This window comes from Mya arenaria, chromosome 10 (assembly GCF_026914265.1).
Source record: "Mya arenaria isolate MELC-2E11 chromosome 10, ASM2691426v1".
Classification (NCBI taxonomy): domain Eukaryota; kingdom Metazoa; phylum Mollusca; class Bivalvia; order Myida; family Myidae; genus Mya; species Mya arenaria.
Window position 1 is genome coordinate 17,965,047 of NC_069131.1, and position 144,179 is coordinate 18,109,225.

Sequence of the window (144,179 nt, forward strand, 5' to 3'; positions counted from 1 at the left end):
GCACTTTGGTATGCTTTAACAATAAACTCGCTTCATGTGATGTTTTAACAATAAACTCGCATCATGTGATGTTATAACATTATATTCGCATGAAGTTATGCTTTAACAATATACTCGCATTATGTTATGCTTTAACAATAAACTCGCATTATGTTATTCTGTAACAATATACTCGCACTATGTAATGCTTTAACAATATACTCGCACTATGTAATGCTTTAACAATATACTCGCATTATGTGATATTTTATCAATATACTCGCATGATGTTACGCTTAAACAATATACTCACATTATGTGATATTTTAACAATATACTCACATTATGTGATATTTTAACAATATACTCACATTATGTGATATTTTAACAATATACTCGCATTATGTGATATTTTATCAATATACTCGCATGATGTTACGCTTAAACAATATACTCACATTATGTGATATTTTATCAATATACTCGAATTATGTTATGCTTTAACAATATACTCGCATTATGTGATATTTTAACAATATACTCACATGAGGTTACGCTTTAACAATAGACTCTTATTATGACATATTTCAAAACATTATACTCACATAATGTCACAATTTACGAACAATACACTCATACAATAGCATCCTAAAAGAACAATTTACTCGCGCATTGTCATCCTTAAAGAACAATTCACTGACACAATGTCAACCTTAAAAACAATGCACTCATACAATGTCATTTTGTAAGAAATATACACTCACACAATGTCATCCTTTAAGAAAGATACACTCACTGAATGTCATCCTTTAAAAAAGATACACTCACACAATGTCATCCTTTAAGAAATATACACTCACACAATGTCATCCTTTAGGAAAGATACACTCACACAATGTCATCCTTTAAGCACAAAACACTCAAACAATGTCATCCTTAAAAAAGATAAACTCACCCAATGTCATCCTTTAAGAAAGATACACTCACACAATGTCATCCTTTAAGAAAGATACACTCACACAATGTCATCCTTTAAGAACAATACACTCACACAATGTCATCCTTTAAGAAAGATACACTCAAACAATGTCATCCTTTAAGAAAGATACACTCACACAATGTCATCTTTTAAGAAAGATACACTCACACAATGTCATCCTTTAAGAAAGATACACTCACACAATGTCATCCTTTAAGAAAGATACACACACACAATGTCATTCTTAAGAACAATACTCTCACACAATGTCATCACAAAGAAAAAAAAATCACACAATGTCATCCTTATAGAACAATACACTCACACAATGTCATCCTTTAAGAATAATACACTCACACAATGTCATCCTTAAAGAACAATACACTCACACAGTGTCATCTTTTTAGAACAATACACTCACACAATGTCATCCTTTAAGAAAGATACACTCACACAATGTCATCCTTTAAAAAAGATACACTCACACAATGTCATCCTTTTAGAACAATACACTCACACAATGTCATCCTTTAAGAATAATGCACTCACACAATGTCATCCTTAAAGAACAATACACTCACACAATGTCATCCTTTAAGAAAGATACACTCACACAATGTTATCCTTTAAGAAAAATTCACTTACACAATGTCATCCTTAAAGAACAATACACTCACACAATGTCTTCCTTTAAGAAAGATACTCTCACACAATGTCATACTTTAAGAAAGATACATTCACACAATGTAATCCTTTAAGAATAATACACTCATACAATGTCATCCTTAAAGAACAATACACTCACACAATGCCATCCTTTAAGAAAGATACACTCACACAATGTCATCCTTTAAGAAAGATACACTTACACATTGTCATCCTTAAGATCAAAACACTCACAAAATATCATCATAAAAAATAATGCACTCACACAATGTCATCCTTTAACAATAGTAAACTCATACAAAGTCATCTTTAAGAACAATACACTCATACAATATCATCCTTTAAGAATAATACACTCACACAATGTCATCCTTTAAGAATAATACACTCATACAATGGCATCCTTTAAGAACAATTCACTCACACAATGTCATCCTTTAAGAAAGATACACTCACACAATGTCATACTTTAAGAATAATACACTCACACAATGTCATCCTTTAAGAAGAATACACTCACACAATGTCATCCTTTAAGAACAATACACTCACACAATGTCATCCTTTAAGAACAATACACTCACACAATGTCATCCTTTAAGAACAATACACTCACACAATGTCATCCTTTAAGAACAATACACTCATTCAATGTCATCCTTAAAGAACAATACACTCACACAATGTCATCTTTTTAGAACAATTCACTCACACAATGTCATCCTTTAAGAACAATTCACTCACACAATGTCATCCTTTAAGAAAGATACACTCACACAATGTCATACTTTAAGAATAATACACGCACACAATGTCATCCTTTAAGAACAATACACCCACACAATGTCATCCTTTAAGAAAAATACACTCATACAATGTCATCCTTTAAGAAAGATACACTCACACAATGTCATCCTTTAAGAATAATACACTCATACAATGTCATCCTTAAAGAACAATACACTCACACAATGTTATCTTTTTAGAACAATTCACTCACACAATGTCATCCTTTAAGAATAATACACTCATACAATGTCATCCTTAAAGAACAATACACTCACACAATGGCATCCTTTAAGAAAGATACACTCACACATTGTCATCCTTTAAGAAAGATACACTCACACAATGTCATCCTTTTAGAACAATACACTCACACAATGTCATCCTTTAAGAAAGATATACTCACACAATGTCATCCTTTAAGAATAATACACTCATACAATGTCATCCTTTAAGAATAATACACTCATACAATGTCATCCTTAAAGAATAATATACTCACACAATGTCATCTTTTTAGAACAATTCACTCACACAATGTCATCCTTTAAGAAAGATACACTCACACAATGTCATCCTTTAAGAAAGATACACTCACACAATGTCATCCTTTAAGAAAGATACACCCACACAATGTCATCCTTTTAGAACAATACACTCACACCATGTCATCCTTTAAGAAAGATACACTCACACAATGTCATCCTTTAAGAATAATACACTCATACAATGCCATCCTTAAAGAACAATACACTCACACAATGTCATCTTTTTAGAACAATTCACTCACACAATGTCATCCTTTAAGAATAATACACTCATACAATGTCATCCTTAAAGAACAATTCACTCACACAATGTCATCCTTTAAGAAAGATACACCCACACAATGTCATCCTTTTAGAAAGATACACTCACACATTGTCATCCTTAAGATCAATACACTCACACAATGTCATCCTTTAAGAAAGATACACTCACACAATGTTATCCTTTAAGAAAAATTCACTTACACAATGTCATCCTTAAAGAACAATACACTCACACAATGTCATCCTTTAAGAAAGATACACTCACACAATGTTATCCTTTAAGAAAAATTCACTTACACAATGTCATCCTTAAAGAACAATACACTCGCACAATGTCATCCTTTAAGAAAGATACTCTCACACAATGTCATACTTTAAGAAAGATACATTCACACAATGTAATCCTTTAAGAATAATACACTCATACAATGTCATCCTTAAAGAACAATACACTCACACAATGCCATCCTTTAAGAAAGATACACTCACACAATGTCATCTTTTAAGAAAGATACACTCACACAATGTCATCCTTTAAGAAAGATACACTCACACATTGTCATCCTTAAGATCAAAACACTCATAAAATATCATCATAAAGAATAATACACTCACACAATGTCATCCTTTAAGAATAATACACTCATACAATGTCATCCTTAAAGAACAATACACTCACACAATGTCATCTTTTTAGAACAATTCACTCACACAATGTCATCCTTTAAGAACAATACACTCACACAATGTCATCCTTTAAGAAAGATACACTCACACAATGTCATACTTTAAGAATAATACACTCATACAATGTCATCCTTAAAGAACAATACACTCACACAATGCCATCCTTTAAGAAAGATACACTCACACATTGTCATCCTTTAAGAAAGATACACTCACACAATGTCATCTTTTTAGAACAATTCACTCACACAATGTAATCCTTTAAGAATAATACACTCATACAATGTCATCCTAAAGAACAATACACTCACACAATGCCATCCTTTAAGAAAGATACACCCACACAATGTCATCCTTTAAGAAAGATACACTCACACATTGTCATCCTTAAGATCAATACACTCATACATTGTCATCCTTAAGATCAATACACTCACACAATGTCATCCTTTAAGAAAGATACACTCACACATTGTCATCCTTTAAGAAAGATACACTCACACAATGTCATCCTTTAAGAAAGATACACTCACACATTGTCATCCTTAAGATCAATACACTCATACAATGTCATCCTTTAAGAATAATACACTCATACAATGTCATCCTTAAAGAACAATACACTCACACAATGCCATCCTTTAAGAATAATACACTCATACAATGCCATCCTTTAAGAATAATACACTCACACAATGTCATCCTTTAAGAAAGATACACTCACACATTGTCATCCTTTAAGAAAGATACACTCACACATTGTCATCCTTAAGATCAATACACTCACAAAATATCATCATAAAGAATAATACACTCACACAATGTCATCCTTTTAGAACAATACACTCACACAATGTCATCCTTTTAGAACAATACACTCACACAATGTCATCCTTTAAGAATAATACACTCATACAATGCCATCCTTTAAGAATAATACACTCACACAATGTCATCCTTTAAGAATAATACACTCATACAATGGCATCCATAAAGCGCAATACACACACACACAATGGCATCCATAAAGCGCAATACACACACACACACAATGGCATCCATAAAGCGCAATACACACACACACAATGGCATCCATAAAGCGCAATACACACACACACACAATGGCATCCATAAAGCGCAATACACACACACACAATGGCATCCATAAAGCGCAATACACACACACACAATGGCATCCATAAAGCGCAATACACACACACACAATGGCATCTATAAAGCGCAATACACACACACACAATGGCATCCATAAAGCGCAATACACACACAGTTTCCACATAGAGTTTAAAGTGTTACGTGTTACCTGTTTTATTTCGTTGTCTCATTGGTCCAGTGGCTAATAGGTTTCTTATACGAGCCGTAATAATAATAATTATATTTCAACTAAGTTCACAAAACGAACAAGTCATTCAAACGATTGCCAACGTACCAACGTTTAAAAAGTCGAATATTTTATCCAAATGCTCCGATGTATGCTTGGAGTAGTCTTCCATTTTTATAACAAGGATCTGCTGTTTTGGAAAAACACGGAAATACTCTTCTAAATGCAGATGGTAAACACCGATACGCAACCGGACCTGAAAGAAATAACACACAATAGAAATGATCGGGAGAAAATACAGTTGGCCGATTCCTCAGAACTATGTTAAAGTTAACAATGTTGCTAGATGAATTATTTAATGATTTTTTTCCATATATTTTCATTAAACAAGTACAGTTGAAACAGTTGTCTATAACAATTTAGAAAAAATGCAGATCAGACGTGTATCCATTTAACATCCAGTGCAGTAACAATTTGAAAGTTAACCTCGATGACGTTAACAACTGTGTTAACTTTAACAAAAGTTCTGAACAATCGACCTATAAATGTTTAAAAACCGTTAGCGTTTGAAGTTCATGCAAATGCTTTCTGAGCTAAATAACAAACCGGTAATAATATCTCCCTTCATGGCATCAGCTCATGTCTCGAGCGCGCGAAAATAGATACATAATTTAGTGGTCAACCTTATAGTTTGTTCAATGAGAAGGAAGTACTTATATCATGTTATCATATCGTGCATACTACTTGCTAAGGGGTGCACCCCCAATCAACATACACAGTAATGGTTAAGCATTCCTAGTGTGTATTTACCAAAAAAAAAATGATTTAATGCAAATTGGTAATTTTGGTAAATACATACTGATTACTTTAAGTAATGGTAAACGATTGTTAATATGTACTTACAAAATTATTTGGTGTTAGTATATGCTAACAAACAAATATAGGATATTTATTGATTTCAGTGTAAGATCGTATCTTATTTCACGAGTGTCATAAAATATTTGTTCATGTGTGGCGAAGAATACGATCTTACACTGAAATTAACAAATTTTCTGTTACTTTTATGCTTTCTTTCGGAGTTTTATAAGTATTTAATTTTATTTTCCTAACTACCCTCTTTCTGAAAAGAGTGTTGTTTTATTCCTTATGAACGGTTACAGGGGTCCAACGTTACTTATTTTTTTGCGGAAGCTTAGGTAAGGGAAATGTTATTTGCGGAACAAAATGGCGGTTTGTTAAAGTATTTTGCTGTTTTAGAGTATATTTTGACCTGGTAAGTAAGTTTATATCACTTTTATTACAATATAAATACGCCTACCCGGAGGCCAGACGTGTAATATGTTAACATAGAAAAGCATGAAAGGAAAGTTTTTATTGGTATATTGTTTTGTAAAACTATTGTTTTGTTTTAGTGCTTCTGGGATCTTTTGTCAGTATTGAGTTCGGTGTTTCACTTTTTCTATGAGCTTTTAAAGCAAATCTTATGTAAACTAACCACGAAGTAGCCAGTCACTGTTAATATATACCGCTTCACCTTATTAAAACCATGAACGGCTGAATGCTGATTAACTGAAAATAAATGGATTGGAAAACTTGGGAGATATTGCATTCTTTTTAGGGCATCATGTTGACAACTAACAGTTATTAATGTATGTTATTAAAGGGTTCTGGGACCCAAGCCGTATTAATATTGTTACCTCAAAATCAGTAACGGTAGCATCAGGCTTGTACAAGCAATGCCGTAAAGTATTCCGTTCTAGACAAGATCTGGTCGTGTTTAAGACAAACTTCACTCCTTCATGAAATTTATCTCGTCCTTTGTGAATGCCTCTCTTGAAAAATAAATAATCAGAATACAATCTGAAAAATACAATAGAAGCAACTCAACTACTGACTCGTTGTTATGCTTTGACACAAAATAATCTACAGTCGAAACCCGTTGGCTCTAATTCACAGCAACCGGCCAAAATATATCGAGCTTAGGGGAGTTCGAGCCAAGCGAGAATGCTAACCTTAAGTATAAAAAAGTCGGGCCTTTACATCCAGTTCGAGCCAACGCGAGAATCGAGCCAAGCGGGTTCGAGCCATCGGGTTTCGACTGTATATCCCGTATGATATGATTACATTTAGTTCCATTAAACATCGGCCGCCAATTGTATAAAACTGCGGACTGTGGAAGCTTCTTTACAGCGTTTATAAAACAGATTACAGTCGATCATACAGTACCTTCACTATTATATATTTATTTTGGAAGCATGGCATTCATTATTTAATACCGAAATATCTAACATACCTGTCAGTAGGATTTCTCACAATCGCAATAATTTTGGCATCTGGATTAAAATGGTGAATATAATCGGCATTGGTATATAAAGGTTCAGTGAGATTCTTGTATTCTGGCAGAAAGGTCCAATAATCGTTGTCCCACAGGGTGGAGGCACTGCAGTCGCCTGAAGAGACAGTGACTTATATAACTATACAGTCGAACCCCGATGGTTCGAACTCGCTTGGCTCGATTAACTCGTTGGCTCGAACTAGATGTAAATTACCGACTTATTTAAACTGAAGTTAAGCGTTCCCGATTGCCTCAAAGTCCCTAAGGCCCGAGTTGTTTTCGGCGGTCCCTGTGAGTTCGAGCCAACGGAGTTCGACTGTAAACATATAGCGTTATAGCTAGTTAACATATATTTATTTAAGCTTGATGAGGGGACAGCAATGACCTCAGCAATAACCCAATATAAATCATCACTGAGACCATTTCCTGGATAGACACGAGTACTGATTCACTTTCAAAGAGGTGCCGACTTAAAACTGATGATAAGCATTCCCGCTTGGCTCGAACTCCCTGGTCCCTGTGAGTTCGAGCCAACGGGGTTTGACAGTAAAACCAATTGCATAATAGGTAGTGTACATTTATTTATTTTAGCTTGATAAGGTGACAGCAAAGACTTTAGCACCTATTTCCTTGGTGGACACCAATACTGATCCACTTTCGAAGAGGCCAAGAGAACGTGGTGCCGATGTCGCTAATGACAATGTATGTAGCGGCGGACACCTAGACCACTAGACCACCTCTTACACTCACAATCACGCTTATATTTCTGAAAAAAAAATCCTTCTTAGTTAACCTTGAAGCTGAGTGTTTTAGTTTAAATAACATCCTTGCTAACTTCGTTCATTTCAAAAAGGTTAGCAAAACTTCCGCATATCGTGTCTACGACAAGATGGCGAAGGTTTTTTAAATAGATTGTACTGCTATTGTTTTTCTGATCATTCTTACCAACAATAACAGGATGGAAACCGCTGGGGTCTTTCTTTGCATAAATATGACCTGTTGCAGCGCGGAAGTATTTCTCATAGGATGACCAATAAGGGTGTGGTGGTACTTTACTCTTATGTGAAACTGAAAGAAAAAGTTCAAATGTAACTGAACAAGAGTACGCTGGGTTACAACTCCATCACTTGCTCGCTCGCTCACTCACTCACTCACTCACTCACTCACTCACTCACTCACTCACTCAATCACTCACTCACTCACTCACTTACTCACTCACGCATTCACTCTAAACTTTAATATAAGTCAAATTCAAATATACAGTCGAACCCTGTTGGCTCGAACTCGCTTGGCTCGACTCCCCCGTTGGCTCGAACTGGATGTAAGGGACCGATTTCTTTATACTGAATGTAAACATTCCCATTTGGCTCGAAATTCCCGAGGCTCGAGGTTATTTACCGGTCCCAAGGACTTCGAGCCAACGGGATTCGACTGTAAGTCAAATATTTTAGTCCTCCGAACGTTCAATTATAACACTAATGTATAAACCTTATTAAATATTAAAGGATTATGCACTAGTCCATCTTAACCACGCCCCCAGGTACGGGAGTATACCGGGGATAGCCCGGGAAAGGGGCCGTGTATTAACAGGGTCCCTGGGGAGCGGAGGCACTTGGAAGGGATTTTACCATCAGTTTGTCTCCGCTGGGCGCGGATTTTACCCGGAGTTGGCTAGACTGAAAGTCAAAGTCCTCGCTATTCCCTGGACCTGGTGGGGCCGTGGTTACAATTGACTGGTGCATTAGTCAAAACGTCTTTTTGGTCGCCAACGAACGGCCTATTATGGTTATGATTGAGTCAAACCTATTTCAGCCTTTCGGACGCTTAACTTCAAAGCAAGTGCGTAGCCTGAAAATATTTAAACGCCAAATGCTACGACATTTATTAATTTAACGAACGTTGAGAGGTAATGATAAATATACTTACAGAATCTCTTTCTCGTTAGCCAGTGTGGTTCTTTTACAACATACTCTGAGATTTCCCTGTGTTTGATTAGCCTCCTAAACAAGTCCGTAGTGCCGGACTTTGGGGCACCAATAAGATAAAAGTATGGTATACACTGTAAAGGCAGTTTCCGGTCTTCGGTTTGCTCAATAGCGTAGCATGGATTTCTATATTCTTCGAGGAATGTAAACGGCTCCTGAAACATTCAAATGGTACATGTCACTATGTAATTCGAAAACTGTTATGTTCTAGAAATATTACACTTTATCCTAGGCTAATAGCCGCATAGCAGAAATGTCAAAATGCAGTGGTAGACGATCTTACTAACATATTTTCTGAACAAGTTGATAAATGTGCACTTAATAATGACGGTGTCATATTATGTGTATCACGTGCCTTTTACGGGTATAACGTACCAAAAAAAGAAGTACTTGTTTCATCTGCGCTAATGATAAGCATTGGCTATTCCTGCGCTTCTTGCGTTGCAGAAAAGTAGAAGCCAGAATATTTAAAAAGAGTGCCTTATTGACTCTATATCGCTCACCTACTTTAAATGACCAATTTGTAATTTACGATGTTGTTGCTTGCTAAGAAAGTAGGTGTTGCCGAGTAATTAGGGTGGTATGTTATATCATAGCAAAAGTTGGGATTCAGATTCATCCATACATGTGTCCTAATGTATTGTTCTATTATGCCTACCCGCTTTAATTTCAAGAGAATAATACTGTATCTATTCCCAAACCAGATAAAACAGAGATAGTTTTACAAATAATTTACTTATTCAGACAAAGTATCCATTGCAAAACTATATGGAAAAATAGATCATTCAAATGTAAAAACCCCAAAGCCTTACATACGCAAGATAGGACGTGTTTCAACCTGTACAAAAATTCATAGCAATGCAGAAAGTGATGCAGCTAACCAATACCAATACATATGAATAAGTTCAAAGGTGATACATGTCAGCGAAATATGAGGTATTCTTTATTGATACTGCTCTATGTGTGATATATGTTCTTCCATATAACTAGAAGGAGAATACCGCAGTGGAATATTTTAGTTGGTATTTTTTTCGTATCAATGTATAAAGTTTGTTTACAGTATAAAAGTATCCTGGGTCAATCAATCAATCAATCAATCAATCAATCAATCAATCAATCAATCAATCAATCAATCAATCGAGCAATCGATGAATCAACCAATTAATCAATCAATCAACCAACCAACCAACCAACCAATCAATCAATCACTATTTTCTATTTATTGAGATATATATATATATATATATACTTAGGGCATTAAGGAGACCGTATGTATTTTACGGCATTAAGGAGACAATTTGTATATTTTTTGTTTTATACTTTATTTTGCTTTTTTGTTGATAATTTAGTATTGAAATGATCATTTATTATGTGTACCAGATTTAGGCTTCTTAAATTAATTAACAAAAAATATACGTAATTTGCGGTCTCCTTAATAATTTGTAAGTATGTTGCAGGTTTTAAGGGGACAGGTATATATGTCGAAGGGTTTATGGAGACCAGTGTATATATTATATTATTTTTGAGGCATTAAGGGGACCATCCATATTTTATGGCATTAGGGGGACAAATTATATATATCTTACTTTTGACAGTGAAGGCTCCCGTAACCTTAAGAGACAACTTTGTAATAGTATTTTTATAAAATTGTGTGTAATAAATCCACAAACAATGACCGGTCGAAACGGGAGGACTGCAAATTTCATAGGATATTCATCGGAAATCTTTTACAGACCATCTCATTCATTAAATGAAATTCAGCTTCAGTCACTTGGTATGTGTACCGTTTGATAAACAAAAAAATATAATGGCCAGGGGCGGATCCAGGAATTGTCGTTAGAAGGGGGCGTTACTAAGGGGCGTTTGCAGGAGGATTGAGGGTTACTCAATCAAGAAATTTTTAACAATTTGTAGTCGGAAATGATGCATTATGTGCGTATTTATTTTCTTCTCATATATTGACACAAAAAGTAAACTTGGACGATTTTAAAGACGATTGCGCCCCCTTCTCAATCCGCTAGTGAATGGTGACTTAATATTTGATATATTATGGTTAAATAGAACTTTCAGTTGAATTATATAGAAACTGTAAATGCTAAATACAAGTTCTGTGCTTGTAAAAACAATAAAAGTTTCGTCTGCACAGGAATGTGTCTGTTAACGCTTGAACAGTTAGCTCATGATAAAAGAACATTGTTCATTGGGTTCATTGTGACCCATGGAAGTTTTATTTATTAAATTCCAACTTCCCCTTAAATTTTACTTGCCTAAAACTTTAACCGAAGTCAATCAGGGGCCATAACTTGTATTATGGAGTTATGTAACCTCATTGGCTGATGGTCCTGAACAATTGTGTGAAGTGTTAAGTCAATTGAATGAAGGGTATAGAACGCCTTAACCAATAGGCTACGGAGACGGTTTTAATGCATGTACTCAATTGCAGATTCAGGGGGGTGGGGGGTGGGGGGGATCGGTCCCAGCGCGCGCGCCGTCCCCCACCCCTTTGAATCGTCCGTTTATAATACGTTCTCAGTCAATATCGGGAAAAAATACAATATTAAGATAAAAATGCACTATTTCGGACGATAAATTAGGGGAGTCTAACCCCCACCCCGGTCCAACATTTTAAGCCATTCAATTTCTGTTCTGAGGGAGGGGCGGATGTGGAAAGATTAAGCCCATGCGTTTCACGTACCCCTTCTTAAGTCAATTCCTGGATCTGCCACTGATATCTGTAATCAGATTTGTTGTTTCATAATGTTATAGTTCCGTTAAACAGATTAAACCTTTTATGGCATCAAAATAAACAGACGCATGTTCAGTAAAAACATACTCTGTATACAACGTTCTCGTACTCCAGAGCGATGATGCTATGCATTATATTTATCACCATCTGACTGCCAAAACTTTTCCGTTTAAAGAGACTCTCTCATGTTTTGGCACCAAACATATTTTTCCTCGTAATGCATCTGAAAACACTTACATGTATATTTATTTTACTCCTTGGTACTGAAATTGCAGAAATAATAGTAACCAGGTTGATTTTCTTTTATACTTAAATTGCATTTTACAGTAAAGTATTAAAAATTAATCTTGTTCAAGTTGGGAGCAAGCACATGGGGGTGCAGATAACACATAGAATAAAAAACGGATCGCTTATCCACTCGCCCACAGGGACTCATACTAAGGTGTTGAATATTTTAACCTTAATGGAAATTATTGATTTATCACGTGATTATGTCAATCAACTGATTGTGCAACAGCCTTTTGTTGAATCGGGTTAGTAACGCATGTCAAAATTTTGGACTTCAAAGACTATATTTTAGCACATATCAACATTTATTGAAGGGTTTCAGCCATCAATAGCTTGGCTTTAACACTTCGTTTGATTCGCCATACTTTATTTCGTAATAACAATCTATAAAATCCAAGTAAAAGATGCATTTTCAAAACATTCGCTTATATTCACTCAAAAACTCATATTCGAAAGATTTAAAAAAAGTATGTCATAATCATATCCTCTTTAGCGGCTGAGTTTCTTAATATTTAAATCTCTTATAAATTTGCCAAATAAAATTCAACATGGGTAAACAATTATAACAAATAACGTATTTTATGTATTGCAACATATTTATAAAAAGATAAAGTCAATTGAATCAAATGACATTTTCAATGTACTTTCTTTCTCGCGGAAAGTGGACATTTCATCTTACTCCAACAAGTGTGGGGTATGGTTGATTCTCTTCGTGACTGAAATCAACTTTTTAAACACTTGGTGCATTTCAAATCTAGTCCATATAAACAGCCCCTTCAGATTCTTTGACGATTGCATTTCCATGGGAGATCACTGCGTATGATAAACATACAAGTGTTGTTTAGCCACACTGTGGTTTCAATTATGTCAGGGGCGTAGCTACCCCTCTATTCATGTGAATTCATAAATGTGCTGGGGGGTTCAGGGGCGTGCCCCCTCAGAAAATTTTGAAAACCATGGTGCAATCTAGTGCATTCTGGGCGTTCCGATGTGCATTATTTAGTACTGGAAAATAACCTATTTTAGATTCATGTAGTCAAGTTCGCATACTGCAACTTTGGTTGATTTTTTTGTCAGAATCATGTGGATTCAGCCGCGTATTCACGTATAGGCGGCTACACGCCTGTATGATGTGCATATGAATGTATAATTTGGTTTAAATGATGCATCCTTAATGTAACACCTCCTTGCTGCTACACCAATAGAAACTTCATGGGATGTTAATAGTAAAAGAACTAGCACTGACGTTCCCATTTTTGTCTGAGTCATTTAAATAATAGATAACAAATTACAAGATAAACAAATTTGTTTTGACTTCTTTAATGAATTATATAAAACATTGTACAAAGATATCATGACACTTTTAAACAATAAGTATGGTTGTCAATTAAACAGTATGCTAGCTTTAAAGATTTAGGCAAACCATTGGAATTTTACAGCGGTCTTAAAAGGTGTATTTAAAGCTGCAATCTCACCGATTGATCGTTTTGACTACCGGTACTCTTTTATTGTTTGTCTATAAATGGAGTATTTTTTGCAGAAATGTCTAGACCCAATTTTAAGTGATATAAGACTGCTGAAAAAAGATCAGATTGCAGTTCATCATATTTATGTTAAAAAAATGATGTTTTATGACTAAAAGCATTACGAACAATGACTAAAAGCATTACAAACAATTTAATGTAAATAACTTTTCGGCAGTTTTACCAAACATTTTTGATTGGTTCTATTGTGAATTATCTAATATGACTGAATTAAAGGAATGATAACCAAATCAGCCGATTTTGAGACAATTTTGTGTCTAAACTGACAATCTGTAAGAGTGCAGCTTTAAGTGTTGATCTAAAGCTTCATATACACATTGTTATATTGTCAATAACTGTTTAAAAGGTCTCATGTACTAAATAAGATAATAATTTTCATAATATCTAAAATTGATTAAAATAAATAAAGTACCATTATACCTATTTCTTAATAGTGCCGTTTCTCATCTGACAATACCATTCAAAGCCATCATTTCAACTATGAATTTATTTTTAACTTTCAACTTTTCTATAGCATATGCAACAAAATATACCAAAAATACAAGCCATGAACAATATGATTGTTCAACTTGCATTATCTTTGACCTTTTGATATGACCATTTTCCAGTTTTGTTATTTGTAAGTTGTGCCCTGAAGAATAAAGTATGACTGTATGAATCAAAAACAAGCAATAAAAACACTAAAAATATACCCCAATCCCTGTAATTTCTAATACAGTAGTAAAATCAAGCAATTAAACATTTAGAGCTGCACTCTCACAGATATACCGTTTCCACAACTTTTTTTGTCTTCGAATGAGCAAGTTTTTGCGTAATTATCTGCAAACCAATGATAAAAGATTGCTGACAAAAGATCAGATCGCAGATTTCATATTTCCGTTCGAAAATTAATGTTACTAACGGTTTAAGAAAAGTGCATAAAAAACATCAATGTTTTAACTTAAATAGAAAAATCTGGGATTTAATTTTTCGCAAAAATTGGATGGTTCCAATCCAAGACATAAAATGAAAAAGTTGTCAAAACATCCAAAGTGTGAGAGTGCAGCTTTAACGTTTGAAAGTAACTCTGTTTGCCTCGTGCCCCTAAACAGGGTTTAATTATATTATATGCCCAGTGGGCTTGTCCCTGTATATTTGATTGTATGATTGCAGTAATGGATACTGGTCTAATTATCTTCTGACAATTTTTCACCAATTTTAAAGAATGAGAAAACACATATTAAGCTCAAATAACGCTGTACAATTTAATCTCATTCATTAGGTTGAGAAAAATTCCCTAAAAATATTAATTGTGGAGACATATCTTATTTAAATACATACAGAAAATGGCGACATCATTTACCCTTTAGTATGAAAAAGGCAGTTTCCTGATATTTGAATAGCGGTTTTTTATTTAAGCATCTCAATTCATAGTATGTATGAAGTTTCAAAGGAAACCAAATCATTGTAACGATTGTTTTCAAAATAGATTCACACTCTTGATAAACTTCTTTTCCTAGTTTCAACTTTTGAGACTTTTTGATGAGCCTGCACCTTCCCCCTCTTATGCAGTGGCTTCAAGCAATAAAGCTACCAGCTCAAGTTGCACAGCTGGTGAACAAGACTGCTGATAGTCGGCAAACTGCACACTTGATGCCATGATAAATCATGTCCATTGACTTCCAGAATGAAGAAATGACGCAGCACAGAATTGATTTCAATTGGACTCTCTGTACTTTCATCACCTTGTTGTAGTCAAAGACTATGTCTTAGTGTGCAGTGCGGGATCTTGAGAAGCTTTCTGCTCGTCTGATGAAGTAAGTTTGGCAGAGTGTGACACTCCTATCTACTCATATGGCTAGACACCTGTGATCTATGTCTTCTTGTGTGTGCCCAACCATCACCTGAAGAGAATTTAGAGGAAGTTAGTGCTTGAACAAGTCAATGTGACAAAACAAGGTCTTTCATTTATGCCACCAAGAACTAGTATTCCAAGTTTCATAACTCGTATGTTAACTCAAAGCAATTGAGCAGAAACTGTTTGGTAATTAATTTTAAGTCACTGCTTCCACTTATACTGCAAGTAATATTGAACGTGAACCGACTGACCCAAATGCAATTCTAAATAATTTTTATGTGCAGAAACCTTAATCCTATTGACACAAAAGTAATCCAATTGTATGTCTTCACAAAACATTCTACAACAATATTTGTCAATTTAACTCAAAGATTGATTATTGTTTTTTAGTCAGACAAACACAGAGATGGCCCTATATCGCTCACTTGATTTGAGAAAGGATTCTAACTTAGTTATTGTTTGGACACTTACTGAACACTTTTGGTCTGACTTTATAATGCAGCTGGTGAAAATATTAAAAGTCCCTTAATAATGGGCTTACAAAAACATAAAAAAATGTATTTGTTTAAAAATTACAAAGGGCCATAACTCTTACAATATTTAAGTTTGTATTGAGCAGAATAAAAGGCTTTGCCTAAAATACAACCTTAAAACTATATTTACAAGTAAAACAAAAAAATCTACAAATATGTTTTTAGTATCTGGTTTTTGAGAGTGAATGATCAGAAGAAAACATCACACATTCACAATCATATTAAATAATTTAGTTTTTTTTAAATTATATTATATTTCAAAAACACTGCAAAAGACAAGACACTTACGTTTCAATTTCTTGATTTAATACAGTGATGATTATCAATTCTTATGAAGGGAGATGGGTCTTACACTCTAACCAGTGCAACTTGCATGTTCTTAGTGCTCAGTTATTACCTTTCTTAAAATTCTCCTCTTGATCTGAGCCACGCCAAAATGATGGGAGATGCTTTTGTTTTTCCATCAGAATGTATAGCACCTCTGTGTTTCTGTTTGTCTCCTGAAATAGTAAAAGTTTATTAATAATAATAACAATAATAATAATCAGTGACTTTTATTGAAATTATTTTCACCGATTGTGCCTTGCACATTGGGGAACAAAGTTGACTTCTGAGGAGAAGATTTTTCCATATAGACATATAGCAAAAAATAGCTCCGCACCCTGGAGCAATGTTTTTTATGAATCAATATCCAGTGAAGAAAATTCATACAGGGTATTGAAACATATTTTGCTTCAAATGAAGACTTTTAACAAAATAACTTAACTAGCTCTTCATCATAAAAAAAATTAACACAGTCTATGCCGCACACGGAGCCCCGCATTTGATCTTTTACCAAAGTTTGATTGAGAGTTTAGTTTCACATCGACAAGTCTTTACAGGTCTATTAAAGCTGCACTCTCACAGATTGAACATTTTGAAAAAGGTTATATTTTTTATCTTAGAATGAACCAATGTATGCGAAAATGATGACAAAAAAATGTCTTTGAATTCCCGTCAAACATGTCCGAACCAAATTCAAACTATGGATAATCACTGTCATTCACGATGAAATTCAGCACTTCTTGCCCAGTATATATACCCTTACTTTAAGCAGAAGGCAAATTAAAACAAACACATTTGTCCGAAATTTAATCAAACTTTAAATGGTAGTAGGATTGTCATTTGTTCACGTAATTTTCAAGAATCAGGAAGTGGGGAACATTATAAAGCCATTTAACGATACAAACAAGACGATTTTCTATTGAATGTACAATAGTAGTACCGGGGTAATATGCAAATAGTTATTATCTCAAGAAAAGGACATCAAGACCAGTTCATTTACCAGTAGCATCTGACAGTCAATAATGGTTCTGAGTTTAAAGAGCATAATTTCCATTTTATTGTTGTTTAATCATTATATATTTAACACCAGTTGTGAAGAAGGAGTTATCATTATATAAGATTATATTATCTGGCAGTGGTTGAAAAGTCTTGTACACATCTATGTTACATATATAAATAATAAACAGGAATAAAATGAGAAGTTGTGTACACACTTATTCCTCCTTATGTACTGTGTAACTCAAGAAAAACAATCCATAATTCTAGTAAATCTCTAGAATTCCCTTACTTTTCTCGCTGTACAAAAATGAATGAGGAGTTGCAAACAAGCAGGGCCATAAAACTTTTGCTATTTAAACTGAACCGCAACAGCAATTTAAAGACAGTGATACTCATTGATGGAATAGGCACTTAGACAGCTACATTTTCTGAGAAATGGAGATCAGACTAAATTCTCCAGAGATAATTTATAGATTTATTTGAAATAAAGAACATGTTACAGTGTTTGTGGTAAACTTGTTACTTATCCCTGATTTAACACAATCATTACATTCAAAATGGTGATAAAATAAAAACAAATATACCATATTAAACACTGTTTACTATCACATCTGTACCCCCCCCCCCCTTCTTACATACTTAAGCGGCTGTTACCAAAGTAAAGAATGAAAGGTCCACAAGGCCAATTATAAACCATGAACCATGAGAATCCTGTTTACTAATTTGATTTTAAATCACCCAAAAGGCTTTCTACACATAATGGTTCCTTAATTTAAATCTAGTCTCCAAAGGTGTCACAGTTGTGATTTCATTGAAAGACTTGAGATACGTTATTTAAAAAAATGACGAAAGGAAAGCTTAAACGCAGAAGTCTGGCCGGGTATATGAGCTGGAAATAAATACGCAAAAGCTCACCATGCTGCTAAGGAGTCTTATATAATTCCCGGCCCCAGTTCAGCTGGAGATGTTGATTCCACACGGCTGGAAAACCGGCCCGGTGCACCCAAGCTTCACCATCGGCAGTATCTGCAAGAGGAGGGTGTAAATCTGGAAAAACGCATTTATAATCAATTTGCGAAAGTTCTTATCCGTCATAAGTAGTGAACATGTATGTGGCTTATAGAACATCTGAAATTAAGTTTAATTAAGGAGACAAAGTTCGGTCTGGGATCTAAACCTGGATTTTGATGCTGAAATTGTAAGGGCCGAAATCAGAACATCCACTCCCACTCACACTCAAACCACATTCCCGTAAGGGACACTCAAATGATCACTTGAGTGGAATATGGGGAGTGACACTCAAGTGATCTGTTCGTATTCACACGCCTCGCTAACACTCCACTTCATCAAGTGAGCAATACAGTATATAATTATACACGTATGTTTACATGATCATATCGGATTATCTGTTTGACTATGGTGATGTTTACATTAAACATTGTAAACATATGTTTATTTGAGATTTGAGTACCTTATTGTTAGTTATGGCAACAAACAAATGATAATAAGTGTCATTCTGAAACTGAAATTTACATTTTAAAACAATTGGTTAATAAAAATAAATGTTTTGGGTTGTAAATAACTGAACATTGCAAAACACGTTTAAATGCATGTTTTTTGTTGTCATTGTTGTTGCTGTTTTAAATATGTAGCCGTTTTCCATTGTATCACGTAATTTAAATATGTATTCATATATATATCTTGCTTTTGTATTCTACATAAAGCGGTCTTGGGCGTTTGAAAATAATATATGGAAGTTGAAAAAATGGAAGTTGAAAAAATAGCAGATGGATAGAATTAGCGAATGAATCTACTTCTTATGGGGAAATAACACCTCGGAGTGAAAAACAACTCAAGAAATGTAGGGGAAAATGGATGAAAATGACGATAATAATAATAATAATAATAATATAATAATAATAATGATGATGTTGATGATGATATGGTGGTGTTGGTGTTGGTGGTGCTGCTGCTGGTGGTGGTGCTGCTGCTGATGATGATGATGAAAATGATAATAATAATAATAATAATAATAGTAATAATAATCCAGCTGAATGTAGGCTGAAAAATACATATCAATTCCCTTACCACGCTATGAAATGGCCTAGCGGCGTCAAGATAGCAGCCTGGCGGCCTAGCCGCCTCATGTGACTAGCGGCCTAAAATTGTTTCCTATTCCAAAGCATTTTATATGCGTTCTTTTCTAAAACAATGATAAATTAAATGTCCTTTTCATAAATCAACATCCTTTAGCGGATATCAGCATTTCCCCCTTTTCCTGGGCTTCTGGATTGAGTTTGGGGGATTTTTAGGCCGCCAGGCCACCAGGCCGCCAAGTTCACGCCGCAAGACCGCTCAAGCGTGATGTATTTTGCATAGGAAAACAATTATTTTAGCATTGATTTAGAAGAAAACTCATATAAAAATGCTCTGAAGTAGAAAACAATTTAAGGCCGCTAATGTACGACTAAAAACATTGATTTATCATATTTCCCATTTAAACCATTGAACCTTGAAATAGATAACAAATTTAGGCCGCTAGTCCGCCAATCTCACGCCACTAGGCCCCTAACCTCATGCCGCTAGGATGCTAACTTCACGTACCTTTAGCTGCCTGTCTTTGCAGCCATTGATGAATTGCAAACATCAACATTGCTGGGGGTTCAAGATCATTGCGAAACAAAACAAATATATGATAGGCGCATCCTTTTGAATTTGTTTTGTTTATAGATGGCCACGTTATATGAATGAACATGTACTTCAATGGATTATCCCGGTCTCTTAAATATTGTCTGGGAACGAGCATGTCCCTTATTTGTTCCAAATATTTGATATATTTCATCTTTTCTACTTGCCATGTACTTTTTTCACATACACTCATTCAATTCCTATTCACAACCAATCCTCGAGGGCGGTTCAAGTGGCCTAGCCGAGCACTCACAAATGTCCCACTCACGCAAAACACTTGAGTCTCACTCACACCTGTGAATACAGATATACCTTTCACTCGAAAATATCTCGACCGTTATGTGATTACAGAGGATTAACTCATTGAGTGTGAGTGAGAGTGATTGTTCTGAATTCGGCCCTATGTTTTGTTCAAATGAAGTATAAACTTACAGTGAGTACAGAGATATCTTGAAGTCCAGATTTATCGCTTACCTGATGTTCGTAGGGCTACAATTGAGAGCTTTTCTGTAAATTGCAGGAACTGTCCCCATGAGCCTATTGTCTGTTAGGGGAATGGTGGCTTAGGTGATTGGTGGTACCACTCTGCATTTCTTATCCACACAAAACACAGTGTATCTGAAAATGACAGAGAATGGCCATGCACTTATGAAAGCTATGCTAGAAATACGCCGTTATGAGTGTATCAGATGACATTTCCACACAGAAATTGTGAGGCCTCCAATAAAGCAGTACTGACATCATTGACGAAAACATATATATCTGTCATGGAGCTATGCTGGTTCTGTGGCGTCAAAACCACTACAACTGGGCAATTCACTAGAAACATCTTTTCAGAAAAAAGAAACAACCAATACTGGGTAGCCTTTGTCACCCAGTGAACACCCAGAGCATCTAGTTACTTTGAGCATCTATTTACTTAGAAGTAGCCACATTAAGATCTCAAATTAACAAAAAAGTGTATCCGTAAGCTTTCAAATACTGAACGAAGTGCAACTTTGAGGGGGGCTGCGAGCAAATATTGTCAAGGGCAGAAATCTCGCAGAAGTTTGAAAAAGATTATGCAAAGCTCTAGCTTGATGATTTTGGCCCAATTTCAAATTGTTACTCAGTAACACGGCGGCGTAAATTTAATCTAACATCAATATAGTTACACAGGAAAATAAGAATAGCTTTAAACTCTCTAACATTCATGGCAGAGTGTCTGATGACGGTCCAGTATGCCAACCAGGACGGAGAATATGTGAAACATGCACATACACACCTTTACAGCCCAACATTTGGTTATGGTTTCACAGTTATTCATTTACACAAACTCACAATCAATCAATCAATCAATCAATCAATGCACACCCACCTGGAAAGGTACGACATCCTTTGGAAGAGATGAATCTTGCAGTCTGGTAGACGGTTGCTGACTTAACTTTATTGTCCCAAGCAGCAACTGCAATTAGATAAACATGTTGATGTTCGCACTAAAACAAAGCTTAGTATTGAGTAAAATTAAACATGCAGCCTGTTGGCTGGGGTAACATATCTAAATCCCCAAATGGATGATCTGATCCCAGCCAACAGATCAGCGAAACACGAATTGTATTGCGTGTCCAGGGGGGGGGGCCCAAGGATATCTTGACGCAACTTACCATAGCCGCCTTGCGTTTTTGTTCACAAAGCCGGCACACACAGTTCATTCTCAGTTTGCATGTTGTGTACTGAAAAGTTCCAGCTTTCCATGACACTCGCAATAAACCTATCCATGAATTAAAACAAATTAACAAATAACTACCAGGTTATTATGGAAATATAAATGTCATTTTTCACTTGATTGATAAATACAACTTATATTGCAATCAAACTTAATTTAATGCTTGTTTAGTATGTTTGATAGTTTAATTAAAGCACCGCTCTAATTTGATTCAATCATAGAAGTCTTTAGATAAAACAAGCCTTCAAAATGATCACTAAAAAACCGTTTCTAGTTCTTTATTTTCTGCAACAAACAAATAAATGTTTTAATCAATTTTCTTTTCACAAGTTTGATTATCGTTTGATTATCGCGCGACAGTCAATCCACAGCGCAATCATCATTATCGATTATCGTGTTAACATAACATCACAGGTGTAATATTTAATGACGTACCGGCTGTCAAAACAAAGTGACACGTGATTCGCGAATTCCTAATACACAGAATTATTTTGACACGTAATTTTACTCAAAAATACATCGCGATCAGTCTTAAATTATTGTTTATAAGTAAGCAAAATGTAAGAAAATAATTAACATATTTTGGTAGTATAACAAATCATTTCTAATTTAGCATGATATATATATATATATCTAATAACTATTGAGTAACATAAATTATTGGCTTGTTACTAGTGAGAATTTGAGTAATGTCTTCCAATTGGTGTCTTGGTTGCTGTGCCATATACATCCAGGTTCAAACAATACACTTAACGAGGTGCTAAGTGTACTATTTATCACCTTGTTAAATGGTGGTTACCATATGAGCAATTGATTTCTTGACGGTTACGAATTGACTGACAAAATGGTTACGAAATAACCAAGATTCAGCAGTTACGAAATGGTAAGGTTACGAAATGACCAGATCCCCGTCAAATGCCCCTGGGGACATCCTAGGTTAGGCCCATTCCCTGTTTTCAGCGCAAAAACAATAACACTGCATTCACTCAGCACTGCCGGTCCACCTGGAATGTAAAAACATGGCCCATTTCCCCTGCTATCCCTGGTATAAACAAGACCTGCCTGGGGGCAATTGACTGGTGCATAACTGTGGCAGAATAAGGGAAATATTTTATTGTTGCATTTATTATCAAATATGAGAATTTAAGACACATGCAAAGAGCCACAATACGAATTGGTGATAGTGTTCGTTCTGTTCTGCTATTTAAAGCTGGTGAGAATGACTAATGACATGACATTGACAAACAAAATGTAAGGCATTTGAATGTATCATTTCGTCTTTTATTTATTAAAATCTGAGATGTTAAGGGAGCAAATCCCTTTTTAGATTGGAACATACCAAATAATAATAAGCGACGATGTAGTGGTAAACCAAGTTTGTTCATCAATCGAGTTTCTCCAAAATACAAGCAAAACTTACACCGGATGTTGATACTAGTGATTTAGTTTCAGATGAACAAAATCCGGATAAATCATTTGCTTTTCATCCAAAGGGTGGACGATTTATACTACTGTACAAAAGTCATAAAAATAAACGAAAAAAACGTTGAATATGTATTTTAAACACTTACCAAGTTACCATTCTCTTTCCGTAAGAGATGAACGCCATACTGCATAATTGCACGGAGATGGTACCACGGAGATACCCGAAAATTTCCGTTATATTCCGGAAAGTTAAATTTCTGTATACTTGAAAATTTGGATGCTGATGGTACACGAAATATCGAATTTCCTTATTTCTGTTTTTTATGGAATGAAACTTCGGGATAATATACATTAGGCTTTAAATAAAGTAAAACAAATAAAAAATGCTTAGTATATAGCTATTTTTGACCAAAATTATGATGTTTTCCCTGGTCGCCTTAATAGCTATTTTTATGGATACACAAATATACACACACAAAAGTTTAAGAATATTTTTTTTAATATTAAAAGATAATAAGATTTAAAACAAGGAAATGATCTCGTAAATAAACATTCAAGCTTATCAACTTACTGTCAATGGACATTTTTATTGACATTTGATACATCAAATCTGGACTGAAAATATTAAGGAGACCAATTTTTGTCGCCTTAATCCAGCGGTCCCCATAATGCCTAGATTAATATTTATATGGTCACCTTAATATCTGTAGTATATATATATATAACTATTACACTTTACTTAAAAAAAAGAAACATATTTTGTTTATCAAGCATTATTGCACGTATGTTTAACAATATATGATTCCGGTATGATTTTCAATTTCACGTGGACTCAACCTGAGACCTCTAGAGCGGGACCATCCCAGGGACATTATTTGAAAAATATTGCTAAAGGACCACTACATCAGGCTGTATACCAAATATCAAAGGCCTGGGACTTGCGGTTTTGGAGAATTTGTACATTAAGCATGAGACCCCCGGGGCGTGGCTAACTTTGACCTGACGGACATTTGTTCAATCTTGCTTTAGTCCTATCACATGAAGCTGCATGCCAAATAGCAAAGGTCTTGGCCATGCGATTTCAAAGAAAAAGATTTTCGAAATTCCAACTTCCAGTATAAAGAAAACTTGTGACCCCAGAAGTTATATTTCACATTTGTTAAATAAACATATTCGAAATAGTTGTATTAAACCATATGGGATATGATGTGATAACTAGTCATATCATGTAATCACAGATCACACTTACAAAACACACTTAAAGAAAACACCATTTCTCAAAAAATAATAAAATATATAGAGCCGTACTTTGCAATACTTTTTCATTGTCTGACATATTGTCGTATAATTAAAATCTTACCATTTTCATAAGGTCAAAGTGTATCAATGGGAACTTCTTGGCAGCAATATGGCGGACATAAAAGGTGCTTATGGGCGCTGACTTGTTTCCAGTGTTTCTTCCTGAAGCAGAATATGTTGAACCATTCTTACTGGCGAATTTTCCGGTTACATTAAATGCTTTGTTGGTAGAGTACCCCTTTGTTATGCCTTTAAAATTGGTGTGCAAACTGTAAACGTCTTCAGGATAAGTGTGATATGTAAAATGCACTAGCAACAGTGTAGCAGCCGAAAAGAGCACCAGAACAATATATCCCCTCTTCGGTCGATATTGAAACGGCATTCTGGATAAACCTGAAACAAACAAAAAACAAATGCAAGATCTCGCGCTGAAGAAAAGTTACACACCATTTCAGACATAAAAATCATGTTCAATAAATGATATTGACAAACAAATATTGTTTGTTTATTTTTTATCCTCGGCAATCCAGCGTATTCATTAAATCTATGATACCCTGGGCAAAGTGGTTAGCGAACTTCGTAAAACTTGAATATTCAAAAGCATATTTTGACTAACGAAATAGAAGATATAACAAAGAAAGTAATTTTCTTTATAAAGAGCTATCAGTGAATTTGACAAAATACTTGATTTGCTGCCAAAAACGATCTGAAAGCTGCAATCTCATTAGATCATTCAGACTCGAGATTTCATCCGTTATTTCTCGGCCATTTCCGTACCCCATGAGGTGTGTCTCATGCGACAAATCAAGCGGCTAGATTTCACCTAATTAATTATTCACGAGAAAGAGATTTTTACAGCCGATTTGCCAAGGGTATCATTTATGTCATGAATACGCTTGGGTGCCGTGGATGATTTTTTTCTGTTGCATTTGTCGTCCGCACAAAACTACTATACACGTTTTGCATCATTCCATTCAATCCACATGCAAACAGAGTTTAAAACAGCTCTTTTGGCTTGCCCACCCAGTTTGACAGTGCACTTTTTTCACTTCAGCATTACGGAATCGATTCCCGGCCTTGACGTTTGTGCCTCTGGTTGACAGCCACCAAGCCGTTCAACCCACTAAATGGGACCACATTGTTATACCATGATATTTTGTAATAAGTTAATATTAAATCTGCTGAGATGACCATCAGTATGCATGATCATCACCAAAGTCTACATTATATGTGTAAGAAACGTTAGACATTGCCTCGTATACTGTAGTACCGCTAGTTACAACGCCCAAGACTTTATAAGTTAAAGCGGCTTCGGAAACATTCTACATGTAGGTTTATATCATACCGGGTAGACATTCTACATGCAGGTTTATAGCATACCGGGTAGACATTCTACATGTATGTTTATATCATACCGGGTAGACATTCTACATGTAAGTTTATATCATACCGGGTAGACATTCTACATGTAGGTTTATATCATACCGGGTAGACATTCTACATGTAAGTTTATATCATACCAGGTAGACATTCTACATGTAAGTTTATATCATACCGGGTAGACATTCTACATGCAGGTTTATATTATACCGGGTATACATTCTACATGTATGTTTATATCATACGGGTAGACATTTAACATGTAGGTTTATAACATACCGGGTAGACATTCTACATGTAGGTTTATAACATACCGGGTAGACATTCTACATGTAGGTTTATAACATACCGGGTAGACATTCTACATGTAGGTTTATAACATACCGGGTAGACATTCTACAAGTAGGTTTATATCATACCGGGTAGACATTCTACATGCCCCGAATACAGGGAACAAGTACTGAGGGCCGTCTCAATAAAAATCTTGGTCGATTTTAGTCGTAAATTGGAAATATCTTTGAGCCATAGTTTCATTTATTTGTTATATATTTAAGTGAATTGAACTAACCAGTTTTAAAAAAGTGAACACAAAATTGCAGAAATAAAAAAAAATATAAAAGTCTTGACATTTGTGAAGTAATACATATTCAAAATTATTGAAATAACTATCTTAATCCTTTACTTAAACGGTCCCCAGATTTTCACCCTGCAATGTCTTTGAGTTAGTAAACAAACGTCACATTCGAATGGAAACATAAAAGTTGTACCTCTCTACTGCCTGCCATTCTTCCCTATAACTGCGACGATGCTACTGCTATACATTATACTTGCAGGCGTCAATGTACGAAATAAACAGCTATGATCCTATAACAATAAAGGAAACAGCCATATATCATGATCTTAATTCTGCCGGACTTCTAATAAGATTATATAATCTATATAGACAGCTGTTTCAGCTTAACTTGTTTTATTCACATATATACATATCATCAAACTATTACACGTTTCAGGGACGGGTTCGGCAGTTGATGTTAGAGGGGGTGTAAATTAGGGGCGCAACCTTTTGAAATACGCCTCTATTTCAGAACCAGAAGTCTGGGCATGAACTATTTGCATGGGTATGAGGTTACTCCTTTAAGCAAAATTTGACCTATTTATAGTCGAAAATTGTGCATTTTTGCGAAAGTAATTTCTTTTGTTTCTTTAATATTGAAATAAAAAGTAATCATGGGCGGTTCTATGGCGGGGGGGGGGGGTGCACTTCCCTCTTCAAACGCTAGTGCGTTGAAAAAGTTAATAACAACGTCGTTGGTTCGCATGCGTTAAGTAATGGCGGAACTGTTTTTGCTCAGTTTAAATATTGGATAAAACTCGTTATCAAAGTTATTACTTGGATTATATTTGGATTATATTTGGATTAAAAGTGTATATTAAGTGTATATGAACGTGTATAGTCACTATATGGATAATAAATTGGACAATTAGCATCGAATTGTTTATCAAATGGGCGGGAAACAAAAAACCCGTTCACCCCAGCAACAACAGCAACAACAATTGGACCCAAAGCGAGAAGCCTTATCGACTAGTAATACGTCAATTGCGGGTATGCAGCAAGGACAAAGTTATGGAAATTCAGCACAGGTTGGACAGTATTATGCTAACCATTCTTTGAATCAGTCTGCTAATTGCTACCAAGGTCAACGCCAAGGATCACCGTCATACCTAGCGCAGTTAAACAACATGAACATTCGAAATTTAATACAGTATTTGAAAAACAGAAATAAGAAACAATTTTGTGCATTTATAGACAAGTAAGTGCGAAAGTGCATTTGGTCTTACAAATTCCAAGAGTTGCAATAAATTGAAAGATTATGAACATAATATTGTGCCAAAATGGTTTGGAACACAATGTAAACAAGGACGCAGAGACTTTCACCGGGCTAAAAACATGTACAACCTTCGTAAAAATATACAGAAAAAGGAAAATCTAAAAATTAAAAGCAAATTGTATAAATCAACGATGAATAAATTTAAAAAAAATAAATAAAAAAAAATATTAATAACTTACGAAACTTAAAATCAAAGACGAGCGTAAATACTAGAAGTGTTTAAGTAATAAAAAATAAGTAAAATGAAGCTAGCTTAGACGATTTGCACAATTTCTTTAAAGAAATTATTTTTTCTCCAGATGTAGACATAGCTGATATAGAAAACGAACACAATAATGACATTAACGACGAAATTAATGCAAGAATAACCGTCGAAGAGATTGAAAAAGCAGTAAAAACACTCAAAAACAATAAGGCGTGTGGCATCGATCATTAAAATGAGCATATAAAAAGTACGTTTAATATATTCAAAGATATATATTTAATTTTATTCAGTTTAATCTTAGACAAAGGAGTCGTCCCACATTGTTGGACAACCGGTGTTATTAACCCTACCTATAAAAATAAAGGTGATCCTAGCTGTCCGGAAAATTTTAAACCGATTACATTATTAAGTTGCCTCGGTAAAGTATTTACTTGTATGATAACTAATCACCTCGATAAATACGTTGAATCCAATAACCTTATTGATGGCAGTCAAGCCGGTTTCAGAAAAGGATATTCAACGACAGACAACATGTTTATGCTTAACCATTTAATACAGTATTTGAATAACAGAAATAAGAAACTATTTTGTGCATTTATAGACTTAAAGCAAGCATTTGACGCTGTATGGCGATCATGCTTATGGAAAAACCTAATTTATACAAATATCAATGGAAAATGTCTGCAGCTTATAAAGAACATATATATCAACATAAAATCGTGTGTTACTAAAGATTCAGAATACTCAAACTTCTTTCAAAGTAATATTGGCGTCCGCCAAGGCGAAAAGTTATCCCCGCTCCTTTTTCGCTGTTTTAAATGACTTGCACTCCTATTTTACCCAAAATATAATGAATGACGGTGTTGATATTCAAGATCCTGCTCATAATGACAATATGCATGCGTTCCTTAAATTATTTATTTTATTTTATGCTGATGACACAATTATCATGTCAGAGACAGAAATAGGACTATAAAATGCTATTAACACATATTCCAATTATTGTGATCTATGGAAACTAACAGTCAATACCACAAAATCCAATATAGTTGTTCTTGGGAAAGGTCGACAACGGCCCTATGATTTTAAATGAAAAAATAACAACTTAGAGGTAGTAAACGAATACAAGTATCTCGGGATTTATTTTAGTAGAACCGGTTCATTTGCTAGCTGCAAAAAACATATAGCTTCTCAGGCAACACGTGCAATGTATAGTCTAATAAGAAACTCAAATCGCCTACCATTACTTGTTGACGTACGAATAGAACTCTTTAACAAAACAATTAAACCTACTTTGTTATATGGTGCAGAAATTTGGGGATTTGGTAGCAATAGCAAACTGGAAAGGGTTCAACATAAATACTTGCAATATGTGCTCATATTAAAGCGATCAAAACCAAACTACATGGTCTATGGCGGAATAGGCATGAAACCTTTATCAATCGATATAGAAGAAAGAAATTTATTTATATTATTTATTTTTTTGGGGGGGTGGGGGGGGGGAGATTACATACACCATTCAATAATACACAAGAAAAACTCTCATCACTAATATATAAAGTTATATGTAACTTAGCACTTCCATTAGATGACAGAATAACAAAGAAAAGAAATCCCTGGATATATTTTTTTAAAACGATTTTCATCAAATGTGGCCTGAATAACCTATGGCTTAATCAAGAAGTAATAAATAGCAAGTGGTTAAAAAACAAGGAAAAGCAAAAGCTAATCGATTTAATTTTAAATGATTAAGTGTCGAACATGGAAAATGCAAGCAACAGTATATTTTATAGAATGTTTAGACTTTGGTTTTGAAAAGTATCTCACTAGTTTTCCGGACTACTTACTAGAATTTAACGGACTATAATTCAGGAAACAGCTAAATGAAAAGCCCCCGCGGCGGGCGTCAGCAGGGAGTAACCGTTACGGTGAACAATTGGTACAGTTATGTAAAGCGGACAATGTATGCATTATGAATGGAAGATCAGGGACCCAGGGTGATAACGGGAAAATCACGTGCATAACGCATAACAGTGATAGTGAAATAGACCTGCTTTTGACAAAATACAGAAACATTGAATTCATATCAGACTTTAAAGTCAATGAATTTAATGAATTCTCAAACCATGCGCCACTAACATTTATAATTAAAATTAGATCTCATAATGAAGATCCACAGTTGAAAAGGAAAGTTATTTATAAGTGGGATGAAGAGTACAGAGATAGTTTCCGGGGCGATATTACAAGTGAACTATAAATTACCTTTCTTTATAATAATACCATGCCTGATATAAATTTCCAATTGAATGCCAATATTTGTAATTTAAAAACGAATACAATTTATATCCAAAATATTATGTATCTTCCTATCGATAGCATACCGAAAATATTTCACATGCAAACGATGACTCGATGTTGTATCTGAAGTGAGATAATAGCTGTTACGTAAGTGAATATAGCTATTACATGTATTACCAATAGCTCCTGCGGAACACAGTATGCGGGATACATCCAAACGTATGAAACACAGCACTTTCAGTTTGATTTCATGTATTGACTGCACTGTTCGTTCACCGTAGATTAATTGCTCAAGCCCAACGGTTACAACTAACATATCACAAACAAGCTAATCCCTCTAAGTTTAAACCTGATAACACGAAAAATATCAATTATTTTAGCAGATGATAAGCCCAGCTATCAGATAGAGCCAGCCTCACGTACATGTACATGGTGTACATGTTACAACTCTGTCAGCATCCTCCATGAATTTACACTGGTTAACTTTATGTTGTGGTTAAGTGGATAATTATCTTCCGAAGTTGCAGGGTTTGTGTGATGTTAAGCTGTAGCTAGGCAGGATATGAACAAGATGTCGCTTAATTTACCATTTCCACAGCAACATAATTTTAAACCTCGTTATATCTGTTATAAATACATACATATAACATAAATGATTTCGTCTTAAAATTACCATGCGTGAATTTAAATAAAAGAATTCAGCAAGCCTGTAAAACAATCTTTAAAATTAGTTTTTAATTATGTTCAAGTGTTGTTCTTAAGTGCCTTCAATCAAGACTATACCAGTGAAAGTATTTCTCTGTGCAGAATGTATCATGCTGTTAGTTTATAATGACATACTGCTCGATTAAATCTGTTACAAAACGCGTTGCTAACTAATCGGGCAAGGGCGAATTCAGGATTTGGCGCTGGAGGGGGCGCTCTTTTGCAGCGCAACTAAAATGTACGACCCTTTTTTCGAAGAAGATGAATCTTCTTGTTGTTAATGAGTTGATTTTTGCTTGAGGTTGTTCTCATTGAGAGATTTAGGCATTTATGTCCGAAATATTACACTTAAGGTCATAAAGTTCATATTGTTTCACGGATACTGACATATCTTTTTTGAATACAATTTAGAAGGGCGCGCGCCCCCTCTTAAACTGTTAAAGTTTACTTTTTTATATCAATATCCAGGGAACAATATGACCTTAATGCACTTAAATGCAATATTTCAGACTAACATTTCTCGATTCTTCGGGACGACTTCAAACCCCAATTAACCCATTGAAAACCATGGATTGTTCGTATTCTTTGGGAAGCGAGTGTACGTTCTTTGTTGCCCCTCCAAAGTGCGCCCCCTCTAACGCGAACTCCTGGATATGCCCCTGGGTCTACATCCGTTAGTGAAGTGTTAGTATTTAACACAGTTGGTCATCCATTTAACACAGCCTTAAAATTGCTAATGCATTGTTAGTCGTATGAATAGTACATCCAGTAATTTGCGTAAATATATATTCGGTTTCAGGTAATTTGGTAGAGAGAAGAAAATAGACCTGTTCACGAGTCTCAGATATTTAGCTTTTTTTAGACAAATTCTTTTAACTGAATAAAGATATATAGGCGGTGATATTTAGCTAGTGTTTTACAAAAAAGAAAACCTTCAACAACAACAGCATCATCGGAAACAACATTAGCAGGAACAACAACAACAACAGCAGCAACAACAACAACATAAAAACACGAAACCCTCATCATGTTTGAACATAAAACGTGCATCTTTTGCGAGACAGATTTCATCTCAATTAAAACAATATTTTAAAATATAGGTTATTTTTAAGCAATCAGTGTAATAATGCCTTTTTTATTGGTGTGTTATTTGATTGTCTTGTGTTTATAGAGAGTTTAGAATAAATGTACGTGTGATATTATTCAAAGAACACACAGGTGGAAAGGAATCAATGCTTCGATTTTGTTTGGCATTGTGTAATAAAACCACATAATTCCACATTGAAAAAATATGTGTCTGCATTTCCTGTAGCCTGGCTACCTCCCATGGCGGTCTGATTTAATCTTGCTACCTCCCAGGACGGACTGATTTAGTCTGGCTACCCCCAGGGCGGTCTGAGTATACATGCATATAAGTTATATAATTAATGTCCAGTTTTAGTGGGAATATGTATGTCAGGTTACATTGCATTAAGTATATTATGAAAGTGCATTTAAAATCGGTTACTCGTCATATCTTTTTGATTTAAATAACACGCCGGTAGTCATTATTTTAAAAAAAAAAATATTTCTTAATAAATCAATGCGCTTTAAGAGTTGAAATTTTTTCAGCCTGTTACGCTTTGTCAGTACAGTCATGTATTTGCTAAACAAACAAACATAAACATCTAAAGATAGAATATGCATGCTAATTTCTTCTTTTACCTTAAGAATTTTAGTCTGATACCCAATTAGGCCAGAGGCTTTTTTATTTTTCGTTTTACGGGAGCGCCGTACCTAAATATTGCAAAACCCAAATAAAAAAAAAGATTAAAATTCATAGCTTTATTTTTATTTTTCCGTCGCCCGTTTCTTATATCTCGGATAGAAAATAACTTTAGTGTTTTTGAACCTATCGCTTATTTCACAACAACAACAAAAATACGCGCACAATTTTCAAGATGGCGGAAGCGTGTAAGGCATTCGGAGCTCCTCGGTCGTTTTTATCGAAAGCAACCTCGGATGTATGCCGGTACATCAGTTGAAGTAGCCCGTACATTTTTTAATTATATCATTAATTAAATGTAGTGCTTTAGCTTATATTTATTGATCTTAGTTTAAATTGATTGCCAGTGATGTGTATTATTGCAAACATATTTAAAATTCCCAAGAGTAAAGTAAAATGGTTTAATTGCTAAAATAAATTACTTTATTACCTTAAATTTTTGTTCCAAAAACATGAGCGAGTCCCTTTTAGATGACACCATCGACATCTTAAAGCTCCCTTAGTGCATTTTAAATATGGTGATTTTGGAAAATAAACTATAAAATATTTACACAAGACATTTTTTTTCAACACATAGTACGTATTAAAGTGATACTCGTATTTAAAATCAATACATACACATGTATAAGAAACATTAATCAGGAGTGATAAGCCTCCAACTACTTAATAAATAATGCATTTATGGAAAATGTTAATTTCTGATAACATAATTATAACTGTGTATGAACGGAGTGTCACGTTAGACATACCGCTCTTGTGATTTTGATAAATTAAGTGTTAGGTGAGACATACAACTCTAGTGATGTTGATGAACGTATTGTATGGTTAGACATACCGCTCTAGTGATGTGTATGAAGGTAGTGTCACGTTAAACATCCCGCTCTAGTGATGTGTATGAACGTAAGGTCACGTTAGACATAACGCTCTAGTAATGTTAATGAACGTAGTGTGAGGTAATACATACCGCTCTAGTGATGTGTATGAACGTAAGGTCACGTTAGACATCCCGCTCTAGTAATGTTAATGAATGTAGGGTCACGTTAGACATCCCGCTCTAGTGATGTGCATGGACGTAAGGTCACGTTAGACATACCACTCTAGTGATGTGTGTGAACGAAGTGTCACATAAGACATCCCGCTCTAGTGATATGTATGGACGTAAGGTCCGTTAGACATACCACTCTAGTGATGTGTATGAACGTAGTGTCACGTAAGACATCCCGCTCTAGTGATGTGTATGGACGTAAGGTCACGTTAGACATACAGCTCTAGTGATGTGTGTGAACGTAGTGTCACGTTAGACATCCCGCTCTAGTGATGTGTATGGACGTTAGGTCATGTTAGACATCCCGCTCTAGTGATGTGTATAAGGTAGTGTCACGTTAGACATACCGCTCTAGTGATGTGTATGAAGGTAGGGTCACGTTAGACATCCCGCTCTAGTTATGTGTATGAAGGTAGTGTCACGTTAGAAATCCCGCTCTAGTGATGTGTTTGATCGTAGGGTTACGTTAGACATACCGCTCCTGTGATTTTGATGAACTAAGTGTCAGGTGAGACGTACAACTGTAGTGATGTTGATGAACGTATTGTATGGTTAGACATACCGCTCTAGTGATGTGTATGAAGGTAGTGTCATGTTAGACATCCCGCTCTAGTGATGTGTATAAAAGTAAGGTCACGTTAGACATAACGCTCCAGTAATGTTAATGAACGTAGTGTGAGGTTATACATACCGCTCTAGTGATGTGTATGAACGTAAGGGCACGTTAGACATTACGCTCTAGTAATGTTGATGAATGTAGGGTCACGTTAGACATCCCGCTCTAGTGATGTGTATGGACGTAAGGTCACGTTAGACATACCACTCTAGTGATGTGTGTGAACGTAGTGTCACGTTAGACATCCCGCTCTAGTGATGTGTATGGACGTAAGGTCACGTTAGACATACCACTCTTGTGATGTGTGTGAACGTAGTGTCACGTTAGATATCCCGCTCTAGTGATGTGTATGAAGGTAGGTTCACGTTAGCCATACCGCTCTAGTAATGTGTATGAACGTAGGGTCACGTTAGACATCCCGCTCTAGTGATGTGTATGAAGGTAGGTTTACGTTAGACATACCGCTCTAGTGATGTGTATGAACGTAAGGTCACGTTAGACATAACGCTCTAGTAATGTTGATAAAGGAAGTGTCAGGTTAGACATACCGTTATAGTGATGTGTATGAACGTAGTGTCACGTTAGACATCCCGATTTAGTGACGTGTATGAACGTAGTGTGAGGTTAGACATACAGCTCTAGTGATGAGAATGAACGTAGTTTCAAGTAAGACATACCACTGTAGTTAGGTTGACGAACATAGTGTAACATTAGACCGTTCAATTAATGTGTATGAGCGTAGTGTCAGGTTATACATACCGCTCTAGAAATGTTGAACAACGTAGTCTCATGTTAGACATATTTATCTAGTTACGTGTATGAACTTAGTGTCACGTTAGACATACCATTCAAGTAATGTTGATGAACGTAGTGTATAGTGAGACATACCACTCAAGTAATGTTGATGAACGTAGTGTAAAGTGAAACATACCCCTCTAGTTATGTGTGTGAACGCAGTTACAAGTGAGATATACCACTGTAATCATGTGAATGAACGTAGTGTCACGTGAGACACACGGCTCTAGTGATGCGTATGAACGTAGTGTCACGTTATACATACCGCGCTAGTTATGTTCATGAACGTAGTGTCACTTTAGCCATGTTTATTGACGTAGTGTCACGTTAGACATATCGCTCTAGTCATGTTGATGAACGTAAAATAACGTTAGACATAACACTCTAGTAATGTTGATGAACGTAGTGTCACGTTAGACATACCGATTAGGAATGTTGATGAAAGTTGTTTCATGATAGACATACCGCTCTAATAATGTTGATGAACGTAGTGTCACGTTAAACATAATGCTTTAATAATGTTGATGAACGAAGAGTCACGATAGACTTAACGCTCTAGAGATTTGTATAAACGTAGTGTCACGTTAGACATACTGCTCTAGTTATGTTGAAGAATGCAGTGTTACGTTAAACATACCGCTCTTGTAATTTTGAAGAACGTAGTGTCAGGTGAGACATACACCTCTAGTGATGTTGATTAACGTAGTGTCACGTTAGACATACCACTGTAGTAATGTTGATGAACGTAGTGTCAGGCTAGACATACCACTCTTGAAATGTTGAAGAACGTAGTGTCATGTTAGACATACCGCTCTAGTTATGTTGAAGAATGCATTGTTATGTTAGACATACCGCTCTAGTATTGTTGATGAACGTAGAGTCGGGTTAAAAATAATGTTCTAGTGATGGATTTGAAAGAAGTGTCAGGTTAGACATACCGCTCTAGTAATTAGTATGAACGTAGTTTTGTGTTAGACACACCGTTATATTGATGTGTAGGAACGTTGTGTCACGTTAGACATACCGCTCTTGTGATGTTTATAAACGTAGTGTCACGTTAGACATATCGAACTAGCGATGTGTAAGAACATAGTGTCACGTTAGACATACCGCTCTCATTATGTTCACGAAGGTAGCGTCAGGTTAGACATACCGCTCTTATTATGTGTATGAAGGTAGTGTCACGTTAGACATACCGCTCTCATTATGTGTATGAAGGTAGTGTCACGTTAGACATACCGCTCTAGTGATGTTTATGAACGTAGTGTCACGTTAGACATAACGCTCTAGTAATGTTGATGAACGTAGTGTCACGTTAGACATACCGCTATAGAGATGTATAAGAACGTAGTGTTGGGTGAGACATACCGCTCCAGTGATGTTTATTAAAGTAGTTTCACGTTAGACATACCGCTCTAATAATGTTGATAAACGTAGTTTCACGTTAGACATACCGCTATAGTGATGTGTATGAACGTAGTTTCAGGTTTTACATAACGCTCTAGTAATGTTGATGAACGTAGTGTCACGTTAGACATACCGCTATAGAGATGTGTAAGAACGTAGTGTTGGGTGAGACATACCGCTCCAGTGATGTTTATTAAAGTAGTTTCACGTTAGACATACCGCTCTAATAATGTTGATAAACGTAGTTTCACGTTAGACATACCGCTATAGTGATGTGTATGAACGTAGTTTCAGGTTTTACATTCCGCTCTTGTGATGTGTATGAACCTAGTGTCACGCGAGACATACCGCTCCAATAATGTGTATGAACGTAGTGTCACGTTAAATATACCGCTCTAGTGATGTGTAAGAACGTAGTGTCAAGTGAGACATACAGCTCTAATAATGTGTATGAACGTAGTGTAACGTTAAATATACCACTATAGTGATGTGTATGCACGTAGTGTCACGTGAGACATACTGCACTAATAATGTGTATAAACGTAGTGTCACTTGAGACATACCGCTCTAGTGATGTGTAAGAACGTAGTGTCACGTGAGACATACCGCTCTATTAATGTGTATGAACGTAGTGTCACATTAAATATATACCGCTCCAGTGATGTGTAAGAACGTAGTGTCACGTGAGACATACCGCTCTAATAATGTGTATGAACGTAGTGTCACGTAAAATCTATACCGCTCCAGTGACGTGTACGAACGTAGTGTCAAGTGAGACATACTGCTCTAAAAATGTGTATGAACGTAGTGTCACGTTAAATATACCGCTCTATTAATGTGTATGAACGTAGTGTCACATTAATTATACCGTTCAAATAATGTGTATGAACGTAGCGTCACATCCATTATACCGTTCTAATAATATGTATGAACGTAGTGTCACATTAATTATACCGTTCTAATAATGTGTATGAACGTAGTGTCACATTAATAATACCGTTCTAATAATGTGTATGAACGTAGTGTCACGTTAGACATACCGCTCTAATAATGTGTATGAACGTAGTGTCACGTTAGACATACCGCTCTAGTGATGTGTGTGAACGTAGTTGGAATCCTTCGCTTGACATGTTTCTGAGAATAATGTCCAGTAAGACCTTTTGCTCTTGTAGTTTGGTCATAACCTCTTAAACAAATAATTATTATTAGACGCCACTTCAGAAAACAGCAGATTTCCAGTAATCTTTTTTCCGAAGGTAAGATGTTTTTGAATGTTGTATACTTACATGATATTCTTTTACACTGCAAAGTCTTTCCTTTAAATAATTATATTCCTAAATGTTACGTCAATACAGTTCTATCCAACCGACGATTTTCAAACAAATTATCAACTCTTTAATATTTCTGTATTTATTGTTCATACTAATTTTAACTATTATTATAAAATAAGTAATTAAATCAGACAGGCGTTACAGAAACATTCTTAAGAACGATTTCATGAGGGCGGTCTCAGAGTTAAAACATGTATAAATGTGCTAAATATATAGATCAAAGAGGGTACTGATCGAAACAAATATGCATCAATACAAAACCGTCTTCAATGAAATTTTATGTAAATTTGGAGGCAGGTTGGTTTTTGAAAGCAATCTTCTCGACAAACAACACACACTTTAACAAGTAAAAATAGATTTTTATCGCATGCACTTTATGGAACGAGCAACAACTGAAATAAGTGGAATAAACCATGACCCTGTAAATGTTGTACCATCGATAATGCATTAAGAACCGTTCAGTACAAACACGTTTACAGAATAATGCTGCCAAACAAGTACTTGTATCAGAACAATCTCACATCATTTAACCTCCTCCAGGTCTGTTATAATTATGTAGAGACAATGGAACACTTTTTTCTGGGAATGTAGAATCGAACAAATGTATAGAACATACATATTCTTTTCTATGGATATCCACATATGTCTAAATTTCAAAACCATAGGTTGTTGCTCTTTTAAAACAAAATGTTGCAGTAGCTTGATTAATTTATCGTTAATGCTGTTAAAAATTCGTTAAATGGAAAATTCGTGTAAGAAAATCATTTACATTTACATTTACAATAATGTTTATCGATGTCAATCAATTGGTGAAACACTGTTCGTGAAATTACTTCATGTTTTTCTTGGAAATTCGCACAACTGTGCAGAGAACATTTTACGTACAGTTAGTCAGTTGCTTTTTCTGCACATTAAACTGTTTTAAGAACCATATGTGTATATTTTGCCCATAATGTAAAATGCTTATTGAATATAACGGGCAACATATACTTTCTTTTGCATCAATGATGGTAGTATTCGCCACTAACTATGGCCTAAAATGCTCTCTTTTGGCGTCTTTGTTGATACCAAACCAGTTTCAGTTTTAATGGTTTCAGCAGTTTCGAAACCGGTTTTAATAATTTTGCTTGAAGTAACAAATGGTTGTTTTTGTGAACAGTTTTAACAACATGGCGGAGCATACAAACTGATATATTAACACACAGTTATTAATAGTTCCTTTTGCATTTAGCTCATTTGCCCATTGTAAGGCATTGTTATAAAAAATATTGAGTTTCAACAAACGTGGAAGATCAGTTACCGCCATGTTGTTTTTAAAGTAAACTAGTTTTCGGATGGAACGAACCGATGAAACCGTCTCCGGTAGGGGTTTCGATAGATTCCAAAAAAACGGTTTCGGTTTTTGTTGAAAGACACCATACAACTGGTTTTGGTTTTATTTGAAACTGTAACAACAAATGCACAATTTGTGAAACCTAAATAAAACAGAAACCAGTTTATCACCAACAAAAACGCCCTATATTAGGCAATGATATGTTTGCTAGCTTGTTATTCGCCGACTCAAACATATATACAACTCGTGATCATAGAAAAACTATATTTTATACATATACATAAACATAATTATCTATAATCACGAGTTGTATATATATTTTGATCTCAATTATAATTATGATTATGTATACGCATGTAATGCTCTGTGTAATCTCTTCTTCCATGGAGGAACTAAAGAAGTATCTTTCTCCCACCTCAGATAAGTAGATAATTTAACCATGCTAGAAATTCTTATATTGCCCACGGGCGAAGATAAAATGCCCGTATGGAACTCCTTTTTAATGGTCCACACACTGTTGTAATTACCTCCCTTGTTGAAGACTGTCGTCTGTAGCGCATCATGGAAACTTTGTCTTGTGGCAATATTTAGAACGCTAATTAATTATTCTCGCTTCAAATGCCACCATAAAACAGTTCTCACGCGCCTTTCAAGAAATAATGCTTCACTCTACTTAGAACTATTTAAAGACCGAAAGGACTATTAACGTAATCTGAATCACTGCGCACATATCCATGACAACCAAGAATTATCGCATTTCCATACGCAATTATTTTCACTAAGCACTAAAAAGGTTCCAGCAAAAAATACATTTTTACTTAATTTTGTTTAACTGAGGTGGAAGAAAAAGCATCTACCATAGCCGTTCGGTAAACCTCGTTTCCGCAAAACATCCTACGCTCGGGTCGGAATGAACCTATCTTACACTCTTGGCCATGGAAGATACTTATAATCTATCTATCTATCATTGAATTGGTGATTAACAAGTTGACCGTCGAAGAGGAAAAAATTACTTAAGAAAAATATATCCTCTGGAAAAGTCCCTTTTTCTTCTGTTTTTGTGGTTTTGTTTTAAACGTATATTGGATAAGTGATTGTTTAGCGCCTAAACATCGAAATGTTGAAATGTGTATTGGACATTACGTATGAGTTACGGCTCAGCGCCGTAGTTCTCTATATTCTGTCAAAATTAGACTGTAACTTAGTTGATTTATTTTAGTAAATCGAACTACGTAAAATTAATAAATAGATAATTTGAAAAATCCTTGACTGTCATTAGCCAACACAAAAAATCAAACACCCAGTATATGATACCCTTGATTACAGACACTTGTTTAAAAGGTAAGCCTTGGTAGAAAACTAGACTGAAAATATACCCAATGAAACTTGTTGTTGCATTCGTCGGAATCGCTCACGTAAAATGATTGAACACAAAAATCTCCTCAACTGTCATTGGCCCATACGAGTAGACAAAAAAACAACAAGTAATGTTAAATAATTAACTATAATAATAAAATAAACCAATCCTTAAAAATAAGGAACAATTTAAAACCCGTAAATACTTTAAACGCGTGTCTTCAAGCCATCTAAAAAGACATCCCTTGTTCATCTCTATTGTAATTGAACTGCTGGCCCAGCAGACGACCGAGTTTGTTATTGTGGCTGTTGTAAAAGTCCCGCAATAGTTTTCTCGTCTCGGGAAACATGTCTCCAATCTTTCTATCTCCTTTTTTCCGAGTGTTTTCATTGGTTGCACTGGATATCTCCTGCATATTCTTAGAAGAAAGACGAGCTGAAAATAAAACAAAAATATACTCGCATTATGTCACCCTTTAACAATATACTCGCATTATGTCATTATTTAACAATATACTCGCATGATGTTATGCCTTAACAATAAACTCGCATTATCACATATTTCAAAACATTATACTCACACAATGTCATCCTTTACGAACGATACACTCACACAATGTCATCCTTAAAGAACAATACACTCACACAACGTCATCCTTTACGAACGATACACTCACACAATGTCATCCTTAAAGAACAATACACTCACACAATGTCATCCTTTACGAACGATACACTCACACAATGTCATCCTTAAAGAACAATACACTCACACAATGTCATCCTTTACGAACGATACACTCACACAATGTCATCCATAAAGAACAATACACTCACATAATGTCATCCATAAAGAACAATACACTCACATACAGCCATCCTTAAAGAGCAATATACTCACACAATGTCATCCTAAAGAACAAAACACTCACACAATGTCATCCTAAAGAATAATACACTCACACAATGTCATCCTAAAGAACAAAACACTCACACGATGTCATCATAAAAGAACAATACACTCACATTATGTCATCCATAAATACAATAAACTCACACAATGTCATCCTAAAGAACAATGCACTCACATAATGTCATCCTAAAAGGACAATACACTCACACAATGTCATCCTTAAAGAACAAATCACTCACAAAATGTCATCCTTAAAGAACAATACACTCACACATTGCCATCCTTAAAGAACAATACACTCACACAATGTCATCCTTAAAGAACAATACACTCACACAATGTCATCCGTAAAGAGCAATACACTCACACATTGCCATCCTTAAAGAACAATACACTCACATATTGCCATCCTTAAAGAACAATACACTCACACATTGCCATCCTTAAAGAACAATACACTCACACATTGCCATCCTTAAAGAGCAATACACTCACACATTGCCATCCTTAAAGAACAATACACTCACATAATGCCATCCTTAAAGGGCAATACACTCACATAATGCCATCATTAAAGAGCAATACACTCACACATTGCCATCCTTAAAGAGCAATACACTCACACATTGCCATCCTTAAAGAACAATACACTCACACATTGCCATCCTTAAAGAGTAATACACTCACACAATGCCATCTTTAAATAACAATACACTCACACACTGTCATTCTTAAGAACAATACACTCACACACTATCATCCTTAAAGAACAATACACTCACACATTGCCATCCTTAAAGAACAATACACTCACACATTGCCATCCTTAAAGAGCAATACACTCACACATTGCCATCCTTAAAGAACAATACACTCACATAATGCCATCCTTAAAGAACAATACACTCACATAATGCCATCATTAAAGAACAATACACTCACACATTGCCATCCTTAAAGAGCAATACACTCACACATTGCCATCCTTAAAGAACAATACACTCACACATTGCCATCCTTAAAGAGTAATACACTCACACAATGCCATCTTTAAATAACAATACACTCACACACTGTCATTCTAATGAACAATACACTCACAAACTATCATCCTTAAAGAACAATACACTCACACATTGCCATCCTTAAAGAACAATACACTCACACATTGCCATCCTTAAAGAGCAATACACTCACACATTGCCATCCTTAAAGAACAATACACTCACATAATGCCATCCTTAAAGAACAATACACTCACATAATGCCATCATTAAAGAACAATACACTCACACATTGCCATCCTTAAAGAGCAATACACTCACACATTGCCATCCTTAAAGAACAATACACTCACACATTGCCATCCTTAAAGAGTAATACACTCACACAATGCCATCTTTAAATAACAATACACTCACACATGTCATTCTAAAGAACAATACACTCACACACTATCATCCTTAAAGAACAATAGTTCACAAAACGATCAAGTCATTCAAACCCTTACCAACGTACCAACGTTTAAAAAGTCGAATATTTTATCCAAATGTTCCGGTGTATGCTTGGAGTAGTCTTCCATTTTTATAACAAGGATCTGCTGTTTTGGAAAAACGCGGAAATACTCGTTTAAATACAGATGGTACACACCGATACGCAACCGGACCTGAAACAAATAACACAATAGGAATGATCGGGAGAAAACACAGTTGGCCGATTCATCAGAACTTTGTTTAAGTTAACATCGTTGTTAGGTGAACTGTTTTATGATGTGCTCATATATTTTCATACAACAAATACAGTTGAAACAGTTGTCTAAATATTATAGAACAAATGCAGATCACAAGTGTATCCATTAAACTTCCAGTGCAGTAACAATTTGAAAGTTAACCTCGATGACGTTAACAACTGTGTTCACTTTGACAAAAGTTCTGAACAATCGGCCTAAGAATGTTTAAAAACCAGTACCGTTCGCGTTTGAGTTTCATGCAAATGCTCTCCGAGCTAAACAACAAAACGCTAATAATATCTCCCTTCCCTCATGCATCAGCTCATGTCTCGAGCGCGCGAAAATAGATACATGATTTAGTGTCAACCTTATATTTTGTTTAATGAAAAGGCAGTACTTCTATCATGTTATCTCATCATGCAATACATGCTAAGGGGTGCAACGCCAAACAACATACAAAGTAATGGGTAAGGGTTTCCTAGTGTGTATTTACCAAAAAATTATTTTGGTAAATACATACTGATTACTTATGGTATGGTTAAAGATTGTTAATATGTACTTACAAAATTATTTGGTGTAAGTATATGCTAACAAACAAATATGAGATATTTGTTGATTTTAGTGTAAGATCATATTTTATTTCACGAGTGTCATAAAAAAGATAACTTCATGAGGGGCGAAGAATATGAAATTAACAAATTTTCTGTTTCGCTTATGCTTACTTGCGGAGTTTTTTTAGTATATAATTTTATTTTCCTAAAAAAAAAACTTTTTGAAAAGAGTGGATTTTACGCCGCTAATCGTGGGACTCCCCTCACGCAACAATTATAGCGTATGGCGTAGCTGCCAAATTGCTCTTTCCTGTACGAGAAAAAGTTCTCCGATATTTTTTTCATAGTTTATTATTGACTCGTGTTTAGTGCAAACATTCTATGAATATTAATCCATGAAGTATTGGTGCATATATGTTCAAAACAATAACGAAAACACTTTTTAATTAACCAGGGCAAGAATGCATGAACAAATTACTACGCCGCTATTTATTGAATACACATTTTAAAGGCCGATCGTGTTAGCAAAACAATTGTGGATAATCATTGGATATAAAACATTTTTCTTAGTTTTAGAGTTTGTTTCATGATACATTTGTATTTAGTCAACATATGTTAACATCGAAAAGCATGAAAGAAAAGTGTTTATTGGTCTATTATTTTGTAAAAACTACCCACAAAGTGGCCAGTCACTGTTAATAAATACCGCTTCACCTAATTAAAACCAATAACGGCTTTCTGCTGATTTACTGAAAATAAATGTATTGGAAAACTTGTGTGTGTGTGTTTGTGTGTGTGTTTGTGTGTGTGTTTGTGTGTGCATGCGTGCGTGCGAGTGAGTGCGTGCGTGCGTGTGTGCGTGTGTGTGTGTTGACCTTTTATTTTCCTCGTTATTTTTGGTATGCGTGGTTCGGGGCAGACAATATACCTGGTTTGAGGCAGACAATATACGTGGTTTGAAGCAGACAATATACGTGGTTTGGGGCAGAAAATATACGTGGTTTCGGGCAGACAATATACGTGGTTTGAGGCAGACAATATACGTGGTTTGGAGCAGACAATATACGTGGTTCGGGGCAGACAATATACGTGGTTTCGGGCAGACAATAAACGTGGTTTGGGGCATACAATATACGTGATTCGGGGCAGACAGTATACGTGGTTCGGGGCAGACAATATACGTGATTCGGGGCAGACAATATACGTGGTTTGGGGCAGACAATATACGTGGTTCGGGGCAGACAATATACGTGGTTTGGGGCAGACAATATACGTGGTTTGGGGCATACAATATAGGTGGTTCGGGGCAGACAGTTTACGTGGTTCGGGGCAGACAATATACGTGGTTCGGGGCAGACAATATACGTGGTTTGGGGCAGACAATAAACGTGATTCGGGGCAGACAATATACGTGGTTCGGGGCAGACAATATACGTGGTTCGGGGCAGACAATATACGTGGTTTGGGGAACACAAATGCGTGATTCGGGGCACACGTTGGAAAACTTGAGAAATACTGCATTCTTAGAGGGCATCGTGTAATGTTAACCACTAAGAGTTAGTAATGTATGAAATTAAAGGTGTTTGGAACCCAAGTGGTATTGATGTTGTTACCTCAAAATCAGTAACGGTAGCATCAGGCTTGTACAAGCAATGCCGTAAAGTATTCCGTTCTAGACAAGATCTGGTCGTGTTTAAGACAAACTTCACTCCTTCATGAAATTTATCTGGTGTTTTGTTAATGCCTCTCTTGAAAAATAAATAATCAGAATACAATCTGAAAAATAGAACAACGTGGTATATATATATGTTCACTTCAAATGGAAGCAACTCAACTACTGACTCGTTCTTATGCTTTGACACACAATAAGCTACAGTCGAACCCCGTTGGATCGAATCAACAGCGGCCGGCGAACATATCTCGAGCTAAGGGGAGTTCGAGTCAAGCGAGAATGCTAACCTAAACTATAAAAAAAAATCGGGCCTTTACATCCAGTTCGAGCCAACGCGAGAATCGAGCCAAGCGGGTTCGAGCCATCGGGTTTCGACTGTATATCCTTTATGATATGATTACATTTAGTTCCATTAAACATCGGCCGCCAATTGTATAAAACTGCGGACTGTGGAAGCTTCTTTACAGCGTTTATAAAACAGATTACAGTCGATCATACAGTACCTTCACTATTATATATTAATTTTGGAAGCATGGCATTCATTATTTAATACCGAAATATCTAACATACCTGTCAATAGGATTTCTCACAATCGCAATAATTTTGGCATCAGGATTAAAATGGTGAATATAATCGGCATTGGTATATAAAGGTTCAGTGAGATTCTTGTATTCTGGCAGAAAGGTCCAATAATCGTTGTCCCACAGGGTGGAGGCACTGCAGTCGCCTGAAGAGACAGTGGCATGCAAACTATACAGTCGAACCCGGCTGGTTCGAACTCGCTTGGCTCGATTTCCTCGAACTGGACTTCTTTAGACTGAAGTTAAGCGTTCCTGCTTGCGTCAAAGTCCCCTAGGCTCGGGTTTTTTTCGGCGGTCCCTGTGAGTTCGAGCCAACGGGGTTCGACTGTAGTACACATTGCGTTATAGTTAGTTAACATGTATTTATTTAAGCTTGACTTGGTGACAGCAATGACTTTAGTGATAACCCAATATGAATCATCACTGAGACCATTTCCTGGGTAGACACGAGTACTGGTCCACTTTTGAAGAGGCCAAGAGTACGTGGTGCCGACTTCGTTAAACCGAAGGTAAGCATTCCCGCTTGGCTCGAACTCCCTGGTCCCTGTGAGTTCAAGCCAACGAGGTTCGACAAAATATCACATTGCGTAGTAGTTAGTTTACATTTTTTAACCTGATTAGGTGACAGCAATGACTTTAGCAATAACCTCATTACTGCGACCATTTCCTGGGTAGTCACCAGTACTGATCCACTTTTGATGAGGTCAAGAGTACGTGGTGCCGATGTCGCTAATGCCAATGACCAATTGTGTAGCGGTGGACACCTATACCACTAGACCTCCTCTTACACTCACAATCACGCTTATATTTCTGAAAAAAATGTTCTCCTGCGTTAACCTTGAATCGGAGTGTTTTAGATAAAATAACATCTTTGCTAACTTCGTTTATTTCAAAAACGTTAGCAAAACTTCCTCATATCGTTTGCATTCTATTCTCGGCAACATAGCGAAAGTTTTAAATTGATTGTGCTGCTATTGTTTTTCTTATCATTCTTACCAACAATGACTGGATGGAAACCGCTTGGGTCTTTTTTTGCGTAAATATGCGCTGTTGCAGCACGGAAGTATTCCTCATAGGATGACCAATAAGGGTGTGGTGGTACCTTACCGTTATGTGAAACTGAAAGGAAAGGTTCAAATACTATGTTACTGCAGAAGAGTATGCTGGGTTACAATTCAATCAATCGATGGATGGATGAATGGATGGATGGATGGATGGATGGATGGATGGATGGATGGATGGATGGATGGATGGATGGAAGGACGGACGGACGGACGGACGGACGGGACGGACGGACGGACGGAAGGACGGACGAATAAATAAATAAATAAAATAAAAAATGAAATAAAAAAATAATTAATTAATCAAGCAATGAATCAATAAAGAAATGAATCAATGAATCAATCAATCAATCATTCAATTGATTGTGTAAATGAATTTGCTCGATAAACATAACAAAATCAACATAACATAGTCAAATATATATGATTGTATGCGTTATTTTTTCATTCAAACTTGTGTATTTTGTAGATTTAATATAAGTCAAATTCAAATATAAGTCAAATTGTTCAGTCATTCCTACGTTTAATTATAACACTACGGTATAAAACCTTATAAAACATTAAACGATTAGTCAAAACGTCCATTTGGTAGCCAACGAACGGCCTGTCATGGTTATGATTGAGTCAAAACTATTTCAGCCTTTTGAACGTTTAACTTTAAGAAAGTGCGAAGCCTGAAAGGATTTAAACGCCAAATTCTACGCCATTTATTAATTTAACGAACGTTGAGAGGTAATGGTCAATATACTTACAGAATCTCTTTCTCGTTAGCCAGTGTGGTTCTTTTACAACATACTCTGAGATTTCCCTGTGCTTGATCAGCCTCCTAAACAAGTCCGTAGTGCCGGACTTTGGGGCACCAATAAGATAAAAATATGGTATACACTGTAAAGGCAGTTTCCGGTCTTCGGTTTGCTCAACAGCGTAACATGGATTTTTATATTCTTCGAGGAATGTAAACGGCTCCTAAAACATTCAAATGGTACATGTCACTATGTAATTCGAAAGCTGTTATGTTTTTAGAAATATTACATTTCATCCTAATAACCGCATAGCAGAAATGTCAACATGCAATGGTAGGCGATCTTACTAACATATTTACTGAACAAGTTGATAAATGTGCACTTAATAATGACGGTGTCATATTATATATATATATATATATATTACGTGCCTTTTACGGGTATAACATACCAAAAAAGAAGTACCAGTTTCACCTCCGCTAATGATAAGCATTGGTTATTCTTGCGCTTCATGCGTTGCAGAAAAGTAGTAGCCATAATATTTAACAAGAGTGCCTTACTGACTCTATATCGCTCACCTGTTTAAAACGACCAATTTGTCTGAGGTCATTTACGATGTTGTTGCTTGCTAAGAAAGTAGGTGTTGCCGAGTAATTAGGGTGGTATGTTATATCATAGCAAAAGTTGGGATTCAGATTCATCCATACATGTGTCCTAATGTATTGTTCTATTATGCCTACCCGCTTTAATTTCAAGAGAATAATACTGTACCATTTCCTACAAAAGCTAAAACAGAGATAGTATTACAAATTATTTACTTATTCAGACCAATTATCCATTGCAATACTCTATGGAAATATAGATCATTAATTTAACTACTTACTAAATAATGCATTTATGGAAAATAATAATTACTGATAACAATATAAATACCCTGTATTTAACAGCTGAAATCGCAAAAATATTAAATGATTGGTGAATGCCAAAATAATTTACTGTGGTCTTCTATAGTCTCATCAGGTAAAAACACGTATTAGTTATCTTTCATATTTTTAAAAATACGGAATATATTGCAAGCGAGCCGAAGGCGAGCGCAGCAATATGTTCCGTATTTTTAAAAATATGAAAGATAACTTGCTTACAGTTTGTCACGTCCGCACACCCGGCAAAACGTTGACTGACAAACGCCGACTCCACCCAAAAATTGATTGACAAGCCAGGGAAATAATCTAGTGGCGCAGCACCGGTTCTTTGATATCACGTGATGTCTGGTGCGGTACATGCAGACCTAAGAATTAAATTGTCGCAGTCTCGTGTTGGCTTTTGTTCTAAAAAGTTAGCGTCATGGACTTTACAATTCTGGATAGTGATAATGAGTTCTTTAAAAACTTTTTGTTTGAAGAAATGTCGAATTGCAGAATATGGGAAATATTTTTCAAATTTAAAACGAAATGCAGCAATCTCATTGGCTTTCAAAGTAGGACGTAACAGTTGTTTTGTTTTCATGTTAAAATATCGTTTTAATAAACACACAAGATATGTTGTTGATTAATTTTGGTTGCAAAATTTAATAAGCACACAAGATATGTTGTTGATTAATTTTGGTTGCAAATCAACATTAATCTAGGGGTCGGCCACTTTAGAATGCCCGTATTATGGAAAGCATCAACATTTTACAGTAAACAATACAGGCTCCGCCTACTTTCTAGAAAAGTCACGTAGGCCAAATATCACTGTATTTTCTCTGTATCGGAGTTCATATCAGGGACGAATTGCAGAATATGGGAAATATTTTTCAAATTTAAAACGAAATGCAGCGGTCTCATTGGCTTTCAAAGTAGGACAAACTGTCACGTATTTTATGCTGATTACTTTCTAATTAAACTCGATATCCATCATAATAACCACTGTTTTTGACATTTATTCATTCTTTTTGGAATATTAAAACAATTGTATTCATTGTGCTAAATCTTATTTAGGAGTAAGAGTGCATCTTTAAAATGTAGAAACCCCAAAGCTTTACATTCGCAAGGTAGGACGTGTTTTAACCTGATCACAATCAGAACTTTCATATCAATGTTTTTAAAGTGTGTCTACAGTATAAGAGTATGCTGGGTCAATCAATCAATCAATCAATCAATCAATCAATCAATCAATCAATCAATCAATCAATCAATCAATCAATCAATATATCAATCAATCAATAAATATATCAATATATCAATATATCAACCAATCAATCGATCAATCGATCAATCAATCAATCAATCAATCAATCAATATATCAATCAATATATCGATCGATCGATCAATCAATCAATCAATCAATCAGTCAATCGATCAGTCAATTAATCAATCAATCAATCATTATTTCTTATTTATTGATATATATAACTATTACACATTACTTCTGAAAAAAACAACATAAACATATTTGTTTATCAAGCATTATTGCAGGTATGCTTCCCAATATAAGATCCCAGTATGACTTTCAATTCAGCGTGGACTCAACCTGAGACCTCTAGGGCGGGACCATCTCAGGGACATTATTTGAAAAATATTGCTAAAGGACCTCTACATCTGGCTGTATACCAAATATCAAAGGCCTTGGCCTTGCAGTTTTGGAGAATTTTGACAGAAAACATGAGACCCCCGGAGCGTGGCCAACTTTGACCTGAGGGACATAATTTGTTCAATCTTGCTTTAGTGCCACCACACGAGGCTGCATGCCAAATACCAAAGGTCTTGGCCATGCGATTTCAAAGAAAAAGATTTTCGAAATTCCAACATCTAGTATAAAGAAAACATGTGACCCCAGAAGCGGGGTTAGTTTTATAGCGTTAAGTTTTATTTCACATTTGTTAAATAAACATATTCGAAATAGTTGTATTAAACAATATATTAGGATATGATGTGATAACTAGTCATATCATATAATCACAGATCACACTTACAAAACACACTTAAAGAAAACACCACTTCTCAAAAAATAAAAAAAAGATATAGAGCCGTACTTTACAAAACGTTTTCATTGTCTGACATATTGTCGTATAATTAAGTTCTTACCATTTTCATAAGGTCAAGGTGTATCAATGGGAACTTCTTGGCAGCGATATGGCGGACATAAAAGGTGCTTATGGGCGCTGACTTGTTTCCAGTGTTTCTTCCTGAAGCAGGATATGTTGAACCATTCTTACTGACGAACTTTCCGGTTACATTAAATGCTTCGTTGGTAGTGTACCCGTTTGTAACGCCTTTAAAATTGGTGTGCAAACTGTAAACGCCTTCAGGATAAGTGTGATATGTAAAATGCACTAGCAACAGTGTAGCAGCTGAAAAGAGCACCAAAACAATATATCCCCTCTTCGGTGGATATTGAAACGGCATTCTGGATAAACCTGAAACAAAAAACAAATGCAAGATCTCGCGCTGAAGAAAAGTTACACACCATTTCAAACATAACAAGAGGCCCAAAAGGGCCTATGCTCTACTGGCATGGCTTTTGCGGTCATATCAATCCAGAGCATGTATGTATGGGTAAAAGGCAACAGACATATACTTTATGTTTTGTGTTTGGGTTACCTGAAAACGTAGCACGTTCAAAATCTGAGCCCAGAAAGTATAGTAAGCAGATTAGTTGCATGAACTATTTTAATATGTGCCAAGTAAAAGTCATCTGACAAAAAAAAAATGCTTTCAAAACTGTACTCATAGTAAAAAGTTCTGTAGTTTTAAAAGTTGGTCAAAAGGTCAAAGTCAAGGGCATCCTAGGACAACATTGATCAATTTGAACAAACATTCACAATCAATTGTGCTGAGATGGATGCACGAACACACGAAAGATTTTCAAACCTTTCCAGATTTATGTTTACCAAACCTGAGAACCCTGGGTGTGGCCAGTAATGACACCAGGTGCATAACTTAAACATTCACAACCAATTTTGTTAAGATGAATGCGCAAACTACAGAACTTAAAGCAAAAAATGGCCTTTGGGCTTTCAACAAGAACAAGGCAGAGTAATTCACAAAATCAACTGCAGAAGCAAAAAGCAAATTGTCTCTCAAAATCCTAGACTTGCAAATTGTCTCCCTTAACTCTAGACTTGAATTTACATGTACATGTAAACTTGGCTAAAAATAGAATTCGCTCATGCAGACCTGGCTAAAAATAGAAAGCATTTCTTTAAAACTTTCATGGCCCATAATCTAGGCATTTATGGGCGGATCTGGCTTGTTTTCGAAAGGAACCGAGCTCTAATGGATATCTAGATACTGTACAAGTTTCATCGAGATACAATCAAAACTGAAGACTGTATCGTGTTCACAAGCAATTGTTTACAGACGCACGAACGCACGACCGCACGACCGCACGGACGCACGGATGCACATACTACGTACACATTGCCATCGCATAAGCACTTCTGGCCTTTGGCCAGTAGAGCTAAAAATCATGTTCAATAAATGATATTGACAAACAAATATTGTTTGTTTATTTTGTTTATCCTCGGCAATCTAGCGTATTCATTAAATCTATGATACCCTGGTCAAAGTGGTTAGCGAACTTCGTAAAGCTTGAATATTCAAAAGCATTTTTCGACTAACGAAATAGCCGATATAACAAAGAAAGTAGTTTTCTTTATAAAGAGCTATCAGTAAATATGGCAAAATACTTGATTTGCTGCCAAAAACCATTTGAAAGCCGCAATCTCATTAGATCATTCAGACTCGAGATTTCATCCGTGTTTTCTCGGCCATTTCCGTACCGCATGAGGTGTCATGCGACCAATCAAGCGGCTAGATTTCACCTCGTTAATTATTCACGAGAAAGAGATTTTTACAGCCGATTTGCCAAGGGTATTATTTATATCATGAATACGCTTGGGTGCCGTGGATGATTTTTATCTGTTGCATTTGTCGTTCGCACATAACTGCTATACACGTTTTGTATCATTCCATTTATTCCTCATACTAACAGAGTTTAAGTTTAAAACAGCTGATTTGGCTTGCAAACCCAGTTTGACAGCGCACTTCTTTTTCACTACTGCATATCGGAATCGATTCCCGGCCTGGGCGTTTGGTTGATAGCCACCACGACGTTCACCCCACAACATGGGACCGAATCGTTAAACCATGATATTTTGTAATAAGTTAAAATCAAAACTGCCGAGATAAACATCAGCATTCATGATAATCAACATATTCTACATTATATGTGTAAAAAAACAGCAAGGCATTGCCTCGTATACTCTAGTGCCGCTTATTACCAAGACAAAGACCTTACAAGTTATAGCTACATCATATACATTCTACATGTAGGTTTATATCATACCGGGTAGACATTCTACATGTAGGTTTATATCATACCGGGTAGACGTTCTACATGTAGGTTTATATCATACCGGGAAGACATTCTACATGTAGGTTTATATCATACCGGGTAGACATTCTACATGTAGGTTTATATCATACCGGGTAGACATTCTACATGCAGGTTTATATCATACCGGGTAGACATTCTACATGTAGGTTTATATCATACCGGGTAGACATTCTACATGTAGGTTTATATCATACCGGGTATACATTCTACATGTAGGTTTATATAATACCGGGTATACATTCTACATGCAGGTTTATATCATACCGGGTAGACATTCTCCATGTAGGTTTATATCATACCGGGTAGACATTTCACATGTAGGTTTATATCATACCAGGTAGACATTTCACATGTAGGTTTATATCATACCGGGTGAGCATTCTACATGTAGAATTTTATCATACCGGGTTGACATTCTACATGTAGGTTATATCATACCGGGTAGACATTCTACATGTGGGCTTATATCATACCGGGTAGACATTCTTCATGTAGGTTATATCATACCGGGTATACATTCAACATGTAGGTTTATATCATACCGGGAAGACATTCTACATGTAGGTTTATATCATACCGGGTAGACATTCAACATGTAGGTTTATATCATACCGGGAAGACATTCTACATGTAGGTTTATATCATACCGGGTAGACATTCTTCATGTAGGTTTATATCATACCAGGTAGACATTCTTCATGTAGGTTATATCATACCGGGTAAACATTTTACATGTAGGTTTATATCATACCGGGTATACATTCAACATGTAGGTTTATATCATACCGGGTAAACATTTTACATGTAGGTTTATATCATACCGGGTATACATTCAACATGTAGGTTTATATCATACCAGGTAGACATTCTACATGTAGGTTTATATCATACCGGGTAGACATTCTTCATGTAGCTTATATCATACCAGGTAGACATTCTACATGTAGGTTTATATCATACCGGGTAGACATTCTTCATGTAGCTTATATCATACCGGGTAGACATTCTTCATGTAGGTTATATCATACCGGGTAAACATTTTACATGTAGGTTTATATCATACCGGGTAGACATTCTACATTTAGGTTTATAACATACCGGGTAGACATTCTACATGTAGGTTTATAACATACCGGGTAGACATTCTACATGTAGGTTTATATCATACCGGGTAGACATTCTACATGTAGGTTTATATCATACCGGGTAGACATTCTACATGTAGGTTTATATCATACCGGGTAGACGTTCTACATGTAGGTTTATATCATACCGGGAAGACATTCTACATGTAGGTTTATATCATACCGGGTAGACATTCTACATGTAGGTTTATATCATACCGGGTAGACATTCTACATGTAGGTTTATATCATACCGGGTAGACATTATACATGTAGGTTTATATCATACCTGGTAGACATTATACATGTAGGTTTATAACATACCGGGTATACATTCTACATGTAGGTTTATATCATACCGGGTAGACATTCTACATGCCTCGAATACAGGGAACACGTACTGAAGGCCGTCTCAATAAAAATCTTGGTCGATTTTAGTCGTAAATTGGAAATACCTTTGAGCCATAGTTTCATTTCTTTGCTATATATTTAAGTGAATTGAACTAACACCACTTTTAAAAAAGTTTACACAAAACTGCGGAAATTAAAAATAAAAATAAAAAGGTTGACATTTGTAAAGTAATACATATTTAAAATTATTGAAAAAACTATCAAAATTCTTTACTTAAACGGTCTCCAAATTTTCACCCTGCAATGTAAAAAAACCCGTCACATTCGAATGGAAACATAAAAGCTGTACCTCTTTACTGCCTGCCGTTTTTCCCTATAACAGCGAAATTGTTACTGCTATACATTATACTTGCAGGCGTCAATGGACGTAATAGACAGCTATGATCCTGTAACAATAAAGGAAACAGCCATATAATTATTATGATTATATAATCTATAGAGACAACTTGTTTTATTCACACACATATATATATATATATATATCATCATCATCATCAAACTATGACACGTTTCAGGGACGAGTCCAGCAATTGAAGTTAGAGGGGGCGTAAATGAGGGTGCAACCTTTTGAAATACGCCTCTATTTCAGAACCAAAAGTCTAGGCATGAACTATTTGCATGGGGTATGAGGTTACTCCTTTAAGCAAACTTTTACCTATTTATAGTCGGAAATGGTGCAATTTTGCGAATGTTATTATTTTTTTTATTCAAATATTAAAATAAAAAGTAATCATGGACGATTCTAGTGCGGGGGGGGAGGGTGGCGCCGGGTGCGCTCCCATCTTCAATAGCTAGTGCGTTAAAAAAGTTAATAACAACGCCGTTGGTACGCATGCGTTAAGTAATGGCGGAACTGTTTTTGCTCAGTTTAAATATAGGTTAAAACTCGTTATCAAAGTTATTACTTGGATTATTTGGATTATATTTGGATTATATTTGGATTAAAGGTGTATATTAAGTGTATATGAACGTGTATGGTCACTATATGTGTCGCTTGTGCTTATAGATATGGATAATAAATAGGACAATTAGCAGTGAACTGGTTATCAAATGGTCGGGAAACATAAAGACCGTTCACCCAAGCAACAACAGCAACAACAATTGACCCCAAAGCGAGTAGCCTTATCAACTAGTAATACGTCAGTTTTGGGTATGCAGCAAGGACATTATGGAAATTCAGGACAGGTTGGAAAGTATTATGCTAACCATTCTTTGAATCAGTCTGCTAATTGCTACCAAGGTCAAGGACAAGGATCACCGTCATACCTAACACAGTTAAACAACATGAACATGGTCACACCAACAACGCCGGCGGCGAAAATGATACCAAACCATTACACAAGCACACCTGTCACAATGCCGACACTGGGAATGGACCTGCTATCCTTAATCCTCAGTCGTCTAGACGCCATGGACCATAATTAGAGCAACGCGACATCAGAAATAATATCCGCAAAGGCATCAAATTAGTTAAAATTGAATTTGACTGTATAGTATGGTTGTGAAAATGGACAAAGTTTTTTTGGTAACAATGAAGATTGAAATTTGGGTATCACATATATTGCACCAGAAAGTTCTCCTATACACGCATTCTATGATCGGGATATATTTGAGACGCTAGAGCAACTAATTGCACAGTTTTCCAGACAGGGACGTGCGGTGATGTTTGGTGGCATGAACAGAAGGGTTGGGCGAAAGATTGATTTCATTGAAAATGAGGAATTTAACGGCCTAAAATTCAGTGAACAGCTAAACGAAAAGCCCCCGCGTCGGGCGTCAGCAGATCAAGGGGTAACCGTTACGGTGAACAATTGGTATAGTGATGTAAAGCGGTCAATGTGTCCATGATGAATGGAAGATCAGGGACCCAGGCCGATAACGGGAAAATCACGTGCATAACGCATAACGGTGAAAGTGAAATAGACCTGCTTTTGACAAAATACAGTCACTTTGAATTCATATCAGACTTTAAAGGCAATAAATTTAATGAAATCTCAAACCATGCGCCACTAACATTCATAATTAAAGTTTAATCCCATAATGCAGATCCACAGCTGAAAAATGTAATTTTTGTCGTTAAAGTTTACGAATTAGACAAAAAATTATTTCCCTTGTTTGTATGCCTCTGATAGGTGTCGCTAGTTTTGTACAGGAGAAGCACGAGGATTTCGTGCATTTGTAGCGTGTTATCTCCATTCAGCCTTTGGGTACAGCCGTATAGAGATGTTAATTTTTTATTTCTTAAATTTTAAGTTAAAAGACGAGTGGTTTCACCCGTATTGTGTATTTTTACATTATAAATGTAAACTCTTATACTGAAGATGTATCTTGAAGTAAAGAAAATGTTGGTACCTTTATAAGTTTAGTAGATATTAGTCATTAGTAGTCCTGTATTTGCTAATGACGAGTGAAAGATTTGAGAATATGATTTGCATTTTAATATATGGAATTTGGCATACTACATTCTCTTCTTTTTGTTGTACAAAGTTATTTTTCATAAATGTTCAACATACTGGTATTCGCGTTTGTATAACATGTACATATCAATTTTATTAAACATGCTGTGTCATGTTTGCTTAAGATAAGCTGTTATTCATGCATAATGAATATAGTTAGTTCATTTTATGTGTTTGCAATGTTCATGAACTTGACAGAATATACATGTATGTTATTGTTAATAAATAAATAGCCTGTCTGTTGGCACCCACTAGGCTATTACCAATAAATATATACTTTTTTGTTTTGTTTTTTGGTTTGAGGACATTTGACGGTGGCGGTAAATGTTGCAATGGTTTACACTTATAGTGTTGTGACATTTACCGCAGCTGGTTTGTCTTTGGGCTATCAGAGGTGTGGTCCATAAGGGAAAGAAAGCTTTTTATAAGTGGAATGAAGAGTACAGAGATAGTTTCCGGGGCGATATTACAAGTGAACTATAAATGACTCACCAACTCTCGCATAATATAAGGAAGTTAAACTTGTATTTGAGTTTTCTCCACACTTATCAATTACAGAAAACAAGAAGCACAGTCAGGCATTAACAAAATAAAGACTACCATCCTAATGTTTAGAAATTGAATTTTTTACAAGTAAGGGAGAAGAAATCGACTGTTCAATTTGTGTGATAAAGGTGTGATCGAGAATGAATACCATTTCGTTATCGAGTGTGAAGCATACAATGAACTTAGACTAAGATTTATTCCCCCAAGATGTAGGATTCGACCAAGCATGTTTTAATTTGTGGAGTTACTGCCAACTCAAAATAAGACAATTCTAAACTGTTTATCTAATTTATTGTGTAAATGTTTCATCAAACGTATTAATTTGATAAAAAGTATATAACTTAATAAAGCCAATCACAATCCTGTCAATTGTATTTGTTAACATATCGCTCTCAGCTTATTTTATGTATTTTTACTATCATGCATTGACTTGAATGTGATTGATAACTTTGTACATGCAAAATAAAGCAGCATTCATTATCGTGTTTATTTATTTGTACATTTCTTGACGTTATGTCTAAACTTTCTATTGAATCATCGATATGCTGTATATGCATAAGATAATAAACATTCTGTTCTAATCTGTTCTGTTCTGTTGTTCACGTTGTCATCTTTTTAAAAAATAGTTCTGAACAATCGGCCGAAAGTGTAACAGACTATGATACCAAATAGTAGGTAAATTCGTTCTCCTTATTTTCGTGTTTGAGATTAAATATACTGGTATACATAAATCACTTTGACATTATATGATATATACACGCGGCACGACTATGTGTATAAATAAATGTATGTAATTATTATACAGATCATTATTATTTAAAGCTGCACTCTCACAGATTTACCATTTTTACAACTTTTTTTTATTTTTTGTCTTGGAAAGGGCAAATTGTTGCGTTAACATCTGCAAACCAATGATATAGGATTGCTGACGAAAACTCAGATAGTAGATTTTCATATTTCCGTTCGAAAATTAATATTTTATGGCTTAAACCGTTACTAACGGATTAAGAAAAATGCATAAAACATCATTTTTATGAACTTAAATAAAACAATCTGCGATCTTATTTTTGTCAGGAGTCTTATATAACTGGTTTCCAGGGATTTTCGCAAAAAAGTGGTTCTTTCCAAAACAAAAAATAAAAAAAAGTTGTCAAAACGTTCAATCTGTGAGAGTGCAGCTTTAATTTCGTAAAACTCTTTCAGAAGTAAGTACTACTTATATTATAGTTAAACAAAATTAGCGAGTTTAGCTAAATCTTGTTTTAAGGTATGCAAACAGTTACGAGAAATTTTAGATACAATTAAAATCGCATTTATATTTGTAATTTGTAATACTTCTACTGGCCTGCTGATATGTTCACACATTGTTTGCACAAGCCAGTGCTACCAAATGATCGCTCCTCGAGCATAATAGAATTATCTGGGCAAATATATTTTTGAGAATCACATTATGAAATACGCCAGAAGGTAAAATATAAATTGTCTATTGATCTAAATCAATATAATGACCAAATATTTGTAAAGAATATTAAATTAGAAATAAACATTTGTATTGATATTATACCGCACTGAATAATACGTATTGTCGGTCTTAACAAAGGATTTCATAGCTATCACCATTTTATACCTTCTTTTTTCTTACTTCAGCCATAGGCTCACGAAAATACTCAAGTCAAATCTCAATCTCAGTCTCAAATCTTTTTATTAAATTACAGCATCATATGATTCAAAATTGTAAATGTTTCACCGTTTTTAAAATCGCATTCTCTCATTCATTATGTTGATAAAAAAGGTCAACATTTTATAGAAAAAGAATACTTTAATAAGAATACAACCTACATTTTCAGCCAATGATTGGTAATCAATAAGAACTAGACTTAATCATTAAGAATTTCAACTTTCGCGGGTGTTTAAAGGCCCGCCCACTGTCAATCATCAGATACACAGATCTGTGTCAGATTTAAGGTTGACCATGTATCAGCCAATAAGGTTGTATTCTAAGTCAGATAGATTACCTGAAGTAATATTTTAATGATGAAGAAGCGCTCGTTCGCTACGCTCAGTTCACAAACAAAATCTCAAAAATCATAAAAAAATAAGAACTCTGTTCTTCGGAGAAAAAAAGTTATTATTATTATAAAAATGGATAATAAACATAAAAATGAAATAATAATAATAATAATAATAATAATAATAATAATAATAATAATAATTATAATAAAAAATGATAATACTAATAATAATAGTAATAATAATAATAAAAAAAGAATAATAATAAAAATAAAAATAAAAATGATAATAATAATAATAATAATAATAATAATAATAATAATAATAAAAATAATAATAATTATAGTCATAATAATAATTATATTACTAATAAAAATATGAATTATGAACACTGATTATAACAAAAAATGCAAACAAAATTACCTTTCATTATAATAATATCATGTCTGATGTAAATTTCCAATGCCTATAATTGTAATTTAAAACGATGTTGTATCTGAAGTGAGACAAAAGCTGTTACGTAAGTGAATATAGCTATTACATGTATTACCAATAGCTCCTGCGGAACACAGTATGCGGGATACATCCAAACGTATGAAACACAGCACTTCCAGTTTGATTTCATGTATTGACTGCACTATTCGTTCACCGTAGATTAATTGCTCCAGCCCAACGGTTACATTTAACATATCACAAGATAAGTCCTTTAAGTTAAAACACTATCCAAAACTATGACGCTTTAAACCTTACAACACGAAAACTATCAATCATTTTAGCAGATGATAATCCCAGCTATCAGATAGAGCCAGCCTCACGTACATGTACATGGTGTACATGTTACAACTCTGTCAGCATCCTCCATGAATTTACACTGGTTCACGGTATGTAGTGGTTAAGTGGATACTTATCTTCCGTAGTTGTAAGGTTTGTGGCTAGGCAAGACATGAACAAGATATCGCTTAATTTACCATTTCCACAGCAACAGAATTTCAGACCTCGTTATACCTGTTATAAATACATAAATCTACCAGAAATGATTTCGTCTTAATATTACCATGCGAGAATTTAAATCAAAGAATTTAGCAAGCCTGTAAAACAATCTTTAAAAATAGTTTTTAATTATGTTCAAGTGTTGTTCTTAAGTGCCTTTAATCAAGACTATACCAGTGAAAGTATTTCTCTGTGCATAATGTATTATGCTGTTAGTTTATCATGACATACCGCTCGATTAAATCTGTTACAGCACATGTTGCTAATTAATCAGGCAAGGGCGGTATCAGGATTTGGCGTTGGAGGGGGCGCACTTTTGCAGCGCAACTAAAAATGTAAGACCCTTTTTCGAAGAAGATGAATCTTCTTGTTGTTAATGAGTTAATTTTTGCTTGAGGTTGTTCTCAGTGAAAGATTTAGGCATTTATGTCCGAAATATAACACTTAAGGTCATAAAGTTCACAATGTTTCACGACTACTGACAGATTTTTTTCCATCTCAGACCATTGGCTACCTTCCATATTTATAAGTTTTGAAGCTGATTGGTTTGTGATTTCAAAAACAGGCTGAACATGCTAGGTCTACTTTATATTGTTTACATTTTCATCGCATTGTTTTTCCTCGTACGTCGGATATGGTCATTTTACCGAATCCACAGTGGTTACGTTCAACCAATTTAATTTTCTTAGGAGAAACTTTTTTTCTAACGTTGTTTAATGCGTAGTTCACAAGGAGAGCGTTCTCCCCGTGTTGGGTCGAGAAGCATTATATATCAGTAATATCTTGCATGCAAATTGGTCTATTGACTAGGTAATTTATTTAGTGGTATGTGACCTTTAGTTACAAGGAAACGCAACCATATCAAAGCTGGTTTCATTCGACTGATTTGAGCGTTGCGTATCGTCTGTCAAAACCAGGCATTTTCATTACATTATGATTAAACTTTTGTATTTAAGTTTAGAACTTATTAGTAAATAACAGTATAAAATAAGATAAATGAAAATCGTCCTTGTTTTAATTATTAATACTTAATATCTCATATAGCCGTAGCCATTAAGCTCTATATAATATATGTGCTTATGCTACCACTATGGAGGACAATAAGTCTTTGTGGTATACAAGTTAAACGAAATTCGTGAGCGTTCGCCATTAAACAGTCACATATTTTAGAATAGTTTAAATTGCAAATAACGTAGGTTTTGTAGGACGAAAAATGTTTAACAGTTCACATAATTCACACCGATCTTGTTAATCTTTTGTATATGTGTATGTTCATGGAAAAAGGCTTATGTTTGCCGCAATTGCCAATAAACTTGAAACTTGTTATAAAAATGGGATATCAGTTTTCACAGCACACGATCACAATTTCGATATTTCTGAAATTTGTGACGGACGCTTTTTCATGTTACATGAACTTGTATTATTCACATTTCGTTCCAAAATGTGCAATTTTATATCTTAAAAGCGTTATTCACCATTTGCTGGGTTATTAAATTTTACCGTGGATATAATACGGTTATTCGTAGTGCGATTTGCGACGGGAGGTTGTATTCGACTCGAGTGGATTTTTGCAGATTCGGATTTCACAATGCGCAAGCCGAGTGAAATCAAAATCTGCAAAAATCCACGAGAGTCGAATACGACAATCCGGATCAAAACCCAGTTCTAATAACCCTTTTACTATATACATTACTAGTTAAATCACTTAAAAGCCACATGTTTTTATAACAAATGTCATTTCAACGACGCACTGTTTTGTTTATGACGTCATTTTAACATCGCGCAACGATACTTGTTATGACGTGACGTCACAATAGTGGAATACGGCCGTATGAAGCCGTATTCAACAAACATACATGTGCATATTTTCAACTTACTTTTTTACTAAAAATTCAAAGTAGGAAAAAAATGCATTTTTTCACTAAGTTGAAAATTGTTACTAAGATGTTAATTGAATACGGCCTCTGATTATGATTTAAATATTTTATTAGCTTAAACATAAAATTAATAACAAATACTGCCTAAATTATTCCACAAAGTAAATCTTTGTATAAAATGCATTACAAAATGCGAATCAGTATTTATTTTGTCCTTGAACATTAAAAGGTCATGGTCAAGTCTGAGGTGTAATTCGTGCCTATTTTATTTGAAGATGATGACAATTGAACGGTTCCCCAGATTGAAATATGATACTTTGGTGCTGATAAAATAGGCAAGACAAAATAGAAGCAGAATTAAATTACGTCATATATGCTACGTCGGAAGGCACAATTTGGCTTAAAGTGAAGACTTAATCAAAAAAAATTATTTTACTACACCATTTTAAATAAAACAAAAGGCAGTCTATGCTGCTTAAAGAGCCCCGCCTTCGTTTTATTACCAAAGTTTGATAAGATGATTAGTTTCATCAAACACTTCGACAAACCTGTTTCCAAAATAATGTTTTGACAGTGCTCCATCAGACGGCCGTATTGTGAAAAGGTTTGTCGAAATGTTTTAAGATCTAAACTCTCAATCAAAGTCTGGTAAAAGGCCAAATGCAGGTCTCTGTAAGAGGCGTAGACTGCGCATTGTTTCATTTTAAATGGTAAAGAAATAGTGAATTAATCTTTGTTCAACGTCTTCATTCGAAGCAAAGTCTTGCCTATCAGAGCTTTGTTAAATTTTACAACGTAATTTTCGTCATCGTTGTCAACTTACAAATCGTTACTGGGTGAACACACTTTGGATATGCTGTATTTCTGACAATATTTCAAGCAACTGTTTTAACTAAGCATTTGTATATCCGTCAAATATTTCGCGTTTAAAAGTTTACAACGATGTCGCCACGATGTGTGACAGCGAATTAATATTTATAATGCGTCTGTGAATGCACGCTATGAAAATATGCGGGCCGTTTAATCAAGAACACTCATTCTATAATTGTATTAGAGATTGATATCTGGTGCAGGGGCTACTAAATGAAGCAACCTTAAGCCCGAAATCCAAAACTTGGCTCAAGACCACAATTGTCTACCCTCCCCCCACCCCCGTTGACCGGATGTCAATACAGAAAAAGGGCTTGTGTACTAATATGTTATTGAAGTTGATTGAAAGCGAAACAAAAAGTGTTTTTTTTTCTTACAGTTTTACATAATTTACACTGTATTGCTAAAAAATGATAGTTTCCAGTGAAAATCTTGAAAAAAATATCTGCCTGTGGAATTGTGTAAATTGGTTGTGTGTAGCCTTATTCCGCCTTGACCTCAGAGCCATGTTCAACTCAATTTTGGATGACGCCGAATGGGTCAACCTTATGTTTTCTTGTGATTTATTTTCGTGTCTTGGATTGTTCTGTAGCAGCCATTTGCTTGTTTCTCAATTAGGGTTGTTTTAAAGTGAAAATCCAGGTTAGTGTATATATGCAACATACAGTAAAGACGACTTTTGTCTCACGCCAGTATGTGTTAATAAATGGATAATTGTACAACTACACTCACATTTTCCCTTGCGTGTTTTGTAAATATTTGAATATTCTGTTTAATTGGTTGAAAGTAGTATCAAATATTTAAAGTACTTTTAATTGTAAAATGTGTAATGGCACGGTAAAAAGCTAAAGGAAATACAATGCAAAGAAATAAAAAAAAAATATGTAAATGTCAATTAATTTAATTGCCATTCACATATTTTTTTTATTTCTTTGAATTAAATACGTCGGCTGCTTGGAGCGTCATCTTTTCATCGAAATATGCTGAACAGTTAAATCATCATAGGAATGAAACTACCAGCGGCGTACCTAGCGTTGTGCAAATACTCAAGCGCGTACTACTGAAAAAAATAACTGAAAACAATAACAAAGGTTTTAATTGCGAAATTTGATGTAAAAAGGTACCCATAAAAGTCGAATTTATTAACATGTTGAACGCTTTTATTTTCATGATAAATGCCACTCTCGGAGAGGTTAAAAGTCTAAATTGATGATCTGTATTTAGTTTTGATCAGTATAGCGGAGTTGTCCTTGGACGTGAAATGAAGTTGTCTCCCGTGTCATTTTATTGTCATTCGGAGCTCCTCGGCCATTTTTTCAAAAACAACCTCGGATGTATGCCGGTACATCTGTTGAAGTAGTCCGTATTTTTTTTAATAAAAGCATTAATTAAATGTAGTGTTTAAGAGTTGTGTTCATTGCTCTCAGTTTAAATTGATTGCCAGTGAAATGTATTATTGCAAACATAATTACAATTCCCAAGAGTTAAGTCATAAATTTTAACTACTAAATAAGATTACTACGCGATCTATTTGCAGCGGACTTAAACGTACCACTTTTTAAGTATGTAAACCGTCCATATACATCCGAGGTTGTTTTTGAAAAAATGGCCGAGGAGTTCCGAATGATTTTATTGTCAGGTATCCAAATATTGTGATAAAGTAATGGTTGATAAAAGGCCTAAATATGTCATCTTTGTTTGATTGTTAAATGTGAATATGTGTAAAATATTAGCGTTTATAAAGCACAAATAAGTCATAAAATATACGCCAAATTGCACCGGTAAACAAATAATTCACGGGGGAGGTTGCTCCCGGACCCCCCTCCCCAAAACAAACTGGTTACGAGTACATGCTAAATGTATTTTGGTACACCCCTGATTACTAAAGCAATATCACGATTAAACTTGATCAAGTTGTTTAAAAAAACATCGAATTTCAACATATACATTTATTATCTGAAGAAAACAAATTCTGAAGCCCAATGGCCATATCACCATTGGCTGGCTATCAAATTTGTTCGAGATGTAATGCCTTTAAAAAAATGTTACCAAGTTGAGTACAGACTGATTGGAATAAAATTGTAACACTTAGGCTAGAAAGTATACACTGTGAATAAGGTCAAGTTATGACAATTCAATTAGTATTGTTGTGATATTTGGACCAGGCTAAGTACTAGTGATATCTGGGCTAGAATACTTTTCCCATGCTAAAGATTACTGTGGTATTTGGGACAGACTATTTTTTGTTTTTATATTTGACCAAGATTTAGTATTGATGGGCCAGGCTACGTGCTTTTGTTATATTTTACCCAGACTTAGTATTGTTAAACCAGGCTAAGGTGTGTTGTTATGTTTGGGTCAGACTTAGTATTGTTAAACCAGGCTAAGGTGTGTTGTTATGTTTGGGTCAGACTTAGTATTGTTAAACCAGGCTAAGGTGTGTTGTTATATTTGGGTCAGACTTAGTATTGTTAAACCAGGCTAGGGTGTGTTGTTATGTTTGGGTCAGACTTAGTATTGTTAAACCAGGCTAAGGTGTGTTGTTATATTTGGGTCAGACTTAGTATTGTTAAACCAGGCTAAGGTGTGTTGTTATATTTGGGTTTAGCTTAGTATTGTTAAACCAGGCTACGTGCTTTTGTTATATTTTACCCAGACTTAGTATTGATAAACCAGGCTACGTGCTTTTGTTATATTTTACCCAGACTTAGTATTGTTAAACCAGGCTAAGGTGTGTTGTTATATTTTACCCAGACTTAGTATTGTTAAACCAGGCTAAGGTGTGTTGTTATATTTTACCCAGACTTAGTATTGTTAAACCAGGCTAAGGTGTGTTGTTATGTTTTTCCCAGACTTAGTATTGTTAAACCAGGCTAAGGTGTGTTGTTATGTTTTACCCAGACTTAGTATTGTTAAACCAGGCTAAGGTGTGTTGTTATGTTTTACCCAGACTTAGTATTGTTAAACCAGGCTAAGGTGTGTTGTTATGTTTTACCCAGACTTAGTATTGTTAAACCAGGCTAAGGTGTGTTGTTATATTTTACCCAGACTTAGTATTGTTAAACCAGGCTAAGGTGTGTTGTTATATTTTACCCAGACTTAGTATTGTTAAACCAGGCTAAGGTGTGTTGTTATGTTTTACCCAGACTTAGTATTGTTAAACCAGGCTAAGGTGTGTTGTTATGTTTTACCCAGACTAAGTATTGTTAAACCTGGCTAAGGTGTGTTGTTATGCTTTACCCAGACTTAGTATTGTTAAACCTGGCTAAGTGGTGTTGCTATGTTTGGGTCTAGCTTAAGATTGTTGTGATATTTGAGCCAGACAAAACTTGTTGTGATAAGTGTTGTTGCTATATTTTCGCCTGGCTGAGTACGGTTGTGTACTTTGATAAGTATACGTATAGTGGTGATATTTATGCTAGGCTTAGCGTTATTGTGCCAATAGGGCCAGACCAAGTATTAAAATGGTATTTGTGCCAGACCAAGTATTAATATGGTATTTGGGCCAGGCCAAGTATTAATATGGTATTTTTGTCAGGCTAAGTATTTACGCTGTATTTGGGCCGGGATTAGTATTTATCTGGTATTTGGACCAGAATAAGTATGTATGTGGTATTTGATTGGTTTTTGGGCCAGGATAAGTTTTTAAGATATGTTTTGGCCAGAATAGGTATTTATGTGGTATTTAAGCCAGGATAAGTATTTATGTGGTGTCTGGGCCAGGTTAAGTATGTATGTGGTATTTGGAACAGGACTAGTGTGTATGTGGTGTTTGGGCCAGTATATGTGGGTATGTGGTATTTGGGCCAGGATTAGTATGTATGTGGTATTTGGGTTGGGATTAGTATGTATCAGGTATTTGGGCCGGGATTAGTATGCATCAGGTATTTGGACCGGGATTAGTATGTATCAGGTATTTGGGCTGGGATTAGTATGTACCAGGTATTTGGGCCAGGATTAGTATGTATCAGGTATTTGGGCCGGGATTAGTATGTATCAGGTATATGGGCCGGTATTAGTATGCATCAGGTATTTGGGCCGGGATTAGTATGTATCAGGTATTTGGGCCGGGATTAGTATGTATCAGGTATTTGGGCCAGGATTAGTATGTATCAGGTATTTGGGCCGGGATTAGTATGTATCAGGTATATGGGCCGGTATTAGTATGCATCAGGTATTTGGGCCGGGATTAGTATGTATCAGGTATTTGGGCCGGGATTAGTATGTATCAGGTATTTGGGCCGGGATTAGTATGCATCAGGTATTTGGACCGGGATTAGTATGTATCAGGTATTTGGGCCGGGATTAGTATGTATCAGGTACTTGGGCCGGGATTAGTAAGCATCAGGTATTTGGACCGGGATTAGTATGTATCAGGTATTTGGGCCAGGATTAGTATGTATCAGGTATTTGGGCCGGGATTAGTATTATCAGGTATTTGGGCCGGGATTAGTATGTACCAGGTATATGGGCCGGTATTAGTATGCATCAGGTATTTGGGCCGGGATTAGTATGTATCAGGTATTTGGGCCGGGATTAGTATGTATCAGGTATTTGGGCCGGGATTAGTATGTATCAGGTACTTGGGCCGGGATTAGTATGTATCAGGTATTTGGGCCGGGATTAGTATGCATCAGGTATTTGGGCCGGGATTAGTATGTATCAGGTATATGGGCCGGGATTAGTATGTATCAGGTATATGGGCCGGGATTAGTATGTATCAGGTATATGGGCCGGGATTAGTATGTATCAGGTATTTGGGCCGGGATTAGTATGTATCAGGTATATGGGCCGGTATTAGTATGTATCAGGTATTTGGGCCGGGATTAGTATGTATCAGGTATATGGGCCGGGATTAGTATGTATCAGGTATATGGGCCGGGATTAGTATGTATCAGGTATATGGGCCGGGATTAGTATGTATCAGGTATATGGGCCGGGATTAGTATGCATCAGGTACTTGGGCCGGGATTAGTATGTATCAGGTATTTGGGCCGGGATTAGTATGCATCAGGTATTTGGGCCGGGATTAGTATGTACCAGGTATTTGGGCCGGGATTAGTATGTATCAGGTATTTGGGCCGGAATTAGTATGTATCAGGTATTTGGGCCGGGATTAGTATGTATCAGGTATTTGGGCCGGGATTAGTATGCATCAGGTATATGGGCCGGTATTAGTATGCATCAGGTATTTGGGCCGGGATTAGTATGTATCAGGTATTTGGGCCGGGATTAGTATGTATCAGGTATTTGGGTCGGGATTAGTATGTATCAGGTATTTGGGCCGGGATTAGTATGTATCAGGTATATGGGCCGGGATTAGTATGTATCAGGTATATGGGCCGGGATTAGTATGTATCAGGTACTTGGGCCGGGATTAGTATGCATCAGGTATTTGGGCCGGGATTAGTATGTATCAGGTATATGGGCCGGTATTAGTATGTATCAGGTATTTGGGCCGGGATTAGTATGTATCAGGTATATGGGCCGGGATTAGTATGTATCAGGTACTTGGGCCGGGATGAGTATGTATCAGGTGTTTGGGCCGGGATTAGTATGTATCAGGTATTTGGGCCGGGATGAGTATGTATCAGGTACTTGGGCCGGGATTAGTATCTATCAGGTATATGGGCCGGGATTAGTATGTATCAGGTATATGGGCCGGGATTAGTATCTATCAGGTATTTGGGCCGGGATTAGTATGTATCAGGTATATGGGCCGGGATTAGTATGCATCAGGTATTTGGGCCGGGATTAGTATGTATCAGGTATTTGGGCCGGGATTAGTATGCATCAGGTATTTGGGCCGGGATTAGTATGTATCAGGTATATTGGCCGGTATTAGTATGCATCAGGTATTTGGGCCGGGATTAGTATGTATCAGGTATTTGGGTCGGGATTAGTATGTATCAGGTATTTGGGTCGGGATTAGTATGTATCAGGTATTTGGGCCGGGATTAGTATGTATCAGGTATTTGGGCCGGGATTAGTATGCATCAGGTACTTGGGCCGGGATTAGTATGCATCAGGTATTTGGGCCGGGATTAGTATGCATCAGGTATTTGGGCCGGGATTAGTATGTATCAGGTATATGGGCCGGGATTAGTATGTATCAGGTATATGGGCCGGGATTAGTATGTATCAGGTATATGGGCCGGGATTAGTATGTATCAGGTATATGGGCCGGGATTAGTATGTATCAGGTATTTGGGCCGGGATTAGTATGTATCAGGTATTTGGGCCGGGATTAGTATGCATCAGGTACTTGGGCCGGGATTAGTATGCATCAGGTATTTGGGCCGGGATTAGTATGTATCAGGTATTTGGGCCGGGATTAGTATGTATCAGGTATTTGGGCCGGGATTAGTATGTATCAGATATTTGGGCCAGGATTAGTATGTATCAGGTATTTGGGCCGGGATTAGTATGTATCAGGTACTTGGGCCGGGATTAGTATGCATCAGGTATTTGGGCCGGGATTAGTATGCATCAGGTATTTGGGCCGGGATTAGTATGTATCAGGTATTTGGGCCGGGATTAGTATGTATCAGGTATTTGGGCCGGGATTAGTATGTATCAGGTATTTGGGCCGGGATTAGTATGCATCAGGTATTTGGGCCGGGATTAGTATGCATCAGGTATTTGGGCCGGGATTAGTATGTATCAGGTATTTGGGCCAGGATTAGTATATATCAGGTATTTGGGCCGGGATTAGTATGCATCAGGTATTTGGGCCGGGATTAGTATATATCAGGTATTTGGGCCGGGATTAGTATATATCAGGTATTTGGGCCGGGATTAGTATGCATCAGGTATTTGGGCCGGGATTAGTATGTATCAGGTATTTGGGCCGGGATTAGTATGTATCAGGTATTTGGGCCGGGATTAGTATGCATCAGGTATTTGGGCCGGGATTAGTATGTATCAGGTATATGGGCCGGGATTAGTATGTACCAGGTATATGGGCCGGGATTAGTATGCATCAGGTATTTGGGCCGGGATTAGTATGCATCAGGTATTTGGGCCGGGATTAGTATGCATCAGGTATTTGGGCCGGGATTAGTATGTATCAGGTATTTGGGCCGGGATTAGTATGTATCAGGTATTTGGGCCGGGATTAGTATGCATCAGGTATTTGGGCCGGGATTAGTATGTATCAGGTATTTGGGCCGGGATTAGTATGTATCAGGTATTTGGGCCGGGATTAGTATGCATCAGGTATTTGGGCCGGTATTAGTATGTATCAGGTATTTGGGCCGGGATTAGTATGTATCAGGTATTTGGGCCGGGATTAGTATGTATCAGGTACTTGGGCCGGGATTAGTATATATCAGGTATTTGGGCCGGGATTAGTATGTATCAGGTGTTTGGGCCGGGATTAGTATGTATCAGGTGTTTGGGCCGGGATTAGTATGTATCAGGTATTTGGGCCGGGATTAGTATGCATCAGGTATTTGGGCCGGGATTAGTATGTATCAGGTGTTTGGGCCGGGATTAGTATGTATCAGGTATTTGGGCCGGGATTAGTATGCATGAGGTATTTGGGCCGGGATTAGTATGCATCAGGTATTTGGGCCGGGATTAGTATGTATCAGGTATTTGGGCCGGGATTAGTATGTATCAGGTGTTTGGGCCGGGATTAGTATGTATCAGGTGTTTGGGCCGGGATTAGTATATATCAGGTGTTTGGGCCGGGATTAGTATGTATCAGGTATTTGGGCCGGGATTAGTATGTATCAGGTATTTGGGCCGGGATTAGTATGCATCAGGTATTTGGGCCGGGATTAGTATGTATCAGGTATATGGGCCGGGATTAGTATGTATCAGGTATTTGGGCCGGGATTAGTATGTATCAGGTATTTGGGTCGGGATTAGTATGTATCAGGTATTTGGGCCGGGATTAGTATGTATCAGGTATTTGGGCCGGGATTAGTATGCATCAGGTACTTGGGCCGGGATTAGTATGCATCAGGTATTTGGGCCGGGATTAGTATGCATCAGGTATTTGGGCCGGGATTAGTATGTATCAGGTATATGGGCCGGGATTAGTATGTATCAGGTATATGGGCCGGGATTAGTATGTATCAGGTATATGGGCCGGGATTAGTATGCATCAGGTACTTGGGCCGGGATTAGTATGTATCAGGTATTTGGGCCGGGATTAGTATGTATCATGTACTTGGGCCGGGATTAGTATGTATCAGGTACTTGGGCCGGGATTAGTATGTATCAGGTATATGGGCCGGGATTAGTATGTATCAGGTACTTGGGCCGGGATTAGTATGTATCAGGTACTTGGGCCGGGATTAGTATGCATCAGGTATTTGGGCCGGGATTAGTATGTATCAGGTACTTGGGCCGGGATTAGTATGTATCAGGTACTTGGGCCGGGATTAGTATGCATCAGGTATTTGGGCCGGGATTAGTATGTATCAGGTATTTGGGCCGGGATTAGTATGCATCAGGTATTTGGGCCGGGATTAGTATGTATCAGGTATTTGGGCCGGGATTAGTATGTATCAGGTATATGGGCCGGGATTAGTATGCATCAGGTATTTGGGCCGGGATTAGTATGTATCAGGTATTTGGGCCGGGATTAGTATGTATCAGGTATATGGGCCGGGATTAGTATTATCAGGTATATGGGCCGGGATTAGTATGTATTTGGGCCGGGATTAGTATGCATCAGGTACTTGGGCCGGGATTAGTATGCATCAGGTATTTGGGCCGGGATTAGTATGTATCAGGTATTTGGGCCGGGATTAGTATGCATCAGGTATTTGGGCCGGGATTAGTATGTATCAGGTACTTGGGCCGGGATTAATAAGCATCAGGTATTTGGGCCGGGATTAGTATGTATCAGGTACTTGGGCCGGGATTAGTATGTATCAGGTATTTGGGCCGGGATTAGTATGTATCAGGTATTTGGGCCGGGATTAGTATGTATCAGGTATTTGGGCCGGGATTAGTATGCATCAGGTACTTGGGCCGGGATTAGTGTGCGTCAGGTATTTGGGCCGGGATTAGTATGTATCAGGTATTTGGGCCGGGATTAGTATGCATCAGGTACTTGGGCCGGGATTAGTATGTATCAGGTATTTGGGCCGGGATTAGTATGTATCAGGTATTTGGGCCGGGATTAGTATGTATCAGGTATTTGGGCCGGGATTAGTATGTATCAGGTATTTGGGCCGGGATTAGTATGTATCAGGTATATGGGCCGGGATTAGTATGTATCAGGTATTTGGGCCGGGATTAGTATGTATCAGGTATTTGGGCCGGGATTAGTATGCATCAGGTACTTGGGCCGGGATTAGTATGCATCAGGTATTTGGGCCGGGATTAGTATGTATCAGGTATTTGGGCCGGGATTAGTATGTATCAGGTATTTGGGCCGGGATTAGTATGTATCAGATATTTGGGCCGGGATTAGTATGTATCAGGTATTTGGGCCGGGATTAGTATGTATCAGGTACTTGGGCCGGGATTAGTATGCATCAGGTATTTGGGCCGGGATTAGTATGCATCAGGTATTTGGGCCGGGATTAGTATGTATCAGGTATTTGGGCCGGGATTAGTATGTATCAGGTATTTGGGCCGGGATTAGTATGTATCAGGTATTTGGGCCGGGATTAGTATGCATCAGGTATTTGGGCCGGGATTAGTATATATCAGGTATTTGGGCCGGGATTAGTATGTATCAGGTATTTGGGCCAGGATTAGTATATATCAGGTATTTGGGCCGGGATTAGTATGCATCAGGTATTTGGGCCGGGATTAGTATATATCAGGTATTTGGGCCGGGATTAGTATATATCAGGTATTTGGGCCGGGATTAGTATGCATCAGGTATTTGGGCCGGGATTAGTATATATCAGGTATTTGGGCCGGGATTAGTATGTATCAGGTATTTGGGCCGGGATTAGTATGCATCAGGTATTTGGACCGGGATTAGTATGTATCAGGTATATGGGCCGGGATTAGTATGTACCAGGTATATGGGCCGGGATTAGTATGCATCAGGTATTTGGGCCGGGATTAGTATGCATCAGGTATTTGGGCCGGGATTAGTATGCATCAGGTATTTGGGCCGGGATTAGTATGTATCAGGTATTTGGGCCGGGATTAGTATGTATCAGGTATTTGGGCCGGGATTAGTATGCATCAGGTATTTGGGCCGGGATTAGTATATATCAGGTATTTGGGCCGGGATTAGTATGTATCAGGTATTTGGGCCGGGATTAGTATGCATCAGGTATTTGGGCCGGGATTAGTATGTATCAGGTATTTGGGCCGGGATTAGTATGTATCAGGTATTTGGGCCGGGATTAGTATGTATCAGGTACTTGGGCCGGGATTAGTATATATCAGGTATTTGGGCAGGGATTAGTATGTATCAGGTGTTTGGGCCGGGATTAGTATGTATCAGGTGTTTGGGCCGGGATTAGTATGTATCAGGTATTTGGGCCGGGATTAGTATGCATCAGGTATTTGGGCCGGGATTAGTATGTATCAGGTGTTTGGGCCGGGATTAGTATGTATCAGGTATTTGGGCCGGGATTAGTATGCATGAGGTATTTGGGCCGGGATTAGTATGCATCAGGTATTTGGCCCGGGATTAGTATGTATCAGGTATTTGGGCCGGGATTAGTATGTATCAGGTGTTTGGGCCGGGATTAGTATGTATCAGGTGTTTGGGCCGGGATTAGTATATATCAGGTGTTTGGGCCGGGATTAGTATGTATCAGGTATTTGGGCCGGGATTAGTATGTATCAGGTATTTGGGCCGGGATTAGTATGCATCAGGTATTTGGGCCGGGATTAGTATGTATCAGGTATATGGGCCGGGATTAGTATGTATCAGGTATTTGGGCCGGGATTAGTATGTATCAGGTATTTGGGCCGGGATTAGTATGCATCAGGTATTTGGGCCGGGATTAGTATGTATCAGGTATTTGGGCCGGGATTAGTATGCATCAGGTATTTGGGCCGGGATTAGTATGTATCAGGTATATGGGCCGGGATTAGTATATATCAGGTATTTCGGCCGGGATTAGTATGTATCAGGTATATGGGCCGGGATTAGTATGTATCAGGTATTTTGGCCGGGATTAGTATGTATCAAGTATTTCGGCCGGGATTAGTATATATCAGGTATTTCGGCCGGGATTAGTATATATCAGGTATTTGGGCCGGGATTAGTATGTATCAGGTATATGGGCCGGGATTAGTATGTATCAGGTATATGGGCCGGGATTAGTATGTATCAGGTATATGGGCCGGGATTAGTATGTATCAGGTATATGGGCCGGGATTAGTATGCATCAGGTATATGGGCCGGGATTAGTATGTATCAGGTATATGGGCCGGGATTAGTATGCATCAGGTATTTGGGCCGGGATTAGTATGCATCAGGTATTTGGGCCGGGATTAGTATGTATCAGGTATATGGGCCGGGATTAGTATGTATCAGGTATATGGGCCGGGATTAGTATGTATCAGGTATATGGGCCGGGATTAGTATGCATCAGGTACTTGGGCCGGGATTAGTATGTATCAGGTATTTGGGCCGGGATTAGTATGTATCAGGTATATGGGCCGGGATTAGTATGCATCAGGTATATGGGCCGGGATTAGTATGTATCAGGTATTTGGTCCGGGATTAGTATGTATCAGGTATTTGGGCCGGGATTAGTATGTATCAGGTATTTGGGCCGGGATTAGTATGTATCAGGTATTTGGGCCGGGATTAGTATGTATCAGGTACTTGGGCCGGGATTAGTATGTATCAGGTACTTGGGCCGGGATTAGTATGTATCAGGTATATGGGCCGGGATTAGTATGTATCAGGTACTTGGGCCGGGATTAGTATGTATCAGGTACTTGGGCCGGGATTAGTATGCATCAGGTATTTGGGCCGGGATTAGTATGTATCAGGTACTTGGGCCGGGATTAGTATGTATCAGGTATTTGGGCCGGGATTAGTATGCATCAGGTATTTGGGCCGGGATTAGTATGTATCAGGTACTTGGGCCGGGATTAGTATGTATCAGGTACTTGGGCCGGGATTAGTATGTATCAGGTATTTGGGCCGGGATTAGTATGCATCAGGTATTTGGGCCGGGATTAGTATGTATCAGGTATATGGGCCGGGATTAGTATATATCAGGTATTTGGGCCGGGATTAGTATGTATCAGGTATTTCGGCCGGGATTAGTATGTATCAGGTATATGGGCCGGGATTAGTATGTATCAGGTATTTCGGCCGGGATTAGTATGTATCAAGTATTTCGGCCGGGATTAGTATATATCAGGTATTTCGGCCGGGATTAGTATATATCAGGTATTTGGGCCGGGATTAGTATGTATCAGGTATATGGGCCGGGATTAGTATGTATCAGGTATATGGGCCGGGATTAGTTTGTATCAGGTATATGGGCCGGGATTAGTATGTATCAGGTATATGGGCCGGGATTAGTATGCATCAGGTATATGGGCCGGGATTAGTATGTATCAGGTATATGGGCCGGGATTAGTATGTATCAGGTATATGGGCCGGGATTAGTATGTATCAGGTATATGGGCCGGGATTAGTATATATCAGGTATTTGGGCCGGGCTATAATTTGTTGTGATAATTTGACGAGGCTGCGTATTGTTGTGATATTTGGTTTAGGCTATAAATTGCTGTGATACTTGGTTCAGGCTATTAACTGTTGTGTATGTTTCAGGCTATAAATTGTTGTGATATTTGGTTTATGCTATTAATTATTGTTCTGTTTGGTTCAGGCTATAAATTGTTGTGATATTTTGTTTAGGCTTTTAATTATTGTGATATTTGGTTCAAGCTATAAGTTGTTTTGATATTTGGTTCAGGCTATAAATTCTTGTTATATTTTTTCAGGCTATACATTGTTGTTATATTTGGTTCAGGCTATACATTGTTGTGATATTTGGTTCAGGCTATAAATTGTTTTAATATTTGGTTCAGGCTATGAATGGTTGTGCCATTTGATTCAGGCTATAAATTGTTTTAATATTTGGTTCAGGCTATGAATGGTTGTGACATTTGGTTCAGGCTATAACTTGTTGTGACATTTGGTTCAGGCTATAAATTGTTTTGACATTTGGTTCAGGCTATAATGAGAATATCAAAAAAGCAGACTATAGCATTTAATTTTCTAACCCAGTTCCTATATTCACTAGCAAAGATCTTCCGCACATAATTATCTGTATCTTATCAAGAATCAGAATCAGAAGGTATTTTAATTGGATTTAAACATGTAGTTTATCATCCATAAACATGTAGCAATAATATGTACAAGTCAATAGTAAATAAATATAAACACAATACAACAAACGTGTTATGTTAACCTAGAATGGTTTAACATATACAACAGTATACTGCATATAGTTATTTTTAAGTATTCTTATTCACTTCAAACTCAGTGAGTAAATTTTCTAACAACAAAACGTAAAATGAAGATATTATTAATGAAGTATCTCATCATAATCTGTTGAAAACCAAATTAAATAAATAAGACGTTGCTGGAGGGTAAATATATTATTTTTCAAGAGGTTTTGAAATCATGGGCAAGAAGACTTTGCCAAATGTTGTTGAAATAATGACCGCTTATATATAATTACAATAGTTGACAGAAGACAGACAATTCATCATATCTGTCATGCATACATTGCTTTAACATGAATGATGTGATAAGGATCACGCCTGTTTAATTTCAGGTACTTAAGTATATTTAGTATGTGATGCGATTCAAACACTATGTTAGTGTTTAACAAAATATTTTGTCTACAAAGAATTCATTTTTACTTCAAATTTGCCAACACATTTATTTCAGTCAATCAGCAATCATCCTTTATTGATTGTAATCAGGTGGATCGGTAGCTATAAACAGTGGCTGGTCCACCGAGTGAGTAGTTGTCACAATATTATGTAGACCACCACCATGTTAATGGTTGTTAGTATGTACTTACGCAAAATAGTTATGCGACTAAATAGTCGCATGGAACCACTTACTTTTGCCAGTACATCGTACCAACATTAAACCATTACTAAGTATATTATTATTATATACATGACATGATTGTTCGCGAAATGGGCAAGTAACAAACATGCTACCTTTTTAAATGAGAATCTGTTTTCATGATATCATCTTATTTAAAAATGTGTTTTCATACGCATATATTGTATTTCAAATCTTAAACAATAACAGTAAACATGTCGCTAATGTTGTGTCTAAATATACGTTCTAAACGTTACACGGTAAAAATAAATTGTCATATTCGGCTGATAAAAACACAACATACCACTTTCAGATGAAAATCCGTGAATAGCTTTCCTTTTCACATTGGAAACATAAACTCCAAAAACACAAAACTTCGATGAAATATCCACATCCAAAATAAACGTGTTTTTATCGCCGAATTCGACATGCATTAATCGAAATAAATGACAACAATAAGACTTCTCATAAAGACAACACTAAACAATATAAACTGCTTGCGAGGCCATTGTTGGCTGTCATACGATTGTCAACGTTACAAAATAACTCAATTTACCGTCGCAAATAATAAGGACCGCGGGGCACAAATGACATCTCGGTTATCGGATCTGAAACAATATAAAACAAACATTAACAGAACACACAGCTTTAAAAACGTAAATAATGACAATAAAAATGATAATAACAATAATAATAATAATAATAAAAATGATAATAATAATAATAACAATAATAATAATAATAAAAATGATAATAATAATAATAATAATAATGATAATAATAATAATAATAATAATAATAATAATAATAATAATAATAATAATAATAATCATAATAATAATAATAATAATAATAATAATAATTATAATTATAATAATGATTAACAATATATACTTTTTTTCCTCAAATTTTTACATTGTAAATCACTGTGATGGATGCATTGGCAAAACTAGTTTATGAAACAAGCGTTATACTGCCTAAACACCGTGTATGGCTAGATTGGTTCAACTTCAATCCATTGAGATGAAAAGTAGTTCGCATAGCTCCAGGTCATTGTCGAGTTTTTGAAATGTTACAGAATCAGACGCTCGTATCATTTCGTTAAACATTTTAAGCGCAAATCTCCTGTGTGGTTTTATTCGAAGAATTATGACAGTATTATTTCCTGCAGTGTGAAATACAATACCATAACCAGAGTCAATTACTAAGATATTTTCTATGATAATACGAACAGCAATTTGCGCTGATGGAACAGACATGAACAAATGGATCATTTGTAGAAGCAGAATCAATTATTTTATAGGGGCATACACGATTTATCCGTATTCGTAGTCTCATATTTCAAAGTACGGACAAATTACATGGCTACAAACATTTGTGCCGAAACAGTATTAACCAGGGGCGGTCCCAGGATTCGACGTAACGGGGGGGGGGGCGAAATTTAGGGGGACTTTACCTTTTGACTTGCGTCCCTCCATTAGATTAATTTGGTAAACGTGTTGACAGGGGGTGAGCGGGGATGCTGGGAATCCCCCAATTCAGTTTTAACATTTTCTGGTCCGCAATGGTGCATTTTCGGCGTATTTGATTCCTTTTCTTCTCCATTATTGAAATAAAAAGTAAACTTGGATGAATTTAGGCGGGGTGTGTGCACCGGGTATGTCCCTCCCCATTGATCAGCAGGTGTTAACATATTTAGAATTTCGTGTCATACATTAGAAAACAGTAGTCCTACTTAAATGCTTAGGTTGTGTTGAATTGAAAATGGTTTTGGCTAAATGGTATAAAATACAACCTACATATAACAGTTAAGGAATTTCAATTATTTATTGTAATTCATATGCCCTTTGCACATGGGCGTCAAAACCGTAATATATAGACACACTGAGGCCTCGCTTAAATAGGATTTTGGTAGCCACGGCCTCAATATTTTAACAAGTAGCGGCCTCGCGGCTTTGGGATTATCGTATCCGCGGCCTCAAAATTTTAACAAGTAGCGGCCTCGCGGCTTTGGGATTATCGTATCCGCGGCCTCAATATTTTAACAAGTAGCGGCCTCGCGGCTTTGGGAACATCGTATTCGCGGCCTCAATATTTTAACAAGTAGCGGCCTCGCGGCTTTGGGAACATCGTATTCGCGGCCTCAATATTTTAACATGTAGCTGCCTCGCGGGTTTGGGATCATCGTATCCGCGGCCTCAATATTTTAATAAGTAGCGGCCTCGCGGCTTTGGGATTATCTTATCCGCGGCCTCAATATTTTAACATGTAGCGGCCTCGCGGGTTTGGGATCATCGTATCCGCGGCCTCAATATTTTAACAAGTAGCGGCCTCGCGGCTTTAGGATCATCGTATCCGCGGCCTCAATATTTTAACAAGTAGCAGCCTCGCGGGTTTGGGATCATCGTATCCGCGGCCTCAATATTTTAACAAGTAGCGGCCTCGCGGGTTTGGGATCATCGTATCCGCGGCCTCAATATTTTAACAAGTAGCGGCCTCGCGGCTTTAGGATCATCGTATCCGCGGCCTCAATATTTTAACAAGTAGCGGCCTCGCGGGTTTGGGATCATCGTATCCGCGGCCTCAATATTTTAACAAGTAGCGGCCTCGCGGGTTTGGGATCATCGTATCCGCGGCCTCAATATTTTAATAAGTAGCGGCCTCGCGGCTTTAGGATCATCGTATCCGCGGCCTCAATATTTTAACAAGTAGCGGCCTCGCGGCTTTGGGATTATCTTATCCGCGGCCTCAATATTTTAACAAGTAGCGGCCTCGCGGCTTTAGGATCATCGTATCCGCGGCCTCAATATTTTAACAAGTAGCGGCCTCGCGGGTTTGGGATCATCGTATCCGCGGCCTCAATATTTTAACAAGTAGCGGCCTCGCGGCTTTGGGATTATCTTATCCGCGGCCTCAATATTTTAACAAGTAGCGGCCTCGCGGCTTTGGGATCATCGTATCCGCGGCCTCAATATTTTAACAAGTAGCGGCCTCGCGGCTTTGGGATCATCGTATCCGCGGCCTCAATATTTTAACAAGTAGCGGCCTCGCGGCTTTAGGATCATCATATCCGTGGTCTCAATATTTTAACAAGTAGCGGCCTCGCGGCTTTGGGATCATCGTATTCGCGGCCTCATATGTTAACAAGTAGCGGCCTCGCGGCTTTTGGATCATCATATCCGTGGTCTCAATAGTTCAACAAGTAGCGGCTTCGCGGCTTTAGGATTATTGTAGTCACGGCCTCAAAATGATAACTAGTTGTTAACTCGCGTCTTTTGGATAACCATAACCGCGGCCTCAATATTTTAACAAGTTCTAACCTCGAAAAATATGTTCGTAGTATGTTATCGTCATAGAGAACATCCTTTTTCAAGGCAGACTATCTTCTGTATCGATTATTGTTTGCTATGGAATAGTCGTCGTCTGAGTGTTTGAAATTTGAAGCTCACAACATCTTGCTCTTGTTTATGCATATGGAATGACAGGATATGAATACAGTAATCTATGTACATGCTCTGAAATAACCAACACCGGAATGGCACTGATGGACTGTCAATATCGTCACAACCGTCGTACCCTTGTCGGTTTTCACAGATCCCTACCGCAGGGACCATGATTACAATCTCAAGTCCAAGTCTAGACTCAGACCCAGAAAAAAACTTTTGTAAAGGAACAAAAAAACATATGGATTCCATTTCTTTTACAAAAAAAAAAATGAAAATACTAGTAATACATTCAAATGGTGATATATTTCAGCAAGTTTCACCATCAATGCTCTGATAGAAGGACAACGAAAATGAAGTTTTGCCATAATGAGCCAGACTTGAGACTGTTTGTTATCACTTCCCCGGGTCCCAATATCACAAAAAAATCTCAAGTCAAATCTCATCTCAGTCACAACTCTTTTTTATCATATAACAGTATCATATGAGTCAAAATTATAAATGTTTTACCCTTTCAAAAATAGCATTCTCTTATTATGTTGATAAAAAATGTTCAAAAATTTATAGGAAAAAAATGGGACCAAAAATTGTACTTGAGTCCAATTTATTATTTTTGAATTTTACTCAAGTACAATTTTGTGCTGTAGAAATATTTTGTTTTATTATATTGAGCAAACATGTAAATCAACATAATGCGTGTGAGAATGTACTTTTAAAAGTAGTAAAACATTAGTAATTTTTGATAATGTCATACTGTAATGTGGAAAATGTGTATTTTCGTGTTATTGGGGCCAGTAATCTCAACGTCGAAATGATGTGAGTATACTATACTCTTGTTATATGATCAAAACTTGTTCCGCAAGTCCTCAATGACGGGATGAAGCTGACTATCGATAACCACGTAATCGGCACACCTACATCAATGTAATCCCATTTTATTATTAATATATTCTAGGAAAACACTTATAATTGTGTGTTACTGTTATATACGTCCATATTTGGCTTCAATGCTCAAAATCCCCCATTCGATATAAAATATAGTTCTTGTAACAATGAATTATTAAAACTCTTATAAAAACAATATCACTTATAGTGATTGTGTCTGAACAAAATGTGTACGGAATCTCGGTTTGCAAAAAGAAAAGGGAGGTATTGTACAATGTCAAATAGTAATATAAATCCGCAAATTTCGACAATTTACCATGGGGAAGACGTTACAAATGTTGTTAAAACTTGTGTCCAACCCATTTGCTTTTTGTATACTCTATATCATTGTTGAAAATACCGATCACTTTGAAAGAAATAAGGCAATACAATATGTTTAAATCAATTTACCAACTAGAGAGAAAGTTGTAATGAAATAATCATCTGCAGTTTAGCCACTCCACTATGAACTCAAATTTGAGACTGTTCGTTACCATGGCACCAAGTTTTATGTATGGGATAAACGGTCGTGATTGAAATAATAAGTTACCACACTTAGCAGGGGTATGGACGTATCTAAAGGCCGCCTCATTAGAACGCATGTAGCACACTGTATAGCAATCATCACCACTGTGACACGATATGGTCACTGCTGATTTCGCTGTTAACAGTATTAAATTTAATCTGTTCATGAGTGAAAAAATACAAACTAGTATACTGTTTTAGTCAGCATTTTTCAAAACGTGACCAAGTTATGACCAAGCAAAACTATTCATCTGATTTGAGGAAATATATTTACTAAAGCACTTGACCGTAAAGCAAATTAAATCAGCCGGGATAGACAGTCTGGCTCCCGGACGAACCTGACTCCACACCCAAAACACTGGAACTATTTAAGAAGCACCCACGTTGGACCCGAGCGCGCTCCTCCTAATCAAACTCCAATTTAGGCATGGATTTAAGGGCAATTCTGCTCGGAGTAATGTTGTTGGATTTCAAATACGAATGTTCTTTCATTTTATTGGATGAGAAATTTAACTGATTTATTTATAAAAAATACCCCACTCAATATACAAAATAGTTCGCATTACAATGAATTATTTAAATTCTTACAAAAGCAATATCACTTAGTATTAAAGTGATTGTGTCTGAACAAAATGTGCATGGAATCTCGGTTTACAAAAAAAGGACTCATTTTACAATTTTAAATAGTAATATAAATTCGCAAATTTCATCATCAATTTAACATGGGGAAAGCGTTACTAATGTTGTTACAACTTGTGAACAACACATTTGCTTACTCTATATCATTGTTGTAAATACCGATCATGTTGAAAGAAAAACCGTAATAAATTATGTTTAAATCAATTTACAAACTAGAAAGAAAGCTATAATGAAATAATGATCTGCAGTTTAGCCGCTCCAGTATGAACTCAAATTTGAGACTGATCTTTACCATGGCATCAAGTTTTATTAATGAGATAAAACGGTCTTGATTAAAATAATACGTTAATTACGCCACTTAGCGGGGTATGGACGTATTAAAAGGCGCAATGTCTGACTCGTTAGAACGCATGTAGCACACTGTTTATCAATGGTTACCACACTCAATCAATGGTGAACGATTTTAACCAATGTGCGAATCAATTATTTTTTCTTGCCATTTAGTAATAACATAGTGTAAGTGATTGGGGTTTGAATACGGTACATCTGAAAGGTTCACCATAAGTTACGGGTGATAGGGTCTTTACCATTTATTCATTGACCTTACACACGCTTCTTATAACTCGGTAAAGGAAGTTTGGTATAACTGGACGAGGCAGAAATGGAATCCAGCTAAGTTATATAATATAAATATGTATTTTTTAGTTTAGTTTAAACTTATTTAATTTTGCAACGATTGTGAAACAAACTATTGCAACTTATATTACTCACTCTCGTTGGCATGATGTTGCGCGAGAGCGTGGTCTTGTGTTGTGGGTGGAAACCGGAGTACCCGGAGAAAACCCACTTGCCCGGCTTGGTGACCACTAATCAAACTCACATGCGCCCAGACCCGGAATCGAACCCGGGTCACCTTGGTGAGAATCGAGTGCGCTAACCAATGAGCTAACCAGACAACATATGTATTGTTTCACTTCTGTATATGTTCTGGAAATCGTGTGCATGCCAATGGCCCCTTCATGGGACTGTACGTTTATAAGTAAATGTGGTGTGTTATGTTTGTCGATTGCGGACATTTGAAAACATGCTCACGCGTTTTTTGTTTTGTTTTTTAAATTACATTTACGCTAATGGTGAAACTACTTAAGGTAGATGGGCTTTCTATGTTAATGAAATTGTAATATGATATTGAAATGCCTATACATCATTATGAGTTAAATAACATAACAATACTGTTCACTCTACCAATTGTACTATTGTCTAGATTTGGTAGCGCTTGTTCGGGTTTTCTTGTAAGTGGAATACCTCGATGCTCAACCTTGGTGGACACGCGCACGACGCCTTCTAGAAATCTGAGCCGAATATTCTCCAGAACTCTATGTGCAGGTAGCGACAGGGACCTCGGTGGCTTAGAGGGACCTTCATGAACGGGGCTTCCTCCGCAAGCGCTTATCAGATCTAGATCATTATGCAATCGTGGTAGGGTATATTAAGCTCAAGCGAAAACGCAGTTTATCCAACTTTGTTTATGTGCAACATTAGGTGACAACTGCATTTTCGAAGATTGACATGTTATGTTTATCGCGTATTAGAGATCTCGTTCTTGCATTTATAAATGGGAAATTTCAATTATTTAAAAGCATCACTATGCTCAATAAACAAGGCTTAAACGATGAATCAGTAAGTCAAACTTTGGCTAATACTGCATTAGTTTACAACTGTTTTTCTCGTCCCCCGCCTTTTGAAAGCGTTATCATTGCCATCTCATAACAGCAAATGTCCACCATGTGATACCTTATACTATTATAAAATGCAGGATCTGTGTAATTGTGTAAGAATAGCAATATTTATTTATGTAAGCGGAAAAAATCCTGAAAAGAACAAACAATAGCGATGCACATCTGGACTGCAGATTAAATGTGTTACTATGTGTTTTGATTTTCCTACATACGGTTTTTAACTTGCCCTTAGCAGAGTACTGTGCCAATTTTTAATCAACATTGACTTGTGTGCAACCTTTGCCAACTCTGGGAAATTGCGGTTATACATGATATGATAGAGTGAAATTTTATTTCATATCCAAAAAGCCATACGGCCCATGATGACAAACACAATATTTACAAATATTTTCAATATAATATTCACATACTTGGTTAGGAGAAGACACACCATAATTTTTTCAGCAAATCTCGTAAGAAAACATTATTATAATAGTAAGATGTATAACATCGCAAATACTGTATACAATTTTATAGTACTATATGCGTCAGACTTGAATTATAACAAATTCATGATACAAGCACTCCGATTTACTAAGAAAACATCGAATATAAAATAGTCATTTGCCAATGATGTTTGTGGTGTATGGATATTACTCGATTATTTCCTTTCAGATGCCTGTATCCATGTACGGAGATGGTTGCGAGTGGACTGTGAAAATGATGACGGGCGAACGAAGAGGTCGGGAATACATTACTTTCAGGACGGGAGAAATGACAACATAAACGTAAGTGTTTTATACCCTGAGTGGGTCACACAATTGACAACAGAAACATTCGACACTCCTCGGCCATTTTTATCCAAAACAACATCGGATGTATGATATTGTTTATGCTGTAACTCAAGAGATATAGAAGACGAATTTCATTTTATTTGTATTTGTACACGTTTTGGAACTATAATAAATAAATAAATTAAACGGCATTATTATTTACGTCCGTCTGTTTTTAAGTTCATCGAACTGTTAAACACAAGAAATAAACAAGAACTTATAAAACTATCCCTATTTGTCAAACAATCTCTGAGTATTAGAATATCAACATTAAATAGTGATTTATAATTAGAATAGTTTTGTTCATCCTCACCTGATTTGAATATATATATTTTTGAATGTATTTATGATTATTGTTCATTTAATATATAACCTATGTCATACCATGTGTTTGTTTATTTATTATTCATTTGTGATTAAGAAGATGATGTTCTGTTCTATGTGAGAGTTGTGTTTATTGATCTATGTTTAAATTGATTGCCAGTGAAGTGTATTATTGCGAACATAATTAAGATTCCCTAGAGTTAAGTCATAAAGTTTAACTGCTAAATAAAATTACTACGCGATCTACTTGCAGCGGACTTAAACGTACCGCTTTTTGATTATGTTAACCGTCCCAAAACATCCGAGGTTGTTTTCGATAAAAATGGCCGAAGAGGTCCGAATGCAACAGAAAGTGTAGTAATAGTTGCTAGGTGAATTTTACTAGGCTCTGCAGAAATATGAAATGGCTGCAATGTGTAGTTTTATCATTAAGCGCATTTGATCATGATGTACTTTTAATTGGCTTCGGTGATCGATCAGTTATCGTCTATTGTCAACATTGTGTCGCCTTAGTTCCGATCATTATTTTCATGTTCTGAGAAAATTATATTCAAAGGTTAAATAGGTTCTTTTAAATACAATGTATTATTAATGGATTGCAGGTTAAACCAAACATGTTTAAAAACCTTTGAATAACCAATTAAGTTCTCCGTTGAAATGATATCAAAGACACCAATACGGTCGAACCCCGTTGGCTGGAACTCCAAGGATCCGCTGAAAATACCTATTCTTCGAGCCAAGCGGGAATGTTTACCTTCAGTATAACGAAATTGGTCATATACATCGTAACCTTAGTGCAATAACTCAATAACTGCATATGGAAAAAGAAGCAGATATTGGGTTCTTGTACAAAGGTGAGGACATAGAGTTCGAGCAAACGAGAAATTCGAGCCAAGCGATATCGAGCAAACGGGGTTTAACTGACCGTATGATACGGCAAAATATGGACTTATGGGAGTATGGAAATTAAGCGTTTTTCCTCTTTAAAGCACCCTAACCTTGCTATATAGAACTTATTAAGAATGCGTGCGATAACAAATTCTGAGTCAAGCTTGATTATGAGTCATGTCGATGAAGGGTTTATCACAGTGTCATTCATTAAGGGAGAACTTTTAACGCTTTTTATCTCTGTCTTTTTGGCAAAAATTGTAAACATGTTCGTCTTTTGCAGAAATTGTAAAGCTTAAACGTAGACCACACGTAAAAATAAAACAAAACATTTTTTCGTACCTGTGAAAACGTATAATCCAAAATATTTACGAAGCAAAGACAGGATGTACTCCTTGATCACATTTAAGTCGCATTAGGTCATGAGGCATGTCCAGGCCCAATATCACGTTAATACTTAAGTCAAATCTCAAACTCAGTCTCAACTCATATTTCTACATAGCATCAAAAAGTTCTAAAATTAATATATCCTTTTACACATTTTAAAACCACATTCTATCATTGAATATGTTGATTAAAACCTTTGGTCTAGATTCCAAGGGAAAAATATTTTACAGCCAAAACTGAATTTGTGTATCATTCATTGCCTTTTAACATCTACTCAAGTATATTTTTCCTCTAGAATAAATTTTCATTGAAACATTGTCATTTTTTATCACCACATTCAATGCGAAAGTACGTTGGAGAAAGGATAAAAAATATGCAATATATTTAATTATACTATGCTTGTACAGTTGAATCCTGTTGGCTCGAACTCGCTTGGCTCGACTTCCCCGTCGGCTAGAACTGGATGTAAGGGACCGATTTCTTTAAACTGAATGTAAACATTTCCGTTTGGCTCGAACTTTCCGAGGCTCGAGGTAATTTACGGTCCCTAGGACTTCGAGCCAACGGCGTTCGACTGTATATGGTTAAATGGGTTGATTTTGAGATTAAGATTTTATTTGAGTATTTTTGTGATATTGTAAGCAGGTTGCTTGAAAACAAACATAACACTTTCCTGATGTCTATGATACGTGCGAATTCTACAAAACAAACAGACATTGATTCAGTATGTGTATTTCACGTGATACATTACGTCATACTGGCTGAGAAGCAGTTTCCGATAGTTATTGTACGTTTTTATTGAATTATTGATACGTGTTTAAATACCTACTAAAATTGTTCACATTTTAGAAAACCACAGCTCAAGCTGCTATTATCGATATGTTTTTCACATGTGTGACGTCACATATAGTGTATCTAATAGGGGCGCAATGAAGGAACTTACACTGTTCAGATTAGTTTGTGATGAGAAGCAGTTTCCGACAATCGAGTGCGGGGCAGATTTAAGGTGCCTATTATGTGTTTTTATTATTCGTTTATTTAATATACTTAATATAAGACTGTATTAAGAGAAATTTTAATTAATTTTTCAGCATGAACGAAAAATTTAAACCTTAAAATTTACGACAATCAATGCATACTCAAAATTAGGCAGACACTGAATATCAATGATATTTTCATTCATCTCTGATAGAAACTTGTGTTTGTATACATTTCAGTGAATGTGGGTGCGAAATATGCATGACATCAGTGTTCACAAATATGTACACAATGATCGTCGATTGTATAAGTCGGAAAACCTTGTAGCTATTCATAGATATGCAAATTAGGTTTACACGCATGCGCAATACGATGCGCGTGCCGATCCCCCACGTGCAAGTTTGTGTACAAAATGAAAAATAAACATTAAACATTAAATAATAATAAAAGTTTCTTACGTGTCTCGGTAAGAATTTCAACTTTTGATTGCCTAGTTACCATATAGTTGAATTGCAGTACCTTCTTTATGAAGATCTAAAGAAAGTACGCGAAAAAGCGATTTGTCGGAAACTGCTTTCCGTCGGAAACTGCTTCTCAACCAGTATATGCTACGTCGGAAGGCAATAGTTTGCTTACAATGAAGATTCAAAACAAAGATTTTTTTCTTAAACGACACCATTTTAAATGAAACAAAGGGCAGTCTATGCTGCTTGAAGAGTCCTGCCTTCGTTTTATTACCGGAGTTTGATAAGGTGATTAGATTCATGAAACACTTCGACAAACCTGTTTCCAAAGAAATGTTTTGACAGTGCTCCTTCAGACGGCCGTTTTGTGAAAATGTTTATCGAAGTAATTTAAGAAACTAAACCCTCAGTCAAATTCTGGTAAAAGACCGAAGACGGGGTACCGTAAGCGGCGCAGACTGCGCTATGTTTCATTTAAAATGGTGAAGAAATTGGAAAGTTATCTTTGTTTAAGTCTTCATTCGAAGCAAAAAGTTTCCTTCCGACGTAGCATTTATGTCGTAATTTATCAGTGGTATACACACACTGTTGATTAATCTTATTCAAAATATGAAAACTTGTATTGGCCTTAAGAAAGTACTCTTAAACACTTTTAATTGGTCATATTATTTTCTTTATATTTTTCTCAAAAGTATTAAACATATTCGTCGTTCGTGGGTATTGTCGAGTTAAAACTTAGACCACATGTGAAAACATCTACTTGCACATTGCTATCGTAACTGCGCAGACGTATTATACCAAACATTTACGAAGCATTTACAGTGTCCATCTTAATCACATTTAAATCGCGTTAGATCACTGGAAAAAAACATGACACTGTGCGGATACATATGATACCTGCTAGTTTTATAAAAACAATGAGTCATTTATTAAACTATTTAACATACGAGGGCAATGTTTGAAAATTGGCAACGTTTCGTAAAAAAACACAATGTTTCATGACTTTTTAAAAAAAAAAGCCCAGATGAAAACAATTGTTGGTTTTATTGCATTACTTAATTATATATAGGCCATTGTTGAATATACTAGGTTTTGTCAGGGTTAACCAAGGTAGGCCATTAGGTCACCTGTTTAACGACCCCCATCAACACAATTATGATTATGTTATAGTAAGACAATTCAGTTAGCTTAATATTTAAGTATCACTTTGTAAATATAAAGGAAATCATACTCTTATATTGCTTAATGTTTAACATTTGTATTTATCTATTTTGTATATCTTTATGATGAGAAACCGTAATGGTTTTCATCGAATAAATTATGTTCTGTTCATAAAGTGAATTCTCAATGATTAAGAATGGGCGGAGTGATCGTAGCGTTCCCTGTGATCTGACTTAGAATACAACCCCATAGGCTGATACATCGACAACGCAAAATCTGACGCAGGGTGTGTGTGTGTGTGTGTGTGTGTGTGTGTGCGTGCGTGCGTGCGTGCGTGCGTGCGTACGTGCGTGCGTGCGTGTGTGTGATATGTAGGCGGAACTTAAAACACGCGCGAACGTTTAAATTCTTAATGATTAAGTCTACCACTTAATGGTTGAAATCCCATTGGCTGAAAATGTAGGTTATATTCTAAATGTTTGATCCAATACGGACTCAAATACCCAAATAGTTTGTAAATTGTACTGCGGCCATTTTTAAAGGCTTAAGTTATTATTACACTATTAAGTCTTAGTACCGTCGTCAGGGGAGATTTAATTGTCGATGGTATATTGATATGTCATTACCGATGGACACAACTCTAATAAAGGTTTGATATATGCACACAAGACAGGTTAATAATTTGTAATGTGGGTCATTTATATAACATGGTCACTTTGGCAAGAAAGGAAACATTCTTGTTGACATTCTAAAAGGCATTTTTTCATCCAATTTTTACAAAAACATTCTCCGTCACTTCTCGACCTGGTCTCGACGTTTAAACAATTGAATCAACTATACATGGGTGAGGGGCGTGCACCTTTACCACTAGACCGCTCCCCCAAAGAGTTGGGATTAGGCAAAAGTTAACGTCGATCAATTTGAATGTGTCCATATATGTAATGTTATGTTACCTTATTGTTCAATGTGTTTAGAATATAACTGAAATACCATTTAGGGAAGACAAAATGGATTCTCATCTTTGCTATACCGTTATTCGAACTACTTTCCAATAATGATAAGTTAATTCTCCTACACCAAATTATTCATTCCATTTCAGGCGATGATGTGCTGGGAGCAATCGGCAACCGCGACACTAGACTGGAAGTTGCGTGCAGTGATTCAAGAGTTTCCGCGACACCAGTTTGGGCGTAACTCGTTGTAAACCATTAAAATACCCTATATGAAACCTGACGTTGCGTGGTTTGATCCAGAAGAATCCTTGACACCAGACCGAAAGATGCACGTAAAGATCCAGCGCATCCAGTATATGTAAGCCAAAGTTAGTTCATGAAACCTGCGTAACCCGACCAGACCGAAAATCATGTGCAACTATCAAGCAGAGACCGCGTAACAAAAAACAATCAGAGCTACAATTCTAACCGTGATTCCAGACCAAGGTCCCTTATGAATAGCACGAAAATACCGCTTGTCCGGACCGGAAGCTCCGTATTGGGATGCAGCAGCACCTGTGATACCAAACCGGAAGGCCCAAATAATGATCAGGCCGGAACCAAGATATCCGACCACAAACTCCATATGAGATGCTGCATCATACTTATAGAAGGCTTAAACTAGGCCTTAAACGTTAGACAAAATACTTTTGATAACGGGATTGAGTTACTGGTTTATCAAACGGGACAGATAACAAATCGTTTTAAAACATGTATTCATTTTTTTTTTTGCATCTTAAAACATTAGGTTGAACTACGGATTGGATCAATAAATTTACAAATCCGATAAAAACACTCTCACCGGACGCTTTACCATTCATCTAGGTAAACGAAACAAACATCAACCGACATTCTGCAGAAGATTAAAGGGCAATTATTCTTATACACTATGTGGGAACGGACACCGGATATAGCTCAAAAAGTGATAAGTAAACAGACAATACAGTTGTTTTTCTTTACCAGAGGTAAGATCTTGGTGTGTTTACGCTTATCTACCGTATCCACAAATGAAGCAAGTGTTTGAACTAATAGCTAATTGCTAAATTTGGTCTATGGTATACTTTAAAGTGCTCACGATCTAGCAGACCTCGTAAAAATTTACTTCAAATCTGATATGATCACCTCAAAACTTACAGAATTTCGACAAGTATTGTTATTTTTAGGAAATATATCAAATAAATAAAAAAAATCTGAATCGAAGGAATTTACAAGCATAATCTAAACTATTTTTATTGTAAGAAAAGGCAATGTAACTTTTAAACTGTTAATGCTATGCCCTTAGAAATGCTCACAGTACTGTACTGGGGATAGCCGTATTATGTACTGGGGATAGTTTCAAAGTTGAGAAATGTGTGTCCTGGTGATAACGTGTAAAATGGGACAAAAATTGATAGTAACACTGTTAATATACAATATACATGTATATGTCTATTTCGAACTTTCAAATAATCTGCAAAAAGTGAGAGTACAATTTGATAAGAAATTATTGAGCAAACTTTAGTTAACAATGAGTTTGATCCATGGTTTCCTAAATGAACGTATATATGCAAGCTGCGTAAATATCAGGGTTGGTCACAATTCATTCTTTCTCACTGAAGTGAACGAGCAGAGACCATTATTCTGTTCTTAGTAATACCAACATCGACTCAAGCTTAGGAGAAAGCTTTACGTGTTCCAAATTTAATCACAATATCTCATTCCCTACTGGTGACTTTCTGTGTCCAAAAACGTACCTACTTGATTTACAAAGCAATACTATATATATGAATAGCAACCATCACATAAATTCTGCGGACATATGTTTTGCGTTACTCAATAAATCAGATTACCGGCGTATTTCATATATTTAGATATAGATGCTTGTGAAAAACACATCATGGTTAACTAATATGTATGAATGAAACAGTTTTAAGTGCATACAGATACAAAAAAAAAAACAACAACATGTTTTTGCTCTCATCCCTCGATATGGACAACATCGAACAATTTCCCTCGAGCTCGCGTATAGGTAAATAGCCGTAATCATTATCACAGTCTCGTTATTCTAAATACATCGTTACTATCCTCAGTCCACTTAATAGCTATCCCTGTGCAGTTATTTATTTGCTTCATCTATCCCCAGTACACTGCCAGGGCATCAAAAGGTATGAATATATCCGTAACAATAAAAGATATCATTTTGATATTTTACACATTACTAGATTATGTAATCAAAATGAAATCGCTCGATTCAGTTTTTATTCTAATTTTCAATTTGTTGGTTTATGTTTGAAATCGTACCACATAAATGAACATTTGTGAGCGATCATGCAACTTTCGGTGAGAATTGGGCTATTATACAAAAGAGGAGACACATTTTCATCATAGTCGTATATTGCACAGTATCAAGTAATTCAAAACTCTTCAATTTTGTTAAATATATCACCATAAAATACAAAAAAATGATAGAAAATTGTCCATGTGTCAAAATCAAACGCTTATAGATTGATCACTTTTTGAGCTATATCCGGTGTCCGTTCCCACACAGTGTTATAATTCTCCGCAAAAATATTTTTTAGAATGCCTCAACTTCTGATATACAAATCACATCTCAGAGCAAATCCAGGACTTTGATGGGGACGTAACTAAGGGGCGTAACCATTTGACTTGCGCCCCTCCCTCAAACGCCCTGGTTGAAAGTGTTGGCAGGGGGATTGTTTGTACCCCCCATGGAAATTTTATCAATTTCTAGTCCGAAATGGTGCATATTGAGTGAATGTCGTTACTGTTTTTCTCCTATATAAATAAAAAATAAACTAGGGCGATTAAGGGGGGGGGGGGGGTTCGCTGGCGGAGTTCAAACGTCTTCGCAAAACAATAGTAATAAAACAGTAGATTATAAAAAAAACACATTTTATTTGTACCCGGACTATACGAAGTTCAACTGAAAAGAAAGTTTGTTTGAAATACCCCAAACAAAAAAGGATGAAAATGAATTAGCCTTCACAACCCCCCCCCCCCCCCCCCCCCCCGAAAATGTTCGAAATAGATTAAGAAAACATCTCGTCAAATAGATGCTAATTCTGCTTCTTTGAAGCTGCCCTCTCACATACTTTAAGATGTACTTAGTAGTTGTAATATTTCGCCCCTAGCAATGACATTACTGCAAACACAAGTTGTGTTTTTACTACTAACTTGGTTATTGCAAAAGGGTATGGAATTAGCAGGAAAAGACAATTATGTCAGTTAGTTTAAGTGCTCAACTATTTTAAGTTTGATTTACAAAACTTGTATTTGCTTGGCAGGAGGAACATTGATGCATATGTCAGTTGACCCCCACCCCCTGTGTTTTAAAAACTGCTATGCAACACATTTGATTTCGCTTAACAAGTGGGGCTTAACTCCCGCAACCCGTTGAAACAGCCAGCGACAAAAACAGGAGTCATACGACGATTCAATTTACTGATTATCTCAAATGACGGTGTTGTGTGTTGTCTAATATATATTCCCGCCTTTAGTCGGGCCAAACGTCTTTTCAAACACTTTCGCAGAAAAATAAATTGGTTTGGTTCACATTTAAACCGATCTTACTAAATCTTTTTCAACATTTACGTCTCTAAAAGTCTAGTTCAAAGCTTGGTTAAGTGGAAATAAAAAAAGTCCGATCTTTTCAACCACTATTGTACTAGTATGTGTTTTACTTGTTTTTATGCGGCGAAAGTGTGCCTTTTTTGCCACATAAGAAAGTCCTGTTTATGTGTTAAAAATCACCGCATAAACGTGGTCGATTTCGTTTATGCGGCGATGCTGTTATGCGTCGTTACATGTCTCAATGTCTGAAGTGTTGACACATAGAAACGTTAAAGGAATGAACACTACTAACCCTTTTCACATGCCCAAAACGAAATCCTATCGAAACGTGATTAATCACAAAACATTTTTATGTAATACCGAAACACAAACTAAAGGTCTGCGATCTTATGTACGTAAATTTCCGCCGGTTACGTTACTCTTCTCAAACGATGACGTGATATAATATTTCGGAAGGACGAAAGCGACTTTGGTTAGTTTGTATGGATGGGTATTGACGCAAGACATTTTCATATTGCTTTCTGACTTGTACATTTTGTCCTATTGCATTCCTAATTCGTCATCTAAGCATCTTTAGGGTTTAAAGTTATATGTGTCATGTTGTTTTGATGCTATACTCTATGCAGTTTGTTTTTTTCAAAAGTAAAACCGATTTTTTGATATCTGTTAACTTAAGTTGAATGGTGCTTTTTATGAATATACAAATCACAAAGAAACTTCACAAGCTCCTAATAATGAATGAAGAGCACATGTTAGCACATGTAACATGCCACAAAGCAGAATGTAAAACAGCTCCGTCTTTTGACACCAGAGGGCGCAAGTTTGGAAAGTTATACGAAACACTGTGCACGGAAACTTTCGGACGTAGCTCTTGAACTTTGTATAAAGCAGCCGGTCGCCATCCCGTATATGTTCAACGAAAACATAGCTAAAATAGGTACAAGAAAGAAGCACTTTGACTAAAAAACACAGTTTCAAGTCACACAATTTTCTATTTTCACTTTGTAAACAACTAATCGCTCAGCTTATACATTCAATAACTTTTTTGAAGCTTACACGTGTGGCCTCCGGGTAGGCGTATTTATATTGCGAGATAAGTGATAACACTTACTTACCAGGTGAAAATATCCTCCAAAAACACCAAAATATCTTCGAACACCGCCATTTTATTCCGCTTCACGCAATTCCCTCATTTAAAATTCGGCAAACACAAAACACGTTGGACTCCCTGTATAATATGAAACACTCGTATCATGACGTATTGTAACATGCTTGCTATACTCGGCTATGCAGTATTCGTCCTGATGCTTGCTGACATTTGTCATTCATGTTGAGTTTTGGAAAACAAAGCAAGGGAGGAAGTTAGTCAGGAAGTAAGCTATAAAGCTAGCTAGAGTAAAAAATAGCTAAAATTAGAAGATTTAACTGACATTAATGAATAAATTAATGAATGACTGACAAGAAATTCAGAAAACATATGCATACACACTTATGCATAGGCAAACTTTAAATGTCACTTTAGACAACCAAGATACAAGAATGAACTTTCACGAAGCTAGCAATACAGTTACCAAAATAACAAATTAAGGATGCACTTACGTAAGATGTAACAGTAACAAGGCAAGATGTACAAGTCAGAAAGCAAGATGTAATTTTTGCTTCAATACCCTTCCATAAGTTTGTGTAGTTGCCACTGTTTATTGTAGTACATGGTTTACAACTTGCCTAAAGCTTATTATGAAATATTACAGTGAGTAAGAATTTAATCATTTAAATAAAAGAAAAACAAGAGCTTTCACAGAGACAGCGCGCTCGACTATTCCACGGCTTTTCAGTGTAAGGATTGAAAAGTTTTGGCGAAACATGCATAGATCACTGTTAGATTAGATTTCAATGCAATACATGATGTGCTGAGATATAAACATAAATGTGGTTACGTGCCAAATTATAACCGGAGTTTTTAAGTGTAATAATAAAGGGCCATTATTTGCAAAATACAGTTAACTAACTTGGTTATTCAATTAGGTTGGGTGGTTGAATACCATTGTATAAAGTCTCAAAGCAATACATCAAGTAGTTGCTGAGATATTGTCCTATGTGTGCTAAGATGCAAGACCTTAACCAGAAATTCTAAGTCAAATAATAAAGGCCCATAATTTGCATTATATTCAAAAAAGTGTTATCTTACTTCATTAATTTAGTAGGTTATATAGTTGGGAATACATATCTAAAGTTTCAATGCAATACATGATATACTTGCTGAGATATTGACTTAAATGTGGTTACATGCAAAACCTTAACCAGAAATTCTAAGTCGAATAATAAAGGTCCATTATTTTGCATTATATGCAAACTAGAGTTATCTAACTTGGTTAATTAAGTAGGTTGGATGATTGAGTACCATTGTATAAAGTCTAAATGCAATACCTCAAGAAGTTGCTAAGATATTAACCTATGTGTGCTTACACGCAAAACCTTAACCAGAATTTCTAAGTCAAATAATAATGGGCAATTATTTACATTAAATGCAAACTAGAGTTATCTAACTTGGTTAATTAAGTAGGTTGGATGGTTGAGTACCATTGTATCAAGTCTCAACGCAATACCTCAAGTAGTTGCTGAGATATTAACCTATGTGTGCTTGCACGCAAAACCTTAACCAAGGGGTGAAGCCGACGCCGACGCCGACGCTTGGGTGAGTAGTATAGCTCTCCTTATTCTTCGAATAGTCGAGCTAAAAATGATGCATAGCATCAAGTCGGCGTAATAAAATAAGAAAAAAATGTGCATGTAGATAACCCAAAAAGGTTATTATTTCAATGATAATAAGTTGGGTATAAATACGTTCGAATGACATTATGGTTGATAATATTGTTACAATAGTTGAAGCCCGGAATTATAGATATTCTGTTTTTTCCAAACTAATCCTCCGGTACAAACTAAATTATACCAAATATACACACGTTTCTTCGGAAGAAATAGAGTCAATGGTCACCTTTTATTTGTACCTGCATATTCATATGTGAATTCCTGGCTTTATATATTGTATATGTTTTTTGTAGCACATCTTACTCTTTTGAGTAAATAGAACGGGGATAAAAATACTATACATTAAGAGGGAATTATCTGGAGTTCATTATTTCGAATGGCATTTTCATTTCAAAACAAACAATTAAGCTCAATGTTTATTTTTCAAAACTCGCCTTTTTGCTGTCGCCAAGGGAAATTACTGCGTAGGAGGTTTAGAAACATTAAGGATATTGTAATAGTACCGTGTAACCTTCATCTATTTGGGAGGAAATCAAAATTATCAAAATGATAAGCAGGGCTATTATAATTTAAGGTTTCATTATCAATTAAACTGTAAAGTTTTATAAACCATACTAAACTTTTTATCATGCAACGTGGAAAATATTTAAAGCATTGTTCTGCAATTCTGGGCGCCGACTCATAAATGTACGGCGTATTACTCTGTGAAGCTAATGTAACCCAGATTGTGCAATTATGACTTCGTCCCAGCTTAACACCATTCACCGCAGCACTGTAGGGTTAATTAATGTACAGTCGAACCCCGATGGCTCGAACTTCGAGGGACCGGCAAATTCAGATAATTCAAGCCAAGCGGTAATGATAACGTTTAGTTTCAAGAAATCGGTCCTTAACATTCAGTTCGAGCCAACCAGGAATTCGAGTCAAGCGAGTTCGAGCTAACGGGGTTCAACTGTACTTCGAATGCAAGGGAGCATAAGCGACTTCATGGTGATATTTATCTTATTAAACGATTTCGAGCCCTCTCTTTTCGCACACACTGCTCCAATTGTTAAATGTTGTTGGTCTTTGCCTAAAACCATTTTTATCACAAATCTCGAAATGTATTCTTGTTTTGAGTTATTTTTAAACTGAAAATGGTCAATCATTAATTTATGTATTGTATGAGTATTTTATAAAGGAACCCGGAAACGTTTGGGAACTCATTCTATATATAATAAGTGTACACTTGACGATAACTTATATACAGCCTCATTATTTGTTATTACGTATTATTAATTATACTTATTAGCAGTAATTGGCATTATTATTATTAATCGATGTCATTATTTCTCGTTCAAAATACCAAGCGGTCCTAATAACATGAAAAAACTCTTTTTTTTTTTTTTTTTAAAAAGAGTCGTAATTATTTGATCTCATGAACACTCTGTTCTACCAGTTACTTCCCATTTTGTATCGGAAAAGTGCAGAGTGCCCTGTCATACACAAGACTGCTTGTTAAAAGATGTGTAAATATGAGTTGATGGTAATTTTATAACAGAATGGCAACATGTTTATTATATTGTTTAATTCGTACTCGTTTTAAATGAATGTATGTGGACGAGACTTTAAACAGGTTTTTTTTCTGTACTTTCGACTACTACGACCGTATTTTTCTAAATAGAGTTTCAATTGAATTTTCAATAGCTGAATTGATCGTCGATCAAATCTAGTTCTAACAATAATTTAATTACAAACATGTAAATGCGGCCTTTAGAGGAGGCGAGGGTAACAACCGGACGGAACCTGATGTGACACCAAGTTAATTACATTCTTAACGAATGGGAATAGTTCCTAATTTAGCGAGATTAGTATTGATAGTGAATTATGCTAAGCTACTTATCAGAAGAAAATGTCAATTGCGTTTGTTTCGTTTTTGTGCTCTATAAGTTCAAATTCATAGCGTAAACACACCAAATATTCACCATATTCTTGTGTCTCATACAAGAATCTATGATAATTTAATGAAAACATTTTACAGTCTTGTAATCTAACATCAATACTGTTATGTCGATGATCAGAATATCGTTAAAATAGTGTACGTGAAATTAGCGGCCTAGCGGCGTGAAGTTAGCGGCCTGGCGGCTTAGCGGCCTAGCAGCGTGAAGAAAGCGGCCTAGCAGCGTGAAGTTAGCGGCCTAGCGGCTAAGCGGCCTAGCGGCGTGAAGTTAGCGGCCTAGCGGCGTGAAGCTAGCGGCTTGGCGGCGTGAAGTTAGCGGCCAAGCGTCGTGAAGAAAGCGGCCTAGTGGTGTGAAGTAAGTGGCCAAGCGGCCCAGCAGCGTGATGGAAGCAACCTAGCGGCTTAGCGGCCTAGCGACGTGAAGAAAGCGGCCTAGCGGCGTGAGGTTAGCGGCCTAGCGGCTTAGCGGCCTAACGGTGTGAAGAAAGCGGCGAAGCGGCGTGAAGAAAGCGGCCTAGCGGCGTGAAGAAAGCGGCCTAGCGGCGTGAAGTTAGCGGCCTAGCGGCGTGAAGTTAGCGGCTGAGCGGCGGGAAGTTAGCGGCCTAGCGGCGTGAAGAAAGCGACTTAGTGGTGTGAAGTAAGTGGCCAAGCGGCCCAGCAGCGTGAAGGAAGCGACCTAGCGGCTTAGCGGCTTAGCGGCCTAGCGGCGTGAAGAAAGCGGCCTAGCGGCGTGAAGTTACGACTTAGCGGCCTAGCGGCGTGAAGAAAGCGGCCTAGCGGCGTGAAGTTAGCGGCCTAGCGGCTTAGCGGCCTAGCGGCGTGAAGTTAGCGGCCTAGCGGCTCGAAGTTAGCAGCTTAGCGGCGTGAAGAAAGCGGCCTAGCGGCGCGAAGAAAGCGGCATAGTGGTGTGAAGTAAGTGACCAAGCGGCCCAGCGGCGTGAAGGAAGCGACCTAGCGGCTTAGCGGCTTAGCGGCCTAGCGGCATGAAGTAAGCGGCCTAGCGGCATGAAGTTAGCGGCCTAGTGGCGTGATGGTAGCGGCCTAGCGGCGTAAAGTAAGCGGCCAAGCGGCCCAGTGGCGTGAAGTTAGCGGCCTTGCGGCGTGAAGTTAGCGGCCATGCGGCTTAAAACGGTATCCTATTTCAAAGCATGTATATATGGCTGTTCTTCTAAAATAATGCTATATTAAATGTTTTTATGCACAAGTTATCACTTTCAAGCAATTATCAAATTTTGTACAAAAATCGATCAAGCAGTCCGGCGGGCTAGCGGCCCAGCGGCTTGAAGTTACCTAAAACGGTATCCTATTTCAAAGCAATAACCAAAATATAGTTATTATTTAAATTATAATATGTTGGGTATACACACATATGCTCGAAGGACATTATGATTAATAATAATTATTGTTACAATAGTTTAAGCCTGGATTTATAGATATCCTGTTTTTTCCAAGCTAATCCTCCAGTACAAACTAAATTATACCAAAAATATACACACGTTTCTTCGGAAGAAATAAGAGGCATTGGTCTAATACATGGATTTTGATTGCATGAAATTCACCTTTTATTTGTACCGGCATTGGAATACCCAGTAAATTCCGTTCTAAACATATATTGTATTTTTGTTTTTGTGAACACAATTAACTTTTGAGTAAATAGAACGGTGATACAAATACTATACATTAAGAAGGAATTATCTAGAGCTCATTCTTTCGAATAACATTTTCAAAACAATTAATTAAGCTCAATGTTAATTATTCAAAACTCGGCCTTTAGCTGTCGCCAAGGGAGCTTACTGCGTAGGAGGTTTAGAAACATAAAGGATATTGTTATAGTACCTTGTAACCTTCATCTATTAGGGGAAGTTGGTATCAATCGGAACACCTTGCCGGATATGACCGAGTTGTTATGATTGAGTTGGTATTTAATATCACAATTTTCAAAATGATAAGCAGGGCTATTATAATTTAAGGTTTCATTATCAATTAAAGTATAAAGTTTTATAAACACACTTAACTTCACATTTTATCATGCAACGTGGAAAATATTGAAAGCATTGGTCTGCAATTGATGAACTAGTCCCTTAGTTGGAATAATTCTAAGTAATATCAAGTATAGTAATATAGTACTAATTAGTTTACGTCTGGTAAGGAACTTGAGCATATAGACGAATCGGCGCTTGAAATTTCTTCGGGTTTCTCCGTAAACAATTAAAATTACAGAAACAATACCGGAAACTCACGAGCTTAAACGATATGCAGTTTTTAGGAAGAGAACAACGGATGTCTATATACACTAAGCTGATTTAAGAGAATGCATTTATCTAATAATTGGTATCATAGTCTGTGACACTATCGGCCGTTTGTTTAAAAGATTGCAACGTAATTAACGACGTTGTTATTAACTTTTAAACGTGCAATAGTTTGAGAATATGTTATATATACTCACTCACTCACTCACTCACTCACTCAATCACTCATCCAAAACCCACTCACCCACTCACCCACTCACTCACTCACTCACTCACTCACTCACTCACTCACTCACTCACTCACTCACCCACCCACCCATCCACCCACAAACCCACCCACAAACTCACCCACAAAACCCACACACTGATAATGATGGTGTTGTTCATATCATTAACAAACAGACTTGTAAGGTTCCACCAGTTATGGCTCTAGTGAGGCGTCTGGTTTTGGCCTGTATGAAATACAACATCATAACGCATTACTGGCAAATACAACATGGACAGTCAGCCAACCACGGTCCCGGTGGTCCTACTAACGCTCCATTAAACCGTATCATTTACCGAATATAAGACTCGTTCCTGGCTTCTTCCACTTAAGCCAATTGTAAAAAACCATATGTCAATACTGTCACATATCTCTGCCTTAAGATTTATATATAAACTACATAGTATGCCCAACCCCACTGACTCATTCCTGGTTAAAAAGCTCCTGTATAGCCTAAGGCGTATTCACCATTCGGACAAGCGTCTCCCATTCATTACCACGAACGAACTTGTTGCCTCTATTGCAAACTCTCAATCAAACGGTCAAAGACTTATTCATCAGAGTGCTTATGCGAGCCGTGTTTTTAACGAGCTCGTTTAGGGTTTTTCCGCGTAGACGAACTTTTCAATTTTTAAAAGGTTCCCAAAGCGTAGTTAAAAGGGAAAACGTTAATATTTAATATAAGAACACGACCTTTATCTTCTTCTTTGTCACCATGTTTCAGTACAAACATCAACAAGGCAAACCCTCAATTATCCTATTTTCCACACAAAATTCAGTAAAACTTTGTCCGATGAAGGCACTATTTTGCTATTTAGCTCTTACATCACACTCATTCGGTTCACTCTTTATTCAACGATCCGGCATGCCAGGTACTTCAACCATGTAAAGGTCCATCCTGCGATCATGTTTTACGGCTTGTTACATGGATCAAAGCCAGTACACAACCCATTCTTTTCATGTTGGTGGCGCAACACTGGCCAACCCAAACAACAGGTTTCCCGTATTCGCAATTTGGGTCACTGGAAGTCCAAAGCATTTAAAAATACATTCGCTAACCCACCTCAACCTTAATGACAAACCCCTAATTGTCATTCTATGCGCCATGTTTCACCTGACTATTTAAGGCGGCAGGTCCCTTAAACTACGCTCCTCATTCCTTACTCTAGAACTGACTAGCTACTTTTCTCCAACAAGTGCCAACTCATTACATTGCACTAATATCAACCATAGAATTCAGCGATCAACTGACAAGTGACCATATGATCACGTAATGAACTGGTGAATCCGACCACACGATCTCCTACAATGCCGACGGTTTACGGCCAAGGTTTCTCTATAACTGGGGAAATGCTGCTGGTTAAAGGCCATACCTCATATGTAAAGTGCCAATGGTTTGAAGCCAAAGCCCGTTAAAAAATAATAGCGGATCAAGACCAAAGTTTAATAAATATTTCATATGTATTTTATGTACCACATTGTTGTCACGATTATGATCTCAAGATTACATATATGTTTCTCAGGACTACGCTCTTTTATGCAAATGTTTCGAAATCCATTACCTCATATGTACCGGTTGTGTATCCATAAACTTGTGGGTCCATTTCTTTTGAGATAGTGGTAACTGTTTTATGCCACACCTTATGCATATGATGTGTTGATGGTTTAAGGCCACAACACATATCATGCGATGTGTTTTTGCTTTCTTTCAGTTGTTAAGTTTTGTTACCATGCTTGTTGAATTCTAACCCTTTATTACGAGCCAGTGTGCACACTAGCTATTTTTCATTCTTTATTTTCTTTTCTTAGTTGTTTAGATTGTTTTCATTGTGTATTATACCGTATACCGTATTACATCAGCTTCATACCGTTTTTTACCTCAGACCCGTCTCTCTTGGTTGCTTTATCTTTTGGTGGTTAGCCCGACAAGATATTGTATTACGAGAAACATAACGAAACACTTGTCAACTTATTTTTGTTGACTTTGTTTTATTGCATTTTGAATAAGTGCCCACTATGAATCAAAACAGACTATTTCATGTATATTTTCCAACATACAGTACTAGTTCATCCAGCTTGTGGTCGCATGTATTCTCTTATAAGAGTACAATAAATAAATAGTATTGAATGCACTCGTAACATAATTTATGTCATTGTGTAACCAATATTGAGTTTAGCAGTACCTTTTAAGTCAGCTGACCACGTTTAGCCAATCAGGAGATTTGTTAATGCACGAGGTGTCTATCAGGTCACATGGCCTCTTATGTGACCTCTGTAAACCAATCAGAATGCTTCAGCAATCTTTTTTGTTTACTTCTGCAGAATAGAAGCGTTCGACAATTTATTCAAATTGTTCAACTTACCACCACTCACTCACTCACTCACTCACTCACTCACTCACTCACTCACTCACTCACTCACTCACTCACTCACTCACTCACTCACTCACACACTCACCCACCCACCCATCCACCCACAAACCCACCCACAAACTCACCCACAAAACCCACACACTGATAATGATGGTGTTGTTCATATCATTAACAAACAGACTTGTAAGGTTCCACCAGTTATGGCTCTAGTGAGGCGTCTGGTTTTGGCCTGTATGAAATACAACATCATAACGCATGACTGGCAAATACAACATGGACAGTCAGCCAACCACGGTCCCGGTGGTCCTACTAACGCTCCATTAAACAGTATCATTTACCGAATATAAGACTCGTTCCTGGCTTCTTCCACTTAAGCCAATTGTAAAAAACCATATGTCAATACTGTCACATATCTCTGCCTTAAGATTTATATTTAAACTACATAGTATGCCCAACCCCACTGACTCATTCCTGGTTAAAAAGCTCCTGTATAGCCTAAGGCGTATTCACCATTCGGACAAGCGTCTCCCATTCATTACCACGAACGAACTTGTTGCCTCTATTGCAAACTCTCAATCAAACGGTCAAAGACTTATTCATCAGAGTGCTTATGCGAGCCGTGTTTTTAACGAGCTCGTTTAGGGTTTTTCCGCGTAGACGAACTTTTCAATTTTTAAAAGGTTCCCAAAGCGTAGTTAAAAGGGAAAACGTTAATATTTAATATAAGAACACGACCTTTATCTTCTTCTTTGTCACCATGTTTCAGTACAAACATCAACAAGGCAAACCCTCAATTATCCTATTTTCCACACAAAATTCAGTAAAACTTTGTCCGATGAAGGCACTATTTTGCTATTTAGCTCTTACATCACACTCATTCGGTTCACTCTTTATTCAACGATCCGGCATGCCAGGTACTTCAACCATGTAAAGGTCCATCCTGCGATCATGTTTTACGGCTTGTTACATGGATCCAAGCCAGTACACAACCCATTCTTTTCATGTTGGTGGCGCAACACTGGCCAACCCAAACAACAGGTTTCCCGTATTCGCAATTTGGGTCACTGGAAGTCCAAAGCATTTAAAAATACATTCGCTAACCCACCTCAACCTTAATGACAAACCCCTAATTGTCATTCTATGCGCCATGTTTCACCTGACTATTTAAGGCGGCAGGTCCCTTAAACTACGCTCCTCATTCCTTACTCTAGAACTGACTAGCTACTTTTCTCCAACAAGTGCCAACTCATTACATTGCATTAATATCAACCATAGAATTCAGCGATCAACTGACAAGTGACCATATGATCACGTAATGAACTGGTGAATCCGACCACACGATCTCCTACAATGCCGACGGTTTACGGCCAAGGTTTCTCTATAACTGGGGAAATGCTGCTGGTTAAAGGCCATACCTCATATGTAAAGTGCCAATGGTTTGAAGCCAAAGCCCGTTAAAAAATAATAGCGGATCAAGACCAAAGTTTAATAAATATTTCATATGTATTTTATGTACCACATTGTTGTCACGATTATGATCTCAAGATTACATATATGTTTCTCAGGACTACGCTCTTTTATGCAAATGTTTCGAAATCCATTACCTCATATGTACCGGTTGTGTATCCATAAACTTGTGGGTCCATTTCTTTTGAGATAGTGGTAACTGTTTTATGCCACACCTTATGCATATGATGTGCTGATGGTTTAAGGCCACAACACATATCATGTGATGTGTTTTTGCTTTCTTTCAGTTGTTAAGTTTTGTTACCATGCTTGTTGAATTCTAACCCTTTATTACGAGCCAGTGTGCACACTAGCTATTTTTCATTCTTTATTTTCTTTTCTTAGTTGTTTAGATTGTTTTCATTGTGTATTATACCGTATACCGTATTACATCAGCTTCATACCGTTTTTTACCTCAGACCCGTCTCTCTTGGTTGCTTTATCTTTTGGTGGTTAGCCCGACAAGATATTGTATTACGAGAAACATAACGAAACACTTGTCAACTTATTTTTGTTGACTTTGTTTTATTGCATTTTGAATAAGTGCCCACTATGAATCAAAACAGACTATTTCATGTATATTTTCCAACATACAGTACTAGTTCATCCAGCTTGTGGTCGCATGTATTCTCTTATAAGAGTACAATAAATAAATAGTATTGAATGCACTCGTAACATAATTTATGTCATTGTGTAACCAATATTGAGTTTAGCAGTACCTTATAAGTCAGCTGACCACGTTTAGCCAATCAGGAGATTTGTTAATGCACGAGGTGTCTATCAGGTCACATGGCCTCTTATGAGACCTCTGTAAACCAATCAGAATGCTTCAGCAATCTTTTTTGTTTACTTCTGCAGAATAGAAGCGTTCGACAATTTATTCAAATTGTTCAACTTACCACCACCTTCATCTCCATCGCCTATTGTTTCATCTTGCGAAATTGTATTTGACAGTTTAGGGTTCGAGATATTTTTACTATGTATTATTTGATTCTTTATAACTTGTGTTACTTTAAAACAATTTCTTTACATGAAGTGTCTTATAGGTGTACTGCCATATTATTTCACTATTTACAGCTTTCAATATCCCTGTGCATTGTGTTTACCCACCCTGATATTGTATTACGGGAAACATAACATAACACTTGTAAACTTATTCTTGTTGAATATGATTTGATTTTATGACATTTTGAATAAATACTCATTATCAATCAAAGTAGCGTTTCTTCTTTTTATCCTACATTCATTACTTGATCAGCTGGCTTTCGGTCGCCTTTTTCCTTTAAGTTTACAATATATGACACATTCATTACCTACGTGTTCCACCACCAGCAAGCTCCTGTCCCGCTGAGCGTTCTGACCGTTCTGCATTTTTCTCGGTCAGGTTTCTGTTCGGCCTTTGTCTTACATCAGCGCCTTTGTTATTTATTGGCTGGGCTTTACTTGTATCAGCATGTCTAGAGTCCGATGGAACATTTTGGTAATCATTTGAAAAATAAAATGCCATGGTATTATACAATAAAAAGTATTGGCCGATTTGTTTTAGGAAAAAAACATGGACTGCAACACGTACGTTTTAAATATATTATAACAAGTATAATTAACGAAATAATATCACCAAGCAAGTAAAATGTGTCAGCTTGAATGTGAATATTTACAGAATTAAAAGGGGTTTATGTTTCAAGTTTCGGCTTCTGAGCATGTTTCTGTATTTTTTTCATACAACTAATAAACATCGGGAAAATATAATGCTGATTTAGCTGAGTGTATTGGTAAATAAAGCATAATAAATTATTATTTTTCGGAAAGATTTTATATCTTATTTATTAAAGGTTTGCAATAATTTATATATTATAAAATTGTAAGACCTTGTATCCATTATTTGTTTAAACTTTTAGAACACTGGAAACAAACTCAATCCATAACATTAAAAACATCGTTTTGCTTTCAGTGCATTGATTCTCTTTTAGATCTAAGGTGATTAAATCAGTATGAAAGTTTGGTTTTATTTGTAACTATTTCAATGATCCAAACCATCATATAAGCATTGCATGCATATTCATAGTTTTTATAATTTATAACTTTTAATACTCCTGATTATTTTATAACATATGATAAAGAAGACGTTTGCTGATAGTTTTGAATGTTAGCTAGACACATGTGTTATTTTTCTTCACACATTGTAAACAGAATTTCGAATATGACAACTATTTGGATGCACTACTAGACAAAAAAACGAACTTATATATTACTAGATAAAGATTGTCTTTACAGTCAGTACGAATGCAACCAGGCCCCAATATCACGGAAATACTCAAATAACAGCATTATATGATTCAAAATTGTAAATGTTTTACCCTTTTTAAAATCGCATTCTCTCATTGATTATGTTGATAAAAAATGTTGGTCAATATTTTATAGAAAACAAAATTGAAAGCAAAAAGAAATTTATTATTTTTGAGCTTTACTCAAGTACATTTTGTGCTGTAGAAATATTTTTTTAGAATATTGAAAATAATGTTTATGAACATAATGCATGTGAGAATGTGCTTTTAAAAATAGTAAAACATTAGTAATTTTTAATAATGTCATCATAGTGTAATAGTATGGTTATCAATTGTCCGAAATGCATGTCCGAAATTTATGTAACTCGTAAATCAATATACCTGTTTGAAGTAAGTAGTTGGAATTCATACTGCTGCATCACATTATTATAATCCTTTGTAATTGTATGAAATGTCTAGCAAATGCTTTCTCCATAACTCTACCAGATTAACTCTTAGTTTTGAGTGCCAGCATTGAGTAAAACGCTGTGTACTTGTCAAACTTGTCCGCCATTTGCATTTTGTAGTTTACAGCGTAGTAAATTATTCATATCAGTGAATCTAGTCATTTCTAACATTCAAATGTAATGTTATATTGTATTTATGTATGATTTATTATATTGTGTTAAATTCATATGAATATGTTAATTGTTATTTAAGGTATCACCCCAGATCTCTAATGCTGGGGAGCACTATTTCACTAATGTTCTTGCGGAATGCTGGTGTAATGCTGGGCTCACTTATCTTATAAGCATCACTGTTTTACTTCAAAGATGTTAATGCTGCATTGTATTGTTAAAGATTAAATGTTCATTTCTCGACTTCAAGACCTTATATTCACCTTTAAAGTGAATATTGTATTATGTATGTTTCATACAAAATATGAGCCGCATTACTCAGCCAGCGTTGCTGGTGAAAATACATAATTCTGATTGGTTGCCAGCAACGCCAGCACCAACAACCACTATATAAGGCGATGCATTTTTGCGATGGAGAAATAATAACTTAAAAATAAAATCAAACAAAATAAAATAAAAAGCACGTTCATTGTATACGCGGTGTACCTGTTGTTGGGGCCCTTTCCAAAAGGGTGGTAATACAATGACTGATTTAACATCCCGAGAAAGCAAAGAACATAAATAATAATATAAAAAAAACAATAAAAAAAACTAAAAATAAAAAGCGCGTTCATTGTATACGCCCTGTACCTGCTGTTGGTGCCCTTTTCAACTCAAACATCATAATCAAGCTTAGAAAATAATTCCCTATGAGTAAAACTTTATCTTAGAGATACGTTCATTACTAACAACAAATATGGCAGGTTTACCTGACAACTTCAAACACATTATATTTTATTGAACAAGAATGAGCATAGAGGGAACGAAACGGTAACCGGCACCTTAAGCGACACACACGATAGTGATTCACACGATGAACGAAATACTAAGCTAACAGCCAAATGTATATAGAATATTTATTGTTTTACATATTTTACCTTTTGAATTTACCGAAACATACGAATTGAATTCATGGATTTAAGCAGGATATCTGGAACGATGAATACCAAATCGACTATCCATTATTATCAAGCCCGGTAAACATATCCGGAGTTATAAGAAGAAGAAGAAGAAAAACGTTTATTCATCGAAAAAGTATATACAGATGATGTGTTTGAAATAGGTCAATATGACCCCTGATCAAACATTTCAACAAAATACTATGCAAATAACACAACGACGAACAGACGCATACATGTACATTGCATTTACAAAATGGTTATTTGACTAGTGGCACATTATGGTTTAATTGCCTAACAAATGTGTAATAACTAAGTTACTAGTGAAAATATCACAAAAATAAATAATAGTGGATGTTGACCTTATGCTTCGTTTGATTACTTTTTCCTTTGGTCACATGATATTGTTTACTTCCTGGTATTTAAACAAACACGTGGATAAACAAAAACAACAAAGGAAGACAGTGTTAACAGAGAGCAAAATACATATTAATACACATCGGATATATAAAATAAATTCAGTTACCGTATATATATGTGCATTGACAAGTATTGAATATTTTAGTGAAATCTTAACATACGTCAAATTTAAAGAGAGACGAATCATGATATGACAGTGCACACTGATGAATACTGAGATAAGTTAATAATATGTCAATCCTATAATCATAAACTGTTAACGATACCAACCAGATTTAGATTGCAATCATAAAATATAATCAATGAACTTTTAATTGCATGATACATGGCCTAGATACTTTGTGGAATATTGTTTTATTTCAGTGTGACCAATCTATAACCAGAGTCCTCTGTCTAGTAAAGGTAATGCTTGTTGATAAAACTAATTATAATATAGTAGTCAACCGTCTTATTTAAAATTTTTTAAAGCTTTATATACATAAACATCATATTTCTAATTAAATTAATATTATTTGACTTTAACATACCAATACACTTAAACATACTTGGTCTAGTTGTATAAAATTTCTTGAGGTATTGTTTTCGAATTTCATCAAATAACTTGCATTCAAATAGGAAGTGGTACTCGTCCTCTAATTTGTTACATGAATTACATACTCTTTCGTTTCTTGGTATATTAGTCCATCTACCAGTTTCAATATTTAATCTATGTGATGACACTAACAATCTTGTCAGAGCTATGCGAAATTTTTTTAATATTAATATGATTCAGATAATCACTTATTTCAAAACTTGTAAAAACCTTGTAGAAAGATGCTCGTGTGGAATTTTCTATTGTACCATACCAATTTTGAATAAAAGTGTCCTTGACACGTCGTTTGAAAATATTGATAAAAGCATTTACATTGCCAGCCCCTTGTGCAAGCCATACCTCATGAAAACCAAAATTGCATAGCATATTCCTTAACATTGATACCCAATTAGTAATTCTAGGATTATTTTCAAAATCATGAAGTAATACATTATACATAACTTTAATATACTTTCTGTCGTCACAATTTAAGATCTTAAGCCAGTACTTCACAGCTGTAAAACAGAATAGGTTTAACTAACTTGTCAAATAAATCAAGGACATGTTCAACTGATAAATCAGTAAATTTAAACAAAAATCTCTTTAACTTGTAAATTGCTTTTTGAGCTTGACCAGAAAGAGTTTTTTGACATTCTTCCCAAGATCCACCAGACGTCAAAACAACTCCAAGGTAGCAATATCTTGAGATAATCTTAATTTCCGAGTCACCATAGTAAAAATGTATATTGTCGGATAATCTCCCCCCTTTTCTAAATATAACTATTTTTGTTTTATCTTTATTGATAGTTAACTTCCACTTCGAGCAATATTCATATTAAATATTTAAATTATGTTGCATATCTTTGCTAGTTTGAGCAAAAATAACAATATCATCTGCATACAGTAACATAAACAATTTTATCAAAGAAACATCAATGCCTTTTGCTCCCTTTAGAAACAGCTCATCTTCCAGATCATTGAGGTATAATGAAAACAAGAAAGGACTGAGACATTCACCTTGCCTCACGCCTAATACACTTTCAAAGACTTATCCGGTCTCATTTAATAGTTTTACTCTAGATTTAACCTGTAAATACATGCTTTTTATGACCTCAAATAACTTTCCTCTAAGTCCTAATTTATACAACTTGTACCATATGTTTTCCCTAACTAAATAATCGAACGCTTTAGAAAAGTCGACAAATAAACAAAATAACTGCTGCTTATTATTGAACACATGGCTTATCAAACTATTTAATTCAAACATGTTGTCAATTGTACGCATTTTGGCACGAAACCCAGCTTGAGCTTCAACGTAAATATAATTACTTTCAGCCCATTTATTAAAGCGTTCATTAATACATTTTGTAAATAATTTACCAACAACACTTAGTAAGGTTATACCTCTAAAAATTTTAACATCCTCTAAAGAACCTTTCTTGTGAATTGGAATCATATATCCTTCACTCCATTTGCCTGGAAAATATCCCATGTTGATAATTTTATTAAAAAGTGTCAGCAGTACCTGACCTAATAAGCAGTACCTGACCTTTACCATGAAAAATAAATTCATTTACGATTTTATCTGGTCCTGAGCTGCGGCCCATATTCAAATCTTTTATATTTCTTAAAATATCATCTATACTAAAAGGCAAATCTAGTTCGTCAAACATTATTTTCATTTCATTATTTAGGATAATGATCTAACACTTTTCTTATATATATATATGCTGCGAGCCTCAATCATTGCCTGTCTATTAATGTCGGATCTTTCTTTCCTGAAAATATTTGATTTATTATAAAAAGTTTTTCTGTTTTCCTGGCAAATATTTTCAAAAAGTTGATAACTCCCAGATATCGGTGGACCCTTTTGTGATATAGTTTGTGTATTGCGGCTGTTATGATGGCTTTGTTTACCAAACAATGGCCTACTGACCGACTCAATACACACGGAAAAGTCATGCAAACACTGATCAATAACTACACTTATAGTGGCGAGTTCAATTCTACTAGTAAGTTCAGCAAGTCTATTCTGTAAATTGCTATCATATATAAACCTGCAGTGTAATGGCCCTTTTTCTGATCGTTCCATTTATAGTAAAAACTATCGGAAGTATGTTTTGAGTAGTTATATTCGATTGTACTGCCATTATCAGTTGAGATGAACGCGTATAAATTGGATCTCTACTCCTTTTAGTAGCTAAAAATTACTTCAATGAGTTTCAATCTACATTATGGTGACAAAGCATTTCTTTTCTTTTCTTCTTTCGTTTTCACATGAAAGGATGAGGTATTAAGGAGTATGATACATCGATTAAACCATAAATTATTAAATGCAAGTCACCATAACCTCAAACGAAACCAAATTATTTTTCGGGCGAAGTTGTCAAGAAAGAAAACCAATATCGGTATAAACTGTATAGAGACATTTTGAGGTAACAATTCTACCGATTTAAACCGTAACATCCATATTACTATTAGAAGTCCATGATGATTTTACATGCTATGCTAGGTGATGGTGTTGTAATATAACGCTTCTGGTCCAGGTTTATTGTTAGGAAAAACAGTTTTTGATCCTAGCCCTAACTCATTCATTCACTTAAAGATATTTAAATTTTGAATATATATATAATTGTTACGACCCATTGATAAAAAAGAGAAGGCACTGGACCAGGGGCTACATACCTGTGTATAGAAAGTATACTATGTATTTTTATCCCTCACATACATATTAAAATGAAAAAAATCGGGCGGGAACAACAAAAAAAACAACAACAAAAAAACAAACAAAAAAAAACAGCAATAAATTATTAATTATTATTATATTATTTTTTTAAACCAACCATAGATCTGATACCCTCTCTATATATGTACATGGACATTTAAAAAACATGTAGGAAAAACAAGTTATGTCAACGCACTCTCTGGTCTTTTCAATAAGTAAATAATGAGGCAATAATCGGGCATCGGCAACAATGTGGTCAGTTCATATATATATATATATATATATATATATATATATATATATATATATATATATATATATATATTAGAAATATTAAAACATATAGTGGGCAAAAGGCCTGTTCTCACACCACTTTCTTGTCAATAAACTGACCGTGAGTCCTGCCCATCCTTTAAAAAAATACCATTCTTACACGTAAATGTTTTTTAAGATACAATGCAATATCAAATTTACAACTGTATTTAAGACTGGAGAAATGAAACCAATATTCAGAGCTGTGGGACCTCCCTAGATGTCATTCATCGCAGGTTTAGCGGCATTTTGGGTAAAAAATTACTCCTTTCACGAATACCCCATCAACCGATGGGGGTAAAACTCCCCCTTTGGCTTCAAAATTCTGTTTATGTCACACTTTGGGATGTGACGGGGTCAAGCCATAATGCAGCCATTAAAGGGCGCGGGCAGACCTATATAAACTCAACAACAACAACAACGATGGAGTCAGTTGTCAGTAGTCACTCGTCTGTAGTCAGTCCTCAGAGTAACCTACACTTAACTAAACCAGCCATGAAAAAGAGCTTTGCTGGTAATTTCTACATTATATAAAATTCTTACTACAATTAATACCTTAATTAACTACATATATACCTACAAAAATACTACTAGCATACTTTAACAATTATCATAGAATACAAAACTGACTACTGGTTCCATTGCTGACTCATGTAATAAGAAATTGACTAGAAAACGTGAATAAATTAATAGAAATCCTGACAAATCTTGAGTTTCAATCTTGAATGATTAGAAATTTGAACCGCCCGGCTTAAAATATAATGTAGAAAAATGAGTTGAGATTGAGATTCAACTTAAGTTTTTTTTGCGATATTTGGGCCTGGTCCTCATCAACGATATCGTCCACGTAGCAATACTGGATATTTAGACGGTTAACACCATAATGAGTTGTTTTTTATGTTTGGGAAACTAGTTAAAACACTGCATTACATATTAATTTTTTAATGTAATTTCATAGACTTGTACTTCCGGTTCAATATTCCTTCTTTGAATCGCTATATCCACAATATAAGCACTGACAATGTACTAGTGTTAAAAAAGTGTCAACGTTAAGTTTTATATCAACAGTGGTGTTGAGCATGCTCGGCCTTTCCGGGGTTTTCATCCGTGTGTTCTCTAGTTCATTTCTAACACAATCGTCATATTATTGGGTAATAATTTCAGCCATTACAATACATAGAGATCCTTTGATACGAACAAGTGTGCGTGTACTGTTGCAAGATAATAATCAGGGAAGAATAGATTTTTGAAAATAGAGTCACGGAAACGCTTAGTAATTGAGTTTCATCTTTACGACTTGTTGTTCCTACAAAGTTGAAGTATTCATTTAACTCGATAAAGACGTAGTCATGCTGTATTTTATTTGGATTGTTTTATTTCATCTTTATTCAAATGCAGGTAAGTGTTGATTTACATTTATGTTTGTTATGAGGAAATTAAAATAAAATATATATATATATATATATATGTAGTATGAATGAGAAAAAAGATAAGCTTGAAAAAAAGAAAAAGACAAGAAAGTACTTGGTGAACTAAGTGAAATTAAAGGGAATAGTGCGACATTGAACTCAGGCATTCCTCTCAGCTGATGCAAATAGAAACGCTCTTTTCCCACATTTCAGCCGCGTGCCCAATTAATTGCAGCACGTGTTCAGATTCCGGCAAGTGTCCACGTTGCCGAGACGATTATTTCTATGGTGAAATGTGTGGCACTGAATGTACCCACTGTTACACAGGCACAACGTGTGCCAAATTGGACGGACATTGTTACGGGCACGCATGCGCAGATGGTTTGACCGGTTATAATTGCAACGTTTCTTGTCCTGACGGGTGCAAAAAATGCGAACGGTACAATCCCATGCATTGTGGGCTGTGCAAAGCTGGCTGGTATGGCTACAATTGGAGCGTTGCCAGTTACACGTGTACGCAAATGTGCTCTTCTACCTGTTTAAATGGCAAGTGTCATCTTGTCAATGGCAGCTGTATTGTGGGGTGTGAGGTCGGCTGGTGGGGAACTAAGTGTGAACATGACTGTCAAAACTGTATACATCTTTCATGTGAACAACATACGGGATATTGCGCAAAAAAATATGACCAAAGTGTGTCGACTAACAAGACGGATCAAGGTATTCGTTAAATAATTTCCGGAGTTGTTGACCTTTATATAAACAGTAGCCTTGTCAATAATATATGTGCTTACTATTCATACTTAAAATGACAAGCGTTAAATTTACGTTATAATTCTCGGCTTTTCCTTTTATTATCATGTAAATTATGTCGATTATTATTATTTCATCGGGTATCAGTGGTGTTAGTCGGCTTTAGAACCTACGTGCAATACTGGCCTGTTCTAATGTATGATATAAGGACTATTTTAATAGCTTCATAGTATGTACAGTTTAAAAAAGACAGATCATTTTGAATGTTAAAGCTTTTGCCAAAATGTAGTAAATTGTTCCCTCAGAAAAAGGTTTTGTTTTGTACAGACAGAACCGTGCTTTGCAAGATTTTTTAACAATAATACTGTCATTAAGTGAAGCGCACTTTTGCCATTAAACTACTCCCAATCGCTCGTAACATCTTAAGCGTAACTAGATCAAGTTTCATAACTCAATTGCCAAAATTACTTTCTTAAATTTTTATTTCAACATTAAATATAGTTTTGCCGTGATTTGTATCAATATACTTTCCAAAAGAACTATTTAATATAAGAAAGTTACACAAATCACACTCACTTGAAAATAGTTTGCTTCGCTTGATCCAATTATAATAGACTAGTATGAGAAAATGCATAGGGCATGGTTATGATTACATACATATATGTATGTATATATACACATACATTCTAATATGTACATGTACTATGCTAGTATTCAATTTTATTTACACATTCAGGAAGTTCCGAGGCTGTATCCAGTTCGCGTGATTATATCATAGCTGGATCCGTTGCTTGTGTAGTGCTTGTACTTGTCTCCATCCTGTGCTTTCTAGGATATAGAAGCAACAATCGGTGAGTGCGGTTTAAATAATTATTACGTTTAATAGATAAAGACACTCAATACCCCGGCACCACTTTTTATAATATCCTTATTCACTTGAAACAGCATTAAACTAGCTCACTGTTTTGGTTTGGATATTATTTGTGTAATACATATACATTTTTAGGAGTTGTGCGTCTTTAAAAAGAAACTATTTATTTGATAATCACGAAGGATTATCTTTAAATTTACTTAATGAAGAATTAGTAAAACATTTGGCCTATTGAAAAAAACTACTTAAGTTTATTACTCGTAAGACCTTTCTAGACAATAACATCAGGGATATCTCCAGCTCATAACTTAATGTGGTCATCAGTGTTATCTGTCCTGTACCGTGAGTGTGTGTCTCTAAACAATAGGGCCAGGGATATCTCCAGCTCTTAACTTAATGTGGTCATCAGTGTAATCTGTCCTGTAACGTGAGTGTGTGTCTTTAAACAATAGGGCCAGGGATATCTCCAGCTCTTAACTTAATGTGGTCATCAGTGTTATCTGTCCTGTACCGTGAGTGTGTGTCTCTAAACAATAGGGCCAGGGATATCTCCAGCTCTTAACTAATGTGGTCACCAGTGTTATCGGTCCTGTAATGTGAGTGTGTGTCTCTAAACAATAGGGCCAGGGATATCTCCAGCTCTTAACTTAATGTGGTCACCAGTGTTATCGGTCCTGTAACGTGAGTGTGTGTCTCTAAACAATAGGGCCAGGGATATCTCCAGCTCTTAACTTAATGTGGTCACCAGTGTTATCTGTCCTGTACCGTGAGTGTGTGTCTCTAAACAATAGGGCCAGGGATATCTCCAGCTCATAACTTAATGTGGTCATCAGTGTTATCTGTCCTGTACCGTGAGTGTGTGTCTCTAAACAATAGGGCCAGGGATATCTCCAGCTCTTAACTTAATGTGGTCACCAGTGTTATCTGTCCTGTACCGTGAGTGTGTGTCTCTAAACAATAGGGCCAGGGATATCTCCAGCTCTTAACTTAATGTGGTCATCAGTGTTATCTGTCCTGTAACGTGAGTGTGTGTCTCTAAACAATAGGGCCAGGGATATCTCCAGCTCTTAACCTAATATGGTCATCAGTGTTATCTGTCCTGTACCGTGAGTGTGTGTCTCTAAACAATAGGGCCAGGGATATCTCCAGCTCTTAACTTAATGTGGTCATCAGTGTTATCTGTCCTGTACCGTGAGTGTTTGTCTCTAAACAATAGGGCCAGGGATATCTCCAGCTCTTAACTTAATGTGGTCATCAGTGTAATCTGTCCTGTAACGTGAGTGTGTGTCTTTAAACAATAGGGCCAGGGATATCTCCAGCTCTTAACTAATGTGGTCATCAGTGTAATCTGTCCTGTAACGTGAGTGTGTGTCTTTAAACAATAGGGCCAGGGATATCTCCAGCTCTTAACTAATGTGGTCACCAGTGTTATCGGTCCTGTAACGTGAGTGTGTGTCTCTAAACAATAGGGCCAGGGATATCTCCAGCTCCAATATTGTCATCAGTGTTATCGGTCCTGTAATGTGAGTGTGTGTCTCTAAACAGGGTTTTAATGAATGTTTTAGGTTTGTGTGTTTGTCTATGTGTATTTCATTTATTTTTTACTATTAAAGGGACTAGACACCAGATGATACAATTGCAAGAAGAGAGAAGTGTCAAACACTTACTTAAAATGGATATCGTTGGGTACAACGCATTTAATCTTATTTACTGATGTATCGCATCGCTTTCGACAGATGCATTCTGCGCAGTCTTTGCTTATTTTGTTTTCAATTCGAGATTTACTAGGTTTGTCTGGAACGTAAATCCAAGTAAATTTACAAATAGCGTCGGTATATTTATCTATACTTCTCTCGTGACTTTCAAATGCTTAATAGTGCAAGAAACCGAACTTGATGGAGTTGAAATTGATCGATGTTAACTTTTAAAAGAGGTTTATTCAGCTGAAAAAATGACAATAAAGCGTGTGACACGACCACAAGACTTGCACGGTGTTCGTAAAAAACGGGTCAATTAAGCTCATACATGTACATGAAATAATGCGTTTATTAGTTTAATAATGTAGAATGCTGTATTTGGGCCGCATACTAGCTCGTGTTTTCAATTCATGTCTTGTTTTTGTTTTGTTTTACTCTGTAAAATTATGGATGATGGAAATTGTTTTCATAAAGATAATTGCTGACCATGTGATTCTTACAACGACTGTGTAATTATTTTATGTTTTTGAAATTGGTTGTTTGAGTTTAGATTCAGACACGTATTATGTTCTGTTCTGTTCTGTTCAATAAAAGGATGGCCCTTATTTTTTTTTGAAACTTGGTGTTTGATATAAACATCTCTGTGATATAATTGGAGGCTTTATGTACAAACACATGCACTATACTTTCTGTAAAATACATTTTCAGATTTAATTTCAAAGAAAAATATTTCCTTAAATTGATCTTGTATTATTAATTTTACAGACTGATTGTTTCAATCCACAACAGCGTCGACGCCCTCATGTCTAGACTGAATCGAAATCCTGAACGGAGAGTTGGCAATGATGGTAATATTATTGGGGTTGGTTATGGCAATGGTAGGATCGGTTGTACTAATGATAATGCTGGTTGAAGCAATGCTAGTATGCGTTGTTACAACGGTAGTCTTGGTTGTTTAAATTGTTGCTATAGTAGCTATACTAGATTTAGGATTATCATTAGTACTGTAAGGTTAGTTGTAGCAGCAATAACATTTAGTCTGGCAATAGAAGTGTTGGTTTATGTAATGACCGTGTTGGTTAAAGTAATGGCCGTGTTGATTAAAGGAATGGTATGGTTGGGTGTTGATGTTGTAGGGCTGGATATGTGAATAATAGTGTTAACTGTAGCAAGGGTAGGGTTAGTTATGGAAATACTTGTATTGATTGTAGCGATGGAAGTGCTGGTTTTCGCATTGGTAGTGTTGATTAAAGCAATGGTAAGGTTGCTTGTAGCAGTGGTAGCGATGACGATAGTAATTGTAGAGTTGGTTATAGCAACGGTAGGGTTGGTTTTAGCCACGGGTATGAATGGTGGTGACAATTAATGTGATGGCTGTGACAATTGTAATGTTGGCTGTAGAACTCGTACTGTTAGTTGTAGCAATGGTAGCGTAAATTCAGCAATAGCGGGAAATGTTGTATAAATGCTTCATTTGTTGTAGCAAGGGTACTGTTTGTTTTGTCTAGTTATTACAATGATTTGGCTGGTTGAAACAATGGAAGTGTGCATTGTTGCATGATAAAGTCTGTTATAACTATGGTAAATTTCGTTTTAGTAATAGTAGGGTTTGCTGTTGCCTTGGTATGGTTTGTTAATTGTAGCAATGGTAGCGTTGATATTATCAATGGCATGGCACTAGGCTATTGCATTGGGCTGTATTAATGATCGTATTTGTTATGAAATGTTAAGGCTAGTTTATGCTACCGTAGGTTGTTGCAATGGCGGGATTGGTTGTAGACATGGTAGGATGTGTTGTAACAGTTGTACGCTTGGTTGTTTTCATATATGGTTTTTATTCTAGGAATGCTAGGGTTGTCTGTAGAAACGGTAGTGTTGGTTGTTGAATGGTAGGTTGGTGGCAGCAATGGTAGGATTTGCTGTAGCAGTTGTATACTTGGTTGTATCAATATAATGCTATGGTTGGTTGTAGAAACGGTTGTGTTGGTTGTAGTAATGGTGGGTTGGTTGTAGCAGTTGTATACTTGGTTGTATCAATATAATAGTTTGTTTTAAAAATGCTATGATTGGTTGTAGAAACGGTTGTGTTGGTTGTAGTAATGGTGGGTTGGTTGTAGCATGGAAATGGATGGTTCTAGCATAGAGAGGGATTGCTGCAACATTGAGAGAGATGGTTGTGGCAACGGAAAGGTTGCAGTTGCATTGGTATGGTTGGTTTTAGCAATGGTAGGGTTTTTAAATGAATGCTAGAGTTGGCTGTAGGAATTGTTATGTTGGTTTTGTGAATGGAAGAGTTGGTTGTATATTGGATAGGGCTGGTTTTAGCAATGTCGGAATTGGTTGTATCGATGATCGGTTTGGTTTTAACAATGATTGGGTTTCGTTTTTACAGTGGAAGTGATTGGTGAAGCAAGGGTAAGGTTCGGTTTGTGTAAAAACAGTTAGTTTTAGTATTCGAATGATGGGTCTTGACACTTGTAGGGTTTGGCAATGGTAGAGTTGGTTTTGACAATGGTATGATTAATTGTTGGAAATGGCTTGGTTGACGGAAGCAAATGATCGTTTTGGGGGTAAACATAGATAGAGGATTAGCAATGGGTATAGTTGGTTGTTGTATCAAGGGGAATATTTGGACGCAACATTAGGTACCTTAGGTCGTGACGATGGATGGTGTATGTGATGTAAACAGTACTTTTAAGTTATTGATAGAGATGTTGGCAGGAACGTGTATACTTGTTAGTTGCAATAGATACGGCTGGTTATTGCAATTTTAGGGTTTGTTATTGCAGCGGCAGGATTTGTTGGTACACTAGTAGGGTAAGTCGTGGAAATAGGTAGATAAAGTTGTACCATTGGGTTGGTTAATATTCACAGCATGCACATATATTTCTTTATTTCGATCTGTATCTTGGTGTTAATATGATCATTTAAAATGACAATATGTAAAGAAGCCCTTTGAATCTTTACGCTTTCACTTATTTTTTTACATTTTAATAACAAAGTAAACATCAATATCAGTTGCAAACGCTTATTAGACGAAATTTTACGTTACTAGCTCTGCGTTGGTCATTTGCACTGCTAGTTTCGTGTTTAAAATGCACTCGCATTAGTTGTGTATATGCACGCTTGACCCGTTACGTCACTATTTGACGCTTTCTTTGTTAGAATAACGTTTTGATGACATTTTTCCTTCGTTTGCACGAACATAATCGATATGACATTGTATAAAAAGTGATACGTTTTCATTGTCAGTATACCTATATCTATGACAAAGCATATTTGTTATCACGTTCTTTTGAAAACAAGGTACATATTTAAAAAACAACTTAAACTTTAGCCGAGAAAACGCGATCTTAAAACGATACTTAAGTATAATTTATATGGTTTCGTGTCATTCAGAGTTGAAGGATGAATATGATCATGATACAGAAGGAACATCAGGCCCGTATGAATCCCTCAGTGACAACCGTGGACATCAAGTATACGACACGGTATTATAGGTAATACCAATTATTATATTTTGATACTGGGGAAGAGACTTCTCTGCCTCTGTGACAATTCTGTGGTGCGTTTCTATAATTGGACTTATTGGAGGCGTTTTAAGCATTCGTTTTCCTATTTTATGGACTGAAATTTCTATGAATGTTTAGATCATACAAAATAATCAAATCCAGTTGTCATGGTTGCCTAAACCATACCCATGTGCTCGTGGCTTGTAAAGGTTCAGGCACAAGGGAAAACCATATAATTATACATGGAAACATTTACCTTTTAATTGACACCAGATTTTCAATTCTATAAGAAATATCGTAGATAAGTATATTCAATGAAACCGGTAAATTATATGAAACAAATATGTCGATAGAAATGTATTTAGTAAGCGAAACATAGGTTGATTCTTCAATTTAAAGCTCCTCTCACACAGATGAACCGTTTTGACAACTTTTTTGCTTGTTTTGGAATGACTCAATTCTTGCGTTAACAACTGATAACCAGTGATGTAAGACTGCTGACAAACGATTAGATCGCAGTTCGAAACCCGATGTGTTATAGTTAAAAGCGTTACTAAGGCTTTAGGAAAAATGCATAATACATCAATTCTGAACCTAAATGTTAATACCTGCGATCTGATTTTTGTCACCAGTCTTATATCACTGGTATCCATGCATTTTTGCAAACAAATGGCTCGTCCAAAGACAAAAAAAGATAAAAAAATTTGTCAATCTGTGAGAAAGCACATGTAGCTATAAATAAAAAGAGATATTTATAAAGGCTAATAATGTTTTAACTGTTTACAAATCATATACCTATTTGTGTTTAGATCATTAAAGTCAAATGATTCAAACATAATAATGCATTGAAAATATATCTTATTTGCATCAACCAATATTGTGCCATTTATATGCTTGTTTGTTTATTTCAGGTAGCTCCTAGGCCGCTTACTCAAAGCAGGAAATTGTGTACCGGTGGATTTAGCGGCCTTTGAATAAACATTAAGGATAATTGTCTGAATGTTTCTTTGATGTTTGATTTATGTAGTTTTTTATTATGGTATTCTGTGGACAAATTTGTAAATGTTGGATGACTGGCTACCCCATATTATCCCATATTATTTTAGTATCGTTTCTAAGTGTTGAATGTATAGAAGACAAAAATGTTAATGTTGGATGACTGACTACCATATATTATCCCATATTATTTTAGTATCGTTTCTAAGTGTTGAATGTATAGAAGACAAATAGGTCAATGTTGGATGATTGGCTACCCCATATTATCCGATATTATTTTAGTATCGTTTCTAAGTGTTGAATTTATAGAAGACAAAAATGTTAATGTTGGATGACTGGCTACCCCATATTATCCCATATTATTTTAGTATCGTTTCTAAGTGTTGAATGTATAGAAGACAAAAATGTTAATGTTGGATGACTGGCTACCCTATATTATCCCATATTATTTTTTATCGTTTCTAAGTGTTGAATGTATAGAAGACAAACATGTTAATGTTGGATGACTGGCTACCCTATATTATCCCATATTATTTTAGTATCGTTTCTAAGTGTTGAATGTATAGAATACAAAAATGTTAATGTTGGATGACTGGCTACCATATATTATCCCATATTATTTTTTATCGTTTCTAAGTGTTAAATGTATAGAAGACAAACATGTCAATGTTGGATGATTGGCTACCATATATTATCCCATATTATTTTTAGTATCATTTTCAAGTGCTGAATGTATAGAAGACAAATGAGTAATTATTAAACCGATAAAAATATGACCAAACACGGTGTGTTGACCTTGGAAGATGGAAAATCTGACATTTCATCAGATTGTCAACTTTCGAAATCTCTACGGACAAAACGGCATATGTTTTCAATTAACATCGCATTCCAGAGCGGCCCTGTCATTTCATACTGTGGTTTAATTATTAGTTTTGTTTACTTAATAGTGCCAAACGCGAACACACGTCTAGAGTTAGTTAGTAAAGGTTTAGATTAGGTAATTGATATTTACTTGAGTTATACATTTTGTTAACTTTTCATTTTAGTTAAAATTGCTCCAAAATAAAAATTGTAACACTTTAAACATAAATTCAACAGGCCCACTTTCAAATCCAGGTTCACTTTAATACATCGTCGGATAAATATGACTGAACGACATGTGTTACTGACGATTTCTCATTATTCATTAAAGGCAACCTCAAATAAACATTACTATCACTGATCGGATCAACTCGCGAATAATGTTCTTATATTTGGTATACATCACCGTTGCGCGGCAAGGTTCATTACAGGTAATTACCTCTCCCGTGACCAAGGATGTATCGCAAGAATGTTCAACTCTCTCCACTGGCCGTTGGACGATTGTCTTACTCGTATTTCTGTCTGAAGCATTCGATATCGTTAACGTTTACACTTAGATTCTCATAGTAGGACGCTACCTTAAAGATGCACTCTTACTCCCAAATAAGATTGACCACAATTATAACTATTGTTTTCATTTACCAAAAAGGATGAATAAATGTCGAAAACAATGGTTCTGAATTCAAAGAATAATGAGTTAAATTTGAAAAAAATGTGCAAAACACGCAAAACACGGTACCTTATGACATGATAGAAGATCACAGTAAATCTTCTGGGATTCACCAATCATTTAATATTATTGCGTTTTCAGCTATTAAACATACACGGTTACAATCTTGTTATCAGTAATTAATATTTTTCATAAATGCATTATTTAGTAAGTATTTAAAGGTTTATCACTCAAATATTATGTTTGTTATACATGTGTATGTACTGATTTTGAATAAGTGTGTAACTTTAATCTGAAGTCTTACCGTTCTTATGTAGCATGTGTAACTGCAGTACATACTGCAGGCTTGTTTGTCAAGTTTGTATCCTTGCATTTTGACGTGAACAATCCTCTTTGTGATGGAAATGTTGATTAGTTTTTACAAAGTGTTGTCTTAAATTTCTGAACTGACCACTGTGTAATATAGGGCATTTCTGGTGACCTTTCCGATAATTGGTGTTTGTTGTAAATGATATAAGCAGGCGTTTCGTAATTGTCAAATTGTTAAGTGTTGGATATTTGTTCTATATGTGTCGTTTTAGAAATATCTTTTTCCATTGGAACTTCATAAACTGATTTATAAAACAAAATCGATCTATTTTATGAATGTGTATTGACAAGTTTTATAGGATCCTTTTTTCTCAGACCTGTGAAGAATATGATCTGGGAATAATAAGGTCCTACAGAGCTCTCTTGTAGAGTATTGGTTAATAAAGCAATGTTCACTTATACGTATTAAGAACATCTTTGGCCACTTCATATGCAGCATGGCTTTAATGTTAAATTGTGTAAGATAGATTCAATATGCTGTAGGAAGAACATAGAATACTACTGATATTAATTTAATTCGTTTTAAATTAAAATAAGGCATTGGAAATTGATTCTTAACATGATATTATCATGAAATGGAATTTTGTTTTTATTTAATGTTATTTTTAATGGTGTGTAGTTTGTTAAGCGTTTTGCTTGTTTATTCATTTAAATAAAATAAGCGCTATCAGTTTGGTATACATTATAACAATAATAATCATAATAATCATAATAATCATACTACTACTACTACTACTACTACTACTACTACTACTACTACTACTACTACTACTACTACTACTACTAATAGTAATAATAATAATAATAATAATAATAATAATAATAATAATAATAATAATAATAATAATAATATCAAATAATAATAATAATAATAATAATAATAATAATAATAATAATAATAATAATAATAAATAAATCATAATTTAAGTCAATAAAACAATTTTTACATTGAGTTTACATTTTCAAAAAATGCATAAATTTCAGCCAATAGTCAGCTGCTGTTAATTTAACCAATCATCAGCATAAAATTAATAGTCAAATGTAACAGTGGGATTCAGAAAGCGTGAGGATCAATATCATCTGTGTCATTACTTGAGCAAATAGTAGATAGGAAGACTACGAGCAAGCATATTATAAGATAAAATAAAATAGTTGATATATTTTGAGGTCGGACTTCGATTATTAGTTAGTTATTGTATCTGTGAACCGTGCATTTATTTTTATAATTCAAACGTGAACCATTGAGCGACCGGATAAACTTAAATTCTGATGAAATGTGACTTTGTTATTTTAATTACGGTACAACATTGCGAGCTTAATATAATTTTAAGTAGAATAAATGCAAATCAGTATAAAGATGGCAATCAAAAAAGGTTTGGACATAGACAACTTCTGGCTCGTTGGTACAATTTTGAGGGGGAAACGAAATAATAAATAGGTATGCCTTTATGAACTAATACAAGCTATGTTTTGAATTAACTTTGATTAAATATTAGTTAACATACATTGACAATATTCTCAGAAATGTCATGTACATCAAATATTTATATTTATGTATTATCATCACATCTGGGAATGGACTGGTTAAATTGTTCAGAGGTGCACTCCCACAGATTGACCGTCTAGACAAAAATATGTTTGTTTTAGATTTAGCTTGTGTAAAAATTCATTCAATTCAAAAACATATATCACAGTATTAAAACGGATCTTAATTTATATTAAAAACTTGCCAAAGATTACAGTTTTTAATGCATTGAGATAGCATCTTTTAAAAGTCTAGACTAAGATATATATAAATTGTGTCACATTTTCTAATGGTTTTTCTATCACGGGGTTTTCTAACTTCTCGGAGAAGGAGGGTCCCTGTATATACCGTCTTTTTGTTTTTTACATTTGAAAGTAAAATTTTGATAGTCTTTTTCCTTTTCCGTTTTTAAGCTGTTTGCTGTATAACATTTCACGAATTAATGCGCGCACGGGCATATCAACCCAAGCGCGGTTTGAACTGCGGTGGTCACCGACCTTATTTACATTAACATTTTCATCAAAAAACCTAGTAAGCAATCGCTCTAATTGCTATGGACTGCGTTCTGCATATTAATTAGCTTGATATAAATAGCGCTGTAATGAATTATCAGTCTTTGTATTGCGGTTAATATAGTTCGAATAAGCTGCGTTTTGCGTAATTTAACGCAATTGGAATTATACAAAAATGAAATTATTGTAATATCGGCGATTACCAGAACGCAATATAAAAAGCAGAATCCGCAAATAGTTTCAAAATGAACCCGTACTGAATCAAATAAGTATATGTTTTATATACCTGTGTTTAGATTTTGCTTCGGCCGAGGATACTATATAAATGTACATTGTAGTTGAGAATAGAATGTGGGTCATAGCATTCGGACAGGTTAATTCCCCGGAAATAAACTCTGAGAAGTAGTTTAAATCCGGAAAAAAATGTGGATCGTATTATGATTATAATGATGCAATTAAATGCTAATTCGGCGTAAACATCAAACATACAGTGAATAAATAGTATGTGGGTGATTCGATCCAGAGGAATTTGGAGCTGTAGAAAGAAGCCTTAAACATAAACCAAATTAATATGTCCAATGCATTTTGTTTGGGATTTAGTTGCCATACCCTGGTAGAGATTAAATACGCCTATGTCAATTTTGAAGTGTAGAGTAGATTTTACTTAAAATTCCAAAATGCTTTATCCGTGGCAGTGCATTGTTTATGAAACCAAAGCTCTAGATACGGTTTTATATGATATTGAGAATTACTCAATACCTTATATGTAACTATTTGGCGTATTCCACATTTCAAGTGACCTATACTTTATGATCTCATTGAGAATCAACTTTAAACTCTAAAAATGTTCGCGAAGGAAATTATGAGTGAGCACATATTATCTTTAGATGTTTATGTCAAATTTATTCATTAACACCATTTTTCGATTTTCGTTTTACAAATCGCAAAACGAAAAACTAAAAACGAGTAGCGCTGCAATTTCCTGTTTTCATATGTACTTGATGACGTCACCATATAATATATAATTCGGCTTACATGTAATCTTGTCAGCATGCCAAAGTAAAAGTAGTTCTGGAGATTTATACGTTAGACAGTGACCTTACATAGTTACTGACATGTTTTTGTTAATTGCATATGTGTAGTATGCCATATTAATGTCAATAACACTGGTGGTCCAGGAATTCATAACTGAGGCGGAATCCGTTTTCCAATCCCGTACACGTTGTGTGTACGAGGTCCGTACTTCCATCCCGTACACGTTGCGTGTATGGGGACGTATTTCCATCCCGTAATCGTTGCATGTACGGGGTCCATATATCCATCCCGTATACGTGACGGGTACGAGGTTCGTTTATTTATCCCGCTGCTCCTCCTCCTTCTCCTCCTCCTCCTACTCCTAGGAGCTACTCGTGCTCCTACTCCTACTCCTCCTCCTCCTCCTCCTCCTCCTACTACTACTACTACTACTACTACTACTACTACTACTACTACTACTACTACTACTACTACTAAGTACTACTACTACTATTTCTACTACTACTACTACTACTACTACTACTACTACTACTACTACTACTACTACTACTACTACTACTACTACTACTACTACTACTACTACTACTACCACTACCACTACCACTACCACTACCACTACTACTACTGTAGTAGTACATGTGTATATATTAACGTCTATATAAATGACTTATAAAGTAAGATTTTATCCAAACCCAAGATTATGTGCACTGAGCTTAATCATGTTATAAGGGATATACAGGAGTTTGATCATTATGGGTCAGGTCTAACTATATGAATTTGGCATAATGTGAATGGGTTTTATGTACATGTAAAGTAAATGTAAAACTTTTACCAGGTTTCTAGTTTCAAGTTTTTATTTACACCTTTGGCATATAATATGCATGAGATGATGACAAAGAAACAAGTTTGAAACGAATTAAACAAAACAGTGAAACAAATATCAGTAAATACATTATATAAAAACAGTGAACAGAGTATGAGCAACACTTAAATTGAGATCAAATTGAAAATAATATTCACAACAAAACACAATAATATTCACAACAAAATACAATAATATTCACAACAAAATACAATAAAATAAATAATATTCACAACAAAATACAATTATATCATGTAAATGTGAAAATTAGCAAAAACATGTATTATAATAAGACTAATTAAGTCAGTCATTATGGTAATGGAGAGTGAGTGAACACAATTATTGAGATTAATGGAAGTTAGACATACTTTTCTTACAGAACAAGTTTAACTAATTGTTTTTTATTTCTTTACAGCTCATACGTAATTCAAGTGTTTACACATTTGGATGTTTATAACAACACTGTGGTACAAGTTCTTATATCTTATAAATGATTACATTCTAACAGATAGTGGTATTCATCACCAATGACATAATTATCACAAAGAGAACAAGTTCTAAGGTGTTTTTTTTACAATATTAAATGCGCCCCTTCTCTATGGGTAAAAGGTGATTTGTAGTTCTAAAGTAACATAGTAATTAACAAAGACTTTACGGAATTATTTCTAGCTATTTTTCAAAACAGAATTCACTCTTAAAAGAACGGTTAACAATTCAGTTTGTAGAATCCTCTACAGTACTTTACCATTGCTTTAAAAACTGATCTTTCAATTTTCTTGAATTATACCATGTTATCAACATTTTGGTATAAGAAATATTCAGATAACCCAAGTTTATCAAGACTATTTTAAACAGAAGATATCCACGGAGAAATATGAATATTATTATTGTGTAAAACTAACAAAGGATTGTACAAAAATTTACATATGTTACTATCCCCAGCATTTAATATTTTCACCCAGTAACAAAGCATTCTGCATTGTCCTTGAATGAAAATCGGTGTCAAGCCTAGTTTACTTAACACCATGCAATTTGGTGTACACTGCTTAAGATTTAATATAATTTTACAAAATTTCAACTAAAATTGTTCTATAATATTAAGGCTTTCAAAAGCCCACACTTCACTGCCATAAACAGAATTGGGGCAATCATAGCATTAAACAAGTTTATTGCAAGGACACTGGAAGACCATCCCTTCTTGATTTCTGTATAACTGAAAACATAGCCATTCGCGCTTGCTCAACTTATCTTTTTTTAGTTTTTGAAAAGTTATCATTAAAGTTAAACTGTGCACCAAGATATGCAAAGTCTTCCACTATCTCTAGTTATTTCTTTCCAGAATAAAAATATCAGGATCATTATTCATCTTACGTTAACTAAAACAACAGTTTTTGTCTTATCTTCATCAACCACTAAATTCCACATTTTACAATAATCAAACATGGCATTCAAAGCGATTTGCAATTGAGAATGACTTTCAGCCAGCCAAACAGTGTCGTCAGCATATACGAGAAGGAAAATCCTTAGATGAACATCTACATCCTCATAACTTAAACATTTGAAAGTTGCTTTTGACATAGTACCTAGGCCTTCAAATTGTGTTGACATAAAGTCTGCCAAATCATTCATAAAGATAGACAATAATACTGGAGATAGACTTTCTCCCTGACGAACTCCTACTTGACAACTAAAGAAGTTATTATTTTGCTTTACTTTACATACTATATATGACACGAATACATTTCCCATCAATCTTATGCATTAAAAGTGTTTGCCACAGCATAAAACGATCAACTAAATCGAAGGCTTTTAAATAATCTACAAAAGAACAGTACAGTTTTTTTCTCAGCACCAAAGTAGAAACCAACAAGCATTTTAAGAGAAAATATATAATCAATAGTACTATAATTCTTTTGAAATCCAGCTTTTTCTTCACAAAGCAAATTATGGTTTTCTTAGTAAATGTTTTACTTGTCGTTCAAAGCATAAGTAAACAATTTACCAAAACAGCTAAGTATAGTAAAGCCTCTGTAATTGTTGGGATCTTTTGTCCCTTTTATTTTTATATATAGGCAAAATTATTCCTTAACTCCATATCTCTGAAAAAAATCTTCGTCAGAAGCCACTAAATTATCATGAATTATTATGTTGAACATATGATTTAGCATGTTTACAACTGCCACAGTTACGTCCCCCTCAGGTTCAAAGTTATTGATTCTAACATTTTCTCGTTTTTGATACTGCTCGTTGCTGTCAATCTTATTCAAGTTGACAAGAATATTAGTTTTGGCCTTGTTGCGATTCGATGACTTGGCACACTGACCGATAAGGGTTTCGAGAGTGTCAAAACGGTGCTCCAGCATGGCAACTGTTGTTTTTGCGATTTCCATGGTGCCATCGGCTTCAAATTTTGAGTGTTTCGGCGACATGGTGACTTCAGATGTTTAACCGTTACAAGGAAATATGTTGTCGAATGAAATGGCTTATTTATTAAGTTTAATTGATTCGTTTTCTTGAGAAAATTGAATATTTTCCAAAGATTTCAAAGTTTTATGTTAAACAGGAAGTTGCGTGGTTTTCGTAAAAAACACGAAAATAAGTAATCTGTCTTCATGTAAAGATTGCAAAATAGGTCATTTTATGTAAGATTTTATTTAAAATAAAGGAGTATTATGTGCGTTTGTTTATGTAATTTGTTTCTCATAAATCAGTCATGAAATATCACTTAAATGATGCCAAAAATATAAAATGCGACTTAAAATCAAATGCTAGATTTTAACCCCGTGTTAACCCTTTTCTTCCGCCACCCCTTAAAGTTTATGGACTCAAATAAAAATGTTGAACTAGGTTCTGTATCTGCGTATCGGTCCAGTACTGTCCGGAAACGGCGTTTATTCATACTTACGATTTGATGTATATCATTCACATGAAAAAAGGAGAATTGTTACGATGGTGTTCGTGGTTCATCTAAAAACGCACACATGTAAATAGTCTCTTATGCATCCATAAAAAATGGACGGAAATCTAGCCTTTATTCTATACTGGCCTAAGGTCACTTGTCGTCATTATTTAACGTCAAGATCAATATTGACCTAAGGTCACTAGCCTTCATTATTTAACATCAACATCAATGAAACTTTCAGAGAGCTCGCGTATCTATGGGTCGGATTTATTAACTAGTTTTTCGACATACTTCTGAATTTTTAAAACAAATAAGCAAATCTTTTTTGATAGTGCTTATTCCACTAAAAGTAAAAATGTATCAGTTTTAAAAATATTTTTTATATAATGTTATTAAGCAAGACAAAATGGCAATTACCAAAGTAATGAGTTCTTACACTCTAAGAGTTTGACATTATTTTTAATCCAAAGGGATGGCATTATTTTTCATATTGCCGGACATAAATTTTGGTTAATCAGCAGTCGTCTATTCTTGATTTTCATCAGACAAATCAGATTTGTTTTTACTTTACAATTCCTAATTTAACAAATTACTTTTTGTAGTAATTAAAAGACCATCTTGTTGCAATATAACCTTAGTGATATGTGTTATATTGTTTTAAAAAATAATCCTTTTTCACGTTTTATTCTAAATATATATTTTCGTTGATCATAAATTATGTATGTTTAACTTATAATGTCATGTAACGAGAAGCATGCTTATGTTTAAGTTATTTTAATAAATATTTTGAATCTTGAAATCTTGAATTTAAAAAGAATGGAAGAGAACAACGGATGTCTAAATGCACTAAGCTGATATAAGAGAATGCATTTATCTAATAATTGTTATTATAGTCTGTCGGCCGAATGTTCAAAAGATTGCAACGTAATTAACGACGTTGTTATTAACTTTTAAACGTGCAATAATATGATAATATGTTTATATATATAACAAGTATAATTGAAACAGCTGTCAATAATCTTATAAGAAGCACGACAGTATTAAGGTAATTATACATTGCTGTTCTCTTTTATATTATTATAGGATTTTAGCTGTTAATCTCGTAGATTGACGCCTGCTAAGAGAACGTTTAACAGTGGCATCGCCGCTGCTATAGGAAACAATGACAGGAAGTAGAAAGGTACTATTTTTTGTCGTTTCAGTACGGCATTTAAACAATTTAATGATTGTAAATATGTATTACTTTACAAATTGATTTTTTTCTTAATTTTGTGTCTTCTTTCTTTAAACTAATTGAAGTTCAATCCACTTAAATATATAGCACATTAATAGAAATATGACAGTAAGATAATTTTAATTTAATACTAAGATCGACCGAGATCTTTATTGGGACGGCCCTCAGTACTGGCTCCGGTATGGCTACCCGGTATGATATTAACCTACATGTGAAATGTCTACCCGCTATGATATAAACCTACATGTGAAATGTCTACCCGGTATTATATAACCTATATGTAGAATATCTCCCCGGTATGATATAAACCTATAGGTATAATTTCTACCCAGTATGATTTAAACCTACATTTAGAATATATACCCGGTATGTTATAAACCTACAATTAGAATGTCTACCCAGTATGATATAAACCCACATGTAGAATATCTACCCGGTATGATATAAACCTACATGTGAAATGTCTACCCGCTATGACATAAACCTACATGTGAAATGTCTACCCGGTATGATATAAACCTATAAGTAGAATTTCTACCCGGTATGATTTAAACCTACATTTAGAATATATACCCGGTATCATATAAACCTACAAGTAGAATGTCAACCCGGTATGATATAAACTAACATGTAGAATGTCTACCCGGTATGATATAAACCTACATGTAGAATGTATACCTGGTATGATATAAACTAACATGTAGAATGTCTACCCGGTTTGATATAAACCTACATGTAGAATGTCTACCCGGTATGATATAAACTTACATGTAGAATGTCTACCCGGTTTGATATAAACCTACATGTAGAATGTATACCCGGTATGATATAAACCTACATGTAGAATGTATACCCGGTATGATATATACCTACATGTAGAATGTCTACCCGGTATGATATATACCTACAGGTAGAATGTCTACCCGGTATGATATATACCTACATGTAGAATGTATACCCGGTATGATATATACCTACAGGTAGAATGTCTACCCGGTATGATATATACCTACATGTAGAATGTATACCTGGTATGATATATACCTACATGTAGAATGTCTACCCGGTATGATATAAACCTACAGGTAGAATGTATACCCGGTATGATATATACCTACAGGTAGAATGTATACCCGGTATGATATATACCTACATGTAGAATGTATACCCGGTATGATATATACCTACAGGTAGAATGTCTACCCGGTATGATATAAACCTACATGTAGAATGTATACCTGGTATGATATAAACCTACATGTAGAATGTATACCTGGTATGATATAAACTAACATGTAGAATGTCTACCCGGTATGATATATACCTACATGTAGAATGTCTACCCGGTATGCTATAAACCTACATGTAGAATGTCTACCCGGTATGATATAAACCTACATGTAGAATGTCTACCCGGTATGATATAAACCTACATGTAGAATGTATACCCGGTATGATATATACCTACATGTAGAATGTATACCCGGTATGATATAAACCTACATGTAGAATGTATACCCGGTATGATATAAACCTTATGTAGAATGTCTACCCGGTATGATATATACCTACATGTAGAATGTATACCTGGTATGATATATACCTACATATAGAATGTCTACCTGGTATGATATATACCTATATGTAGAATGTCTACCCGGTATGATATATACCTACATGTAGAATGTCTACCCGGTATGATATAAACCTACATGTAGAATGTCTACCCGGTATGATATATACCTACATGTAGAATGTCTACCCGGTATGATATATACCTACATGTAGAATGTATACCTGGTATGATATAAACTAACATGTAGAATGACTACCCGGTATGATATAAACCTACATGTAGAATGTCTACCCGGTATGATATAAACCTACATGTAGAATGTCTACCCGGTATGATAAATACCTGCATGTAGAATGTCTACCCGGTATGATATAAACCTACATGTAGAATGTATACCTGGTATGATATAAACTAACATGTAGAATGACTACCCGGTATGATATAAACCTACATGTAGAATGTCTACCCGGTATGATATAAACCTACATGTAGAATGTCTACCCGGTATGATATAAACCTGCATGTAGAATGTATACCCGGTATGATATAAACCTACATGTAGAATGTCTACCCGGTATGATAAATACCTGCATGTAGAATGTCTACCCGGTATGATAAATACCTGCATGTAGAATGTCTACCCGGTATGATATAAACCTGTATGTAGAATGACTACCTGGTATGATATAAACCTACATGTAGAATGTATACCCGGTATGATATAAACCTACATGTAGAATGTCTACCCGGTATGATAAATACCTGCATGTAGAATGTCTACCCGGTATGATATAAACCTACATGTAGAATGTCTACCCGGTATGATATAAACCTGTATGTAGAATGACTACCTGGTATGATATAAACCTACATGTAGAATGTATACCTGGTATGATATAAACTAACATGTAGAATGTCTACCCGGTATGATAAATACCTGCATGTAGAATGTATACCTGGTATGATATAAACTAACATGTAGAATGTCTACCCGGTATGATATAAACCTACATGTAGAATGTATACCCGGTATGATATAAACCTACATGTAGAATGTCTACCCGGTATGATATAAACCTACAGGTAGAATGTATACCCGGTATGATATAAACCTACATGTAGAATGTCTACCCGGTATGATTTAAACCTACAGGTAGAATGTATACCTGGTATGATATAAACCTACATGTAGAATGTATACCCGGTATGATATAAACCTACATGTAGAATGTATACCCGGTATGATATAAACCTACATGTAGAATGTATACCCGGTATGATATAAACCTACATGTAGAATGTCTACCCGGTATGATATAAACCTACAGGTAGAATGTATACCCGGTATGATATAAACCTACATGTAGAATGTATACCCGGTATGATATAAACCTACATGTAGAATGTATACCCGGTATGATATAAACCTACATGTAGAATGTATACCCGGTATGATATAAACCTACATGTAGAATGTCTACCCGGTATGATATAAACTAACATGTAGAATGACTACCCGGTATGATAAATACCTGCATGTAGAATGTCTACCCGGTATGATATATACCTACATGTAGAATGTCTACCCGGTATGATATAAACCTGTATGTAGAATGACTACCTGGTATGATATAAACCTACATGTAGAATGTATACCTGGTATGATATAAACCTACATGTAGAATGTATACCCGGTATGATATAAACCTACATGTAGAATGTATACCCGGTATGATATATACCTACATGTAGAATGTATACCCGGTATGATATAAACCTACATGTAGAATGTCTACCCGGTATGATATAAACCCACCTGAAGAATGTCTACCCGGTATAATATAAACCTACTTTAAGAATAAATACCCGGTTTGATATAAACCTACATGTATAATGCCTACCCGGTATGATATAAACCTACATGTAGAATGTCTACCCGGTATGATATAAACCTGCATGTAGAATGTCTACCCGGTATGATATAAAACTACATGTAGAATGTCTACCCGGTATGATATAAACCTGCATGTAGAATTTCTACCCGGTATGATATAAACCTACATGTAGAATATCTTCTCGGTATGATATATACCTATATGTAGAATGACTACCTGGTATGCTATATACCTACATGTAGAATGTCTACCCGGTATGATATAAACCTACAGGTAGAATGTCTACCCGGTATGATATAAACCTACAGGTAGAATGTGTACCCGGTATGATATAAACCTACATGTAGAATGTATACCCGGTATGATATATACCTACATGTAGAATGTCTACCCGGTATGATATAAACCTACAGGTAGAATGTCTACCCGGTATGATATCAACCTACATGTAGAATGTATACCCGGTATGATATATACCTACATGTAGAATGTCTACCCGGTATGATATAAACCAACAGGTAGAATGTCTACCCGGTATGATATAAACCTACATGTAGAATGTCTACCCGGTATGATATAAACCTACAGGTAGAATGTCTACCCGGTATGATATAAACCTACATGTAGAATGTATACCCGGTATGATATATACCTACATGTAGAATGTATACCAGGTATGATATAAACCTACAGGTAGAATGTCTACCCGGTATGATATATACCTGCATGTAGAATGTCTACCCGGTATGATATAAACCTGCATGTAGAATGTCTACCCGGTATGCTATAAACCTACATGTAGAATGTCTACCCGGTATGATAAAAACCTACATGTAGAATTAATACCCGGTATGCTATAAACCTACATGTAGAATGTCTACCCGGTATGATATAAACCTGCATGTAGAATGTCTACCCGGTATGCTATAAACCTACATGTAGAATGTCTACCCGGTATGATATAAAACTACATGTAGAATGTCTACCCGGTATGCTATAAGCCTACAGGTAGAATGTCTACCCGGTATGATATAAACCTACATGTAGAATGTCTACCCGGTATGATATAAACCTACATGTAGAATGTCTACCCGGTATGATATAAACCTACATGTAGAATGTCTACCCGGTATGATATAAACCTACATGTAGAATGTCTACCCGGTATAATATAAAACTACATGTAGAATGTCTACCCGGTATGCTATAAACCTACAGGTAGAATGTCTACCCGGTATGATATAAACCTACATGTAGAATGTCTACTCGGTATGATATAAACCTACATCCCGAGGATTCCGGTTTTGTGGAGATCCGGTTCAGTGAGTTTCCACTGTATATTTTTGTTTAAGGATGACATTATGCGAGTATATTGTTTTTTAATTGTGTCATATTGCGAGTATATTGTTGCTTAAGGATCACAATAAGGAAGTAAATTGTTAAAGGATGACATATTGCGAGTTAATTGTTAAAGGATGACATATTGCGAGTATATTGTTAAAGGATGACATATTGCGAGTATATTGTTAAAGGATGACATATTGCGAGTTAATTGTTAAAGGATGACATATTGCGAGTTAATTGTTAAAGGATGACATATTGCGAGTATATTGTTAAAGGATGACATATTGCGAGTATATTGTTAAAGAATGTCATATTGCGAATATTTTGTTAAAGGATAACACATTGCGAGTATATTGTTGAAGGGTGACATAATACGAGTATATTGTGTTTTATTTTCAGCTCGTCTTCCTATTGAAGATCTGCAGGAAATCTCAAATGCAGCCAAAAAGAACACTCGGAAAAAAGGTGATATCAAGATTGGAGACATGTTTCCCGAAACGAGAAAACTATTGCGGGAATTTCACAAAAGCCACAATAACAAACTCGGGCGGCTGCTGGGCCAGCACTTTAATTACAATAATGATGAACAAGATTTGCTCACTACGAATGGTTAAAGACACGCGCTTATTGTGTATTAACGTGTTTTACATTGTTATTTCTTTTAAAGGATTGGTTTATTTTATTATCATAAATTATTCAACATATTAAGTTGTTGTTTTTTTACTTGTGTAGGCCAATTACAATTGAGGACTTTTTCAGAATTGTATTGTTTCTGTGTTTTTTTTGTAGATCGATTCTGACGAATGCATAAACTATAGATTCTTGCTAGTGCTAGTAACGAAAGGTACACATACTTGGTGTTTGAATTTGTGTGTACATTAATAGCAATTAAGGATTCATACCTGCTACGTAGATCGATTCACAAAACTACACCAACAGCCAAATTTTGACAGGACATAGAGTTCTTTGGCGCCAAACCTTAACTCAAACCTTGTTTCCATAAGAAAAAAATATTTTAACTTTCATGCGTTTTGGCGACTAAAACATCACTATATATAAGTTTATTAAGTAATTTATTATTATTTAATATTATTTAAAACCATTCACTGCATATACGAGCCTTCTGTTCGATGGCATTTTGGTAATATTTATAGAGATCAATTAAACAATGACAGAGGCTAAGAAAAAATTATGCTTTACTGAGCATAACAGTTACAACCATCACTAGAGCGCTATGTTTTACTGGACATTACGTGCATTCACATAACTAGAGTGCTATGCTTTACTGAGCATAACGTTTATAAACATCACTAGAGCGCTATGTTATACTGGACAAAACGTGCATACACATAACTAGAGTGATATGCTTTACTGAGCATAACGTTTATAAATATCACTAGAGCGCTATGTTATACTGGACATAACGTGCATAAACATTACTAGAGTGCAATGCTTTACTGAGCATTACGTTTATAAACATCACTAGAGCGCTATGTTATACTGGACATAACGTGCATAAACATTACTAGAGTGCTATGCTTTACTGAGCATTACGTTTATAAACATCACTAGAGCGCTACATTATACTGAACACGTTTATAAACATCACTAGAGCGCTATGTAATACTGGACATAACGTGCATAAACATTACTAGAGTGCTATGCGTTTTTGTGCATTACGTTTATAAACATCACTGGAGTGCTACGTTATACTGAACACGTTTATAAACATCACTAGAGCGCTATGTAATACTGGACATAACGTGCATAAACATTACTAGAGTGCTATGCGTTTCTGTGCATTACGTTTATAAACATCACTGGAGTGCTACGTTATACTGAACACGTTTATAAACATCACTAGGGCGCTATGTTATACTGGACATAAAGTGCATAAACAGTATTACAGTGCTATGCTTTACTGAACATTACCTTTATAAACATCACTAGAGCGTTACGTTATACTGAACACGTTCATAAACATTACAAGAGTGCTATGCTTTACTGAACATTACCATTATAAACATCACTGGAGCGCTATGTTATACTGAACATGTTCTTAAACATTTCTAGAGTGCTATGCTTTACTGAGCATCACCTTTATAAACATCACTGGAGCACTACGTTATACTGAACACGTGCGTAAACATTTCTAGAGTCCTATGCTTTACTGAACATTACGTTCATAAACATCACTGGAGCGCTACGTTATACTGAACACGTTCATAAACATTACTCTAGTGCTATGCTTTACTGAGCATTACCCTTATAAACATCACTGGAGCACTATGTCTCACTAGATGATACAGTAATAAATTTTATTGGAGTGGTGTGTCTCACTTGACATTCCGTTGATAGACATTAATAGAGTGGTATGTCTCACTTGATGTTACATTAATAAACATTACTTGAGTGGTATATCTGACATAACATTACGTTGATAAACATTAATAGAGTGTTATGCCTCTCTTGACATTACATTCATAAACATTACTAAAGTAGTATGTCTCACTTGACGTTACGTTCATAAACATTTCGTGAGCGTCAAAGGAATATAACTCTGGAGCTACCCAAATCATTACCGATACTGACTTGAAGCATTTGACCGTCCAAGAAAGTCAACAGAAGACCCAAAACGTAAGTATAAGTAGCCAAGAATTGCATAGTCATTTATTGAATATAAAAACTAGAGGGATGTGCCAGTAGCCCGAACTATGGACATTATTATGTTTAAGGGTACAAAGATAATTTCCAAACTAACATTAAACACGAGCCAAAACGCTTTAAGGCAACAAACATAAAACAAATATTGAAATAGCGTCATCCGTAAATGTTGAGGTAACCGTGTTGGCAGAGTCAGTGAAAAATAAGTTAGAAATCCGTGGGGATTTGTATACTTTATTTGGGGTAACCGTCTTGGCACGTTCAGTGAAAAGTAAGTTAGAAATCAGTGGAGGTTTGTATACAACAGTTGTGGTAATCATCTTGGCTCGGTCAGTGAAAAGTAAGTTAGAAATCTCTGGGGATTTGTATACTTCATTTGGGGAAATCAACTTGGCTCGGTCAGTGAAACGTAAGTTAGAAATCACTGGGGGTATGTATAATATAGTTGAGGAAACCGCATTTGCACGATCAATGATAACTAAGTTTAAAATCACTGTGGGTTAGTATACAACAGTTGGGTTAACCGCCTTGGCTTGGTCAATGCAAAGTAATTTAGAAATCACTGGGGTTGGTATACTATGCTTGAGGTAACCCCATTGGCACGGTCAGTGAAAATTAAGCTATAACTCACTGGGAGGTTAGGCCGGTTTGCAGGCGCCCAAACTTATACTTTCACCAACAATTATTGATAAAGTGCAAAATTAACATAGCCGAAAAAAAGTTTAAACATTAAAGTATGATATGATAAATGGATTATTTCTCTTTATTAAGTATTTCAGTTTTAAACGTCTCCCGTTTGGGACCTACCTGTGCCTCATAACATGGTTTTTATTTGAATGTTTGACTAATGGGCTTGTCCCTGTAGTTTTCTTAAAAGTCATTCCTCAATCTCAAAATCGACTGATTATTCCATATTAAAGGGTCTGTGCACCAGATTGGCACCAAAAAAAAATTGTTTCTCTGTAACGAATCTCAGGACAATCATTAAATAGAATATGTTACGCTTCGATATCATAATTGTAAAAAAGTACCAAAATGTAAAAAAAAAATTGTGTCGGAGACCGGGTTCGGACCCGTGTCGCCAAAATGGCAGTTTAACGTTGTATCCACTGTGCTATGAAGGGTTACTTAAAACGAGTGGTATATTTGAGCTATATACCTAACTTGGTAATATCACGTGATAACACCGACTAGCCAATCACGCATTAGGAATGAATTCTTCTAGGTAGACATACCCAGTAATCTTTTTAAATGGAAAAAGACGAAATAACTGTTAAACTTAAATAAATTGTAATCGGTGTCGTACTTCAGTTAGTAAGTTTTAATGCAATGTACACATTAATACTAAGTTTATGTCAGTTTCCGACAATTTTCTTTTTTCTTGCAATTTGATCATGCACAGTTGATTTAAAGCATGGAATTGTTTTAAGAAGACTAAATCTATACAAGATTTAAACGCGCATTCTCCTGTGAATTATGTCGATAAACGTCATTGCTCAGTATTCAAGAAATACATATAGTATAAAATGAACTTGAGTAATTCAATAGGGTTATTAGTACAGCGTTTTGATTCAAGCTTTATTACACTCGAGTGGATTTTGCACACCGCATTTCTTGAGGCGAGAGAGTAGTAAAATCAAAAGCTGCAATTGTGTACCTGAATATTTAAATAAGAAATGTTCAAGAAAATATATTGAAACATTTTCAATCATTCTGATTTAGCGATTTTGTTCTAGTTGAGCTGTACTGGTGTTTCTTTTCCGAATATAAAGTAAGGTCATCCCGTCCATGTTTGCTGTAATTAAGAAACTGTTTTTTTACCAAATAATGTATGAAGGGATTTCAAATCTGTTTCTAATTTCAAATATGGTTAAGATGCCAATTCATTGTATACTGGCTAAGGTCACAAATCCGAACACTTTTTGAGGTTTTTAACAATTATCTTGGAGATTTTTTGTTGGAGTAAGTTAAAATTTCGTATGAAACATCTTTGGTTCATGTGAAAACAGCTGTGAAAGTACAGATTCACGATCTCATCAATTTTATATCGAAAATCGTTCATTTTATGGACAGTAAATCACCCTTAAAATTATGCTATGGAGGGCACAAATACCGAACACTTGAAAAGCGAAAATACATGGTCATACAATTATAATAAAAAAGTATGCTATATTAAATAAACACTTAGCTGCAAATTGATTTATTGTTTTCGATGTGTTTTCAAAACTTTTGGCTTCGAATGTAAACCGTGATTTCTATTTATAAATATCTTGAATGTAGGTCAACATAACTGCAAAACCTAAAGATGCGCGTGCGCCCTATGACGTCATTCCCTCAAGTGCTACATTTTGATATTTAAGCGTATAAACATTGAATGGCAATTTTTAGAAAAAAACAAGATGAAAGCTCGCAAGTGTGACCAAGGTAAGCCTCTGTATTGATCTAGATCATCGAATAATCGATCACGGTAAACAAACTCGTGTTTTAGGCGGTGTTCGGGATTTGTGCCCTGTTCGGATATGTACCGTCAACCAGTATCAAGTTTGTCTTAAAAGGATGGACAGATGATTTGGTGAACAACTTATTAATTACAAAACTAAATAGATTATTGGGAGAATATTTCCTCCGCGAAGTAAATACATTTGTGCGCTCTTTTCGTTAATGAAAATGTATTTTTGTTTGACTATTTCTTTGAAATCCCAGTGCATTTTCGCAGTCTAATGTTTATACCGACACACACACGATACAGAAGTTTTTCATGCAAATAGAGAATTGATTTTGTTTTTCGTCCATGCATGTGTCTAATATATAAGTGACCTTTATGGGCGTTCTTTATGAAATTTAAGTTAAGACGATCCAAGTAAAGTGTACATTATCAGTGGGGTAAATTTATCAAGTTAAAATCAAATTTTGAAATTAGCGTTTACGGTCAATAACTCTGACATTCTTTCTTACGTTATTTATATAGTTATTAGAGTAAGTGTACACTAAGAATGATATGAAACAAAGGTATCCCTAACCCTAAAAAACTGAAGAAATCATTGAGTGTACAACAATTATTTTCTTATGTATTAAACCAATTTAAGTTTATTGAAATGTCAAATGTGTTCTTTTCTAGTCCATCAGATCAAAAAATGTGTTCATTGACAGTCCAAACACCATGATCTCTATATGAGTTTCTGATTGCTTCTTGAAGAAATGGCGCAACAAAAGAAATGGGAAAAACACACTCAAAACTGAACTATTCTGAAAGTAATTGGTTATAAATTGTTAACTTGGTACAAAGGGAACGGTATATTGCCGTAACTGAAAAGGCATACTACAATGCGTTATATACTGCCTGAAAACTCTTCAACGTTGGTTTAAACGCCGATTTTGTCCACATTACACGATCTAGGGGGTGGACTTGTTTGTAGGAAAATTGAGAACATGGACTTTCCTCTCTTATCAACAGTCGTGTCCGACATGATAGACAACATCAGGGACTTTATTTCCCAGATAGAAATGGACAATATAGGAAAGAGGATTGGTAATGGTCTGAGCGCCGTCAGTTCAAGGTACGAAACTAGGCTAGCTACAATAGCCGGTTGCTTCTTTTATTATATTATTAAAATAGTGTTAATGTATTGGAGAGTGACGAGGGAAATGGAAGGCATTTTAAAA

At 35.8% G+C, this 144,179-nt stretch overlaps 3 protein-coding genes and 1 long non-coding RNA gene across 8 annotated transcripts; 1 reads left to right on the forward strand and 3 right to left on the reverse strand.

Annotated features, from left to right (window-relative positions):
* Positions 1-6,972: 6,972 nt before the first annotated feature.
* LOC128205131 (carbohydrate sulfotransferase 15-like) lies at positions 6,973-31,021 on the reverse strand. Its single transcript, XM_052906573.1, has 7 exons — positions 30,906-31,021; positions 27,104-27,200; positions 25,018-25,349; positions 9,510-9,723; positions 8,529-8,651; positions 7,542-7,698; positions 6,973-7,080 (listed from the first exon to the last, which is right to left on the reverse strand). The coding sequence occupies exons 3-7, from the start codon at positions 25,336-25,338 to the stop codon at positions 7,038-7,040; spliced, it is 858 nt and encodes a 285-aa protein (XP_052762533.1). The 5' UTR covers positions 25,339-25,349; positions 27,104-27,200; positions 30,906-31,021; the 3' UTR covers positions 6,973-7,037.
* LOC128205133 (uncharacterized) lies at positions 18,755-23,990 on the reverse strand. Its single transcript, XR_008256180.1, has 4 exons — positions 23,804-23,990; positions 21,885-21,971; positions 21,002-21,145; positions 18,755-18,865 (listed from the first exon to the last, which is right to left on the reverse strand). It is a non-coding gene; the product is annotated as an uncharacterized LOC128205133 (long non-coding RNA).
* A 7,461-nt stretch (positions 31,022-38,482) lies between the features above and the next one.
* LOC128205134 (carbohydrate sulfotransferase 15-like) lies at positions 38,483-78,621 on the reverse strand. 4 transcript variants are annotated; one of them, XM_052906577.1, is made up of 9 exons: positions 78,575-78,621; positions 55,536-55,632; positions 51,398-51,729; positions 48,341-48,554; positions 47,524-47,646; positions 46,517-46,673; positions 45,888-46,050; positions 43,513-43,660; positions 38,483-41,517 (listed from the first exon to the last, which is right to left on the reverse strand). In XM_052906577.1, exons 3-9 carry the CDS (start codon positions 51,716-51,718, stop codon positions 41,312-41,314), a joined length of 1,332 nt encoding a protein of 443 aa, XP_052762537.1. In that variant the 5' UTR covers positions 51,719-51,729; positions 55,536-55,632; positions 78,575-78,621; the 3' UTR covers positions 38,483-41,311. The 4 variants fall into 4 exon arrangements, with proteins under 4 accessions (XP_052762537.1, XP_052762534.1, XP_052762535.1 ...); XM_052906574.1 differs by lacking the exon at positions 78,575-78,621 and adding an exon at positions 78,323-78,475; XM_052906575.1 differs by lacking the exon at positions 78,575-78,621 and adding an exon at positions 60,809-61,213.
* Positions 78,622-110,531: 31,910 nt separating this feature from the next.
* Positions 110,532-125,324, forward strand: LOC128206619 (scavenger receptor class F member 2-like). 2 transcript variants are annotated; one of them, XM_052909205.1, is made up of 6 exons: positions 110,532-110,626; positions 115,455-115,958; positions 116,728-116,842; positions 119,325-119,407; positions 121,959-122,059; positions 122,983-125,324. In XM_052909205.1, the coding sequence occupies exons 2-5, from the start codon at positions 115,535-115,537 to the stop codon at positions 122,057-122,059; spliced, it is 723 nt and encodes a 240-aa protein (XP_052765165.1). In that variant the 5' UTR covers positions 110,532-110,626; positions 115,455-115,534; the 3' UTR covers positions 122,983-125,324. The 2 variants fall into 2 exon arrangements, with proteins under 2 accessions (XP_052765165.1, XP_052765164.1); XM_052909204.1 differs by lacking the exon at positions 110,532-110,626 and adding an exon at positions 115,011-115,230.
* Positions 125,325-144,179: the final 18,855 nt, after the last annotated feature.

Bases quoted from the DNA above. Each gene is read 5' to 3' on its own strand.
- LOC128206619 (XM_052909204.1), top strand. From the start codon at position 115,182: ATGCTGTATTTTATTTGGATTGTTTTATTTCATCTTTATTCAAATGCA. The intron at 115,231-115,454 runs GTAAGTGTTGAT...CCCACATTTCAG, and splicing joins TCATCTTTATTCAAATGCAG to CCGCGTGCCCAATTAATTGC. The intron at 116,843-119,324 runs GTGAGTGCGGTT...TTAATTTTACAG, and splicing joins GGATATAGAAGCAACAATCG to ACTGATTGTTTCAATCCACA.
- LOC128205134 (XM_052906577.1), bottom strand. From the start codon at position 51,718: ATGCCGTTTCAATATCCACCGAAGAGGGGATATATTGTTTTGGTGCTC. The intron at 47,647-48,340 runs GTAAGTATATTG...CTTTCCTTTCAG, and splicing joins GCTAACGAGAAAGAGATTCT to TTTCACATAACGGTAAGGTA. The intron at 43,661-45,887 runs GTAACAACATCA...TATTTGTTTCAG, and splicing joins CTACCGTTACTGATTTTGAG to GTCCGGTTGCGTATCGGTGT.
- LOC128205131 (XM_052906573.1), bottom strand. From the start codon at position 25,338: ATGCCGTTTCAATATCGACCGAAGAGGGGATATATTGTTCTGGTGCTC. The intron at 8,652-9,509 runs GTAAGTATATTT...TTTTTCTTTCAG, and splicing joins GCTAACGAGAAAGAGATTCT to TTTCACATAAGAGTAAAGTA. The intron at 7,081-7,541 runs GTATGTTAGATA...TTATTTTTCAAG, and splicing joins GTGAGAAATCCTACTGACAG to AGAGGCATTCACAAAGGACG.